Source organism: Chiloscyllium punctatum, chromosome 13 (genome assembly GCF_047496795.1).
Source record: "Chiloscyllium punctatum isolate Juve2018m chromosome 13, sChiPun1.3, whole genome shotgun sequence".
Classification (NCBI taxonomy): domain Eukaryota; kingdom Metazoa; phylum Chordata; class Chondrichthyes; order Orectolobiformes; family Hemiscylliidae; genus Chiloscyllium; species Chiloscyllium punctatum.
In genome coordinates this window covers 97,300,051-97,444,229 of record NC_092751.1, presented here as the reverse complement: position 1 = coordinate 97,444,229, position 144,179 = coordinate 97,300,051, and the positions used below count along the sequence as shown (strand labels likewise).

The window sequence follows — 144,179 nt, the reverse complement described above, 5'->3', positions numbered from 1 at the left end:
ACGTGAGACCACATGAGAACAGAACTCTCAGAACTGACTGTACGTGATATTGAACAGATTGATCAAGAGCTTCATCACACAGTCCATTTCGATGAACTGAACTGTCCTTCCAACCAAATCGATAACACTTTCTCCCTGCTGTCTAATTTATTTTGTTAAAATGAAGATTCAGGCAAGTATAGCACTTGTCCCTGATTTATTTCAGAGTTTGGCAATTATCTGAACCTTGACTGTTCAATAGCATTTCTCAGTGAATGGAAATCTCAGTTGTTACGTAATCAACTGGTTACAGATCAATTAAAGAGGCTCAAGGTAGAGATTTAAACATTGACGTTTCTGATAAAGAAGTGACTTGGGAAAATACGTCATGAAGATTGTCCTGTTTTACTAAATCATGATAACTGACACATTTATCGTGACTTGTGAACTGACCTGAGAAGTTTCCTAACAAGGTTTTGGTATGATGGTTTTATGTAGGAGGTTTATTGTACTAATATGATATAATATCAATCCAGGAGGAAGATGCCAGACAATGAGTGCGTTTCGTTACTGATGTTAAAATGTTTAGTTTCACAAAGAATTTCTACACTAACAATATTCCACTAAACCTTACACATGTTTAAAGAAAGAATTAGCACATTTTATAATGCCCTTCCTAACCTCAGGACGTCCTACACATTGATGTACCAGGATTGTAATTTAGGAAACATAGGAGCCAATTTGAACATTGGAGTTTAAAACTTCCAACAGCAGCAATTAAGTAGCAGCTAGAATAATGGTTTCTGTTAGATGTTGTTTGAAAGATAAATATTGTGACACCTGGGAGAATGTCCTGTTTTTCTTCATGCTAGTGCCAAGGCTATACTCAACTGCTTGAATCAGGAACAACTATATTCCATTTATTGTTCTTCTGAGATGCAATAGTTAAGATTTTTCACCTCAATTCCAAAGCTGTTTCAATGGGAGAGGCAAAATAATGAAAGTTGATTGAGAAGTGTTAACAGGAGACTGCGCATCAAGCATTTTAATTGCATTGTTCCTTGGAGTGATTGCTGGCAAAAGAAAAACTAATTTCTAATTTTGTGCAAATGTGACATTTGCCAGAGGTAGCTATATTCTACAACATGATCAGCCCAAAATGTACTTTTCCAGTTTGAGCTGACTCTTACGATGACCTCAGTATTAGCATCTTGAGGGAGTCTGGCTTCATTAAGAGAGAATCTGAGTTGATGCTGTCTGCTGACTCGAGCTGTAGCCAGATCATCACATCTGTTGGATAAAATTGTCATCTGATCCTTGCTCTGTCAATTTGGTTCAAATTACTCGTCCCTGTCCTCACTCCAAATCTGTGCAAAATGTCCAAATGGGCTCTAACAAAATTAACTGCACCACTGGAACCTGATTATATTATGGACAACTCTTGTTTCTGCTGTCATGAATTAATCTGAAAAGCTTGTCTACTGACAATCCCCCAACCAAAAGGGGATTTGAAATGAAATTAGTGGCATCATAATACATTGCAATTCATGTTCCTTTTTACACTCAAAAGAAAAATGACATTAGCAAATGGCGTGCTAACTTTTGCATCTAACGTTGTAAGGTAATTATGCTGCACAATGTGCAATTCCTTAAACCATTGCTTTGAAGTTTGCTGCAGGGCATTTAAGATGAATTGTATTAATAAGATGCCAAAAATGAGAAGCTTTTACTTCATCTTTGTCACAAATAAGAATCTAACAAAAGAAAATGCCATTTCAACTAAATTTGTCTAACCCCAAATAATTCTGGATGAACAGAAACTAAAAGCTCTATAGGTCGCACTGTCAGAAGTTTTTCATAATGCTAACCAGATGACATGTAAAGGTAATTGTTTGATCTGCATCCTGCTCCCAGTCCATAATTTCTTTTATGCTGATCTATTGTTGAGTCAAAATCCTGAAATTCCCTCCCTAACAACACTGCACTGTAGCAGTTCAAGAAGGCAGCTCACCATCACCTGATCAAGGGCACTGAAAGACAAACAACAAATGCTGGCCAGCCAGCAATGCTCATTGTCCCAGCAATGACAAAAAATAATCTCACCAGTAGGAAAGCGAACACCAATTTTTGTCACCCAATACCAACAGCAAGCACACTCAAACCAATGGTAAATTGTGCAGGAATCAATACATTATTTTCCATTTCCTGTTACAGCAAATCCTGTGAGCTATTCCGAATGGATTTCCCAAATTGGAAGGTGATTTTGCAATGTGTTTGTCCGTCAGGAACTGAACAGTAACAACTCTACGGTACGTCTTACAAAGCTGTCAGCACCTTTTTATTTCATTAACAATGACAAGACATCTTGTACACATAACATTGCATTGTGATCAATTCAAGTTGGATTTTACACTGAAGAGGGCCACTCACTGCATGAAAAATCTGTGATATTTTAACCTGAAACAGATAAGCTGACAAATAATGATTTCCACTTGCATCGAATAATTGTTAATTGGAGACATTGGAAAATAAAGCATTTTTCATTAGATGCTATGAGAGTAAGGTTATGTTTACTCATCTAGCCCTGAGCTGGCTCCCTGTATGTAGCAATGGGACCGAGGTGAATTTTTTATTATTTGAGTTTGTCATAGAGACAGCATGCCCTGGCTTTCAATCATTTATATTTCTGAATATTGTGGTTGAAAGTAATACATGACTATAATTCCATCTTATAAAAACCACTCTGAGCATTTCCAGCCTTATTTAGCACAGTGCTAATACCCAGTCTGTATGCTGTTACAGAGAAGTAAATTCCATCATGAGGAATGTAATTGAATTTTCGTTTTGAGAGTTTTAATTATTTGTAGACAATGTAATTTTCTCCAAGTATATTAGTCTAGATACTTTCCCCACAGATGAACACCATTTTGCATTATGTTTCCATGAGACTTTAAAAGGGTGCATAGGAATATGTGTTGACAATATTCTGAATTCTCGTTGCCAGTTGTGTACTTCAGGAAACTCTGGGAACACTGCCTGTAATCTACTTTCAGTGGTTCCTAAGGGAGGGGAAATCATAAGCAGTGGCTGTGAGTTTCCAACATACATAGCATTGGGCAAAGCTGTCTGGCTGCATTAGAAAATTAAAATTAATTAAAAACCAATTAAAATCAGAAAATTAACCCAGGTGGTTACAAGAATGGGGAGAGCATAAATGGACATGCAATTCAAATTGGAGGTGTCACAAGTCAGCTTCTAACACTTGGAATGTGTGCCTGACCGACTGTACATGTACTAATGAAACCAACGGGTCCATCTTCTCATTAGAGTCCTGAAATGTTACAAATGTTTATCGGGAAGTATATATAAAGTAATGCTTGTTTGGTTTCTCGACTCAAAAATATCTCTTTGTTTCTTTGAATGGGAACAAACCTAAACCATAGATGTGATTCTGTAATGAACATCAGGCTGTCAAGTGATTAACAGTATATAAATGCACAATTCATGCTGGCTAAAGGCAAAAAATAAAACAAATGTGAACCAGTGATCCTTAAAGAAAAACCAATGGGGTTTACTGTAACAGCATTTGAGTTTTACCAGACAAAAATGGTCTCTTCCAGTTCACCAAACTATATAGCCAATTAAGTAGAGCACTCTGAAGGGGTCTCGAGCACAATCACATTTTAGACAGTCTGGGGACTTCCCCTTTGACATTTGTATATAATGACAGCTGTACCCCCCCATCCCACTTAAACAGTTAGATTGGGCATCAGTCAATCTAATCTCTTACAGCAGCCATCTGTTACTTTCAACATCCCTCCCAAAGCCTATCATCTTGTCAGTAGTGACCTCTGTACTTTTATCATTGTTGAGAATTTTGTTTGTTTGTCTTTTAGCTGAACCTGCAAAATCTTTACACAGTGTAGCTGTGCAAGATGCCTGATCTCGCCCCTAGTTCGTCACTCACACAGACAAGCAACCCCAGGTCATGAAAGAATGAGGGAAAGTTAAGTTGGACTTATATTTTGTTTTGGAACAGAAGAGATTTAGTTGAAAGTTTTAAGATTTGAATTGGGAATTCGTAAAATCGCAGGAGGCGAATTAAGGCTAACCTCAGGATGTGATGTTATGGAGTTGCATCATGGCTCAATAGGATGAATGGTCTACTCCTGATGAAGGGCTTTTGCCCGAAACATCGATTCTCCTGCTGCTCAGATGCTGTCTGAGCTGCTGTGCTTTTCCAGCACCACATTCTCGACTCTAATCTCCAACATGTGCAGTCCTCACTTTCGCCTGGTCTACACCTGTCCCTGCACCATATCTGTAGTGATTGTAATGAAGTCAGCCAGCTAGACCTCATAGAGTATGAGCTCTCTGATTGTAGCTGTCAATCTGATTCAATCAGGGAGTCCTGGCTGACAGATAAAAAGGATGAGTGTCAGAGACATTGACATGCTGATACCAGAGCCTGAATGAGGCCATCCTAAAGTCCACCTAATACGAGACATTTTGAGAAGTAATTTGATACATTTCTGAGGAAGGAAAGGTCTGAGGATTATCATTGGAGTATGTGTATCAGCATTATAACTGTGACTTCAAGTCAACTTACTCTACTATAAAATTCCTCATATACCCTCAAGTCACAAGAAATGCTAAAATAAACTTTTGGGTTAATTTCCAAGAAAAAGGAAGGGGAAATGAGGTTTTCTGAATCATAACTTCTTTTTTACACTGAGAAATGATTACAGCTACAAGTCAGCATAAACTATGACAGGAGGAATGCTGTTTTTTCAAAAAGCAATTACAATAGCGCCTCGACTTATGAACTTAATCTGTTCCAGGACCCAGTTCGCAAACCGAAAAGTTCGCGAACTGAATCAATTTTTCCTATTGTTCGGATAGCGTAAGAATGCTTGGACAGCTGTTCACAGCGCACACGCCAAAGACTAACTGAATGAGATCACGCGGGGCCCGAGAGCTTTTGCATTCAACAAGCACGTAGCAAAGCAGAACAATGAAACCACGTGGTCGCACACGGGCTTTTTGTGTTCGTACCTTCGTTCGTACCTTGAATTTCGTACATACGTTGAAGCAAAATTTTACGTACAATCCTGTTCGAAAATAAGTTTGTCCGTGAACGGGGTCGTTCGTGTGTCAAGGCGCTACTGCATACTTATATTAATGTAGTGCCTTTTGTAAACCTCAGATGTTCTAAAGCATCCTGATGAAGGGCTTTTGCCCAAAATGTTGATTTTCCTGCTCCTTGGATGCTGCCTGACCTGCTGTGCTTTTCCAGTACCACTCTAATCCAGACTCTAAAGCATCTCACAGTCAGTGAGGTGCTTTGAAATGTGGTCACTTCTGTAATGCAGCTGTTGTTTTAATGTGATAATTCCAATGTTTTACTTTATGATGTAAAATTGGCTAAAAATTTTCAAGTTAGACTGTATCCTGGCAAACTGAAGAGATTCAAATTTGCTGTTTGTAGGGCTGCTCCCCAAATATTGGAATTTACTGAAATGAAATTATTCAACCATGTTCATTGACAGAAGACCATTTTTCTCTTGGAGAGACTGCACCCAGGAGAGTGTTATGTTTGAAACACAATTGAATATTGATTTGTGCATAGCAAGTCCTAATTGAAGCTTCTTCTGGTTGTGGCAATCACATACCATCAACAAGAACTGTGCCCCTTCATCGGGAACAATCCAGCACTCGAATAAAGAAGTACAGCTCACTTTACCACTGCAATTACTATGATGAAAATGACAGGCATTCACTATGAAGTGCAGAAGATCCTTATTCTGTGGAAATGATTTGGAAAAGTTGGACAGTCATAACATCAAGTAGCAGGGCTGGGATTGTTACATAATTGACAGTTTTCACAGTGAAAGAATTTGCAATATTTCGCTAATCTTTCTTCTTAATTTGATTTGACGTGAGCTAGTTAAAACATGAATAATTTATTTGAAAGGAATGCGTGTTTTTGGGTGATTTCCTGGTGATTCTGTCCACAGGATCCTGCCCTTGATAATAGTTTTCCCTGCAATTGTTCTTTTTCATTTGATGTAATACTGTGGCACCTTTCCAATGTGAGGGAAGTGCCTGTCTCAAGCCCTGTTAGAAAGACCTTTCCAATGGTCCATTTCAACTTTAGCCAAATCAGTTAGAGTTAATGGCTGCACATTACAAGGTCATTAGTCCTGGCTACAATGGATGCATAATCGCTCTGTCAATCATACATAGAGGTATGATTGATTTTACATTGTGTATTACCGAACTATTCTCCACTGATTGAATTTTCTTCTGAGAAAGGCTTGCTTTGATTTGATTAATTAATTGTAGTCACTTGTACCGAAGCTTTTGTTTGTGAGCAGTACAGGCAGATCATAGTAAGCGAGGACATACAGATCACAGGGTGCTTAGACAGAGTGAGGGACACAGGTCACACTGCACAGGAGGTTCACAAAGTAAGATCAGCATTATTTGAAGTTAGAGAGTCCATTCAGCAGCGTAATAACAGCAGGGAAGAAGCTGTTCCTGAACTTGCTGGTGCATGTGTTGAAGCTTCTGTATCTTCTGCCTGATGGGAGAGATTATGGGAAAGCCTTACTGGGCTGGGCGGGCTCTTTGATGATGTTTACAACCTTTCAATGACTGTGAGAAGTGTAAATGGACTCCATGGATGGGAGGTTGGCTTCTGTGATGGCCTAGGCTGTGCACCACAACTTTCTGTAGTTCCTGACAGACCAGGGCAGAGCACTTGCCATACCAGGCCTTTATGCACCCGGACAGTATGCTTTCTATGATGCATCTGTAAACATTGGTGGAGTGTCCTTATGGACATTCTGAGTTTCCTAAGCTGCCTGAGGACAAAGTGGTGTTATTGTTCCTTCATGACCATCACATATACTTGGGAAATCCAGGACAGATTGTCAGTGATCATCACTCCCAGGAACTTGATACTCTCAACCCTCTCAGCATTGATACAGATGGGGCGTGTTCCCCTCCTGTCTTTCTGAAGTTTTGGTCATGAGTTCTGTTTGCTGCAGTTCATTGTGACTGTTTAAATTGTTTGCATGGTGTGATGTTTAAGTGAATCCCATTTGCTATCAAAACAGGTTCAGTTTGTTGAGAATACAAGGTTTGCTGAAGAGCCTGTCCCTCCCCAACTTAGAACCACAGATGTGTTCCTGTGCAAAGGGAGCCACTCAGACCATTGTGCCTGCACTGTCTCTCCACTGGCTCTTACACTATCACCTAGTGCCAATCACCAGCTCTTTCCCTGTACTTTTGCACGTTATTTCTGTCCAAATACTCATATAATACTTTTTTGAATGCTGCATTATCACCACTGTGTTAACCAATAAATAGTTCAAAGTGCTTGATTTACAAAGAGATTTTAATTATTACTAATTGGAACCAGTGAGTGATTCTTTTTGCAGGAGAGTCAATCTTTGATTTAATTTTTTTTAATTTGATTTTTATTGTCATGTGTACACAAGCACAAAAAGTACATGAGTACAGTGATAATGTCACCAAACAAGGTGCCATCTTAGATACCTCGATACAGAATCCTAAGAGCAATGGAGAAAGAAAGAACAAAGTTAAAAGTTAAATATTGCAGTTATTATAGTGTAAAATATATGAAACAAGATTAAAAATTACACATTGCAGACCTTCTTAGTTTTAAGTAGAAAATAAAGAAATAAAGTTAAAAGTGATTGCTATTCAATGGCGTCTTATGTTCAATGTCCAGATTAGAGTGGTGCTGGAAAAGCACAGCAGGTCAGCAGCATCTGAGGAGCAGGAAAATTGACGTTTTGGGCAAAAATCAGGACTCTAATCTCCAGCATCTGCAGTACCCATTCTGCCTATATTATGCTCAATGTTTATTACATAGGTATTCCCTGTTCCTGACGTTTTGGTCCCTAGAAGATCATCACTTGGATCAGATGGCAGGTTATTAAGTAGACAGGTTATGTGCCGTTAGTAGAACCCACACAATCTTTTGTCCCATTTATTGCAGGTGGAGAAAGTAAAAAGCTATCTAGTATTGTTTGAACCATTATATCTACTCTTTCATAATAGAACACTACAGACAAGGAGCAGACCCTTCCACCCACTATATCTGTTCCCACCATGATGCCATTCTAACCCAATCCCATTTGCCTCCACATGGTCTATATCCCTCTATACTCTGTCTGTTCATGTGTCTATCTAAATGTCTCTTAAACATTGCAATCATATCTGTTTCTACCACCTCCTCTCGCAGTGCAGTCCAAGCTCTTACCTCCCACTGTGTAAAAACTTGCTTTGCACAGCTTTCCATCAGGATCACATGGTTATAAAAATGCTGAATTTATGTTGCTGTCCAAAAGGACTGTTTGACCAAATGTCAAACTGCCACTTGTGTGTGGTGCAGACCCTGAATGCTCATATTATTGAGGTTCTGTTCTGTTCTGTTTCTGATATTCCCAACAACGGGAGTTCATTCAAACCGATGGATCCAACCACAGTGGGACCCATTGTTACAAATGGAAGGAAAATGTGCTATCAAACCCAGGACCAGCAGCAACATCTACAAACTTCCAAAAGGCTTTCATATGAAGAAGTAACTGCTGAAAGTCTTCATCTCTGTGGAGGAGTTGTAGGAGGCCTAGAATCTATCACCTTCAATGCCATTTCCTCCAGATGAGCCAGGTACATTGACACCACAGACTGAGGATGTCCCAGGACACAGTCACAGATCTAGTCCAATTGCTGGAGGGGTGGGTGGCCATCTATCCCGGTGGTCATCCAGGTGACAACTGCATTAAAGTTTCATGTAACTGGCTGCTTTCAAGGATACACTGGGGACCTGTGTGGGATCTCTCAGTCCTCAACCAATGACTGTATCACGGCTGTTACCAATGTAATTTGGCCAAATCATCACCCTCCATCCCGTTTCCCCGTAACAAGGTCAGTGCTGCAGCCTGAGTAGTAGACTTGGCCAATATAGTAGACATCTCCAAGGTGCAGGGTACTATAGACTGTCTACACATTGTACCGAGAGCACCATTTCGTAATGCCCCTGAATTCATCAACAGAAAAAGGTTCCATTCCATCAATGTGCAGTTATCTATGATCATTGGTAACAAACTTTAGAGTCTGCATCAAGTACCCTGGGAGCTGCCATGATGCCAATATCTTTTAGCTGTCTCATGTTTCTACTTTGTTTCATGAGGCAGATGTCTTACTAGGTTGGTTACCAGGAGACAAAAGCTACCCTCTGCATTAATGGCTTAAGACATTGTGATTAGCTCCCTGACTAAGGCCAAGGGTAGATACAATGCAGCTCATTCTTTCAGCAGGGCCATGGTGGAACAGAAAGTATGACTCCTGAACATGAGGCTCTGTTGCTTGGATTGGTCTGGGTTGGGGAGGCTTGAAGTACATTCCAGACATAGTGTCCCACATAATCCTGGCATGCTGTGCTCAGTACAACGACAACAGGAAAGGAGGGATGCATTAGCCACTGAAGAACTGAGAGAGCAGCAGTCATCTGAGAAGGAAGATGAGGACATTGAGCAGAAAGAACATCACCTTCAGCATGATAGATCAGTGCAGTGTTGGGTGTAACAGGACATGCTGCCTGAACTGCTGTGCTCTTCCAGCACCACTAATCCAGGACACAATTCACAGCTGGTTCCAACAGATGAAACCCAGGGACAGTAATGATTACTTGACTACAATTTTGTTGTTGTTCAAAAGGCAAGTCCTTGAATAAAAGTTAATATTTTCGAACGTTTGAAAATTTCCAGTATGAGATGCTTCCACATTAAGTAACGAGAAAATGTTATGCTTTGCCGGGCATTTGAGAAAGCATAGCGTTCCCTTTGACAGGGTTCTAAGAAGGTACAGTGCTGAGGGTAGAGGTATCCTGTGTAGCTTGATTCTTGTCATTGCAGTTATAATGACAGTCAGTCAGACAGGTGATGATGTAAAATAGCAAAACCTTTACGAGTGTGAGCTTGTATTTGCAATGAAAGGCCACCATATACCCTCAGACACTTGCTTTTCCTATCCCCTCCCACTATGTGCACTGTGAAGGACAGCTTTATGCTGGCAGTGATGGACCTGCTGCACAACTGGGATTCATATATGGCACCATGAGAGGTATCTTGGGAGATCCCAGCAATGGCAAATACTTCCATTGTTGGCTATTGCACACCTAGAGGGAGAAACCAGCAAAAGAAAAACAGTAATGTTTGGAAATGAATGTTCTGTTTGCATTGGAGCAGTGTTCTGTGGTATTCAGATCAAATTGGACTTGTATGCATTAGTTGCAAGCTCCTTGTAGGCAATAGCACAAGCAAAGCAGCATAAAGCCATTGTACATACACAATTAAATGAGCTGTAGAGAATTGTGTGAGGTAACACATTAGAACTCATACAGAGAACTCTCCAGTGAAATCTTCTTAGACAAGTTTTGGTAAAATTCATTCCAGTGTCTCTTTCTGCAACATTGAATATTTCTGTTTTTTAGTTTTTTGAAAAGTAAATGACAGCCTGCTTGATTCCCATTTTGTCTTCTTGTAGTAAACTGGCATCCATACTGATGATCCATGGCCATTTGGAAATCTTCTTATAATTTGATACTTATAAATCCGGTAGTGTTGTCAAAGCAGCTTTCAGATTCTCAAAGGCACTCTGGCATTCTTTTCTCCATTGAAATATATTTCCTTCTTTCAATAAATTTGTTCAAGGTGTCATTACAGTACTGAGGTCTGGAATAAACCTTCATCAGCAAATCAAAGACAGCAGAATTTTCAGAGCAGGTTGTTAGACGTGGATTAGCCTGAATTCCTAATTCCTTGGTGATAAGAAAGCTCCACGTAAAATAGATTGAGATTTTTTTTCAGTTTTGTAGTTATAGAGAATCAAACAGGCAAGGACAAGCTTTTGTGGAAGAGCTGTATGATTGAGAGATTGTTGAATTCACAAAAGATGGTGGAGGTATACACTTAATGAGTGTGTTCATTTGTTATTTTTGGAGTATATTCATAATTACAATTACAGTATAGACATACAAGATTATGAAAGTACAACTGATAATTTAATATTTTTAAGCCACATCAAATCACATTGCAAGAGTACAAAATAGATTCCATAATATTAATTCTGCTTCATTCAAACTGCTTATACATGAGTAGTAGAGGATTGAGGAACAGCACACAGGAGGATGAATTCAGAGCTATACACAGAACAAAAACGAGAAATTCAGAGTTGCACCAATTGCACTGGCATCCATTATAATGAAAAGTTGAAAGGCTGCAATTAGTAGGGAGGTTTGATCTGGTGTGAGAAATTGATTGATTTCAGAGTACCAGCCTTGTGTATCTGTACACTGAGAGACAGCCTTGAAAATATGTATTCCAAATGGACATACCCATGTAAAGTATTATAAATAATTAAGCTGTGAATAATATTACTCTGTATTTATTAATATTAATATTGTGCTATCTAAACATATCATAGTTTCTAAACCTTCTATTCCAACATTTATCCCTCACTTCGATCACTAAAGGAAATCATCTGATCATTAATTTAGTTGCTCTTTTGATGACCTGCCTGTGAAAAATGGCCTGCTGTATATCCTGTTGTAAACTGGGGGATAGGTTAACTCAGTTGGCTGGACAGCTGGTTTACAATGCAGAGTGACACCAGAATAATGTTCAGTTCCTGCACCAGCTGTGATTACCATGAAGGACTGTCTCCCTCAACCTCTTCCCTTGCCTGAGCTATGGTGAGCCTCTGGTTAAACCACCACAAGTCGTCTCTCTATAATGAAAGAGCAGCCCTATGGTCTGCAGCATTAGGATGACCGTAACACCAGTGCCTATTCTTTAGAAGTGCCCCAGTGGTTGTGAAATCCTTTGGGATGTCCAGAGTTAGAGAAAGACCCTGTTGAAATATAAGTTCCTGTGTGCTATTTCTGCCACAGCCAAATATCAGTTCAATACTTGAATTTTATTCTCGAAATACAGAAAATGGGTAAAGCTGCAAACACATTGCCAAACCCAATAGATAAACGATAGGTTTTTTGGGGTCCCTCTATTATTGCTAGCAGAGAAAATGTTGCATTGTGAAAAGAGAAGACTGGTAATTCCTCTTGTGGTGAATCCTGCCATAGAAAGGTACCAACTGTATCGCAGGACTACCTCTGATAGCTTTTAATTTAGAGAACAATTGCTCAAAGATAGACTTTTCATCAACAAAGTTCTGGTAAAAGAGTTGGCAGAATTCTGGGAGTAGATTAGCTGCATAATAGATCGGCTATGAAAATAGTGAAGGGAAATCAAAACCAATATTAGGACAAGAGCTTGGAAAAATAATCTCTGGTTGTATATTTTCAATTGATGAGAATACTGTCACTGCTAAATATTTTGGACTGATTCACTCACTCAAAATACACATCAGAAAAATAACAAGTAAGCAGGTCATTTCACATGGCTTTCAGCTTCTCTTAATAATGTTACCTCATCAAAGACATGTCAGTGCTATAACCCTTAGAGACACAAATGGCAGCTGTGGTGTAAAGAGATGAAAGGGCTAAGAGTCTCACGTGTGCTGCTTAAGAGCTGATGGCAGAGTCTGAAATAAGACTAACCCCTGTGTACAGAAGCTACAGTGTGTGCCTGTTTGTGTGTGTGACTGTTTGTGTGTGTGTGAGAGAGAGAGAGTGAGCCAGAGAGAGAGGTGGGGGGAATGTAGATGGGGATCGGAGGTCTGCATGTACTAGTCTTTGAACTGAATTATCTGAACTGAGGCCAGATTACTCATTCTACTGATGAATATTGTATATGAATTTCCATAAAGCAGTCTGTGACCATCCCATCTGATGTCTCCTTCAGTTCAGTATCCACTTGGTTTTCTCAAACATTGGAAGTATTTTTCAGTGTTAAAGGGTATTTTATAAATGCACAATATTGATGATAGTGGGAACTGGGAGGATGAATCACAGATTGCTTTATTTGTTATTTGAATGTCATCTATTGAGTTTTGTCACTTCTAAAGTAAACACACAATTCAACCAAGATCTGGCAGCTATCTTTGAGTGATGGAGAGTCTGCTTATTTTATATAGTTGAATTGATTACATGAGTTACAGAAGAGTCTTTGTTGAATTGATTCTGCCGCAATGGTCAACAACTTATTTTCTACACCTACTCCCTATGTTACCCTGAGAAATAACACAATTATTTCATAAGCCTTTTCAAATGGTATTAAGTGTCGATTATGCAGCATAGGGATTACATTTACCATATACAGTGCCAGGTAGTTGGGACTGCAGTCTCTTTCCTGAAAGAATTTGTTGAATTGATTGTGTTTTGGTAAAAATCAAGCAGTTTCAAACCATCATTTCCCTTCTGATGCCAGCTCCCAAATGTTTAAATTCAAACTCACAAGCTGCCATGATAGGATTTAAATTTACAATTTCTGAGTTGCAAGGTCAGTTCTGTCGCCATTCTATAATTTTACTCCTCATCACACTGCCTATTATGAACTACACAACAACAGGTTATTTTGGAAGCACTGGCTTTCGGAGCACTGCTCCTTCATCAGGTGGAAGAAGCAATGTCTCGAAAGCTAGTGCTTCCAAATAAACCTGTTGGACTCTAACCTGGTGTTGTGTGATTTTTAGCTTTATCAACACAAGTCCAGCACCGGCACCTCCAAAGTATGAACTAGTAACTGACTTTCTCAGGCACAGCTTTGCCATAATGAATCCAAGATTGCAGTGTACAAGGACTGGACTACAGCCCCTATGGTATGTGTGTGGACTGAGTGAGAGCTTGCTGTTAAAATTAATCTTGTTTTCCTGAACAACGTTCAGAGCTAAGCACCAGTCATATTGAACAGGCACTGCAAAGTGTTTTCACCATGCTGAGCCAACAAAACATATGCCTCTGTTCTTGTTCCACTGCATGGTTAGTATCCAAGTGGGGAGTGTCAACGTTACTGGCCAAGCTCACACCTGCAATTTGCAGATTGAACAACAGTTAATGAGTGCTCACAGTTTCTAGCCAGAAGAGCATTGCTCGGGAGCTGTCCATCATGCAAGCACTTTCCTGTCACAGCCAGCGCCCCTGTGGAATCCTTCACTGCTTGACTGCCTTATGACTGACAATCCCCTGAAGGAAATATAAGCTTTCAAGTCAGCACTACACAGACATAATAAGAATGTAAAAGCTGCTTTGAATTTATTTCACCAGTTTACCAAATAATAGTAGAGTTTTTAATGTTTTACATTTTCTATATTGAAATGGTAATAACTGGCACTCTGTATCTGTCTTTGATTTTTACGATATCGTTGCATACTGCATGTTTCATTTGTCACACATCATCTGTAATACTTTGGAACAGATACAAAACAATCTTTAAAAAGAGGAAGTAAGCTCGTCATTTAATTTTGAATTCTTATACCCAAAATCTGAAACTTGCAAGCAAATTTCAATCTGCATAGTTGCTCTACCAAGGCGTGTTTAAAATTCCATTGATTCAAACTCTGGTTCCAGAAGAACAATTAGAGTTTATGGCCTTAAGAGGATAATTTCACTATGGAAAATAGATGGTTCATTACAAATAGATTGTTCATTTAGTCAAAACAAATGTATTGTACGTGTTGCCAGCTTTTGGTGATCGTATTCCTGGAAGTTTCAACAATGAATGATTGATTACAGTTCAGAAGTGTATTTGCATTTGACTTGTATCATCCCATGCATTGAATGTTTTTGCAACTGCAAATCATGCCCAGCAAGAGGAAATGGATAAGGAAAAGAATAGCTAAGAAAGATGCAAATCAATATCCTCAGATCCTAAAGGTAAGGGCACCAAAGTCCAGAAGACCATAGGGCTGCCCCTTTTATTCAAGAAAAACTACTGCTTTAAGCTGAGGATTACCACACCTCAGGCAAGAGGAGACGTTGAGAAGGAGAGTCCTTCATGATAACCTCAGTCGGTGCAGGAATTGAACTGTTGGCATTACCCTGCAAGTCAAACAAGCTGTCCAACTAACAGGTGGCAGAGGAGATTGCCTAGTGGTACTGTCACTGGTCTGTTAATCCAAATATTCAACTAACGTTCTGGGTACCCAGGTTCGAATCTCACCACTGCAGATGGTGGAATTTGAATTCATTTTAAAAATCTGAGTCTAATAATGACCATGAATCCATTGCCAATTGTCGTAAAAACTCATCTGTCTCTCTGAAGTCCTTTAGGGGAGGAAACTATCATCCTTACCTGGTCTGGCCTAGCTGTGAGTTCAGGCCTCCAGCAATGGGGTTGGTTCTCAGCTGCCCTCTGGGCAATTAGGGATGAGCAATAAATGTTGGCCCAACCAGCGATACCCACACACAATGGATTTTTAGAAAAGGGCGAACTGATTTGCAGTTTGTTCTTCAGCTGCTTATCCAATGGGTTCATGCAGGGTGAAGAAAAATTATGAGGAATCTACCACACTCCACATCTAATATCCTGCGAAACTCAAGCTGACCAGGGAGGCCAGAAAGAAATCCCTAACCGCAGAAGTGACCTCCTAGCGACATTCTGGATGGCCCTGAGGCATGGATCCAGAGCATGGATACTGCAGCATGACCAACCACAGTCACATCATGAACTACAAAGTGACTGATGAACTTATAATTAGGAGATGCCAGTGTTGGACTGGGGTGTACAAAGTTAAAAATCACACAATTCCAGGTTATAGTCCAACAGGTTTAATTGGAAGCACTAGCTTTCGGAGCACTGCTCCACCTGATAAAGGAGCAGCACTACGAAAGCTAGTGCTTCTAAATAAACCTATTGGACTATGATCTGGTGTTGTGTGATTTTTAGCTGATGAATTTAGTCCTTCAAAAGAGAAACTGCAAATGCACAACTTCCTCACAAAATGGGAACATGAATTTCTGTTAACAACTGTAAAGTATAAAAGCTTATATGTCATCAAATTACATTAATAAGTAAAAAGGGGGAATTTGAATGAGATGCCAATCGAAAGATAGATTTCCTTTGAAAACTCAAGCCTTTTTTTTCCAAATCAGCAACAAAATGTAAGGCCTGCACTTAAGCATCATTTTACATTTGCCACTTTCTGGCAAAGAAAAAACATCATTCTCAAATGACGAAGTGAAATGGCTGTTGCCGCTAGCTACTTATTCAAAGATTTGAAGAACACAGAAGAAATAACAATGTTAATCGACAGCGTGCCTTCCCTGGAGGCTGAGGGGTGATCTTATAGAGATGTATAAAATCATGAGGGGTATGGATAGGGTAAATAGACAAGACCTTTTCCCTGGGTTGAGGGAGTCAAGAATTAGAAGGCATAGGTTTAAGGTGAGAGGGGAAAGATATAAAAGGGACCTAAGGGGCAACTTTTTCATACAGAGAATGATGCATGGATGGATTAGGCTGCCAGAGGAAGTGGTGGAGGCTGGTACAATTGTAACATTTAAAAGGCATCTGGATGGGTATATGAATAGGAAGGGGTTAGAAGGATATGGGCCAACTGCTGGCAAATGGGACTAGATTAATTTAGGATATCTGGTCAGCATGGATGAGTTGGACCAAAGGGTCTGTTTCTGTGCTGTATATTTCTGTGACCCTATGAATCTATGTCACTGGGTGCTTCCACAGTAGCAAAGTGAGTGGAAACTACTGCAGAACTTAAAGGACTATAAATGCTTCTCATTGCAGTTCAATGAATCCATTGATGTGACTGACTCCAACTAATAGTGTTTGTGTGAATAGTTTTTCAGGACACAATAACTAAAGAGGATCTTCTCACTCGTTTTCCCTTGAAAGGCAGAATAAGGGATGAAGATATCTACAACAAACTCAAAATGTATGCCCTTGAGGAAAACATTCCAATCAAGAAATTGGTTTCCATCATAAGTGATGGTGCACCAGTGGACTTTGTTGCATTTTGAAAAGTTGATCCTGATTTCCCCTCTTTTATCAAATACCACTCTATAATCCACTAACAAGCATTAGCAAATAAAGTTATGGACTTTGCTGACGTATTGGAAGTAATTGTTAAGATTGGGAACTTGATTTAGCAAGAGCCCTTCAGCACTAGTTGTTTAAACTCTTACTCAACAAACTTGATACTGGGTACAGAAGGACATTGACTTCTCCACCTCCTGATACTGCCTGGCTTGCTGTGTTCTTCCAGCCTCCTGCTTGACTATGGTGAACTTCAGGCTGATGTGAGGGCTAAGATAAAGTCAAGGACGGACCTTGCAAAGTTTTTTCAGATCTGAAGGCTGAACTCCTTACTTTTCTTAAATCAAAGAAAGAAGTTTGTAGTCAGCTATTGAAACAATAGGTGGTCACTCAACTTGTGGTTCCTTACAGACATAATGTCAAAAATGAATGAGCTGGACTGTGAACTGCAGGAAATGACACAATCGATCAGTGCTGTGAATACATTCAAGTTGAAATCAGGTCTGCATTCCTCCCAATTAAAAAAATAGAATGCTGCAACGTTTCCTGAATCTGGAGAAAATACTGAAAAAAAACATCAATGACAAAGAAAAAAATTGTTTTACCCACAAAAGCTTGTGTGCAGATCTGAGGAAATAACAGAGAAATTCAACAGCCGTTCAGGAATTAGATGTGATGGCACAAATCATCATGTTTACCTTAAATCCAATCCTTTCAGTAGATATTGGTGGGATCAAATTCCATTAGGTAGTAGAGCCAATATGGAGATAATTACATTGCAAAGTCACACTGAGCTGGAAGTTAGATCAAGGGACAGCAATGTTTGGGAAACATAAACAGATAATAATACCATTCCGATTATCCTGTTAACCTGAAAGCTTACTTCCACTCCACATACCTCTGTGAGACAGTGCTGCCCCAAATGAACATAAGCAAATCCAAGTGTCATACACACCCCCCATCACACTAAAACTTAATGAATAGAGAACAAAATAAATAATCAAAAATAAATAATTTTAGATTTATATAACAGGAAAAATAAATTGATTATTTCATATTTTCTTCAGAGTAGGTCCTGGATTATATTTAAATTCAAAAAGTGCTCTTGTGTTTAAAAAGGCTGAAGACCACTGATGTACAATATGAATATTCACTTCATGCTTCAAGTTACTATTTGATGTCTTTTAATAGAAGTAACACAATAAACAGTATAATGTAGCATTTATGCACCAATTAAGACTGCTTTCCTCCTATCTCTCGAGGTTGCAAAATTTAATTGTATTATAATTGTGAATTTGAATTTGACATGACATAACAGGAAATTACTACTCTGAAAAGGCCCTGATGATATAGATATGCGCGGAGTATAAAGAGAAGACTTTAGTCAGTTACAGTTTATATATGTAAGCTTCATTGAAAGGGTTTGACAAACTTTTTTTCTCCACAAGTGATGACATGATGACTTTAATTGCATTGAAACACATCATTGCACTAGTGACATGTGACAACATAGCAACAGAAATAAGCTACACTTTTTTTGCTTCTTATCATTTCTGAAACAGAAATATTTTTCCATTTCTTTTAATGAAGGTAGCATTCTTTAAAGGAGCTTAGAGACAGAGCTGGGGGGTTTTACTTTCCTGTTAAATGACTATTTTCTCTTCCCAGATCATCTAAAATGCAAAAATGGCTTGTGGTTTCTTTGCCGTACTGCAAATCATCTTCTTAAACTTCTCTTCTTTTTTTTTCCAACAGTGAAATAGAGTCATAGAGATGTACAGCACAGAAACAGACCCTTTGGTCCAACTTGCCCATGCCAACCAGATATCCCAACCTAATCTAGTCCCATTTGCCAGCACTTGGCCCATATCCCTCAAAACCCTTCCTATTCATATACCCATCCAGATGCCTTTTAAATGCTGCAAATATACCAGCCTCCACTATTTCCTCTGGCAGCTCATTCCATACACGTACCACTCTCTGTGTGATAAAGTAGCCCCTTACATCCCTTTTATATCTTTCTCCTTTTACCCTAAACCTATGCCCTCTAGTTCTGGACTCCCCGATCCCAGGGAAAAGACTTTGTCTATTTATCCTATCCATGCCCCTCATGATTTTATAAACCTCTATGAGGTCACCCCTCAGCCTCCGACGCTCCAGGGAAAACAGCCCAGCCTGTTCAGCCTCTTCCTATAGCTGAAATCCTCCAACCCTGACAATATCCTTGTAAACCTTTTCTGAACTCTTCCAAGTTTCACAACATCCTTCTGATAGGAAGGAGACCAGAATTCCATGCAATATTCCAAAGGTAGCCTAACCAATGTCCTGTACTGCTGCAACATGACCTCCCAACTCCTATACTCAATGCTCTGACCAGTAAAGAAAGCATACCAAACACCTTCTTCACTATCCTATCTACTTGTGACTCGACTTTCAAGGAGCAATGGACCTGCACTCCAAAGTCTCTTTGTTCAGCAACACTCCTTAGGACCTTACATTAAGTGTATTAGACCTGCTAAGATTTGCTTTCCCATAATGCAAAACCTTGAATTTATCTAAATTAAACTCCATCTGCCACTCCTCAGCCCATTGGCCCATCTGATCAAGATCCCATTGAAATCTGTGAAATACAAGGTGCTCCTAGTTTTTTTATCACTAAAATTGGGACCATCCTAGCAGCCACCCCTACCACTTCCTTCCCATCCTCTGGTCCACGTTCCTCTGAAGTTTCACTATGACCCAGCCCAATCTACTTTTTCTCATATCTCAGAAATTGCTGGAAAAACTCAGCAGGTCTGGCAGCTTCCATGGAGAGAAACCAGAGTTAGTGTTTTGGGTCGAGTGATCCTTCCTCAAGACTTACCGAAACTCTGATTTCTCTCCACAGATGCTGACAGACTATTGAGCTTTTCCAGCAATTTCTGTTTTTGTTTGCGATTTACAGCATCTGCAGTTCTTTTGGTCCTGTCATATCTCACAGCTTTTCTTGACCACGAGACCCAAATCTGTTCCCTCAACCTTACTGCGTCAAAATGACTTTTTCTCCTGCTCTCCTTGTAGCTGATATTTTTAACTCCTGTCTCTTATCACACTGTTTTCCTCCAATTAATTATTGGGAATTCTGGTGCCAGTGTCTTTTCTCTCTGCTCCAAATTTTCTTCCCTGGATATCTCTAAGATCAATCTCTGCTCATCCAATTCAGGATTCTCATCCAACATGCCTTCAGCAGCCAGGATCCTAAGTCCCGTCTAACTCTCTGACTCTTCCTTTAAAATACTCCTTTTAACCGACCTGTTTGTCCAAACTTTTGGCTATCTCCCTAACACCGCTGTGTGTGACTCAGTCTCTAATTTTGCTTTGTAATACTCATGTAAAGTTTATTATTACTTTGAACATGCTTTCGACATACAATTTGTTATTGTTGTTGTATAGCAATTGCCAGCAGCAGAATGTATGTGGTTAGAATTTTACAAATCCTGATTTAGTATATCCAATAAAGATATAGGTTCCTCTGTTAAGACATTAAAGCCAACTTCTTTGACCAAGTAGTTGCTCGAATGTCTCCTTCATCAAACTGTTTTGATTTGTTCATGCTCCAGTGAAGCATGTTGGGATGTTTCACTGCATTAAATGCACTATATAAATGCAAGTTGTTATTGATTCTCATTCTGCATGATACAATAACCTGGGCATTGACAACATAATTCAAAATAGTCGTGTCAATTTCATTGAAAAATCAATTTAATGAAATGTATTAATCCCAATTACAAAGACAGAATTGGAATCTCAAATGAATTAATTTTTATTCATGATTTTAGTTGTTCAAACTGCTTACAGAGACTGAGAACCGCAGTAATCTAATGGGCAATAATACCTCACGTTCTGTTGAACTGGGTATGATTTCACAGATGTACTTTAAAATATGTATTTTGTTTTGCTTTGATCTTTGTTGAAGTATATCCAATTGCTATTATAGTTTCAACCAAATTTTAATTGAACTCCAAATATTTTCATACAACTATCTGCAATACATCAAAGTTTTAATGAAACTGGTACTTAGCATATTATATATATATATATATATAGTGTAACCTGCTAAATCTTGAGATGATAAGTTATGTAATTATAATGTCAACATTAGTTATCCTGACCTTAAGGTAATTCATCAGCATTTGGAAGCTGCAATTGGTTGAATATAATAGACTCAAATAATTTTATTCACCACAACTTATCAGGTTGACGAGAATAATGCACCAGAAAACACTAAATAATCTATTATTTCAGAACATTGGACATATATAAATATCAAAGAAATTAAATATTTTAAAAGGGTGAATAAATGTCAATGCCACATATGTATTATGAATACATTTAAATTCATGACTGTATTCTCCTTTATTTTCCCATGTGTTTAATAGAACATAGTTTTGACCCTGCATTGTTAAATAGTCTTGTATCTATTAAAAGACTTGGATTAATAAGGTATAAGATATTATTGATGAAATAACAGATTGATGCAAAGCAAAAGTAGACCAATGCCACAGTGTGGACTTTGGACTTGGAACCCTGGGTACAACTGCTTTTATTATTAATGGCCTGAAATTGAAATCTATTTATTTCCATTGAGGTCATTAGAAATATAAATTGACTTACTTTAAAATGCGAAACCAATTCATAACATTAGGATTATAATGGGTTGATTCTTATTGTTTTAAGGTGGTGGAAGGAGGGGTGAGGTAGGTGCATTTTTGATTAAGACAAGTATCACAGAAGTAGTCAGAGATGAAATAACTGAAGGATCATCCAGGGAGTCTTTATGGGTGGAGCTAAGAAATAAGAAGGGGATGACGACATTATCGGGTTTGTACTATAAGCCCCCAAATAGTCAATGGGAATTAGAGGAACAAATATGCAGGGAGACTGGGGAGACTTGCTGGAGTAGTAGGGAATTTTAATTTTCCTAACATAGACTGGGACAGCCATAGCGGAAAGGGCTTAGATGGGGTGGAATTTGTTAAGTGCATTCAGGGAAGTATATAGAGGGGCAAAAGCGACAAACTCAGGAAGGCACAAAACTCAACTTACTTTTCGGAAATAGGGCAAGACAGATAACGGGAGTGACAATAGGGGAGCACTTTTGGACCAGTGACCATTGTTGTATTATTTTTAAAATAGTTATGGACAGGGACAAAACTGGTCCACAGGTTTAAGTTCTAAATTGGGAATGTGAATTTTGATGAAATTAGACAGGAGCTTGTACAGGTTGATTTGAGGCAAAGGGACCTCTGGCAAGTGGGAGGCCTTTAAAAGTGAGATAGCTAAACTGCAAGATCTTTATGTTCCTGTGAGGGTGAAGGGTAAGATGGGCAGGAATAGGGAGCCCTGGATAACAAGAGATATTGAGGCTTTGACCAGAACAAAGAAGGAGGTCTGGCTCAGGTACAGGCAGCTGGGATTAAGAGAATCCTGGAGGTAAACATGGAATTCAGGAATTTACTGAAGAAGGAAATCAGGAGGGAGCAAAGGAGGCATGTGATAGCCTTGGCTGAGAAGATTGGGGTGAATCTGATGAAGTACTTAAAGTATATTAAAGGAAAAAGAAGAACTGGAGAGAGAATAGGGCCCTCAAGGACCAAAGTGGATATGTATGTATAGAAAAGTAGGAGATGGGCAGGGTTCTTAAGGAATATTTCTCCTCTGTGTTTACCATTGAGAAAAACATGAAGACTTGGAACTTGGGGAAGTTAATGGTCAGATCTTGAGGACAGTCCATATCACAGTAAAAGAGGTATTGGGTGTATTAGAATGTATGAAGGTGGATAAATCTCCTGGACATGACCAAATATATCCAAGAACACTGCAAGGAGCTAGAGAAGAAATTGCAGGGGCCCTGACTGATGTTTTTACATCATCGTTAGCCACGGGTGAGGTCCTGGAAGACTGGAGAGTAGCAAATGTTGTGCCATTATTCAAGAACGGCTACAAAGAAAAGTCTAGGAACTATAGACCAGTAAGCTTAACATCTGTGGTGGGTAAGTTACTTGAGAAGATTTGTTAAAGATTTGAAGTTCAGGTTGAGGTTCAGGCTGTAAGTTTACACACTGAACTGGAAGGTTTGTTTTCAGACATTTCATTACCATGTATGGTAACATCATCAGTGAGCCTCCGGTGAAGCGCTGGTGTTCTGTCCTGCTTTATGTTTATGTGTCTTGGTCTGTTGTGGGGGGAGGTGATATAATTTCCGATTCTTTTTCTCAGAGGTTGGTAAATGCAGTCCAAATCAATGTGTTGATTGATGGAGTTCTGGTTTGAATGCCAGGCCTTTAGGAACTCCCGTGCATGTCTCTGTTTAGCCTGTCCTTGGATGGATGTGTCGTCCCAGTAGAAGTGGTGTCCTTCTTCATCTGTATGTAAAGATTCTAGTGATAGTAAGTCATGTCATTTGGTAGCTACCTGGTGTTTGTTTATCCTGGTGGCTAGTTTGACCAGACCCACTATCACTAATATCTTTACATACAGATGCACGCATGGGAATCCCTAGAGACCTGGCCTTCAACCGTCTCAGACTCCTCCCTCCCCTTCCTAGACCTTTCCATTTCTATCTCTGGCGACCGAATCGACACGGACATTTACTATAAACCGACTGACTCCCACAGCTACCTAGACTACACCTCCTCCCACCCTGCCCCCTGTAAAAACGCCATCCCGTATTACCAATCCCTTCGTCTCCGCTGCATCTGCTCCCAGGAGGACCAGTTCCAAAACCGTACCACCCAGATGGACTCCTTCTTCAAGGACCACAATTTCCCCCCAGACATGGTCGACGATGCCCTCCACTGCATCTCTTCCACTTCCCGCTCCTCTGCCCTTGAGCCCCGCCCCTCCAACCGCCACCAGGACAGAACCCCACCGGTCCTCACCTACCACCCCACCAACCTCTATGTCCAGCGTATCATCCGCCGTCATTTCCGCCACCTCCAAACGGACCCCACCACCAGGGACATATTTCCCTCCCCTCCCCTATCAGCATTCCGAAAAGACCACTCCCTCCATGACTCCCTCGTCAGGTCCACACCCCCCACCAACCCAACCTCCACTCCCAGCACCTTCCCCTGCAACCGCAAGAAATGCAAAACTTGCACCCACACCTCCCCCCTTACTTCCCTCCAAGGCCCCAAGGGACACTTCCATATCCACCACAAATTCACCTGCACCTCCACACACATCATCTATTGCATCCACTGCACCTGTTGTGGCCTCCTCTATATTGGGGAGACAGGCCGCTGACTTGCGGAACGTTTCAGAGAACACCTCTGGGACACCCGGACCAACCAACCCAACCACCCCGTAGCCCAACACTTCAACTCCCCCGCCCACTCCACCAAGGACATGCAGGTCGTTGGACTCCTCCATCGCCAGACCATGGCAACATGACGGTTGGAGGAAGAGCGCCTTATCTTCTGTCTGGGAACCCTCCAACCACAAGGGATGAACTCAGATTTCTCCAGTTTCCTCATTTCCCCTCCCCCCACCTTGTCTCAGTCAAATCCCTCAAACTCAGCACCGTCTTCCTAACCTGCAATCTTCTTCCTGACCTCTCCGCCCCCACCCCACTCCGGCCTATCACCCCCACCTTGACCTCCCTCCACCTATTGCATTCCCAACGCCCCTCCCCCAAGTCCCTCCTCCCTACCTTTTATCTGAGCCTGCTGGACACACTTTCCTCATTCCTGAAGAAGGGCTGATGCCCAAAACGTCGATTCTCCTGTTCCTCGGATGCTGCCTGACCTGCTGCGCTTTTCAAGCAACACATTTTCAGCTCTGATCTCCAGCATCTGCAGTCCTCACTTTCTCTTCAAACCAGAACTCCAACAATAATCACATCGATTTGAACCCCATTGTCATGATGACAAAACATCTGAAAACAAACCTTCCAGCTCAGCGAGCAAACTTACAACCTTACTTGAGAAGATGCTGAGAGATAAGAAATACATGCATTTGGAAAGATAGGGTTTTGATTAGGATTAGTCAGCATGGCTTTGTGAGTGAGAGATCATGCCTCACAAATTTTTAAAAGTTATTTGATGAAGTGACCAGGAAGGTTGATGAGGGCAGGGCGGCAGACGTAGTCTATGTGAATTTCAGTAAGGCCTTTGATAATGTTCCACATGGTAGTTTAGATCGCATTGAATCCAAGGTGAGCTGGCAATTGGATTCAAAATTGGCTTGATGGTAGGAAGCAGAGGGCAATAGTGGTAAAATACTTGTCAGTCTGGAGGTCTGTGACTAGTGGAGTGTCTCAGGAGTCGATGCTGGGCCCATTGCTGTTTGTTATCGATATCAATGATTTTAATGAGAATATACAAGGCATGATTAGTAGCTTGGGAGAAAGTGAGGACAAATTCCTGATGAAGGGCTTATGTCCAAAACATTGATTCTCCTGCTCTCGGATGCTGCCTGATCTGCTATTCTTTTCCAATGCCACACTTTTCAACTACGATTTCAACTACGAAATTTGCTGACGACACTAAAATAGACAGTATTGTGAACAGTGAGGAAGGTTATCAGAAATTGCAACAGGACCTTGATCAGGTGGGGAAGTGGGCTGAGAAATGGCAAATGCAGTTTAATATAGATAAGTGTGAGGCCTTCCATTTTGGAAAGTCAAATCAGGGTAGGAGTTTCATGGTGAATGGTAGGGCCTTAAGGAGTATTGTGGAACAGCAGAATCTTGGAGTTCAGCTTCACACTTCTCTGAAGTTGGGTGACAGGTACGTGAAGAAGGTTTTTGGCACACTGGCCTTCATCAGTCAAGTCTTGGAGTATAGAAGATGGGAAGCTATGTTGCAGTTATACAGTATGTTGGTGAGGCCACACTTGAAGTATTGTGATCAATTTTTGTCACCTTGTTATTGAAAGGATATTACTAAACTAGAAAGAGTACAGAAGAAATTTACAAGGATGTTGCTTGGACTCAATGGTCTGAGTTATAGGGAGAGGTTGGACAAGCTAGGAACATTTTCTTTAGAGTGCAGGAGACTGACGGGGACCTTATAGAGGTCATGAGAGGAATGAATAGGGTGAATGCATTCAATCCTTTTCCCAGGGAAATCAAGGACTAGATGGCATCAGTGTAAGGTTAGAGGAGAGACAATGAAAGGAAACATATGGGTAACTTTTTTACACAGAGGGTGATATGAATATGGAATGAGCTGCCAACAGAATTTGTTAACAAAATTTAAAAGGCATTTGGACAAATAAATGAACATGAACGATTTAGAAGGATATGGGCCAAGTGCAGGGAAATGGGGTTAGCATGGACAGACATTTTGGTGAGCACAAACCAATTTGGGTCAAAGGGCCTCTTTCCATACTGTGAGATCCATCTCCGTGCTGTAGGACTCTGATTCTGTGGTTCTAAGTACAAATTGCATTGGGTTTTTTCAAGGGATTCTCACCGAAGGCCCACATGATTTCTCGTATCTTATCAAATGTGCCTCATGAAATAAGCACCCCACCTCAATGGCATCCCTCATAGGACGTCCAGCTCTGCCCCCATTTTATCTAAAATAGGCACAGATTAAGGATTTAAACTTGCAACCTGTGGAATTGCATTTTATAGAAAGTAAAGACAGGAGATCTGTTTGAAAGTGTAACACGATCTTGGGATTTCCCCAACTAGATTGCAGGCTCAACACACTCCAAAGTATCAACATCATAAGTGTATGAGATCAAATAGCATTGACTTCCCATTATTAAGTTTAAAATAAAGCAAGCTTTTTAGGGCTTGATAATAGAGACCTTATACTATGTAACTCAAGAACTAATTTAACATAACTGGCCTAACATCATTTCATAGATCTCACCAAGCTTATCTCTTTCAGTTTGTAACTCTAAGCCTAATTGGAGCTCTCCAGCTGTTATTCAGTGAATAAGAACTACATTCGCTGAGAGACTGAAGGAATCAGCTGTTTAATAATATTACTTCCCTTACATCTACTACTTTTCCTACCCCATTGTGATTGTCTGGTGATGATAAGGTCACTCAAAATACACTCAGTATGAAGTTTATTGTCCTTCACCAGGAGATCAAGTACACTTGGAAGAGTTCACTAGAGATAAAACTACAGAATCTGTGAAAACAAAACTTATTCAATTAGATGAATAGTCTTTTGTTATTCCATACTTTCTTATGATGATCAGATCATTGGAATATATTACTGATAGATATTTACTTAAATAAATCAAGCCCAAACTTTATTGGCCCAAATCATTATTCTTCTTGTTTTGTGGGCTCAAGGTAAAATTACATTTGACTCTGTCACATTAAATAGGTTTTTATGGGATTTGACAGGAATTAAAACCATTAACTACAGCATAGAAATAGATGATACAGTCTCAAGGGAAAAAGTATATATTGGAAATCACATTTGCATATTTTCATGACTAACTGAAAATTTAATCAAGATTTTTCATTGTTTCCAATGAAATGGCTTTCAGCAATACCCCAAAATAAGGGTAAAGTGGCTTAACAATCTGAAATATAACAACTGATCTTCAGTATTACTGAAAAGAGTCACATTTTGTTGAAGCTTTTTATCTTGCACTGATCAGGAAAATTCACAGGGAATCCCAATTAAAGGGAGAACATGTATAATGTATGAGGAGAAAGTGCTGATTGGTAGAACTCCAATTGGTAGAAGCGTTGCCACAGAGAAAGCAACAATTATTGAAAAAAGCTATTTAACTGCCAAGCTTTGCTTAAATTTTAAACCACGCAGGTTAACTTTGTTAGTCAAGGCATCACTTTGAACTGTGCACCACCAAATGGCTGTTTTATTTAGTTGAAACAGACTGCAAATAACTGGGTTCTGTGTACATAGCTTCCAGTCCACATATATACATCACACTACAACTCAGACTGATAATCCTTAATTAGTTGTCATGATAATTATTTACATACTCAGGATTATTTAGCAAATGCTGTCCAATTGCAAAATCACATCAAATATTAGACAGTGTTATAAGCTTTGCAAGTACCTGTTGTGAACAGCCAAAGAAATATGTTATTTCATACAATCTGCCAACCTTTGCAATGTACAGCCTATATATGTATAGTAGTTTCATGCCAGCATTGAAATCCATATACCACTTTACTCATTTGTGTGACAGCAGAACATCTTTTTGGCTTGATGGCAGCATTCCATCAGTGATGACCACCATTTATGCTATTGCTATGTAGTAGTATCACAAATGGTGTTCACCACTGACAGGATGCTAACATCAAGCATAATATTCCAGCAATAGTGTTGAAGACTTGTGCTTCAGAAATTGCTGCTCCCGAGCCAAGCTCTTCCAGAACAGTTACAACACTGGCATCTACCCGACAACGTGGAAAATAGGAGGACATAAAAAGCAGGACAATCCAACCCAGCCAATTACCGCCCCATCAGTCTACTCTCAATCACTAGTGCATCTCAATCTGCACCTGCTCAGCATTAACCTACTCAGTTTTGCCCAGTTTGGGTTCCATCAGGGCCACTCAGCTCCTGACCTCGTCACAGCCTTGGCTCAAACATGAAGAAAAGAGTTGAATTCCAGAGATGAGGTGAGAGTGACACCCCTTGACATCAAGGCTGCATTTGACTGAGTGCACAACAAGGAGCCCTTGCAAAACTGGAATCAATGGGTATTAGGGCAACTTCTCCAGTGGTTAGAGTCATACCTGACACAAACTAGGTTGGTCATGGTTGTTGGAGCTCAATTGTCTCAGCTCTAGGAATTTTCTGCAGGAGTTCCTCAGGACCAACCATCTTCACCTGCTTCATCAATGACCTTCCCTCCATTATAAGGTCAGAAGTGGGGATATTCACCGATGATTGCACAATGGTCAGCAGCATTTGTGACTCCTCAGACACTGAAGCAGTCCATTTCAAATGCAACAAAATCTGGACAATATCCAGGCTTGGGCTGACAAGTGGCAAGTAACATTCACACCACACAAATGCCAAGCTGTGACTATCACCAATAAGAGGCTATATAACCACCACCCCTTGATATTCAATGGTGTAGCCATGATTGAATCCCCTTTATCAACATTGTAGGGGGTTATTATTCAACCAGAAACTCAACTGGACTCACCACATTGAAGCTACAAGAGCAAGTCAGAGACTAGGAATACTGCAGCAAGTAACTCACCTCCCAACTCCCCAAAGCCAATCCACTATCTACGAGGCACAAGTCAGGGATGTGATGGAACACTCCCCACTTGCCTGGATAAGTGCAGCCCCAACAACACTCAAGAAGCTTGACACCATCCAGAGCAAAGCAGCCTACTTGATTGGCACCACATCCACAAGTATCCATTCCATCCAGTGGTAGTAGAGTCTACTATCTGCAAGATGCGCTACAGAAATTCAGCAAAAATTATCACACAGCACCTTCCAAACACATAACCTCTTCCATCTAGAAGGACAAAGACAGCATATACATGGAAATATCACCACCTTCAAGTTCTCCTTCAAGCCAGTCACCACCTTGACTTGGAAATATATTGCCGTTCCTTCACTGTCGCTGGGTCAAAATCCTGGAATTCCCTCCCTAAGGACATTTGGGTCAATGCACAGCAGGTTGACTGCAGTGGTTCAAGAAGGTTACCACTAACTTCTCAATGGCAAAAAGGGACTGGTAATAGAATGCTGGCCAGCCAGCGACTCTCATATCCCACTAATAAATCAATGAAAAAAAATTATGGTGTTCTACACTGCAAATATCTTCGGTTTCCTTGAGTGGTACATTGGTGAATTGGCAAGCAATATTAAATAATACACGACCCTGCATTGCTCCCATTATGCAAGACCTGTATGATCTTTGCAGATATGAAGGAATCTTTCACTTTGTGAATATAACACTTCATCAAATAATTTGACCAGTCAACATTGGCATACGGACATGCAGTGAACTGTTAGAATGGCTTCTGTTTTATCAGACAGCTTGATGCTGTTACACAGGTCTAACTGTTTTTTTTAACCCTGTTTTTCAGTAAAGTTTTCCAGTTATACTGAACAGGAGACCTAATGAATACAAGTTTGGACCTGTCTATTACGAATGGTATGCATTTTGTTGCTATAGTCACAATTATTAAGGATGACTATTCTAGTGCCTTTGTTGGGTTTATTGGGATAAGTGTCCAGGTTGGCCTTGAGACCTCACAATGCATGTGTAAATCTGACAAGTTATTCAGAGTCCTGCAATCTGCTTTGTCTTGCCAGATCACGAGGAACACTTTCAAGGATTCACCATCTTTGATAGTCACCCATTTGTGGTGGAAAGCTGGGAGTAGGTGGAAGTTTGACCAAATACTTCTTCCTGTTTGACGTTGTGTGAATTGAAAGCAGATGCAAGGACAAATTCCTTGCTTTCAGAGAATACGTGGTCAGAGGGATTTATTGCATGAATAGTTGATTTCACTGTCAAACCACTTTCACTTAAGTGAAGTTATGACATGGCCATGTTTTAAATGTTTAAAGTACTAGTGCAAAAATAAACCTAGAGAAAATTGGGAATTGTTTATGGTGCAGTCACCTATTGAAGCAACATAGTGGAATTGTGGCTTAAATAGCTCAAATTGAAAAATAAAAGTATTTGCAAATTTCAGACCAAATGCATCAAATGACATGATATATGTTACCCTATCACCCATCTGTTCAATCTCATCTCATAAATGTCCATTCAATCAAACACATAACTTTGTCTCTCTTTAGCACAATAAATAGGTTTGGAAATGAAAAGTTAATACATCGTTGAAGATGTTCAGTAGATAGCTTACCTGTTCTTACCTCTCTGTAGTCATCATTAACTGACACATTCTTCATGGTGAGACATCAACCAATCGGGGACCATTTGCCAACAATCAGTATTCTTTTTACTTATAGAATTAATTTCATTTTTTTACTTACGTTAGCATTCTTGTGAATTGTCCTCATGAATGCAAGACAAAAGAGCTTAAAAAATAGTGTCCTTATTCAGCAATGTGCTTATTCTGAAAATACCAAATGAGTCATTGATCTTTTGTTAGTGTAGGCTATGGCTTTTCCAGAAAGCTTATCTGCCTAATCAATGGGCAACAGCTATTAATCTATATTATAGGACAAAACGATTATCCTACAGCATAATTGTTAGAATTACCTCCACCTGATATCAAACCACCCTGATTGTCCCTAACTTGAACCCTTTTTTTGAGATACTTTATCATATACTCTGTAATCTTTTATAGTATGTATTACTGTTTCAAGACAAAATTAAAGAGAAATTCTCCAGCATGCTCAGTTTCAAGAAGGCATTGATTGCAGTTGGTAACAGGTTACTAATGGTACTGATAACAGGTTACCAATTGAATTAACAAATCCTGTTCCCAATTTTCTCTAAGTTTGTTTTTGCACTAATACTTTACAACAAATAAGAAGGGGATTAAAGTCCTCTCCAAAAATGCAATGTTTAAGTCTTCCAGTTCATTGACTGTTCATTAAAAACAAATCCATAGGAAGGCATGTCTTATACGTTGGGATCTAGCAATCAAATTTGGTTCTGCTGGACACTATTCTCCATGACAAAACATGAAAAATATCAACAATTTAATGATTAACCAAGCTTATTAGACTTACACAAATTCATTTAGGTAACAACAATGCAACAGAAGTCTTGTACAGTATCTGAGTATTTAAATATCTTTACAATTAAGAAATTTTAAATAGACAAAATAAAACTGCAGCTCTTGATTAATTTTAAGTCTATTAATGAATTAATGACACAGAGTATTGTGTATTAAACTGTTCTAGGAATGCTATTTAAAGCTTAACGTGAAGTTGATTTTTTTATTCACAAAATCTAATGGCACTATAAAAATGGATGTTCTTTAATCACTAGCTTAGCTATACACAGCATAAATATTTCTGGAAATGAGTTTTTGTTTTAGAAGTATTAAATCAGCTCATGAGTGGAATCACGTTTGTAATTCCCACTACACATCATGTAAATAATTACATTTCATAAAGCACAAAGCAATTTAGCTAGTTGATATATTAATGTCCTCATTCTGTTCGATTCATAACATTGATTATTACTTGTGGTAATATATACTTCAAATTTTTCTTCTTGCAATTAGGACTACTGTGAGGACAGATTTACAATAAATTAGGAGAACTCTATGAGTTCTTCAACATTGTATGCTGCATTGGTAAAGAAGCTGCTTTCCCTCCATGACCCTATACATCAGTCCATTGCAAAGTACCCTTAATTTTTGACATTATGACAGCATATGATTCTATCACACTTTTAGCTAGTATGTTCCAAATCTTTGCATATCTCTGTCTGAAGAAATTTGTCCCACTATCCCTCGTTAATTTGCCAATTATTTTAGAACTTCTGCTCTGCTAATCAGCTCACTAGAGGAAATCATTTATCCCTAATTGCTCTAGCAAAGCTTTCGTGGGATTTTGAATGCTTTCGTTAGCTCGCTGTTTAACCTTATCAGTTTCATCAGGATCAAGATTCCTATATAACTGAGATCCCTCATCCCTAGTATTATCCCAGTAAAACCTTTCCTAAAGCATGATAACCAGAATAATATCCAATACTTCATCTGAGGCTGAACCAGAGATTTGTAAATGCTTAACACAATTGCTGTGTTTCGTTATTTCAAAGCTAAGAATGCCATAGGCTTTCTTATCTACATTCATGACTTGTCCTGTCATATTCAAAGCTTTGAGTGTGTGCACTGCAGATATCTCTGTACTTTCAGTCCTATTAACATTGAACTGACTCGCCATTCTCTGTGGTTAATTGCACCTGCCATATGTTGATCTATTTCACTGGTTTATCTACGTCCTGTCTCTGGTTATTATGTTCACTACTCACCACGTTGGTAAGCTTTAATTGTCTACAACCTTTGAAATTGAATGCCCTATACCAGGTTAGGGTCAAATAACAAGAAAGCCAATGGTCGTAATGTTGAAATAAAACAAGTTAACTGTGGATGCTGGAAATCTGAAACAAAAATAGAAATTCCCAATACTTGCAACAATCCCCATACACACCCCTTGGCACAAAAGGTAAAATCAAACACAGGTTCTTACAGGAAAGTAGGCAGAGAGAGATGAGCATGGACCAGCAGCTTTTACAATACTGCCATGGTAAAACCTAACCAAACCAGAGAAGAGCTGATCTGGGAGAACTGGCCACTCTCCTTTCATTGCATGAGTGTTTATTTTTAATTCAAACCCTTTTGTCTGAGGCAGTATCTGTTAGAGAAAATCAAACTAGGCCTAAAGCCCATCCAAACCCAGACTTTTTGGAGTCTGTGTCTTTTACAACCTCTTTGAAATGAAACCAAAGACAATATAACCTTGTTAAAGGAGCTGCATCATCACACCACAGATAATGGCTCTCTGACAATACCATCTTCTCCCATACACTATCATCTCCCCTTTACGATCTGGCTGGAGGGATAAAAATGCCAAAAGACAGACAGGATGCCGTCAGCATTGCAATAGGCATAAAGTGAGTGAGTGTTAGGAGAGTGTCCACTTTCCCCATACGCAAATACTCCTTACAACATGTTTTTGGTGACAGCTGCCAGTGTACTCCGGTGTGCAGTACTGAAGTGCAGAGTCAGACAGTAAGTAGGTCAGAGATATGCCATGATGATGCGGTGAGGCTGGTATGTATTGAATGCCAATTCCATGGTTTGGCGATGCAGGGAACTGCTGCCCTTGGACTGTCCAAGATGGAGGTCTGGCAGAGCAGGCTGAGTTGATAGGCACCCCTTGTAACTCTCATGTCAGGGATTCTCGGCTTCTAATTTCCATCTGATGGTGGGAGATTGGGTAACTGCAATTAATAAGGTGAGATTTCAATAATAGGATGTTAATGCATGCTATTACGTGCAAACAGGCTGCTCCCTAGTGAGAATCTCATCTCGCTCTTATTAGAAATTGGAACATTTTGGTCTTGACATTGAGAAGCCCCTCATTGGCCATGTCACACTGATTTTCCCAACTTTCTTATCATGGTCTACATTGTTCAGATGCTGGGAAGATTCCACTTGTGGAAACAATGAAAAACTTCTTAAATTAAAATTCTATATTGACCTCAATGGATGGAATAAAAAACTTAGAGTATTAATTTTGTCTGAGGAATATTCTCATTTCTGCTGTGATCATTTATTAAATACATGTTCTTAAATATCCCGTAATTTAAAAGCTCCATCATTGTTAATTGTGCTGTTAACTTTCACTAGTCCACATTCTGGAATTCCTGCCCAACTATCTCTTGTCTCCTGTCAGGATGCTAATGAAAAATTACCCTTTCATGAAGGTTTTTTGGGTCACTTGCCTAATTTCTCCTTCGGTGGCTAAATGTCCAATTTTACTTCATTATGCTCCTTGGATACTCGATTTCATTGGTGGTGCCATAAAAATCCAAGTTGTTGTTGATGTACTTGCTGTCTTTGGAATTTTAAACTTTGTCTGGCAGATTGGAGATCAGTGCATCAATCAAAACATTTGCAGAACTCAATTATAGCTTAATACCGACCAGATTAATGTTGGTCTGGTTAATGACAAGGGTCTGCTGACTGCATTGCAGCTGGCAGGTTGCAGTCTGTAATTGGTGCCGTCAGTACAACTATAGCCTCGGACTATCCAATCCAATTTCCCAACAGTCTTTTTCATTAACGAATATTCACTGAGTAATTATGTAATCATGTGTCCCAAAATAAAATTCCACAGAACAGTCAAAAATCATAAAGGACAGCTTCAGATTCTGTGTTTGAATCAATTTGCAAAGTAACTGCAAAGTGTTGTTTAGATTACAACAGTTCCTGTTTCAGTTGCGTTAAGGAAGAGTAGGGGCAGTCTCATCTTTCAACCCTAATTAGAAATGGTATTGAAAAAGTTGACAGATTGCAGACTTACAAACAACAAAGGTGCCAGGACTGATCCCTGCAATATCTTACTAGTTACTGATCTCTATTCCAAAGAACACCCTCCCACTGCCACTCTCTATCTTCTATGACTAAACCAGTTCTGTGTCCATCTGGCCAGCTCACCCAGGATCCCATGACACTCCACCTTTTGTACCTGTCTGCCATGAGGTACCTTATTAAATTCCTTACGAGAATCCATGTAGACAACATTCACTGCACCCCCCCATCAATCATTCTTGTCACCTCCTCAAAAAACTCAACCAAGTTGGTGAGACATGACCTTCCTGCACAAACACATGCTGTATCTCACTAACAAGTCCATTCACTTTAAATGTGAATAAATCCTAACTTTCAGTATCGTCTCCAACAGCTTCCCCAGCACTGATGTCTGGCTCACCGGCCTGTAATTACTTGGATTATCTTTGTTTCCCTTCTCAAATAAAGGAACAATATTGGCACTTTTCCAGTCCTGTGAAACCTCATTTGTGGCCAAAAAAGATGTGAAGATATCTGTTAAGGCCCCTGCTATTTCCTCCTTTGCCTCCCACCATATCTTGGGATAGATTACTTCTGACCCCAGCAACTTGTCTATCTTAATGTAGTTCATGACACCCAACACTTCTTCCTTCATTATGTTACCTGCCTGAGAGGATTCACACACCTTTTCCTAACCTTAAAATTCCTCAAATCCCTCTCCTTGGTGAATTCTGATGTAAGGTACTCATTAAAGATCTCATTTATTTCCTCTGGCTCCACACATAACCTCTCTCCTTTATCTTTGAGTGGGCCTATTCCTTCTCCAGCTACTCTCTTGCTCCCAATATGTGTATACGTGCCTTGGGATACTCCTTAACCCTGTTGGCTAAGGGCATTTCATAGCCCCTTTTAGCCCTCCTAGCTCCCTGTTTGAGACTCTTCCTACTTTCTCTACATTCTTCAAGGACTTCATCTGTTTTTAGTTGCCTGGACCTTATTTTTGCTTTTTTTCGTGACTAAGCTGACAATTTCCCCTGTCATCCAAGGTTCTTGAATCCTGCCATTCCTATCCTTTATTTTCACAGGAACATGCCTGTCCTGCAGGTCTTTAAAAGACTTCCACATGTCAGATGTGGATTTACCCTCAAGCAGCTGTTCCAATCCACATTCTCCAATTCTTGCCAAATTCAGTTGGAATTGGCCTTCCCCCAATTTAGCACCTCCATCCAAGGGCCACGCTTGTCCTTATCCATAAAAATCTAAAAACTGACAGAATTATTGTCACCTTATTAAAGAGAAATGTATAAAAATAGATGTAAAGGATATCTAGTTCATAGGTACTGAGGTACAGTCTAAACTGTCAGAAATAAATCTAATAAAGTCACGAATAGGCTTTTTTTTCACTAGTTCTCAAATGATATCATTTGATATCAAATGATAAATTATCAAATGATAAAGCAACATTTTCAAAGATTAATATGAGGCCATTGTATTTCTTTGGCATCGTTGCTCAGTGGAAGCATTCTATTCTATTTTTACAAACCCACCGACTCCCACAGCTACTTGGATTACACCTCTTCCCACCCTATCTCATGCAAAAATGCCATCCCATATTCCCAATTCCTTTGCCTCCACTGTATCTGCTCCCAGGAGGACCAGTTCCACCATAGAACACACTTGATGGCCTCCTTCTTTAGAGACCGTAATTTCCCTTCCCATGTGGTTAAAGATGCCCTCCAACGCATCTCGTCCACATTCCGCACCACCGCCCTCAGAATCCACCCCTCCAACCGTAACAAGGACAGAACCCCCATGGTGCTCACCTTCCACCCTACCAACCTTCGCATAAAACAAATTATCCAATGACATTTCCACCACCAGGGATATATTTCCCCCCTCCACCCCTTTCTGCCTTCCGCAATGACCATTCCCTCCGTGACTACCTGGTCAGGTCCACGCCCCCCCCCCCACTCCCCCAACAACCCACCCACCCTTCCATCCTGGCACCTTCCCCTGCCATGCAGGAATTGCAAAACCTGCGCCCACACATCCTCCCTCAGCTCCATCCAAGGTCCCAAAGGAGCCTTCCACATCCATCAAAGTTTTACCTGCACATCGACCAATATCATTTATTGTATCCGTTGCTCCCGATGCGGTCTCCTCTATATTGGAGAGATTGGACACCTCCTAGCAGAGCACTTTAGGGAACACCTCTGGGACACTCACACCAATCAACCACACCACCCTGTGGCCCAACATTTCAATTCCCCCTCCCACTCAGCCGAGGACATGGAGGTCCTAGGCCTCCTTCACCGCCACTCCCTCACCACCCGACGCCTGGAGGAAGAATGCCTCATCTTCCGCCTCGGAACACGTCAACCCCAGGGCATCAATGTGGACTTCACCAGTTTCCTCATTTCCCCTTCCCCCACCTCACCCCAGTTCCAAACTTCCAGCTCAGTACTGTCTCTATGACTTATCCTACCTGCCTATCTTCCTTTCCACCTATCCGCTCCCCCCTCCACTCTGACCTATCACCTTCATCCCCACCCCCATTCACCCATTGTACTCTTTGCCTCCTTCCCCCACCCGCCTCCCTGACCTATCATCTCCTTCCCCACCCCCATTCACCTATTGTTCTCTATGCTATTTTCTCCCCACCCCCGCCCTCCTCTCATTTATCTCTCCACCCTGCAGGCGCTCTGATTCCTGATGAAGGGCTTTTGCTTGAAATGTCGATTTTTCTGCTCCTTGGATGGTACCTGAACTGCTGTGCTTTTCCAGCACCACTCTAATCTAGAATCTGGTTTCCAGCTTCTGCAGTCCTTGTTTTTACCATTCTATTCCCTGCAACATCCTGGTTAATCTTTTCTGAATCCTCTCCAATTTAATAATATCTTCCCATAGCAGGGCAACCAGAACTATACACAGTACTTCAGAAGAGGCCTCATCAATGTCCTGTATAACCTCAACATGACATCCCAACTCCTATGCTCAATGAAGACAAGCATGCTAAAAACCCTGTCTACCTGTGATGCAAATTTCAAAGAATTATGAACCCGAACCCCTAGGTCTCTCTGTTCTACAACAACCCAGAGACAATTTCCATTTCCACATCCAACTCCAATTCAACACTAGGCCCCAGTCCCAAGACCTGCCAGTTGTTTACCATCCCTTCAGACCACCTCCTCACTAAGCGTGGACAGTCAGTCCTCAGCAAATGACTCACCTTCATTCCAATATGCCCGCGTGTCAACAAATTTCACACCCATCTAGACGTCGAACATATTTCCTGCCACTTCTGCCTCTATGCCTACTTCTTCGAATGTAAATCCCACCCACTCTCTGAAGACCTCTTCTCCCGCCTCCAACAAACTCCATCCTCTTGGACACCTTGTCCTGGCCTTCTACCCTCCCCTGACCGCTTCATCTCCAATTCCCATCTGCCCAACACTACCCAGGGCCCTATCATTAATTATATAATTCCTGCCCTTGTTTATTTTACCAAAACGCAATACCTCACATTTATCCAAATTAAACGTGATCTGCCACTCCTCAGCTCATTGATCAAATTGATTAAGATTGCTTTGTAATCTTACATAATCTTCTTCACTGTCTACTTTACCATTAGTTTTGGTGCCATCCATAAATGTACTGACCGTGCCTCATAAGCATTTTCATAATGATGAAGAGGTTCTCTCCCTCCATGCAAATGTTCAGGATTAAATGTCTGGATTATCCATTAGGTACTCCAGGAGCATAATGAAATATTATCCTCAACTGCATAATTTGGAACATCAATAGGCTTTGTGACTGGAATTGAGCATAAGGTCTATTGCTACAAGTATTTGGGAGAGCACAATGGTCTTTAAGATGCTGAATAACTTCTCCTCAATGTGCAGCAATGTTTCATGAATCCCTTCCCATGTTATGGCATCTACACTTGCAGGTGAAAACTTCTGAATCTTTTTTTTAATCATGCCTCTTTCTGCTGATGAACAACATTACTTGAGAAAAAATTCCCAAAAGAACTGCAGATGCTGAGAAAGGGTCACTGGACCTGAAACGTTAACTCTGATTTCTCTTGACAGATGCTGCCAGACCTGCTGAGCTTTTCCAGCACCTTCTGTTTTTGTTTCCAATTTTACTTGAGAGCCAGGCTCTGAATGCTAATTGATTTATCCAAGAAATCGTCAATAACCTTTGTAAGGTCATTTATTTATTTATCTACATTGGCCTTTACTCTGTCAGCATATTCATCAGAAAATATTTTTGAGATATGAGGTCCAGTTAGCAAACAAAATTAAATCAGTGTCATACATTTTTATCAAATGGAAGAAGGCCTTCAGAATGCTGGATAGTTTGTGAATCATTAATTTCTATGAAATCTCTTCTGTTTGTATTATTACAAACTATTCAGCAGGTGTATAACCAGACAAACCATTCCCTTTGAGACAATATATTGTCAATAAACTGGATCATGGCTTGCATGTTCCTCAATTCCATTTGCCCATTTTGTTAACCATATAACCAATCCCAGTCCAGTATCCGATGTTTTGGGAAGAGTGGATTCCAGATTTCTGCAATAATTATTTAATTTTCCTGATTTCACTCTTCAAAGGCCTAGCCTTCATTCTAATTGTGTTCGCTTGTTCTGGACTCTCCACTGGGGAAAAAAAACTTAGAATTCTGAAGGAGAAACATATTGGACTCAAAACATAAACTCTGTTTCTTGTTCTACGGATCCTGCTGAGTTGTTTCAGGATTTTAAGCTTTTCTTTGTTCTCCAGCATTTGACTTTTATCGCCAACACAGGAATTTACTTCTCTGTATCTACTGAATTGAATGCTTTCATCATTTTAAACACATCAGTTGGAGAACATAACTATCAGAGCAATTGGTCAGTTCACAATAGAACTGCCAGCTTTTTGCCCGAAAGGATTAGCTGGGAAATTGCAATCAGTGATAAATTTTGCCTTATGACAGCAGTGCAGACAGGAATTTGTGGTCTCACAGTTGATTCAAAATGTGATTGCTTTTGGTATTTTAGTAGAAACTCACATTTAAAAATCCATTCATAATTTGGCCATCAGTGAGAATTCAATTGGTGCACTTAATACATATTCACCTCAAGGACTGTAGAAGGAAATATCAGAATCACCCCGCCACCACGGACAATAGAAAAGTCTTGTAGAAAGCATAGGAACGAGAATTGATGTTATCTCACTATCCCAACCACAAGCGGTTGGTATCCGGACATTACACTAGAGTACATGTTACCAGCATTGTGCCATGATTGCAAAACGCCACAAATGTAGGTCGTCACTATAGGTATTTGGAATCAATTAAGTGCCCTTATGCAATGGCACATTGACGTTGGGAACATATTACAATGCATGCTGAAAAATAAAGAAGGGGCATCACGACTCTGAGTGGTGGGCTTACTGTGACTTGATCTGAATGCCCCTGAGCTGCAAAGAATTAGGTACCCTTATCGAGTGATGAGTTTCAGGGCTAATGAATCACTGAATAGATCACAGGTCGAAGTAAGGGAAATGTTTTTTTGACCTGGGTGCAATTACAGTGGGAGTGCATCACAGTGATATATTGAAGGGGGAGGAGGGGATTGCAGACTGGGTGGAGGTGAGAGTGGTTTCCCAACAAGGGGTGGGTCAGTGAACTCCCACCCACACAAAGCAAGTGGAGGCATTATTGCCACAATGTGGATCGGGGCAGCAGGACGGATGGAACTTGGTTTGGGGGTCGGTGGGTTGAAGGGGGAATTGGATTGGTGGACTTTACATGTAGGTGGGCGCGGCCTCGTGTTGGCGGGCGTGGCCTTTGCTGGAGAGGGCGGGACTTGTGGATGTGGGCGGGGCTGGAGCAAATGGACGGAGTCTCGGTGAGAATGGGCGGGGCAGGTGTAAGCGGGCGGTGTTTGAGGCGGAGTTCGAGGGGGAGGGGGCTCGTGCTGATTGGGCAGGTCTCGGGGTTGAACAGGCCCCGCCTATTTGAGCGGGGCACGCGTGGGGGCGGGATGTGAGTGGGCAGGGCTCGAGCAGTTGTGTGGGCGGTGCCTGTGCCAGCGGGCGGGGTTAGTGCGGGCAGTGGGCGGGAACTGGCGTGAGGCGGGAGCTTTGGTTGGGCGAGGCTTCCGCCAAAGCGCGTTTGTGGGTGTTTGCATATGTGGGCGGAGCTTCGGATGCGGCGAAAGTTTGAAATGGTAGGGCGGCGCCGACCAAAAAAAAAGGGCGGGGCGGGGTGGGTCGTTTCCAGGTAACGTGCGCTGTGACGTCCCCGGCGTCTGTCTCGTGCGACAAGCTCGAGCAAGTTTCTCCCCCTTCCCGCCCCCCCTTCCGGAGGCCACTGGGCGCGTGGGCGGTGCTGGTTTTGCCGTTTGCTGATGCTCTGCCTGTCCGTGCGTCGAGCGCACCTCACCGGCGGCGGGTACGGGGGGGGGGTGGGGTGGGTTCGTTATCCTTTCGTCCGATCGTTTCTGTCACTTGGACCATCTGACGGGGGTCGGGGTGAAGAAACGGTAAAAAAAAAGAACAATCTCCTCCCCCCTCTCTCCCCGGGCCCGGAGCCTCCGCCGTCGAATTTCAGCACCTCCCGGGCGGTCAGTACAGCCCTCAGCATCTGCCGGTGTCAGGGGGGGTGGGGGTGGATTGCTGACTTGGTGGCTGGGTTTACCACAACTCTTTATTCGCCTCACCTGTCGCTTCAAATGCCTGATTTTTTTAAAAAAAATTTGTTCTGCTCCCTCTTCCAGTCGAACCTCGTTTTGTAATTCCTCATTCCTGAGCAATTCCAGCCCAGTTGGTTTCTGCTTCCTAAGCCCATCCCTGCTTGTGTTTATATTTGGAAATCTTGCAGTTATGTTGTAGGGGCAGGGCCCATTCACTGTAATCTTCCCTAATGAGCATCAGATTGTTTCCTGACTTGCTGTGACTGTTTTCAGCATTTTGTGTGAATTGTTTTTCTTTCCTTTGGCTAAGACAGTGTTGTTTTCTACTAATTGCCTGAAAAGGCTTTTTATTTTCATCCCTCAGCCCCACCCACTCCTCCTTTAGTATTTGTTATGGGCACCCACTTTCTCTCAATCCCACCCCACCCCAGATCCATCCTTCCAATTTGTCGTCTGAAAGGTCTGGATTAATGGTGCTGGAAAAAGCACAGCAGTTCAGGCAGCATCCGAGGAGGAGTAAAATCGACCTGTATTCCTGATGAAGGGCTTTTGCCCGAAACGTTGATTTTACTGCTCTGATGCTGCCTGAACTGCTGTGCTTTTCCAGCACCGCTAATCCAGAATCTGGTTTCCAGTATCTGCAGTCATTGTTCTTACCCATCTGAAAGATCTGTAAGAGCAGGATATGTATTACAAACCCTCACCCTCAGGGTGTTTTTTGGGTGGGGGGAAGTGGTTGACAGGTCAGGTTGGTTGGATGGTTGCCTTCTGAGGTCACCTTTGAAAGATGATAAGCAGCTGCTAAAGATCAACAAGCCACTGACTGTTCATAAATAATTAAAGGGCAATTGAACTTGGTAAAAGTTCAGTTGATCTCAGTATTACTGTGTCCACATCATTACATGATTGGCAAGGTCAGGCAGATGAGTATTTGCAAGGAGAAAGTGAGGACTGCAGATGCTGGAGATCAGAGTGAATAAGTGTGGTGCTGGAAAAGCACAGCTAGTCAGGCAGCATCTGAGGAGCAGGAAAGTCAATGTTTTGATCATAAGGTCTTCATCAGGAATGTGGGGGTGCCTGAGGAGGCCAAGAGATATATGGGAAGGGATTGGGGCTGGAGCGATGGTAGCTAAGAATGCGATAGGTGGATGAAAGTGGGGGTGATGATGAGTGGACTGGAAAGTTGGGAAGGAAGCTGGACAGGTAAGACAGTTGGAGAGGGTGGTGCTGAGTTGGAGGTTGGATCTGGGATAAGGTGGGATGAGGGGAGATGAGGAAACTGATGAAATTGACATTGATGCCATGTTGGAGGGTCCCAAGGCGGAAGGTGAGGCGTTCTTCCTCCAGTCATTGGGTGGCTAGGATTAGGTGGTGGAGGAGGCCTGGGACCTGCATGTCCTTGGTGGAGGTGGAGTTGAAGTGTGTTAACAAAGTTTAAAAAATAGTGGGGAGGGGGCTGTTTTTGAGGGTGTCCTTTGCCTTTTGGCGAACCTCCTCAGATGGTTGCATCCATTTTCCTGCCAACTGTCTGTACTTCAAAACCCACTCACGTCACATTCCTGTTTGCCTCCTTCCCAAAGGTGGGAATACCTATCCAATGCTTTCTGACCTACCTGGCTGGGGTTCTAGCCAATCTCCTTTACAGGTCTTTCTGTAGTTCTGGCAGTACCCACTACAAAGCTCTGCTGCTGTCAGGAATGTTGGTATGCTAGGCAATCAAGAGGTGCCACTTGCACCAGTGACTGCACTGTTTTGTGGCTATAGGCATGCATGTCTGTTTGTTAGTTCATTGGTGACTTGTGTTCTAGGGGTGAGAAGGGGGAATGTCCATCTGTAATTTTCTGCCTCATGTGCATTGATAGCACTCAGTTGTAACCTCCACCCCACCACTGTCTTCAATTTGCTTAATTGCTTTCTAGAATTTTTTTTATTCAGAGCTATTTTTAATCAAAATATTTTTAATCAGAGCTACTATTACACACCTCTGGAGCATGTGGGATTTGAACCCAGGCCTCCTGGCTCAGAAGTAGGAACACTACCATTAAGCCACAAGATCCCTCCATCTGGTATCCAATATTGAATGAGTATAGATTTACTCCAAGTAGTGAAAGATTGGGAAGACCAAAGTCAGTGCCTTTGTTCCTGTCTCAAATTTTATTCTCTAGCCATCATCATCTGAACCAGACTGTTGCAGCCTTTGTGTCATAATGACTCTATGACCAACTTTGAACCACATTTATGCCATCAGTCAGATGCCTGTTTCTGTCTGTGTAATGTCATGTAACTTCATGTTGCCTGAGCTCATCTACTGCTGAAATGCTCGTTCATTTGATAATTAACACTAGACTTGATCAGTCCAATACATTCCTGGTTTATCTCCCATATTCAATTCTGTATAATCGTGAAGTTACAAAGATACTGCTAAGACACTTAGCACAATGGTTCGGTGGTTAGTATTGCTGTCTCACAGCACCCAGGACCTGGGTTTGACTCCAATCTCAGGTGACTGTCTGTGTGGAGTTTGCACATTCTCCCTGTGTCTGCATGGGTTTCCTCCCATAATCCAAAGATGTGCAGGTGAGGTGAATTGGTCATGCTAAATTGCCCATAGTGTTCAAGGATGTGGAGGTTAGGTGCATAGGTCAGGGGTAAATATGAGATAATAGGGAATGGGTCTGTGTGGGTTACTCTTTGGAGGGTCGGTGTGGACTTGTTGGGCTGAAGGGCCTGTTTCCACACTGTAGGGATTCTATGCTGCCTGAACCCTAACTTGAATTACATCCAATTCACCCACTATCCCTGCCTCAGTTTAAAAATCCTTAGCCTTGTTTACATCTATCAGTGGTCTTACTGCTATATAACGTTCCCATTCTGGCTCTTTAAACATTCTAATTTTAATAGCTCCGCCATAGGTATGCCTCAGTTGTGAAGACCCTAAATTGTTATTGTTGTATCTTGCATTTATGTATGTATTTCATAACATCATTACTGTATCTCATTTGCTGCGGGACTCGTTTATGAACTGTTATTACAAAATTAACTTATGCAGCTCATATTTCCAAAATATCCAATGAACTATTTTGTATTTAATAATGAAACAATAATATTTAGTAATATATCAGTTTGTTGTTATAAAGTGTTCGGTTTAAATTACTCCATCATAAAAATACAAGTTTGTATCATCTAATAGTGAAGCACAAAATAGACCCCATGCTTTTTTTTGTCTCCCAGTTTTAATGACTTGTTTCGGTTGTCTCTGTTAGACTGAAAACTGGGGAATAGCATATTTCTGATATTAATCAACTGATTGCTGAACACAGACTGATGATTGACCTTCAAAATGTCAAATGACCTGTCTTATTTTTAAGCTTCATATAGTACATCTGATTGCATGTTGTAAGTTGCATAAGGCAAAATTTTATTTCTCAAGTGAATAAACACATGTGTAGACTAAATTTGTTGAATATGTGATTGTGAACTCCATAATCCAGAAATATGGTGGAGTATGAGTCCAGTGTTATTGGACTATAAGGTTTTTTTCTGTTCATCTGGAAATTTGAATCATGGTTGTGCTCCTTCAGATTATGCATTGAGTTTTGTGTTATCTTTGGAATAAAAACATTTATGTAACACCTTTTATGATTCTAGGATATATGAAGGAGGTTTACAGTAAATAAAATACTTTTGAAATGTCCTCTTTTAATTTGGTAAATACAGTAAACAGATTATGCACATCAAATTCCCAACAATGTGATAATGATCAGTTAATTTGTTTTTGTGATGTTGGCTGAGGTAAATATTGGCCATGATGCCAGTGCTTATTCCTCAGCTGTTTTTCAAAATAATGCCATGGGATCTTTTACATCTACCTGAGTGGTAGGCAGACCCCCAGTTTAACATCTCATCACTCATGCAACTGTCCTTTAATCCTGCATTACTTTGAGAATCTGTGTTCTTATGGTCAATCCTGGAGTGGCACATATAAGCATACAAAGTAGGAACAGGTGTATGCCATTTGATCCTTCAAACTTGCTCCACCATTCAACAAGATCATAGCTGATCTAATTGGATTCCAAATTCACATCTGTCTCTAAAAGGCTTTGATTCCCTTGCCAACAATCTATCCATTGTTACCTTAGATTTATTCAATTAACAGTTTCCATATCCTTCTGAGACAGACAATTCCAAACTCTGTCAATCCTGAAATGGAAAACAAAATCCTATCTTTCCTAGAAGGGCAACCTCTAATTTTAAAACAGTGTTCCTAAGTTCTGGACTCCCCACAATAGTAATAATTTTTTCTCCATATACCTTGTCAAGACCATTCAGGATCTTAGACTTAAATCAAATCATCCTTTGCTCTTCTGAACTCCAGCAAAAACAGTCCCAAACTTCCCTCTTAAGACAAGCAGCTAATTCCAGGTATCAGCCTTAACAAAAAACTCCCTTGAACCACCTCCAATGCATTTACATCCTTTCTTAAATAAGGAGACCGAACTTAGATGCACTCTTTAAGATGTGGACTCACGAATGCCATGTACAATTGAAGCATAACATCCTTCCTTTTATGTTTAATTTTATTATGAAATGCAAGATAACATTCCACTTTGTAACCCGTGCACTGGAATTGATAGATATCTGCACCTCAGAATTCAGCAGTTGTTAAATGCTTAAATAACATTCTGCTTTTTTATTCTTTAAGTGGCATGGTGGCTCAGTGGTTAGCACTGCTGCTTCACAGCGCCGGAGACTTCTAGAGTCATAGACTCTAGATGTACAGCAGGGAAACAGACCCTTCGGGCCAACCTGTCCACGCTGACCAGAAATCCCAACCCAATCTAGACCTGTTTGATTCCACCCTAGGGAGTTTGCACATTTTCCATGTGTCTGCGTGGGTTTTGTTTCACAGTCCAAAGATGTGCAGGTTAGGTGGATAGGCCATGCTAAATTGCCAATAGGTGGATTAGTCATGGGAAATGTAAGGTTAGGGGGATGGATCTGGATGGGATGTTCTTGGATGGTAAGTGTGGACTCGATTGGATGAATAGCCAGCTTCCACGCTGTAGGGATTTAATGATTCCATCAAAGTGAATAATTTCACATTTTCTGACATTATACGCCACCTGCTAGATTTTTGTTCATTCATTTAATCTAACAATCTGCAACTTTGTTGTGCCATTCTCACAACATACTTTCCTGTCTATTTATGTGTTATGTGGATTTATAGCCACCATACCTTCATTATTCATGTAAATTGTAAAACTCTAATGGGTCAACATGTATTCCCATGGAACTCTATTTGAGTCCACACTGCCAATTTGGAAAATACCTTTTTATACATACTCTCTTTTCTGTCAGCCAGTCAATCTTCTATCCATGTTTGTATGTTATTCCCCTGTTCCTCCTTTGCGCAATAAGCTTTTACGTGGAATCTTGTCAAATGTCTTCTGGAAATCCAATTATGTTATATCTACAGGCTTACCTTTATCCACATTGCATGCTACTTTTTCAAAGAATTTCAATAAATTGTCAAACACGATATCCCTTTCACAAAACAATGCTGACTCTTCTTGATTATCTTGAGATTTTCCCAGTGACCAGGTCTCCTTAATAATTGATTCTAATACTTTCCTTACAACAGTCATCAAGCTAACTGGCAAGCAGTTTAATTAAAGCAAAGTTCTGCAGTTGCTGGAGACCTGAAATTAAAGTGCTGAAGAAACTCCGAAGATCTGCCAGTATCTGTGGAGAGAGAAACATAGATATAATAACCCAGAGTTATTCTTTTGAGTTCAATATGAGTGACAACTGAAGGATGCTGGAAAAGCTAGCTTTTTTTCTGTTGATGGAACATCACAGATCCCTATGTGCACAGGTCTGTTTCAATTGCTCCAGATCTTTATGCAGTTTATTGATCAGGCCATTGGCCAAGACCTGGCTGTATGTTTCATCCTTACATTGAAGTTTAATGCTGTTGCAAAAGGAGGAAGGAGGAACAAGTGGAGAAAGTAGTAAATATGCACAGAGCCAAAGGCAGAGAGTGGGGCTAATGGTAGTAGAGGAGAGATATAATTGAATGTAGTGTTAATGGTAGCTGTGAACAGCAGAAAACATGTCAGCTCTGCTGAGAGCAAACGTGCATATAGATCACTGAAGTGATGGAGAGGTGATGGGATAATAAAAGTGAAGGACAAAGTTCATGGTCTAAAGACATTGAAATTAATGTTGAGTTCTGAAGGCTATAGAGTGTCAAAGCAGAAAAAAAGGCTCTGTTTTTCTCTAGCTAAAACACTACAGTAGACCTAGGGCTGAAATGTTTGCATGAGTACGAGATGGTTTATTGAAGTGGCAAGTGACTGGTAAGTCAGGCTCATTCTTGCAAACAGAGCTGAGATATTCCATGAAGTGGTCAGCCAGTCCCCATTCTCCTTCATGTGACTGAACTTGTCCTCAATTTGAACAAGTTCTTCTTTAGCTTTTCTCACTTGCTCCAAGTAAAATGTGTGACTATCAGTACACTCATGAATCCCAGTTATGCCTACCTGGTGGTTGAGTACATGGAACATTTGTTGTTCCAGTCATCTCACAACTGTATTTCTCATACGTTGATTATGTCATTAAAGCTACCTCTTCCTCTTGTCCAGAGGAACAAAAAAAAAATTTGCTTTCAATTTCTATCTCTCAGTTTCACCTGGTTCATCTCTGACACTTCCCATCCATTCCTTGGCATCTATGTTTCCATTTTTGGGGTTAGGCCGCCTTACCATTAGAAACCCACAAACTTTCACAGTAACCTTGTCTGTACTTCCTCATACCCTAATTTTTGTAAGGACTGCATTCCATTTTGCCAGGTTCTGTTGCATTGGTTGATGCCACCTTCCACAAGGGTGCTTTTGACATGTCTTTCTTTTACCTCAACCATCCCTCCCCTACCCCAGTATGGTTGACAGGGCCCAGAGCCGTGTCGATTCTAATTTCTGTATTTCTGCTATCACTCCTTCCCTTCACTCCCAGAAACAGAAGAGTTTCCTTGTCCTCACTTTCCACTTCACTAGCCTCTGTATTCAAAGGATCATCACTGCTATTTCTGCCACTTCCAACAGGATACCATTGCCAAATACATATTTCCCTCCACTCCCTTGTCAGCATTCTGCAGAGACTGTTCCTTCCATCAAACCCTGCTCCACTCTTTTGTCACTCCCTGCCAAACACTCTTCTCCTCCATACCTCAAATTCCTTACAATGGCACCTTCCTATGTAATCACAGAAGATATAACATTTGACCCTTTATAATCTTTGTCCTCACCATCTGAGGTTCAAAATACACCATCAAGGAGAAGCAATGATCATGTTTATACTTTCTTCAATCTACTCGAAAAGTATGGCGCTGGAAAAAGCACAGCAGGTCAGGCAGCTTTTGAGCAGGAGAGTTGATATTTCAGACACAAGCCTGATGAAGGGCTTATGTCCGAAACATTGACAGTCCTGCTCCTCAGATGCTACCTGACCTGCTGTGCTATTTCTAGTGCTACATTTTTTGATTCTGACTTTCCAGCATCTCCAGTCCTCACTTTCTCCTTGTCTCAATGTAGACTACAGTATTTGCTTCTCACAATATTGATTCTTCTACATCGTCGAGACCAAACACTGATAGGCTAGCTGCTTTGCAGAACACCTGCACTCTGTCTGCAAGAATGACCCTGATCTTCTAGTCACTTGCCATTTCAATAAAACATCATGCTGCCATGGTAACATTTCTGTTCAGGGCCTGGTGCAGTGTTACAGTGAAGCCCAATGTAAGCTACAGAAACAGTATTTCATTTTCTGCTTAGGAACGTTTCAGCCGTCAGGTCTTAACATTGAATTCAATAACTTCAGACCACTGATTCTGTCCTCTATTTTGATTTCCATCCCCTCCCACTCATCCCAATGTTTTGTTTGTGTGGGTTTGGTCTCAGCAGAGCTGACTTATTTATTGCTAATAACGTATCATTAACACCTAGCTTCCTTCAATGTCTTTCCTCTACTACTTGTGGCATCTCCTGGGCCTTTTGCTCTGGGCACCTTTTCCATCTGTTCCACTTGCTCCACCTCTCCTTTTTCTTAATAGCCTAAAAACTAAAATATTTTCCACCACTCTTCAGTTCTAAAGAAGAGTCACTCCATATAGTTTCCTCTTTTTTTTGACTGTTTCTTTTTTTGAATAATGGGGTTATGTTTGTTCTTCTAGTCTACTGAAATCTTTCTAGAATCCAATATCGGCCCCTATCCCACTGATTCAGAGATGAGAGTTTACAAAGCTGTTGCCACTAACAGTGGCTCAACTATGCCCAAGATCTATCTTAAAATAGTGAATTTATTGTAGCTGGAGAAAAAGAGATTAAAATGGATTGTAATAATTCTGACTTGCTTGTGACAGACCTCATCTCTCATTCAGTCTTTAACAAAAATGAGCTCTAAGTCTAATCTTTCAGTTGGTATTAAGGTCACTGTCAAAGTCATGTTTAGCACTTCTGCTACCAATATTTGGAGTGAAGCAAGCTAAACAATGCACAGGAATTGGTGAAAACTATAGTTTGTTAATTTATAATTATTAAATTCAGATTTCTCTGTTTTTGTAGGGTTGTATGTACCACAGAAAACAGCCATGAATCACCTGAGAACATTGACTGCAAAATTTAAACCACAGACTGTCAAGAGATTAACTTGGCACCATGTAGTCATGAGGTCGGTATTTCAGACAAGGCTTTACAGTGAATCTGGAACTCCAGAACCTTTCCTCAATGGAAATCATTCAAATTATCTTGAGGAAATGTATTGTGCCTGGTGTGCAAATCCAAAAAGTGTTCATGAGGTAAGAATTATTATTTAGTTCTCAAGTAAAAGCTTTTAATTTGAATGTATATTTCACTGCAAGATTAGTTTATCCAGAAAAAGGGCTGCTCCTTGTAAGTGAACACGAATCCTTCATTAAGTTATATGTAGTTGTATTTAAATGTTATTAATATTCAGCAATCAAGTGCAAAGAAACACCTTGCAGTATCCATTAGTGACAATAAAGATGTCGTGTGAACATTCTAACCTGGAGTGAATGTTAGTTGCTGATTTAAATTTTATGGTGCTGCATGTTGTCACCAGTAACATTAACAAATAACTTCAAAAATAGTATTTTGGATACTATATTTTAAATAGTATTTAAATACTTTAAAAATAGTATTTTAAAAATAGTAATCTGGTTGGATTAGTTTAAACAGTGCAGCTTAGTGAAATGTATAATACCATAAGTAGTGAATACAGAATGGCATTGTGTGACCTCTAGTATTTTATTCATCCCAACAATTCTAATACTGTCGTGCTCTTAAAACTGCACTCATCCAAAACCCTGTTGTCCATATCCTATTCCACATCAAGTCCTCCTCATTTATCACTCCTGTATTTGCAAGCCTACATTGGCTGTTGTTCATTTAATGCCTCCAATTTGAAATTTACAACTTTGCATGTAAATCTCTTCATGCTCACTTTTAGTAAATCCTTCCTTGTGTCCCCTGCTTTTGTTCCATTGTGGACTCTACACTCTGGAATTGTTTTTGTATATATTGTTACTTCCATAAGAGGACGAGTGCCTGAAGAATAATTTTAAAACTCTTTAGCTGAGCTTTCAGACACTACCCTCCATCACTCCAGCTTCCCTAACCCTCAATTGCCTTTCAATATCTCTCATTCCTGGTATCACTTTTTGTCTGATCATACTTAAATACTTTGGAATGTTTGTCTGCATTGAAGCAGCTGTATAAATTTTGCAGTGACAATAATCCAGGTGAGTGATCGGCATTGTTTTGATTGATTTTGATTTATTTTCATGTGTACCTAAGTAGAGTGAAAATCTTTATTTGTGAGTAGTACAGGAAGATTGTAATCAACAAGGACTTACAGATGAGTGAAAGAAAAGCTTGGACAGAATAAGGCATATAGGTTATACAGCCTAGGATGTGCACGAGACAAGATCAACATTAACAAAGTCAGCATTATTTGAAGTTATAGAGTCCATTCATTAGTCTAATAATGGCAGGGAAGAAGCTATTCTTGAACCTGCTGGTACAAATGGAGTCCAACCACACAAGGCACAAGGCACACACAAGACTTTCTGCCTTTGGCACAGAGGTCGCCCAATCTGTGGTACAAAATTTTACTTTTACGTTAGCTGCAGTAATTTGCTTTTCGTTTTATTGTTTTACTGCTGTAGTTAATTTACTTTTGTAATTTGTATTTTTGATGAGAAAAAAGTGTGTTTTAAACGTTTTAAAAATTACCACTGTGGATTACTTTATTATATTTGTTAACATAATCCACTTTCACACTTTGAACAATGTTTGAATGCAGAACATAGCTTAGTAAACTGATAAGTGTGCATGCTGAGAACAAACAGTACACATATTAGATTAATTCTTTAAACAGAGAGCTCAGTGTTAGAGTAATTTATAATAGCTCATATAATATAATTTTTTCATAATACAAACTTTGATATTTTTAACAATATTTGGTACTAAGACATTCTTATGGATGTTGTAGGTTTTAGGGGGAGGGGTCAAGACAGATAGTACATGTTACAAATGTATGGTTAAATAGTTTACCTTGGAAAGTTAAGAGTTATCTCTTCCAGACTTGGACAAATAACTCCAATTTGTACTTCTACATCAAACTATCCATAACTTTTGGTTTGTGAAATCCAAATTCAAAAAGTGTGCAGGTTAGGTGAATTGGCCGTGCTAAATTGCCCATAGTGTTCAGGGATGTGTAGGCTAGGTGCGTTAGTCAAGGATAAATTTAGGGTAGGGGAATGGGTCTGGGTGGGTTATTCTTCGGAGGGTCGGTGTGGACTTGTTGCACTGAAGGGCCTGTTTCCTCACTAGGGATTCTAATAAAATTCTAATTCTAATAAATAACTCCACTAGGGCTGTTATCCTGTCACCACATCACCCTTTAATTACATATGCATAGTACATGACTGGAAAGTTTAAAAACTAGAACAGACTGTTCCAGTTGTGGCACCACTGGTGGTGTATCTGTCAGTGAGAGGCAACTCAAAGCATCTGCATTTGTCATTTAGCCTCCTGGACAGTGTTCCAACTTGTAATTAAAAGCACTCAAGAATAAAACCACGCTGCTGAATTTGACCTGAAGCAATGGGCAGCACGGCCCCTGCCCTCTTAAAGTAGTCCTAGCAGGGTTTGTGATCTGTTACTGTTACAAATTTATCTCTGTAAAAGGATTGGTAGAACATTGTCAAACCAGAAATGACCGCCAAACCTTCCATCTCTATCCAGACGTATCTTCATTTAATATCAGCCAGAGTTCAAGAAGCATCAACTATTGGGTTTTCCTCCCCACTGGGTTACCAGTGAGCCAGCACTACCCTGATACTGTATAGGTACAAAGTTAAAAATCAAACAGCACCAGGTTACATTCTAACAAGTTTATTTCGAAGCACTAGCTTTCATAGTGCCATTCATTCTTCAGGTAGTTGTGGAATAGAAGCATAAGACACAGAATTTGTAGCAAAAGATTACAGTGTCATGCATGTAAAATGAAATATTTAACAAACCTCAATTGTTGTGAAGTGTTTCATCTTTGAGAATGGGTTCATTAATAGGTAAATCCCAGAACTTCTTTTAAGTCACATTCTCAAGATAGGTTAAGGTTTTATAAAAAAAAAAGGTGACATCTCAGCTCAGTCTGGGAAAAGAAGTGGGATGTGGAGCATAATATTCCTTCACTAAATTTGTCAACTCCTAGAAGGTTTTAATACCTGGTGTCTCCGGGAAAGTTAGACTCCTAATAACTGAAAAAGCTGCAGGTCCACATACTATAAGGAGAACTATTTGTTGTCCCAGTGTCATTTGCCTGGAAAAAATAATGTATTCTTTCTATACACTGGACCCAGTCTTTGATGACAGGATTGAATTAGTCATGCTTCCCAAAGAGTGGCGTGATGCCAGAAATTCTTACCCCAACTCAAAGAAGACTATTCTCAGTAAATCTCTTCACGGGTGTTGTTTTTCTCTTGTTTTGAAGATATGGGTGTACTGTATCTTTAGGAGAGTTAAAAGCTAGCAGAACTACCTGCCAGCTCCAAGTATTTTGAATAAGATACAATGTAATAAGTGGTCTAGCAGCTAGGGTAGTTGGTTGCCTGGAGACAAAAACAAATTTGAATTAAGCCAATCAGTTTAAATTATACCCAAAAAAAACAAACTCCACTCAAGATTGAATTTAGTATATTGATAATATTAAAAGCCAGTGACACAATCCGATGCTTTGGGAGTATAAGACCGGGAAAAATTGAACAGCTGGGGGAGAACTGCCAAAAGACGAACAGATGTAGGCTGCTAGTAAGAATTCTCTGAGAGGTACCTGTCTAGAGAAGGAGTTTGCACAGAGAAAAAACATCGACACTGACCTAGTGAGCAAATCTACAGAAGTTTTGGAATTTGGGTTTTTGGTAAATCTTACTCGGGGTTTTTATCGGACACATATCATAGAAGGGAAAGTAAAAGCTAGGTTAGCAGAAGGAGTTGTAAATAGTTGTTAGTTACTTATTCTCTGTTATACTTTAAGTAATAGAATTATTAATTTTTACTTTAAATAGTTCTTGGCCTCTCAAATTTTCACAGATTACTGCACGGGATAAATATTTTCTGTGTTGCTGGTTTAAACTAAGCAGGAGGGTTTACCCCGTATCGTAACACTCTCGTTGCCAGTGAAATAACTCTATGAAGGCCATTATCCTATCATCAAGTCACCCTGTAATTACACATGCACATTACATGATTCTGTCTCAGCTATCTTAGAGCTGGCTCCTAGAGTAAGCAGAACCTCTGACACTGCTACTTTTATTTTTTTTTTTCTTTCTACTCCCTGCGGCGCCCACCTCTCCCTGAACAACTCCAGGGTGTTGGTGGACACCGCGTGCTCCTTCTCCAAGGACACCCGGACACTGCTACTTTTTTTTTTAATATGAATCCCCTGTTTATATTTTTTTTTTCTTTTTTTTCTTTTGGAAGGAAACACTTGAGTGGCCAGTCACAACTCCAGGGTGTTGGTGGACACCACGTGCTCCTTCTCCAAGGACACCCGGACACTGCTACTTTTTTTTTTCTTTGGTCCAATCTCTCCAGAAGGGAAGGAAACACACAAGTGGCCAGTCACAACTCCAGGGTGTCAGTGGACACCCGCGTGCTCCTTCTCCAAGGACACCCGGACACTGCTACTTTTTTTTTTAATGTGAATCCCCTGTTTATATATTTTTTTCTTTTTTTTCTTTTGGAAGGAAACACTTGAGTGGCCAGTCACAACTCCAGGGTGTTGGTGGACACCACGTGCTCCTTCTCCAAGGACACCCGGACACTGCTACTTTTTTTTTTTTTCTTTTTTTTTTGTGCACAATATTGTGTTTTAATGTGAATCCCCTGTTTATATTTGTTTTTTCTTTTTCTTTCTTTTGGAAGGAAACACTCGAGTGGCCAGTCACAACTCCAGGGTGTTGGTGGACACCGCGTGCTCCTTCTCCAAGGACACCCGGACACTGCTACTTTTTTTTTTTTTTTTTCTTTCTTTTTTGCAGGGAAGGAAACACTCAAGTGGCCAGTCACAACTCCAGGGTGTCAGTGGACACCCGCGTGCTCCTTCTCCAAGGACACCCGGACACTGCTACTTTTATCTGTCAGTCAGGACTCTCTGATTGGACCAGGTTAATAGCCCAATCAGGGAACTCATACTCTATGAGATCCACCTGGTTGACATCATTCCAGTCACTGGAATTTGCTTTTCAACTCAGGTTTAGAGGAATTATTGCATACCATTTATTGCACTGAAACAGGTCTTTGCAGCCAACCAGTCACTGCATGCATTTTTCATCCAGTTGGAGCTCCACTCATCCTTTCTCATTTAATCCTATCAATATTATCTTCTATTCCCTTTTCCTTCTTCTATTCCCCTATTTAGCTTCCTTAGTGGTGCACGCATAAGTTCTTACTGTTGGACCAAGAGACCTGGGTTCACATCCCCCCCGGTCCAGAGATGTGTAATAGCATCTCTGAAAAGGTTGAGTAGAAAAATTGGCTAAATAAAAACAAAACTACCTTCCCTGTAAAGGCACCTATAGTATTCACCTCAACCATTCTATGGCGAGTTTCATATTTTCTCATGGTATAAAAGTTTGTTCTAAATTCTTTATTTGATATTGTACATTAATGTTTTTTTCCCATTAGTGGAAGCTCTTTCCATTCCTACTGTACATAAACACTTCCATAGTTTTAAAGCGTTCTATTGAGTTACTCATCAGCCCTCTCTTTTCAAGAGAAAAGAAACTCATACTGTTCATTTGTGCCATTAGGTAGTCCTGGTGTCATTTTTGTGAACTTCTTTTGTACCCTTCCCATGCTTAAATCCTTTGTTTATAATATTTTATGTGAATTTTCATCCTTTAAGATGGTGAGGATAATGGTGAGTGTGGTAATTTAATTGGGCAAGAATCCAAACTCAGACTCTTGCTGTCAAGATAAATTTTACAATTAAGTTCTCCCTCCTTAGATGGCGAGATAATTCTCTCAAGTGACGAGAAGCCTATGGCCAAGGGGTTACATATCATTGATTATACAATTCACCAGAGCTAACTTCCCTTTCTCAATTAACTTCTGCCCAATTGAGATACTCAATGCTTCAGAAACTTGATTGAATAAACCAAGCATCGACTGACAACTTTGCTGTTGGCCACTAGTGTGAGTGCGTAAAAAGTTTTGGCTCCTTCTACTGAAGCCTTCTCAATGGTGCTTGCCTTCAATTTCACTTTGACCTCTACAACCTCTGCAGGTGCAGTTGGGATTAAGGTAAGATATGTCCCAGGCCCATTATCTCACCTAATTAGAGAATGGCAAAGTATTACGTTCAACTTTGCTTGTGGCATTTTAGCACATAAAGTCAAGCAACAGCTTTAATATTAAAAGGGCATTTTAGTCAGCATGCAATGCTTGTGGCTGAGAGGTTGATTTTAGCATAGAACATAAGGCAGGTTTGTGTGACTGTTGGAAACAGTGAAACATCAATGTGGAAGTGCATTGCATAGCACAGTGCTGTTTCAAGAGCAGAGGTGATGCATGTGCCAGCAGTTTATGCAGCAAAGACACAGAATATGCATGAAGAGCATGGTGATGTGTGAAAGTGGAAAAGGGCAGTATGCTTAGTGGGATGTTGGTTTATTCCAGTCAGCCAGGGCTTACCACCATAGTCCAGGGGCTGGGCCAATTCCAGTCATTGAGGGTGGGGGTAATTAGCCGTCCAGTGTTTGGACCGGTCGAGCAAAATCGGTCTGAGCCATTTCTGGCTAGTCAGTTGAGGTCACCTTACAAAATCTGTCTGGAGATTGTCCTGGTTGTATACCTGAAGGGATGGTTACAGTCAAAGGGAGCAATTGAAGTTAAGCTGAAATTTAGAAGGATAGGAGACGGGTCTAGAGAGACTTAAAATAGGGGTGGGAGTGGAGTCAAGCCATGATCTACTGAGTGCAAATAGAACTTGCAGAGGCCAACCAGCAGTTCCTTTTGGAATCATACATTTGTGCAAGAAACACCACAGAAAACAACAGAGATAACCCCAGGAAGAGCAACAGCTGCCTCCAGCAGAAAAGTAGCAGGACAAGGACCACCACATTGAAGGGGACAGGACAGAGACAGTAGAAGAGAAACTGAAGACCTTGATTCATGCCACAGAAACCTATGGGAAATTTCTTGCTGCGGCTAAATTCAGTTTGCATAATTTTAATTACATTTGTATAACTGTTGTAACAAACAGTGCCATTTAATCAGTTACATTGGTGACACAATTTTAACCTGTTGATTGCCTTTATCTGAGTATGATACCTTTCTGAAATTTAAAAAAAAATTAATTCAGAAAGTTAAGTTACCCCCATCTTCACCTTGCTTCATTTTACCCCTTTCTTGCAAAAATATAAGAGCTGTTAAGGAATTCCTGAAGAAGGGCTTATACCAGAAACGTCGGTTCTCCTGTTCCTTTGATGCTGCCTGACCTGCTGTGCTTTTCCAGCAACACATTTTTCAGCTCTGATCTCCAGCATCTACAGTCCTCACTTTCTCCTAAAATTTGAACAATGACAATCAACATTATGCAAGTACAGAACTGCGGTTTAGCTGATAAAAAGACGTTTTATTAAAGCCTTTCATCATGCTATCAGCAGGACATTTTGCAAGAATGCCAATTTAGGGGGAAATAACCAAAATTTATACCTTGAGAAGAGAATGCTGATTGGTAGAACAGTTACTGATGACTGATGTCAGAAGTGATTTATTTGTTTTACCTTTTTTAGAGCTAACTTAGATCAGTAGTATTTCCTTGATAACTTCTGTCTGCTGAATTCAAACTATCAATTTCACAACTGCTTGAAGTTTTGAGTTGTAAGAGTTACACAGTCCCACAGAAGAAGAAGCTGCCTAAGAAAAAAAACAGCGGAGTTAGACATCTTAGGAAAAAAAAAGAAAAAGTAAGCAGGAGTATCACAGATTCTGTTCACAAAAAAAAATAAACAGGAGTGCCAGAGAGTTAAAAAAAATGAACAGGAGTTACTTTAGTATCAAGAAGAGCCAGAGTGATTTTACCATAGGGAAATCATGTTTAAGCAGTTTATTGGAGTTCTTTGAAGGAGTAATATATGTAGTGGATTCTCAAAAGTTATTTGATAAGGTGCTGAGCTAATGACAAAGGGGACCACATATTAGCATGGATTGAAGATTGCCTCGTTGTTCGAAAACAAAGTATGCATCAATCCTGTCTGATTGGCTGGAGTGATGAGTGGAGTCCTGTGCTGAGTTTTAGTTTTTTCCAGTTTACGTCAATGACTTTGATGAGAGGAGTGAGCATTGTGGTTAAATTTGCAGTGACAGTAAGATAGGTTAGGAAATTGTCTTATGAAGAAGATATAAAATGTTGCAGATGGATATAGAGAGCTGGAGAGCTGAGACAAAAATCTACCAGAAGATGTATAATGTAGGATTTCCGAGGTGTTGAAACGTTCTGGTGCATGAGCCATAAAAAAGTTTAATGTGTTGAGGCATTATACCTTGTTGAATTCTGACCTTTTCCTCTTGAGAACTTCAGAAGAGAAACTCAATACAGTACCATCATTCTACAGCTTTACACATTGCACTATAATTTTAAATGTACATGCAGTGTAACTTATCCTGACATTATGTTATTTCCATTCATGGTTTCTCACTATCACTCCTGAAGGCATTGGGGGGAGAAAAAACCTGGGTTACTCTCCCAGAGAGTTGTAATGGAAGAGCTCTGGAATTGCACTCCTTCATAGCATTGACTGCAGATGAGGTGTAATATTTTCCCAGTGTTTAATAGCCCAGTTACAATTTGTGTTAGTTATACCAGGTGATATCAGGAAATGTAATCTTTCTTAATACGTAATTCATGAATTTCATTACAGTTCATTTAACTTTCGCATTGATCAAGGATTTATCAAACTCTAATAGATAAATTACTTGGTATGAAATCAGCTTTTAGGTTTACACAACAACTACTCTTCTTTACCTTGCAGTCCTGGGATAAGTTTTTCCAAGCTTCCAATGCAAGTGCACCTTCAGACTTGTTGAACAGGCCATCGGGAAACCTGCCAGTTGCGGCTCAGACGCAAAACAGAACTCAAACATCGGCTCAAGCTGCAAAGCTGATTGAAGATCATTTAGCTGTACAGACGTTAATTAGAGCATATCAGGTAAGCTTTCTCTATGTGTTGAATGCCTTTGCTAGCTAGTTAAATTCCTCTGAGTCAGAAATTGACAAGACTAAAGAAACATGGCAAACAGGAACAAATTTGATGTACTGGGTAGTTATCCATGTATTCTTGAGATTAAATTAACTTTTCAACATGCAACAATTACATGCACTCAATATGATCTTATTTTTGCTTGCATTACAATATAAATAAGATGTTTTTGGGCAACAATCACTAGAAAGTGCAACTTATTAAACAAAATAATGAAACAAAAAAGTGTTTGATATGAATATTTTTGTAACAAACTGAATTATATGCCTGTTATGCTAACTTGGAACCAACTCATTCCAACCTATGGACTGCACCCACCAGTCTTTGCCCTCCTCTCTCCATGCCAACTCACCTACTAACTATCCATCATGGGCAAACCTTTCCTTCTTACCTATATCAAGATAATCTGATGCCTGTAAGTGCTCCTGAACCTCTCCAGCCACCACCTTCCCTCCTCCATTCCCCAAAGAAGTGCTATGGGGGGAGGCATATCTGCATTGTAGCCTCAGCTTGCCAAAGGAGTGCATTGGTGCTCCAACATAAATTTACTGAAACAAAACTTCTCTGACCTGATCTGCTGGGTGCAGTCTGGATTTCAGACAATGCAGATACCAACAAAAATGGGATTTAAATGGAGACAGCTCACCATTTAAATGTCCAGCTGTCTCCATAATCAGCACATGCATGTAGGCTTGGCCATCCCCAGAGCAGCCCTTCCAAAAATTGGAGGAATGGGACGCTAATAGTAATCATATACGAGTTGTAAATATGGCCACATGTAGTGGGGTGAAAGTAGGAGTTGTTGCACAGGCGACAAGAATTGAAGTATCGGGGAGTTCTTGAGATATTTGAGAATTTCAGGGCTGTAGGAGGCTAACAGTAGGGTTGAACATAGTCATAACAGGATTTATCAAATAAATATTACTACTTTATATAGATAATTGAGAGCTAGGTTCAATGTGAATAGAGTATGGATAGCTGTGTCAGAGGAAGGAACCCTCATTGGAAAGCACTAGTCATGTCAAGAGATAAAAAGGACATAGATGGGATTTTCAGCAACAATTATTCCCAGATCAGATATCGTATGTTGACTGCAAAATTCTTCTTCTGTAAGCCAAAAAGGTGCATAACTTCAGATCATTGAATAACATGCTTTCCGTTTGTAAAATTTTGAATGATAGACAATTCTTGCACCTGAATCCATTATGTCTATTTGGACTGTTCTCTCAACAATTTGGTTGAATAATTTTAATACCAAATCACCCATAGAGAGTCAGTGATCCAAATTTGAGTGTTAACTAAGACTGCCATGATTTTATATTAAAAAGCAAAATACTGCAGGAAGTTTTGAATAAAAGCAGAAAATGCTGGAGATATTAAGTAGGCTATATCCTTATAGAAGCAAATTGATTTAACCTTTCAGATCTGACCTTTCATCAGAACTCTCAACATTATATTGTTTGAATATATGAACAAAAATCATTAGCTCTTTCGTAAAACTAGATTCCATCCTAACGCTTGTTGATAGACACAGAGGAGGTTGTGAAAGCATTGGATTTCAGGTTACCTAATTTCTTGGTGTAAACATGGATTCTGTGACCAAAATTTGAATATGTAGGCACAATGCTTTCCCCATCTAAATGTTGGTGCATGAAAGTACTCTAAATGAATGTTGTGCATTTCTGATCTGTCAAGAACAATGATATTAAATTCTAGTAGATGTAAAATTGGTGCAGTTAACCAGACATCCTATTCTGTGTTAAATAAATAGTCTAATTGTAAGTCAGATGGTGTTTTTGAAGCATGGGGAACTTAGCAATTCATCTTCCTGTTTAAAAGAACAGTTTGAGTCTCTTAATTTATTACTTTAACAGAATTGTTTTTCATTATACATTGCTGACATGCCCCTCTTGGCTCATGTTGAAGTTAACTTTAAGTTTGAACACTTTGCCACACAGGTATTGTTAGGGCTATTCTGGGAGTATCAAAATGAAAATGCACCCCTCCTTTTATAATCGAATGGTTCAAGAAATATTATAGATTGTTCAGGCCTTGCTCTTGAACATTATCTCATCTTAATCCAGCACTCGGATGACACTGAATTAAAATTTAAATTAATTCAACAAAATACAAAAGTGAGTCCTTGTGATGTCTGTCCTAGTTACAAACAAATCCTTGTTATTGAATTCTAATATATGGTTACTGCAATAAGGACAACCAATTGTGTATTTAGAGTGCTTTGGCCATTATCATGTGATCTGAAAATTATAGCACTGCACTGAAGTTAGAATAAAGTTAGTAAAACAATTCTGAGCCATCTTGTACCCGAAATGTAGGCAACAAATTCAGCACTATTAAACATACAAATACAGCAATATGTTCTATGGTAAATTATAGTGCAAGCAATTGCTGTTTCAGGTTAGTGATCTGTGCGTTTGATCTGCTTGTCATTTTTAAGTTACTGTAGATATCAAATGTCAAAACTGCAACTCATAAAGCATGCTATCAACAGCCTTGATAATCCAGTTCAGGGACTTTGTTGTACTTCAGTTTCTTACTCAATGACTAACGTTTGAACATGTTGAATAAATTGGATAGATTGTTTCTTCTGCTATTACTCATTGTTGGATGAATCCCTAATCAGAATATTAAGACTTATTAGTACTATTATTGTGATATATGCAATTTAATGAGAATATGGATTTCAAAATCTGTATGTGGTGTACAGATCTCTGGAATGTAGCTCAGAAACCTATGAAGCAAAACATTTGAATACTACAGCTTCAGATGATTCAGTGTTTAAATTAGTCTAGGTTTGGATGTATTATACTGGCTCTTCTGGTAAAAGTTGCTGTCTGAAACATCCTCATCTCCCCATTTTGTCTATCTCTTCCCTTCCTTCCCTCCCTCTCCGTTTCCTTTACAGATCCGAGGACATCATGTCGCTCAGCTGGATCCATTGGGAATTCTGGATGCAGACTTGGACTCGTGTGTTCCATTTGATCTAATCACTTCAATGGATAAACTTGGTGAGGGTTATCTGCTGACGCTTCCATTTTCTTCAGTGCTGCTGCCAATACTTGTGTAATTTTCAGCTTGTGTAAGTTCCTTCTATCAGCCTCTTTTTAGATTACAAGCCCCGGTAGCTGACTTTCAATTAGAAAAGTTTACTGCTTGAACTTTCTTTTTTGCCTTAAGTATTCAGTACCATCTCCCTGTTCTTCCTGTACATCATTTGAGTTCAAATAAAATTTACTTGTATTGTGCTAATTATTTACAGCCTTTTCCCCCATTTATGAATTCTGTAAATTTTAAATGCTGCAGACCTGATTTACTTATAATTAGACGTAACCCTCAGTTTTTTTGTTATAAAGGCAGCACTGATTAAGATTTGATCAGATTTTGAAATTGTTCATAAGTTACTTTGACACAAATATGCTCTCACTAAATTATTTTACTGAAATATTTAATGATTCTGTATGTATGCTGAAAATCTGCTGAGATATGCAATGTAATGGAATCATAGCTTCCAACTTTATGCGGTGTACAAACTGCAGTGCTCGTATCTGAATCTACAAATGGTATATCTGTAAAAACAACTGTATGATTTACACAAACGAAGTGCCAAGAAAGGCACACATAAATAAATATTGTAGATATGATTTTCCAGTCCCCGGAAGTGGCGAGAATAATAGTGAGTGTAATGAGTTGATAGGGCAAGAGCCCAAAAATCAGATTTTGTCTGTCATGCTGAGTTTTCACAATTATGCCCCCCACCCCGGCATATTAAATGGCCAAGATCGCTTTCTCACTATCAGATGGTGAGAAGCTAATATATATACATTTAATTTCCTTAATTACTCTACATGATGGATTTAACCTTCCCCTCCTAACTTCTTCCAGTCGAGTCCCACCTACCCTGGATATGTGCCATAGCATTTCTAAATAGGCTGATTACATTTTTTGTATTTATACTACTGAATAGTCTTGTGGTGCAGTAGCAGTGTCCCTACTTCTGAACCAGAAGGTCTTGCCCAACTGGAGGTAGGTATGTTATAGTATCTCGGATCAGGTTAAGAAAGAAAATTCCTCAAACCAATTTTGACGTCAACTGATGAGGGATTGAGTAAGAATACATTAAATGCTGATTGCTGTCTTGTGATCTCTGAAGTCAACAAGAGTCAATGGAGCAAGGCACATTCACCCCCCTTGATCAAGGCACACAGTCTCTAGGATTGAAAGCCATGACTTGCAGTGTCATATCCTCACATACAGAATGAAAGTTGCAAGACTTTCTACCATTACAGATAGCTACCATTACAGGTTTGGGTCAGTTTGTGATGGGGTTTCCTGGCAGCGCTTCATTCCAAGGTTATAAGGACATTGTCCAGCTTGCAGGTAATTCTGCAATAGTATATTCTGTTCAAAGCTGCTTTGAGACTAGTTGCAAGGGACTGTCCTCTCAACAACCACATCATTTAATAATCAAATGGAATGCACATGCACAGAGTCTTGGCCAGTTGCAATACTACCCTCTGTGGAGGGCATCTTCTGAAGATTAATGGGGAAGGATGTCCAGGTTGAAGTACCCTTTACTAGAATTGTGTACTTTCACTTACTGTCCTTGCAGATCCACTGCAAGTTGGCTAGGTGCCATAACAATGGTGCGATAAATGTGGTGATGATCAAGACCCACTAGCCCACAAATCATGCCATTTGTATAATTTAAATTCAGTCACCAACGTGGCCACTTGTTTCCTTTTGGCACTGCTATCTTGAATAAAAGAGATTTTCACCAGGCTTCCTCAATAAACACAGCCTCTTTATTATAACACAAACATAAACACTGCTTAATTTCTAATGTATATTCCAGAGTTGGAATTATATCCCCTTTTATTCCCAAACAAACATATCCACACACATTGAGACAATAACAATTTTTCAGAAGTGATACTTACAAAGGACAAAAGGGAAAATCACTCTTATTGACTAATATCTGAAAACAACGGATAGAGGTGGATGAATTCTCACAGTTCAACTGAGCTGAACAAAATCAAATTGCTGGTATCCATATGCCAATGGAAGATCTGTTAAACAGAGCTTGCGTTTGATTGGAAATCTGGCTGGATCATTGTTTTTGGACAGTAGTTTGCAGTTCAGCTTTTCAGGGTTTGCATGGTAGTTAAAAGTAAGGCATTAACTTTATCAGGTTCTCAACTTTCAACTAGAAGGAAGAGAGAGGCAAAGTAACCTTGCAGCCTTACTACTCCTCGCTGCTGTTGCTGCTGCTTTTTCTTTTTCATTCCACAGACATCTAAAACAGAAGTTAAATTGATCTAGGGTTTCTATGTTGCATCAACATGGAAGCCCCTTATGTCTTCCAAAGACAGGTGTTTCAGCAATTTAAGGCAATAAAATGCTTCTGTATTGAAGTATACAAACAGTACAACGTGTTCCGCTTATTTCCCCACATAATCCATATGCAAACTATCTTGTCACAACTAACCCAGCTGTTGAACCAGGATCTGTGGAGACAGGAACTGGGTGGCAATCCCAATCTGGTAGCCCTAAAGCTGCCATTAATTTACTTGCTACAGGATTGTTTCAGGAGTTACTGGATACTTCTATGCCATTTTACAGCCCGCACCTCATAAATGTATCCAAGATGTTACTGATCCTCTCTTCAGATGGGTTTATCAATTCGCCTCGTTAGGTGTCTGGGGCATCAGGATTCTCATCCATCAGTGGTTTCCTGCATGTACAAAGTGCAATCAATAACACGCAGATAACAATCAGCACACCATATCACTAGCCAGCAGTCTTCGAGAACATAAAATAATTCTATTCCCTTAATGTTCAAACTATTTCTGACTAAAGCAGCCAGGTAATGCAGGTCTATGTTAGATAACCAGATAGCTACCATTACAGGTACATTCTGAACCAGATACAGCTGTTAGCCTTTCTTGCTCTGTATAAGGATAGTTGCGAAGTGAGAATGAATTCCCATCAATTTCTGGTTGATAATGCCTGTAGGAAATCCTGAGACTATCCCTGAGGAGACATACAATGCTGCCTACCCTTTAATCAGGGCTATTGTAGCCTTCGAAGTTGATGTTCCAGTGCCTGGAGCTGGTACAACAATGCCATTCAGTATATGCCAGACAAGATGTCCCTCTTCATAGTGATGAGTTTGCCCTCTACAATCTCAGTCACTAAAGAGAAATTTGTTGAGGAAGAGATTCAGGAATGGAAAGAAACCTCTGAGATGTAAATTGAGATTGAAAATCCTAAGATCTATGAGGGGGAAGCAATGGCCTAGTGGTATTATCATTAGACTATTTATCCAGAGACCAATGTAATGTTCTGGGGACTTATAGAATTTTGAACTTCATAAAAATCTGGAACTAAGAGTCTAATGATGGCAATGGAACTATTGTCAATTGTCAGAGAAAAACCATATCTTAATATCCATTAGGGAAGGAAACTGCCGTCCTTACTCAGTCTGGCCTCCATGCGACTCTGGACCTGATAGCAATGTTGTTACTTCTTAACTCCTTTTTGGACAATTAAGGACAGGCAATGAGCGTTGGCTTATCCAGTATTGCCTCTATCCCATGAATGAATTTAAAAAGTCTGGGAGTAAATTCTCTGATGGAAATCACATTTTTTGCAATAGGATCATTTCAACACAAATATATATGAGTGTGAAGTATTGGAAAAATTAACTGTATCACAGCATGCTTTAGTGCTAAATTGGTCCAAGGCAAGATTTATGCAGGCACTTTACTTTTTACAAAGATGTGGCTATCAGAACCATAGTTGCCAAAGATGAGTTGAAATTGGAACGGTTTCGATGCAGCAGTCAACTGAAGGAGATGATGCATGATCTTGTTCTAACATCAATCAATTAGACATAAAAAGGAAACACACAATTGAAATTCCACTGATAAATGAACTAAAATGATCAACTTGGCCTGAAATATAACCGAAGTGTATAAAGCTAAACTTTTGATTATACAAAGAGTTACTTGGTAGTACTGAACTTGAGTATTGCTGAAAAAGGATCAAATTTTGATCTGGTCTCCCAGTATCCTTCATGGTTTATTGGTCACTTTTTGATTCACATTTTTTTTCTTGGAATCTAGCACATAATTATTTATGTAAGTTATTGACTTGACTGTTGGTTTGCAGTTTTGAACTGAGCATACTTTACACTTTACACTTTTGCTCAGACCTTTATTCAACATTTTTTCAAAAGTTATCAGTTTATTATAATAACTATTTTATTTCAAAATAATCTAGTTTTCTTATATTCTCATTCTGTTCTATCTTCAATCAGCTGGAAAACTTAAACTCCTTAGAAGGGCTTTCTTCAAGTTAAAAATGAAAACTGGGCCATTTCAGTAATGAACAGCTGCTTGAGTTGCCATTGTAAACGTAATTGCAAGTTGAAGATCTGCTTCACTAGTGTGGCATTAACTGCAAATTCAGAAATGCTTATACAGTGTTAGACTTATGTTTCAGTGGTTGATAGTTTATAAACTATTATAAAATTGATGTGATCTGTCTATTTCCCACAATTAATACAGCAAACCGTTTTCTTCCCACCCCCACACTAAGAGTTTATCATGCTGTTTACTATGTTTTATTTTTGCCAATTTTCATTGTATTTGGTTCATACTTTTTTATGGAACTTATCGTAAGCCTCGTTTTTTTTCGTAACTTATCGTAAAGCTGATTTCATCTTGGATTCTGATTTGCTTTATTTCTAGATTGATGGTTTATTTCTAATACAGAAACAAAAAGAAAAGTTTGAAAAAAAAAGTAATTTGTCATACATGTTGTTTCCAAGGTAGTTTTTTTTTGTGCTTATCCATACAATCAAATTTGGCTATTATGACAATACAGCAATTAATATCCCATTTCATAAATTCTCCCAAGGGATGATGTGTTTTAAGTTTTGAGAAATTAAACTCTCTTTGTGAGTTTAATTACATGCAGTGAAAATCGGGCTGAAACAAAATGGAGTTGCACATGTCACATATGCGAGAGTTACTCTATAGATTTTAAATTGCAACTCTTGGGTCGTTGACCCTCTTTTCCGCAATGAATACCCCATTTCTCCGCTTTCATCAGTGTCATTATGATTATTACAAAGAGAAAAAGTAAAGTGAAATTACCAGCTGCTCATCCTGTCAGATTAAATGAAAACCAAGTGATAACAGGACTTCTCTGACAGACTATTTGTAAAGGTTACCTTTTAACTAAACCGGCCTTTTCCCATGATTCTGTCAATCTTTGTTCTACAGCATTTGTTTTCATGACCTATAGTTGACAATGAATTTCAAATATATATTTTCTGTATTTTACTTTTAATCCATCTGATGCAAAGTAATTTAGTTGCTGGTGCAAAGCACAGTATGGGTAAGTATTTAGTGACTTTACTAACAAAGCTGATGATAATTGCTGAATGTAAATTGCTACCAATGATAAATGTTGGCTGAAATTGCACAACTAGTTTTAATTATTTGGGTCAAGACATTGTTATGTGATTTTAGTTTGCTTGAAAGCAAATGTGAAGCTTTGCTCCCCCATTTCAATTGACAGTGTTGAGTGACCCAGAAGTTACAAAACCAAACAGTTTCCTGAGTTTTATCAAACTAATTCTAAATATGCAATTTCATATTAGCACATGTGGTTGTTGAAGGGTTACTGGAAAATCATATCAGCATTCCTTTGTCAGTTGGCTCACCTTATATGTGCTTGCTTTCTGAAAGAGCTGTCCAGTTAATTCCATTGTCCCATACTTTCTCGATAGACCTGAAAATTTCTCCTTTCTGGATACATATACAATTACAAAAAAAACCTTCATTTAATGTCTCTATGGAAATTGGTTTAAAGAGTGCAAACACATAGGACATTAAAGGAGTTTATTTAAGTTTTGCATGTTAAATGATGGAGAGATAACAACTGACAAATTCAAAAAGAAATAAGAGACCAGAATTGCAGAGTAGTGAGAAGCAAACAATAAAGTGTAACAGGAAGGGACAGAAAATATAAGCAGCAGAAGTAAGAACCAGAATTAGTAATAATGGTAAAAAGTCAGCACTTAAGGCTATTTATTTGAATCTAGCCCAGAGGAAACCCATGCAGACACTGGGAGAATGTGCAAACTCCACACAGTCACCTGCCCAAATAGGTTGACTAAAATGTAGCTTCCTCATGCCATCAATTCTGACATCATGTCATGAGGAATTGAGTGGGAGTTCATTATGCCTTGATTGGCATCTTGTGATCTATAAGGTCAAAAAGAGTCAATGGAACAAGGCACATTCACTCAATACCTCATCCTCCCCAGTAGTCAAGGCAGACAGTCTCTAGGGATGCAAACCATGGCATTGCAACTGCCATATCCTCACATACGAGATGAATGTTATTATGGCAGGGATCCTTAGTTTAATGGGTGAGGGCAGTTGGTGAGGTCCCACTGCTTTCTTGAGCCACCTTACATGATGTCAGGATTACTAACGTGCAAGGGAAGGGTATTGTCAAGTTTGAAGTTCATGATTTGGTAGTTTGTCTCTAAGCTTCTGTAAGATCAGGAGCAAAAAGCTGTTCTCTCAACAAACAGCAATGTGAAATCAGATGTAGCACATGTGACATAGGATCTTGGCCAGTTGTGACATTACCCTTAGGGCATACCCTACTAGAGAAGGATATCAAGGGTAAAGCATTTCTTTGCTATGACTGTGTACTTTATGTCATTGTTGTTACTGATCTGTTGCAAGTTGACGAAACACAACAGAGTTCAATCCAGCAGTTTTTCAAACTGCAAAGGATCTACTAGAGAAGACAATAGAGACATCTCCAGCTGCAACTAAAACAGCAGGAGCCCGCAGTTGCCACACAGCTTCTAGAATGAGAATGAGCAGGACAAGAACCACAAGAGAAAGCATCTTCTGCAGAATAGGATTTCTATGCCTAGAAGCAATGTTCTGTCAATGATTGAAAGCCAGTGCAGAGGGCCATTGAGGATGTCTAAAGCCATCCTATCACATCAAAGCCCACTGCTAAATGAGAATCTGTAATCACAATGACTAGGTAGTGATGCCATCCCAGTAGATTTAAAGCTACCAGCTGCCCTCAATTTATTTGTCAATAGCGCCATTTCAGGGAGCTCTTAGAGATGTCATTGGCATTTCACAGTCCTCAACTGTATTTGAATGTCACAGATGTCCTTGGAAGAGCCCACCAACTTTTTAACTTTTCATTTGTGGGATGTGGACATTGCTGCTGAGCCAGAATGTATTACCAAACCTCAGTCAGTACATGATTCACCAGTTAACTCATAGGATAATGAGTTGGAAAGCACATAATCGTGTGAGGTAGCTCACTCTTTATGTTGGCAGATATGATGCCATTCAACATGTTCAATGCCATATATAACTTCAAAGGGAAAATCTCAGCCCAATATTCTAAAATAAATATAGTGCTGCATTTTACATGCAATCCCAAAGGTGATCAGAATGTTCCTATATATATTAATGCCCTGACTATACTTTTTCTTAGTGATTAAGAAGGAACAGTATTGAAAAGTGTATTATGGTAACCATATAGCCGGTGTAGCACAGATTTGCTGTTTGCCACCCCTATCAGTTGCTAGTTAGTAAATTATGAACATTTTACAAACTGATGCCGGATTAAGATATTGTTTGGATTATGTGTGGCATCGTGTTGTTGCTATTCCCTTTTGTGAGGAATGCAAAAAAAAAATAGTCGTAATCTCCTTGCAGCTTTCCTACTTAAACCTTCCTTTGACATTGCTGATGACAGCCAGCTGCGAAACATGGAAGCTGAACTTTGCTTCTATTGCACAGTGTCATTATACAGTTTTGAAATTCACTGCTCATATGCAGTGTAGATGCTATTTTGATAACTTGATGCAAGAGAGCATTCACTTTATATGAAAAGTGCATTGTAGAGATTTGGTAAATAATTTACTAACACAGCAGGTGTCTGCAGTGTGTCTTCTGCTAGAATGTATATTATTGAAGGGCAAACCATGGGCTGCATGCTATGAAGAGTAGCTGAGAGTTTGTTATGATATTCAGCTCTTGAAAAGGTTATGAATAGCACAGACATTAAAATATTTTACTGTGATGTTAATACTTTGTAAAAACACATTATTATTATTGAATCCATTCCAAGTTCATAATGCCACTGCAGATTTGCTTATCTGGAAAGATTTGTGTGAATATGTTGATGTTTCTGGATTGTCAGATGGATTTTCTTTATAAAAGTCATCAAAAGATATAAAATTTTGTATTCAAATGCTACATATAATGGATTTTGGTAACATAATAAATAATTAACCTTACACTTTATTGGTTACATTATAAAGTTATAAGAAATAGGAGCAGGAGTAGGTCATTTGGCTCCTCAAACCTGCCCTACCATTCAACAAAATCATGTCTGATAAGCCTCAGGCCTCAACTTCTCTTTCATTGCAACTCCTTGTAGTTGTCGGTGTTATGATATTTACTTTGTGATATAACCCCTGGGGTTGAAAATTGCAGACGTGCACTATTCTCCAGGAGAAGAAATTGCTTCTCAGCTCAGTATTAAACAAGTGTCTCCTTATTTTGCAACTATGCCCCTTAGTTTGAAATTCACCCACTTTTCGAAATAGCTTCCTAATATTTACCCTCTCAAGCCCCCTCACAATCTGTTATGTTACAAATGATCACATTCTTCTAAACTCAATCCCTGAGAAATCAATCTCTTCATCCCCACAATCAGCCTAGTGAGTAATTTTTGAACTGCCACCAATGCCAGTGCATATATATATATTTTTAAAATAAAGTGACCAAAACTATCCACAGTACCTTACATAATTGTACTAAATAAGATTCTGAAGGGAGTACAGAGTTGTTGATGTAAACTGTAGTGTAGTAATATTCAGAAAAAAAAGCTGAAACAGAATGTAGTGCCTTAGTCTGCTTGCTTTGTAAATGAGATTAATATGATGTTTGAGGGTGGAATTCTGTCTCTGCCATCATGATGTGATACAACATTTTATTTGCAGTCATTTGGAGACAATGTTGTACTCTTTTGTATTTCTCTCCAACTAGTTTTAAAGATGCTTTGGATAATCCACTTCCAATCATATTCTCTATTTTGCTTTGTTCCAAGAAATTGCCTCGTATTACCTTACACCTGAAATTCACTCTCTTGCTCAAAGTGATTTCAAACCTCTGTTCCTTGATCTGAACTTTTCTCTGATCATCTCCTCAGTTCCCCTGAGGTAAACCACTTAAATAACTTTCATCCAAATCATGCTATCACAGTCACACAAATCACTGAAAACATTCTTATCAAATTGACTCTCATTACTTGGAGCAATTTATACTTTGACCTCATACACCTTAACATGACTCCTGACATTGCCAGAATCTGAGTAATTTGTTATGTATGTGTGCATAATAACCAGCTTATCTACTTCAAGAGTAACTCATTGTCTGCCAAACATTTTAAAACATCCCAAGACTGTGAAGGATGTGATAAATGTAAGATTCGGTTTGCTTTGAGATTCAGGGGCAAAATAGTATCATTCTAAGGATGCTCTGATTAATGTAACATGAAAACATTTCTGTCAATGTTTGTTTTTGGAGTTTAATTTATTAATCCTTGTGGTCACATTAGGATTGAGATGAGATTGAAATTTGTACTTCAAACTGTCATTCTTCCTTATTGAATTATATTGAGCACACATTCCAACCTTCTTTCTTGGTATTGACAATTCTTGTGAGGAATTTTTCACACATCTGTGCCCGAGTTCCAAAATCAGTATAACCTGACCTGTTTTGCTGAGACTTCTAACTGTCGAAAATAGAAGTGTTGATTCCAATTGCATGTTGGATAGAAAAACAATCCTCCTCATAATATACACTTGTATTCAATCACGTTACCTATTGAAGTAGCAACAAGAAGGCTTGACTTGGTCTTCATTTGGCATGGCAAAAGAAATGAGGAAGATGTAAAACCTGGGATCAGTGCTGAGCTAGACACAGTACTGACAGAGATTGGAAGTAGAGAACAGTGCTTTCACATCCATCAGTTTTTCAACTTTTATTTAAAAGAAAGGAGTGCTCGATGTATATATTGCTTATGATACAAACTTGTATCCCACTCCTTATTGTCTATCATTATTTGCTTTTTAATCATTTGTTTCTTTGAGGCTTTCAGTCTATTTAAAATTATCAGTGGAATTTAGTTGGCTTATTTTTATTCTTTTCAAACCCTCAGTATCACTGGCTTGGCCAGAATTTAATGCACATCCCTAATTGACCTTGAGAGGTGATAGTGAGCTGCCTTCATGAACTGCTGCAGTCCATGTGGTGTTGATACACATACAGTATTGACAAAGAAGGAGAAACAGTATAGCTCCAGCTCCAAGTGATGTATAGGGGCATACTTTTAAGGTGAGAGGAGAAAGATTTAAAAGGGACCTGTGGGGCAACTTTTTCACACAGAGGGTGGAATGAACTTCCAGGGGAAGTGATAGATGTGGGTACAGTTACAACATTTAAAAGACGTGTGGACAGGGACATGAATAGAAAAGGTTTAGAGGGAAATGGGCCAAATGCAGGAAAGTGGACTAATTTAGTTTGGGAAAATGGTCGCCATGGATGAGTTGGACTGAACAGTCTATTTCCGTGCTGTTTGACTCTATAACTCAATACCTTGGTTGGAAACTTGCAGGTGGTGTTCCCATGCTGCCCTCGTTCTCCCAGGTGTTAGGGGTTATGGGTTTGGAAAATACATTTTCTTTTTAAATTGTGCACATGTATCTACATTAAACCAGTTTGAATACCTGATGTTTTAACAAAGCTGATCAACCAGCTGATCAAAAATATATTAAAATTTCTCAAATCTAGATAGAAAAGAGGTTGCTACCAATTTAGTATGAAGTCAATGATACAAGGTTTTCCTTTCAATGTAGTAACAAAAACAACATGTGCCAATTCTTCTTACATTTAGGTTACCCCTTCCAAAAAAATGATAATGCTGTCTGTTTTTGGGACAAGTTTCATCTATTGCCCTTTCTTTCTATCTTTCTGCTGGTTTCTGACATACACTACCAGACTATCTATTATTATTTTCACATTATATACTGTATAGTCATTTGTTTTAAATAATTAACTGGAAATATCACATTTGCCATAGGTTACATGCTGAGCCATTATTTATTAACCTCCCACCAGGGTGTATTATTCTCATAACAATTCATTGACTGTGTCTTTGACTGTCACTTAACATATTTAAATTTGCTACTGTTTATCATATTATTTTGATTACTGTAACCTTTTCCTCTTTATATCACCTTGAACTGTGATGGTTTAGTGAAGTGTTTGCATTTTCTATAGTGAAGCATTTAATCTCTGCAGTGAACTATTTTCCTAAAAACATTCACTAAAATTACTGTACATAACTAAATAGTTGCTTAGCAGTATGGACCAATTTGGAACTTGGGTTTTGCTGAAAAAGAGGCATCCTGACAATCCTTTTCACCTTACAGTCATTAGGATCGAATCATAAAAATAACATACATCAAGGGGAACAAGAATTTATACTGGATGGAAAAGGGTACTGATTGGTTGGCAAGTGGACCATAATTGGCAAAGAGAATTTGTGGAGAAAGTGAGGACTGCAGATGCTGGAGATCAGAGCTGAAAATGTGTTGCTGGAAAAGCGCAGCAGGTCAGGCAGCATTCAAGGAACAGGAGAATCGACGTTTTGGGCATAAGCCCTTCTTCAGGAATGAGGAAAGTGTGTCCAGCAGGCTAAGATAAAAGGTAGGGAGGACGAACTTGGGGGAGGGGCGTTGGAAATACGATAGGTGGAAGGAGGTCAAGGTGAGGGTGATAGGCCGGAGTGGGGTGGGGGCGGAGAGGTCAGGAAGAAGATTGCAGGTTAGGAAGGCGGTGCTGAGTTCGAGGGATTTGACTGAGACAAGGTGGGGGGGAGGGGAAATGAGGAAACTGGAGAAATCTGAGTTCATCCCTTGTGGTTGGAGGGTTCCTAGGCAGAAGATGAGGCGGTCTTCCTCCAACCGTCGTATTGCTATGGTCTGGCGATGGAGGAGTCCAAGGACCTGCATGTCCTTGGTGGAGTGGGAGGGGGAGTTGAAGTGTTGAACTACGGGGTGGTTGGGTTGGTTGGTCCTGGTGTCCCAGAGGTGTTTGTACCAGGGATCAGTTAACTGCCAAGCTTTTCTTTAACTTTAAAGCCAGGCAGATTGATTCTGGTTGGTTAAGGAATTATCATGGGCTTGTGCTAAGAGTTACATTAACAACTAATTTAAGATTGTCAATTGGGCTGACAGTCTGGCTCACTTATGCTTGTGAGAATCCACACAAACACATTAATTTGCAGGGCCCTGTCCTTGGCAGACAAGAACACTTCCATGCCTTGGTCAGTTCCAACTGATTAAAAATTCAACCAGTCAGAGTTGACTTGCTTGATTTGAATTTAAACAAAAACTTTGTCAGTTAACTGTTCCCTGTTGCGTTCTCTACGGCAATGTAGAGAAACTTAATTTCCAAACCAATCATCTTTCTCCCTTCTCAAGCAGTGTACTGTAAATTGCTGTTTTCTTTGAGCTTTGATGTCCTTGTTGTCTGTCCCTGACAAAATGTTTCAACAGTGTGTCTCTTTATTCAGAAATTATATAACATCATTTCTGTGAATGAGAAAAGACAAGAAATGTAAATATTCAACAGTTGCCTTTGTCTCTTTACTGTCTCTGGATTTTGTTTTAACCTTCCCTGCTTCTTAGTTCAGCTTTATCTACTACTTGTTCATATTATGGTCCATTGCTGCACTTGCTGCATTGCTAAAATATGACCTTTTTGAGTATATTTTATAACCTGAAGTATTCTTTTTAATTAACGAGTGAAGAGATGTACATGTGAGCAAAGAATCTATCCTTTGGAAGGGTAACCTGGTGCGATTACATGAATAAATTATCTGAAGAACTGAGACTTCAGTTTAAATAACACCAGAAATAGTGGGAAATTATATATTTGTACCTGCAGATTTGTACAGGTAAAAGTAGGAAGAGCAAGTGCAACCGTCAAGATATATATTCTGATAGTCCAGAATTGGGAGAGTAAGAAATTGCATTTAAATAGTGACTTTCATGGATTGACTCCAGATGTTTCCCTGGGGTGGGGGAATCCAGAACTAGAGGGCCTAGTTTAAGGTGAGAGGGGAAAGATATAAAAGGGACAACTTTTTCACGCAGAGGCTGGTGTGTGTATGGAATGAGCTGCCTGAGGAAGTGCTGGAGGCTGGTACAATTACAACATTTAAAAGGCATCAGGATAGGTATATGAATGGGAAGGGTTTGGAAGGATATGGGCCAAGCGCTGGCAAATGGGACTAGATTAGATTAGAATATCTGAATGGCATGGACGAGTTGAGCTGAAGGGTCTGTTTCCATGCTGTACATCTCTATGACATTCAGTACTTTTGAAATAGAGTCACTGATATAATGTTACACAGATTGCAGTCAATTAGTGCAAAGTAAATTTCCACAAGCAACAGACACAAATAAGCTTGTAATTTGATTTTGGTAGTGTTTGAGAGACAAATCTTGTCCATGATGCCAGAAGGAATTACCTTTTCTTCGCATTGTGCTAAGATCTTTTATGTTCACTGGGAAGTCAGGAAGGACCTTAGTTTAACTTACCGCAAAGGATAGCAACTTCAACAAGTCAGAACTCCCTTATTTGTACATAGATTTGTGAGTCTACGTGAAGTCTCTGCAATTGGGGTTGGACCCACAAATTTTCTCAGAAGGTGAGAATGCACATACAAAGCAGAAAGTTCCACGGAGGGTGCAGGAGGACATGCCAGGAGTAGCAGTACCAGGCAAACTGAAAAATGAGTTGTCAACCTGGTGAAGCTACCAACCAAGACAGCATGCGTGCCAAACAGCATAAGCAGCAGGTAATAAATTGAGCTAAGTGATCCCACAACAAATGGATCAGATCTAAGCTCTGCAATCCTGTTACATTCAGTCATGAATGGTGGTGGGCAATTAAGCAACTCACTGGCAGAGGAGGGTCCACAAATAGACCCATCTCATTGATGGAAGAGCCGAGCACAGTGCAAAGACAGGTTGAAGCATTTGCAGCAATCTTCAGCCAGAAATGCCAAGTGGATGATCCACGTTAGCCTTCTCCAGTGGTCCTCAGTATTACAGATACCAATCTTCAACCAATTTTATTTACTTCACCTGATATCAAGAAATGGTGCGATTTACTGGATACTGTAAAGGCTATGGACGCTGACAACATTCTGGCAATAATACAGAAGACTTGTGCTCCAGAACTTGCCGCTCCCTAGCCAAGCTCTTCCAGTACAGTTGCAACATTGGCATCTACCGGACAATGTGGAAAATTTCCGAAGAATGACCTGTATGCAAAAAGCAGGACAAATCTAACCTGGCCATTTATTGCCCCATTAGTCTACTCTCGGTCATCAGTAAAATGATGGAAGGTGTCATCACCAATGCTATCAAGCAGCACCTGCTCAGCAATATCCTGCTCACTGAATCACAGTTTGGGTTTCACCAGAATCACTCAGCTCATGACCTCACTATAGCCTTGGTTCAAACATGGAGAAAAAGCTTAATTCCAGAGGTGGGGTAAGAGTAGCCCTTGACATCAGTGCCGCATTTGACCGAGTGTGGCATCAGGGAATCATAATAAAACTGGAATCGGTGGGTATCAGGGAACAAATTATCTACTGGTTGGAGTCATACCTGGTGCATAGACAGATGGTTGTGAGTTTTGCAGGGTACCTCCAAGGAGTTCACTCAGGGCAGTGTCCTGAGCCCAACCATTTTCAGTTACTTTGTCAATGACCTTCCCTCCATCATAAGGTCAGAAGTGGGATGTTCACTGTTGATTGCACAATGTTCAGCACCATTTGCAAATCCTCACATGTTGAAGGAATCCATGTTCAAATGCAATGATATCTGGACAATAAACAGGCTTGGATTGATAAATGGCAAGTAGCATTTGCACCACACAAATACCAGGGAATGACCATCTCCAATAATCTAATCACTGCCCCTTGACATTCAATGGTGTTATCATCACTGAATCCCCACTAACATCCTTGGTGTTACCACTGACCAGAAACTCAACTGGACTACCACATAAACATAGTGGCTACAAAAGCAAGTCAGAGGTAGGAATACTGTGGCAAGTAAGTCACCTCTTGACTCTCCAAAGGCTGCCCACCATCTGAAGGCACATGTCAGGAGTGTAATAGAATACTACACACTTGCCTGGATGGGTGCAGCTCCAAAAATACTGAAGAAGCTGACACAATCCAGGACAAAGCAGCCCACTCGATTGGCATTGCACTCACAAGTATCCATTCTCTATACCACCAACACTGAGTAATGGCACTGCATATAATCTACAAGTTGGGTGCAGATACTTAGGAAAAACAACTACCTGCAAGCCACTCATCATCCTGACTTGAAATATATCGCTGTTCCTTCACTGTAACTGGGTCAAAATTGTCCCTAATGGCATTGTGGGTCAACTAAAACACATGGAATGCAGCGGTTCAAGAAGGCAGCTCATCACCATCTTTTCAAGGGCACCTAGGTACTGGTGATAAATGCTGGTCTAGGGGCGATGGTAATGTCTTGTGCATTGCATAGAGCAATCAGAAATCAAAGTTATTCCAGGAGATTAAATCTGAGGAAAATGAAGGAAACAAATTAATGAAAATTGAAATGTTCAAAAAGAGAAATAAGCATAGCGAGTTTTGAGAAGATTTGTAGCTCAGGTTGAGGTTCTGGTTGTAGGTTTGCTTGCTAAGCTGGAAGGTTTGTTTTCAGACATTGTGTCATTATACTAGGTAACACCATCTAGATGAAGCCTAGCATATTAAAACAAGCGTATTGAAACAAGAAAAAGTGAGAAACAAGGCAACTACTTTATGTGTAACTGATTGATTGACAAGGAAACTGACGACTGGGCAAGTATCCAGTTCTCTACCAAAGCATTCTACTTTGGGTATACTTCACAAATAGGCTTGAATGTTCTCTAACATGTGTCTGTCTTTGGAATTATTGCACAAAACCTGGATTATAGGTGTACAGGAAGCATTCCACAGTAATCAATTTGAAGCATATCACATTTTCTATGGTTTTACTTGTTATTTTCCGTTGACTTAGATTATTTGGAAATAACACAAATTTATTGATTCTTCCAGTCATCATAAAATTCCAATTTCTTAACTTTCATTCTTCAACACTTTTCACTTTGACTTTTACTTCTCCCGTCTCTCTTCTTTGCCTCCCATCCACCATGTCTTCCACTCTAATTATTGCACTCCATGTTAAATTCTGTTTCTCTTCTATATTTGTGTTTGGTTGCCTCGTCATAATCATAAAAAAATGTAGATTCTGGAATTTGGATTAAAACCAGAAGAGTATTTTCTCAGTTGTGTTGAACATTGTTGTATTCTAATTAATTGCTGTGTGAACTTAACAAGAATAAACATGGTTAGATTTATCTTAAAATACAATGCATTTTTTTTTAAATGCAGCCAATTGCTTTTCATCTTTTTGTTCAATTTTTCGAATGATTGCCTGTAAATATAATTTTTATTCTGAAATGATGTATTTTTGCTCAACCTTTCAGTGAAATAATAAAAATGTCTATTTGTGGTGTAATATGCTTTTGAACTTTTTATTTTGCATCTGATTTTTATCATGAACACTAATATATATGGAAATCACTAATCGGATGACAATATTTTTATTTTTCCTTTCTATCCTGTACTCTAAATAATTTTTCACATTAATCATGTTGTGCAATTAAGTATTGATCCTGTGTTACATGCTTTATAATTGCTTCTTCTATTCGTTATCATGCAGGTATTTATGGACTGCATGAGTCTGATCTGGATAAGGTTTTTCGATTACCTACGACAACCTTCATTGGAGGAAATGAACCTGCAATCTCGTTACGTGAAATCCTAAAACGTTTGGAGGTCAGTACTTGATTATCAATGGAATGCAGTCCAAACCAGAATTAATTTCTCTTCACTAGGGCAAAAAAATATTTGACAAGTTCAATGTGAGCCACTCTACTCTGTAGTCTGGTGGTCACCTGCAAAATTGGCCATGTATCACCTTCACTATGGAACCTGAATATACTTGATTGGTGACCTATCGGTTGACCAAGTGACTTTATTGTCTTGCCTTCCTTGTGCTTTTCTGTGACTGGCAATGCCCAAGACACAAACGAGTAAATTGTTTACCATTTCCAGGTAGTTTTGGTGTTGAACTAACCAAATAACTTTAAAAATAAAATGGCTGTATCAGGTGAATCATGGCTAATTCAATTCTGACCTCAAATCCACATTCTCACCTATACCTGAGAGCCTTAAACCTTTTGCTTAAAAGGTCTATCTGTGCCTCAAAAATGAATCATGTTCTCTGCTTCAACCACCTTTTCTGGAAGGAAGTTCCAAAGACTCATGATATTTAGTGATGGTAATACTATTAAATGTCAAGTGATGATGGGTAGATTCTCTATCACTGGAAATAGTCCCTGCCTGGCACTTGTGTGTTACCTGCCACTTTTCAGCTCAACGCTATTACAATGTATTCATTAAATATTCTAGCCTTGCCGCGTGCACTCCAAAGCTAATAAGTCCCTATTCTAATGTTTATTAACTGCTTATTATTTTCACTAATGTAGATTTTTTTTTATTTAATTCACATTCTTTTCAAGTGAAAACCTATTAAGATTAAGTTTTTTACAACTAATTTAGATGAAAATGTTTGTTGTATGTGATTTAATTTTCTTATTTCAATCAGAACACTTACTGCAGACACATTGGCTTGGAGTTCATGTTTATAAATGATGTGGAACAATGCCAATGGATCAGACAGAAGTTTGAAACTCCAGGTATCTTAAAATTTACTAACCAGGAGAAAAAAAGGCTGTTGGCTCGGCTGGTCCGTTCAACAAGGTACAAGATATTTTAGTATTTAAAGAATATAATCAGCTTGCTGTCATTGCTGTGTAACTTAGGTGGCATAGTGGCTGAGTGGTTAGCACTGCTGCCTCACAGCGCCAGGATCTGAGTTTGATTCTACCCTTGGGTGACTATCTGTGTGGAGTTTGCACATTGTCCTTGCGTCTGTGTGGGTTTCCTCCCACAGTCTAAGATATACAGATTGGGTCGATAGGCTATACTAAATTGCCCATATTGTCCAGGGATGTGCAGACTAGGTGGATTAGCCATGGGGAATGCAGGGTTACAGAGGTAAGATGTATCTGGGCTGGTGTGGACTCGTTGGGCCGAATAGCCTACTTACATTCTGTAAGGATTCGATGTAACTACCTGTTTAAGATAGCTTTAGTTGAAGCCAGTTACGTTTTATTTGCTTTGATTTTTTACATGTATCAGTCTTTATTCAAACTTGCATCACCAAATCCTTTCTATATAATAGAATCATAAAATTACAGAATCCCTACAGTGAGGCAAGAGGTCTTTCAGCCCATCAAGTCTGCACTGACCCTCCCAATCAGATCTAACCCTGCCACCCTGTCTCCATAACCTTGTATTTACTATGACAAATCCACCTAGCCTCCACATCCCTGGACACTATGGGGCAATTTAGCATGGCGAGTCCACATAACCTACACATCTTTGGACACACATAATATTTGTATTACTCTGTATCTGGGGATATTGAGGTCATCGAATGGATCTTGTATGCTTTCCTCAAATGGTGTGGTGAGATTCTCACTAGGCAGCAATGTGTTCCCAGTTGACACTTATTGTTGCTTGTTAAATGTCTCAGTAATAGCTCAACTCACTGCAGATTACAATCTAACCAAACTTCCTGAACAAAGTAGTTATAAGGGAAACTTGACATGGAAACCAGATTGGGTTCATTGTAGGTTCATTTCTGATCTCTGATGATTCTGCACATTACTGATGCGTATCAGGCTGCACTGACAGTTATTGTTACAATGGGATAGCAAGGACATTTTGTGTGCAGGGATGTGTATCCTGCTTGTCTGAATGAGGCTGCATCTCTCAATTCCCCATCTGCTGTCTTAGCAGTTATTCATACTGAATTTTTACCTTGCATGGTCTTGCCTTTTTGCACATTGCCACTCAGCCCAAGATAACAGCTTCATAAAACTAATATTCCCACTGTGCCATTTAGCACAGAAACAAAGTTTGCTTAGGCAATTCCAGCACAGTAGGTCAAGGACAGCCTATGATACCAATCCTGGTCATGTTCAGGATGGTCAAAGTCAGGGTTCTGTCCTCATAAGGGATGAAAAGCTGAATGATGGGCAGCACATTACATATCTTGACCTTTTCTGCCCTATTGTGGGCTATTTTCTTCTTGGAATGAGAGGTATTGTAGAATGTGGAATGAGAATGCAGGTATTGTAGAAGATAAATATAGGTGGAACAGCTATTACTGCTAGTGCAGGTGGTCAGGTTTCCTGGGTGGGCAGCACAGGGGGCAGGGTTAAAGGCATTGTGGGTGAGTGAGGGTGATGGTGAAGATTCTGCAGGCAATAACGTGCATGATAGACCATGAGCCCTGATGGGAGATAGATCCAGGAGCAGAGAGAGAATGCCAACATGCTGGCAGAGTAGCGAAAGACATTGATGTTCTTCTTTTAATGCTAGGATTTCTCCAGATAGCTGAGCTTGCTCTAGCCTGGATGGCAATCTTGTACCAGGCTGGCATTGTTTAGATAAGGCCTCCACTACTGGTCCTAGGGAAGAGGACCACCCCTTTCAGCAGGACCTCAAGAGTATGCCCACAACGTGGGATGCTGACTTGCCCACCTGCCACATCCAGGGCAAATGTGAGGGACTATGCAGGAGTGCTCCAGACTGACAGTGCTGATTTGGGTGCAGAACAGATGGTTTCTGTGCCAGGGATACTGGCTAATTCCAAGATCTCTGGTGACTAACACGTTACTCCAAGAATGTTTGGTAAGCTGGGCTGGAAATTGGACATGAGACTGAAACGCTAATTAATGTGGGAGTTTGGAAAAATACAGTGAGAAGATTCACTTTGCCAAACTTGACATGACTTGAATTTAGATCATAAACCAAAAGACTGAGCCTCAAATTTCTCATTTTGTTAATAGGCAATATTCCGATAAGCAGTTTGGTAGTTCAGGATGTGAATTGTTATTTCCTGTACTCAATTTTGATATTGAATTATAATTTTCTGATGTTGGTGACTTTGAAGTATAAAAGCTAAATATTTATATCAAAAACAATTGAAGTATCAATTTTAATTATGCATAAAGTTATTTACATGATGCAAAAAGTAGTATTTAGGTTAGGTAAGTGGGGAACATGTTTTGTGACACTTGTGGGGCAATCTTTAATTCTGCCAAGTGGAAATAGGGAATGAGAGTTACGTCAAAATCAAGTGGCTGACTTTACTATCATTTTAATTCAGTCCTCCTGCTAGGCACCTAACTAGAGGAAGTAAAGACTCATTAATTAATGAAGTAAATGTAATTTTAAAGACATATTGAAAAGAATGTTCATCATAGATCTTCAATTTGGTAAAATCTGGTGGTAATTACATAGAGGCTATAAAAATATACACTAATATAGAACAAAGAACTGCAGATTCTGAAAATCTGAAACACAAACAGGAATTGCCAAAAAAACCCAGTTCTGATGAAGGGTCACTGGAACTGAAACATTAACTCTGCTTTCTCTCCACAGATGTGGAGATCTGCTGAGTTTCACCAGCAATTTCTGTTTCTGTTACAAACTACAAATACTTCTGGAACCTGGATGAGCAGCAATCTGTCAGAATAATGGACATTGCTGTTACTTTGGCTCTCCAGTCCAGCAACACCCCAATCCTCATTTCCAAATCCTGCCACACATCCCACTCCAGCCCAAGGACCAATCTCCTACCAGCCAGTGAGCTTTTCAAGTACAGGATTGCCCATTTGTAGGCATAGAGCTCTTAGGCAACATACTGAAGTCCCATCCTCAAAATGGGCTCAGCATCCTCCTGAAAATATTGGATGACCAGCTCAAGCATATTGATCAATCGTTAAAATTACCTCTCTGCGGTTTCAAGGTTTGAAGAATTTCTTGCAAGAAAATGGTCTTCTGAGAAGCGGTTTGGTGTGGAAGGATGTGAGGTATTAATTCCGGCTTTGAAAACCATCATTGATGTATCTATTGCCAAGGAAGTGGACCATGTGATTATGGGAATGCCACACAGGTAAAACAATTGGTTTTAACGTTTTCAAAAAAATATGATTTCTCAGCTCATTTTGATTCAATTTAAAAAATATACAGTTTTGCAGAAAGTCGAAGATGCGTGTTAGGTAACAGGAAAGCTAACAGATTTTACTCCCACCTCACTTGATGCTTATACCAATTGCAATGCTCCATATACTACCCTGGATAAGATGGATAAACTCAGCATAGACTTGGAATTGAACTTACTGATCTGTACAGCTAACTGCTACCCTTTTTTTTTAAACAAAGGACTTTTTTTTAACAAAGGGACAGTTTTTCCATCGAGTATAGTATAAGTCTAGCAATGAAATAATACCACAGACATTGGACAGTTTCTTTTTTTTTGTAGCTCCTCTTGGGACGTTTTAGCATCAGGTTCCTCCAACTCTGCCTCTGATACAGGCAGTGTGTAACACACAATAGCTTACCTTTTGTGCCCAGAGAGTCTGTGAAGAAATTTGTTTGCTTCTTCAGGAGGCAAAAGGGTCAAGGCAGTGACGCCCAGGACCAGGAAGATCAGATTTAACCTGGTCCAGAACCTTCTCCCCATGAGTAACTCTGCTAGAGCTATCCCTGTAGTTGCATGAGGGGTGGTCCTAAAATCAAATCGGCATCTGGACAGTTTAGTATGTAGTGAAGCTATAGGCTGTTTCTTTAAGCCTGCCTTCAAACTTTGGACTGCTCTTTCTGCCAGACCATTGGATGTTAGATGGCATGTAGCTGTTCTAATATGTCGAATACCATTCAACTTTAGGAAATCTGTGACCATCATTTCCAGAAGAATCTTTCTGCTATTGTCTGATATTGTCAGTTTTGACTAAAACTATTACAGATTTTTTCAGTGGCAGTACAACTGCTGGCATATCTGCCAGTGGGAGGTAGTTCAATGTATTCACATTTCCTACTTGACCTCCCAGATGATGTTCTAACTTGTAAATATATACACTTAGTATTACAGCCCATTGCTAAATTCAGCCTGAAGCTATGAGTGGCTGTCCCTTGTCCTCTTTAAGTAAACATACCAGGGGTTTGTGGTACGCTATTATTACAAATTTACATCCATAAAGGAATTGGTGAACTTTCCAGGGTGTGCACTCTCCTGGATACTGGTCTGTGAATTATTTTACTCTGATAAGGTCTAGTCGAACTCTTTTGCTGTCTCAAGTCAGCATATTGGCAGTAATTACAATGGATTGCAGCCAGATCCTGAAGAAAGATTTAACCGTTTGGCTAAGGCTTGGCTTTGGTTTGGGCTTTTGGTATAATCTGATCTCGAGTCCCTCTGTTCAGGATATGATCTGAGTAAGGCTATTCAATTGCTTGCTCCCCAAGCTCAGTCAAATTGGCAAGAGCATCCATGTCCGTTGGAATACCCTGTAACTCATATGCTCCACTTTTTACATTTTCCAATGATAAAGCCAGCTCTAATGCTTATTCAAAGTCCAGTTTGGGCTTCATCTAGTTGTCACAATTGCATTGTTGCATCATTAATCCTCAAATAATCTCTCAGCATCCCACTCTCGTCGCCACTGAAACAACTCCACAGAGGCCAGTATCCCATCAAGTCACCCTTTATTTACACGTGGAGAGTTCTTGACACTGATCTAGCTCCTATTCTTATATGTCAGCGAAGGCTCACAGATTGCACCAGCCCCAATCAGGTAACTCATTATATGCGGGCCACCTGGCTGACATTGTTACAATGCACCACAAACTATTGTTTCAGGTAAACTTAAGTTATAATAGTTTGACTCTTATGATGCAGTGTCTCTAGTGTTTAATAACATCTCTGAACAGGTCAGTTAGAAAATATGTATCATAGTTTGACTGGTTTCAGGCACAAAATAATATTCTTCTATAGTTTGCTTAGATCATGTTCAGATGTACTGGCCAATATGCAGTAATAGCACTCAGTTCAGAGTCAGTTGAAGAGATCAAATGAAAGCTACACCATTACATAAAAATGTCAAATTCCTGAACCAAAACTTTTCAATCGTATTTTAATTCTGTAGAAAAGTAATTATCTTGGAATAGGAATTTGTTTGTCAGTTATTTGATTTGAGGGTACAACAGTTTTGTTTACAGAAATAACTATGGATTGGTTATACTGTTTTATTCAAATTCAATTGTTTTTGCAGATATTTTGCTACAATTTTATTGCTGATGTATGTTTTTGCTTTTTACCTCAGGGAATTTAAAAAATTTTGAGATACATGTGTTATCAAGATAGCTAATAACAATGAGAGTGTGCCTGTTCCTTTGTTTTTAAGACCAATTCTGAAGCTTTGGGTTTGCTCTCCTGTCATTACAGTGGCGACGAGAGTGGGATGCTGAGAGATTATTTGAGGATTAATGATGCAACAATGTATTGAAATAAAATTGATTTTTATTGTACTGCAAAAATTCAGAGGAAGCCTCACTTTAAAAGTCTGATGCTACATTTTGTAATACTTATATTTTATTTTATACATATAAAAATTTGGTGACACTTCAAACTGCATTTAAATGAGAAGAAAGGATTTTACAAAAGTGTTCTATTTTTAAAAAGATAAAAATTCTTAAGTGATAGGAAACATTTTCTAGCCTCTTGGTGAATGGCATTTTTCCTCTCTTGTTGCTCAAACTATGCTGCAATACAAGTAAGCTATTTCAATCAGGGAGTGCATGCTAACATTTTGGTTGACGTCGCCACTTCATCTTTTTAATCCCAATTTCCTAGCAGACTCCATATTCCTTATTAACTTCACAAGGTGTGACAATACTGTGGCTTTAAGAGGTATGTTTTGTCTTTTATTTGTGAAGAAAGGTTGAGACAGAGATGCCGAGTGTTATGTTCCAAGCCAATAAAGTTAACAGCTTGAAAGACCTTCAATGTATTTTTTAAATTTGGAACAATAGAAGCAGCATGAATGGGTGGAGTCAGGCACCCACAGAACCAGGACTTTAGTTTAGCGTTCAGTCGTTACTAGGGTTTTGAAGCTAATTGTGCTCTGTCTCCCTGCTACAGCTAAAATGCTCGAGTTCTCTTTCTGCTGCCAGAATCACTTGTGAGACAGTATATTTTACTGAACTTGTGTTTGTCAAGGATTTGTTTATGGGATGTTACTATATTGGAATAGTTGTTGTTTCGTAGTTAAATAATCTACTTTATTCTGTTAAGTTTCCCAACAGATCTAAAGTTATAATAATTCCTGTTCTTTTGTTTATATTTTAACTGGGGTAAGAATAAAATGTGTTTTGCTTAAAGCTGAGCAGTGTGACCAATCAAATTACATCTGGAAAATAACACCTTACACTTGCCTTTTAATGCAATAAAAGTTAGGGTCTAGGCTATCTCCTTGATATATTTGCAAGAGGTTTGGTCTGGTCCATAACAAAGTGGATGTTCACCTTACTATTACAGGTATTTGTCACAAAGCTGGTCCTTTTTCTAAAAACTGTTCCTTTTCTCAAGAATAATGTGTCCTTGTTTTTTTACAGAGGGTTGTAAAACAGCCCAGGCTCCAAATCGGCTGAAGTGGTACAGAGATGAAAAAGATATTGGGAGGCCTTTTTGTGGATATGTAAACAGATGAGACTTTAGGCCAAAGCTTTTATGTTTGAGAAGTAACCTGTGTAATGAAAGGGGAGTGGTCAGTCAGGGAAGCTGAATTCTGGTTTTTAAAGTCAGTTCAGCAGTGGTGTGTGTGTGAAGAAAGGCTACTGTAGTCAGTCAGTTGAGAATGGAACTTCTCTATCTCCTTCTGCCCTTCTAACTTCGACCTGTAATCCTCTGTTTCAGTTTTACTGTGTGTTTAAGGGGTTTGTTTATTGGAACTGTTGTGTATTTTTGGAACAGCATAATTAAGTCTAGTTTGGATAGATTGAGTTCTGTGGGTATTCTGTATTCGGTTCTTTGTGTTTCATTCCATATTTTGTGAATACATTTTTGACTGTTTTAGAACCTGGTAATTTTCTGGGTAATTTTCAGTGCACACTTACCGAAACAAATAGCAAAGTAACAGTCTGGGCTGCCTGCTTAAGAATATTTTCAATGGTCTTCTCTAGTCCATAACATATTTAACTTTGTATCTATGCCTTTCTTGGTATATGTGCCTGAAATTCTTTCAAGCCATTGGCGAAGTCTTTTCTGCACTTGCTTAGAATAAAATTAATCAAATTTCTCATTATGTTTCCACATGCTGTACTTCTGACTGGAGGGGAAAAATCCTTCCCAATGTATCCTGCCAATTTATTTTTATCATTTTGAAATGGCATAATCATATTATGTCAACTTCCTTCAACAAGAAAAGTAACCTGATATATGTAGTCTTCCATCATAATTCAATCTCTTACTCCCCCATATCACTATGTTAAATCATAGATGGACATTCTTTTTTTCAAGTCCAGTATATCTTTTCTGTGGAAGTGTGGCTGAAATTGAACATTGTATTCCAGTTTGTACTAAGGACCCCTGCATGCAATTGAAATGTTGCTTAGATTATAAAATCTAGATGATGAGGGTAAATTGCAGAATAATTCTCTTCTATTCAGGGAAAGCTTGCATTTGAATCATCTTAAGAAGGGGTAATCCTTAAGCCACCCGATCTCAGTGACTAGGTATTAAATTTTGTTATAGTTCCTCATAATTAATGGCTATTAATTTTGGGATACATTAAAAGACTGATTTAAAAATAAAGCTAAATATTCATTTTCATACTTGATAAATAATTTGAAAACCTTTCCAGAGGCCGGTTGAATGTGTTGGCCAATGTAATCCGGAAGGATTTAGAGCAAATTTTCTGCCAGTTTGATCCAAAGCTGGAAGCTTCAGAGGAGGTAAGCATTAATCTATTTTAGACACATTATAAATCAATGGGTCGTGTTTGTAATTTTCAAAGCAATATTTTTATATTTTAGTTTTATGATAGCATGGTACTTGCACATACTGTGATATAGTGTTGGTCAAAATAAGTTAAGAATCTATATTAAAAAGTACATTTTGCTGTTTAAATTTGTAAATTTTAAAATGCATCTGGGAAGTGTGGGCATAATTGTTTACCACGAAATTAATACATTAAGTAAACAAGTTTTTATTTTACGTTTCACAATTAATGTTTTTAAAAATTATAAAGTTCATTTATGGTGATAAACTACCCAAGTGCAACTATCCATATCTAGAATGGTTTCCAAATGTCAGTGAGCACTGGGTAATGGTGTTGTTGGAATGAGTTGTGCAGACAAAATAGTCCCAGAAATCAAGATACCAACAAGCAAAATTATGCATAATAAGGTTGAGGGCACATATGCTTAAATTTTATTTTATAAACACAAATGTGTGACAACAGACTTTCGCACTCAATGTTTTATTTCAATCAGATGGAATATGAATGAAAAAGTGTGATTATTTTCAGACAGTGCCAAATGAAAAACATTTTGTGATTCTTTTGTCAGAGGTTGTGTATTTGTAGAATTCTTTACCATAGAGGGCTGTTGAGGTTGAGTCATTAAACATATTCAAGGCTAAGATAGTCAGATTTTTAATCAGTTTGTGAATCAAGGGTTATGGGCAAAATATAGGAAAGAGGAGTAGAGGAATATCAGGTTAGCCATGATCTCATTGAATGACAGAGGGAAATCAATGGTCTAAATGGCCTATTTCTGCTCCTATGTCTTATGGTCTTATGATATTCTTGTCTAGTTTAATAGGTTTTCATTAATGAATAAGGAAATGGGCCATGTCAATTAAAGTAGTATTCATTTTTAGATTGGTCACAGGAAAACAATGAAACCTTTACATCCTCCCCCGTTCAAAATGATCTCACAAAATTACTTAGAAACTTGTTTTAAACAGTTTTCCCAAGCACCGGTTTTAATATGGAAACCAACTGCTCTGACAGCAATTAGTATCCAAGAATTTAAAACACTGTTCATATCCTGGAATGTGATGTATTTGTAGCTCATATTTGATTTAGTCTGACAGCTGTTTATTTAGTGATTCTCCTGTCTATATTTCAAAATATGAATAGCTGATGCACCATATGTCCTCAGTTCTTGAATGATTATCTCGTAGTTTGAGAGGTTGTTGCTTTGAAACTCTAATTTTGTAGGATTTTCCAGCACTTTGTTGCAGTTCAGGAGAGTGTGAATATTTTTCCAAGCCTCCTATTTTCTTCACTGTGATAAAATTGCTACCCAAAAATCAAAAAAAAAGAAATCTCAGCCTTAACAACGAGCTTTCAAACAAACATCTGAGGAAAAGAAAGGCTCCCTTCAGGTTTCTTTCCTTGACATTGGGCAGAATTTTGGCAAAAGGAATGGTGGGTAGGTGAACTTAATCAAGGCAGAAGCAAAAAAAATCAGATTATCGCCATGGAGATGAACTTGGCAAGTAAGCTCTCCCTCTTCAGGAGGCAGGTTGATGATCTTGCCAGTTAGTGGTAAGAGGCATATCTGCATGCTTTTATATCTCATTAGTTCCACAACTTGATTGAATTAACCCTGCTGTCGCAATTAACATCCACTCAATTGAGTGAACACAGCATTTCAAAAACTTAACAGCACAAAGCAGATGCATACCTGGTGAGTTGCACTTCTTCATCCACCTTGGGTTAAGTACTTGGCTGCTTCATCCTTATTGCAAGCCGGTTTTAAACAATGCTTAAAGACATATGCCATTTCTCCAAATAAAGTGGAGCTTTTCAAGTGGTCCCAGACATTCTGATTCCCCGGATCATCTCCAAATCCAACTGTCACACAACAAATGGAGCAGTTTATAGTCTACCAGGTGGTGATTCCTCCCTAGTAAATGAATAGGAATGCCTGGGAAGTATGAAAGACTGGCAGCTGAGGGGGTCCTATAGAGCTTATTATGCATGTGATGGTGAGGTCCATTCAGTGATAGCGATAAAATGTGTGAAATCCCTATGAGTGTGAGTTTGTAGTGTGAAGATGGTGGAACTTATTCTTGCAGAGTGCAGGAGATTGTTTATCCTGTTCTTGCATTGCGTCCTGCTTCTTAGATTTTTACTTGAGGCACTGCCCTCTGGTAAAGTCTAGGTTCAGGCCACCCAGGATTGATGGTAGGACTTTTCTCATCCATCAGTGAGAAAGAGACCACCTTTCTGGCCCTGATGACCTGGAGTAGAGTGTTCAGTGAGGAGTCTATGAAGTTGGGAGCCAGTTTCTGGCACCTTGCAGTCATCTCCAGGTTTTGGATGGTGGCAAGGGCATGATGATCAAAGGCCTACAGGGTGTTATTTTCGCTCTTGACTTGCAGTGAGTGAAGGAGTGCCTGGCCGACCTTCACATATGGTGTCAGAAACTTTGATTCCAGAAGGTGCACATGGTTGGCCAGTTAAGTTGGCACGAGCTAAAAAGGAAATGATTTTATGGGCCAATCTCATTTGCCAACTGCCATACTTTAACTTTGAAATGGAAAATTCCAGCCAGTACTTTTTATAAACTAAAAGGTATTCAGTTAATTAATGACAAGTAATCATACACTGGCAATGTCAAACATGGTTAATTTATTGATTTGTCGTAAGATTCAGGATATGACCACATGGTCAATTCAAGGTACTTAAAATGTCAGGCCAATTTTTGCTTTGACTTTCTGGCTTCCATTGAATCTTGGATTTGTTTTCTGAATTCATTCTTTTATTGGGGATAACACTAGTGATTCTAAATGCCAAAATTATTTGCATTTTTCTAAAGTTTATTTAAGAGATAACAAGGAATTAAGAATAATTATGCCAATATGAGGAATTACAAGCAAACTCCATAATGTATCATTTAGGGATCAGGAGATGTTAAGTATCATCTGGGGGTTTACCATGAAAGGATCAACCGAACAAATAACAAACACATTACCATGTCACTTATGGCAAATCCATCACACCTTGAAGCAGTGAATCCAGTCGTACAAGGAAAAACCAAAGCAGTGCAGTTCTACCGTGGGGACACCAAAGGCAAAACGGTAAGGGCAAACCAATTCTTGTAAAACCTTATAAACAGTTTATATTTATGCAAACTTTTATTAATTCTAAACTACTTAATCTGTGTTCAATAGGTCATCAGAGCATGTTGAAGTAAAAAAGGTTGAGTCAAACTGAACCCCTAATATTCAACAACTTGTGTTTGTAAAGAATAGGCCATTTTAAAGAACAAGATTTAATTTTTATGACAAGGTGACTAAAGTAGTAGAAATGAAGTAGTAAAATGTTATGCATAACATTTAAGTGGACTTCTGCAAGGCATCTAATGATGTTCCACATAAGGTTCTGTTCTTTGTCGATTATTAAAATATTTTCTTCCCTATGCAGTGTTGTAGTGCAATTCTCATTGAACTAGGGCTGTCAACCAGTGCACTTCAGTCGAAATGAAATGCAGCCGTCAAAACTTGAAATGTGGCCTATTCAATCAGAATAGAGATAGCATGTGAATATTTTGAGCCGTGGGTAGAAACAAAGGCAGCAGCTTTCAGCAAAAATACTGCTGGTCAGTTCATACAAGTCGCCTTTGGTTCTTGACACCACTTTTAACTATTTATTATTTGGATACAAATAAAGTAATCAGGCTTAGCAATTGATGTTTGTTAGGTTTTTCAGATAATTGGTGATGTAAGGTATATTTGAAATCGAAAACAAAAACACTGAAAGTGCTGGAAAAACTCAGCAGGTCTAGCAGCATCTGTGGAGAGAAATCAGAATTAACATCTTGGTCCGGTGGCCCTCCTTCAGAACTAAAAGTAGCTAGGAAAAGGTTGATATTTAAGCAGAAGATGGGATGGGATCAAGGGTGGGGGGAGAGTAAAAGATAGATGAAGGTAAAGCTCAAAGAGAGAGAGAAAAACAGTTGGACAGACAAAGGACTAGTGAAAGGTCATTTTGGGGAATGGATAGCTGCTTTCAACCAGAAGGATGTGGATTCTTTGGAGAGAGTACAGAAAATATTTACCAGAATGTTGCCTGGTATGGAGCATTTTAGCTATGAAGAAAGGATAGACTGGGTTTGTTTTCACTGGAACGCAGGAGGTTGAGGGGCAAGTAACAGAAGTTTATAAGATTGTGAATGGCACAGATATAGTGGAAAATATTAGGCTTTTTTGCCAGGGTGGAGGCGTCAATTACTAGGGGACACAGGTTCAAAGTGCGGAGGGTCGAAGTTTAAAAGAGATGTGTGAGGCAAGTTTTCACACAAAGGGTGATGAGTGTCTGGAACGCACTGTCAGAGGAGATGATAAAAGCAAACACAATAGCAGCATACAAGAAGCTTCTGGATGAATACATGAATAGGAAGGGAACAGAAAGATATGGACCCGGTAAGTGAAGACAGTTTTAGTATGGAAGAACAAAATGTGTCAGCGCAGGCTTGCTCGGCCGAAGGGCCTGTTCCTGTCAGGTGTTTTTTTTGTTCTATTTTTAAGGGGGCTATTAACTGACAGTGGGTTGTATGTGGTGGCAGTCCATGTGATGACCAGACCTGGTGTGTGGGGTATGGGATAAGGACATGGCCTCAAGCCCTAAAATTGTTGAACTTGATATTATGTTCAGAAGGCCGCAGAGTTCCCAAGCGGATTGCAGAACACCTACGTTCTGACCTTAAAGCAGACCCTGAGCTTTCAGTTGCCTGCCACGTCAGCTCTCCACCATGTTCCCTGGCCAACGTCTCTGTCTCAGGCTTCCTGCAATGCTCCAGTGAAGCTTGACACAAGCTGGAAGAACAGTAACCTAATTTTCCGCTTGGAAACTTTGCAGCTTTCAGGACTTAATGTCAAGTTCAACAATTTTAGAGCTTGAGGTCATGTCCTTACCCCAACTCCCACAAACCAGGCCTTGTCATTACATCCATTGCAACCACACACAATCCATAGCCCCTATTAGCAGCTATTCATTCCCCCAGAACGACCTTTAACTACTTCTTTGTCTGTCCAAGTTTTTATCTCTCTTTGGGCTTAATCACCACCTATTGTTTACACTCCCCTCCCCCACTTCCATCTTCTGCATAAATATCAATCTTTTTCTCACTATCATCAGTTCTGAAGAAGTGTCACTGGTCCTGAAACATTAACTTTGATTTCTGTCCGTAGCTGCTGCCATACCTGCTGAGTTTTTCCACCAATTTCTGCTTTTGTTTTTGCTTATGATTGCCAGCATCCACAGTTCTTCCGTCTTTTCTTGAAACTGAGCTCAAGAACAGCTCGACTGGATGAGACCTAAGTGGCTCTAGAAAAGGCAAGATAGTATTTTTAGACTACACCAGCCAAAAGTATAGTTAGAAATAGTTTTTAACCTGAATTGTATGGTTTGGTGTTCAACAAGAATTTTAGGTTTTTGTAACTTGGATTGTATGTACCTTAAAAACAATGTATGAGAAGCTACTTTATCAGGTTTGGACTTATTCTTCACCAAGGTTTTATAGTTATAAATAAAAGTATAAGTTTTACTGTGTAAATTATAACTTCTAAGAAAAAGGCTTGAAAAGTGAAATGGGTTAACTCAGAAAAAAAAATATTTTTTTAATTGCAAGGTTATGTCCATCCTTCTACATGGTGATGCTGCTTTTGCAGGGCAGGGTATTGTATATGAGACAATTCATCTCAGTGACCTCCCATCCTATACTACACATGGTACTATCCATGTAGTTGTTAATAATCAGGTAAGAAAACATACATCTGAGCTAACATGAATTTGTCAAATGTATTAGGAAATTGCTAAATTATTTCTGATCAGTGAAATTAATCTGATACAATTGTTAATCTTGGAAATCAAATGCTGTTGCAGATTGGATTTACTACAGATCCTCGCATGGCACGCTCATCTCCATACCCAACCGATGTTGCACGTGTCGTGAATGCGCCTATCTTTCATGTAAATAGTGATGACCCAGAAGCAGTGATATATGTCTGTAAAGTAGCTGCAGAGTGGAGGAACACATTCAATAAGGATGTTGTAGTCGATCTGGTAATTGTTATATATTACATTGAAGTATTTGACATGTTACAGACATAATTCCACGTATATTTAGACAAACTATATGGTACAATTTCATCAATCGTTAAATAAATTTAGCTTTTTTTTCCTCATTTGTACTGGAATGATATGGTTCAGAATAATTTGTAGACTCATAGCTGTTTACAGCATAGAAGGTGGCCATTCAACCCATGATGCCTGTGCTTGTAAAGAAAAATCTGATTAGTTTAATCTCATTTACCAGCTCTTGACCCATAGTTCTAAAGGCTATGATAACACAAATTAATATCTAATTCTTAAAGTTTACGAGTTAATGACACAACCACACTTTAAGATGTTGAATTCTAGACTCTACACCTCTGGGTAACAAAAATTCTCCTCAACTTTCCTCTTAGCCTTATGCTTCTTACCTTCATTCAATGCTCAAGGTTATTACCCATCTACTCATGAAAAACGTGCTTTCCTATCCACCTTATCTGTGCCCTTCACTGTCTTATAAATCTCAATCAGTGGCCTCTAAATCTTGATTGCTTCAAGGAAAGAAGCCCAGCCTATCCAATCTTTCCTCTTACGTTAGATCCTCCACCCGGGTAGCATCCTGGGTTAACTAGTGTTTACACAATTCAGCACAATCTTCTTGCTTTTGTATTCTATGTCTTAGCTAAGACCATCTGTAAGAGCCCCTGTGGGACCCCATTCAGATTTCCACATCCCTCTATCATCACCTTCTGCTTCCTGCCTCTTAGTCAATTTTGGATCCACTGTACTATTTTACCTTGAATTCCATGGACACTTAAAAGCCTTATTAAAGTCCATGTAGACCACATCGGATACATTAACCTCATCAATATTCCTGGTTAGCTCCTCAAAAAATTTGATCAAATTTATCAAACACAACCTTCCCTTAAATTCATGCTGCCTATCCCTGATTTACTAGTAATTTCCCTATCATCAATGTTAGACAGACTGGTTTATAATTTTCTGGTGTAACCCTCCCTTTTTAAATAATGAGACATTGTTAGCAATCCTCCAGTCCTCTGGCATCTCACCTGTGGTCCCTGATATCCCCTTCCTTGCCTTTCTCAACATACGTTGAGATGGACTGATCACCACACCTATGGTAGATAAGGAGCAAAATTCTTAAATTGCATCCAGGAGAACTTTATTAGCTCATACGTAGAAGGCCCAACAAGAGAGGGGAGGTTCTGGACCTAACATTCAGAAAGCTTGGACTGATCGCCGCACCAATGGTAGGTAAAGAGCAAAATTCTTAAATTGCATCCAGGAGAACCTTTTTTAGCTCATATGTAGAAGGTCCAACAAGACAGGGGATACGTTTTATCTGGGTTGCATATTTAAACACTTGGATGGGTGCCAAATCGCTCGTACCTCCTTTCTATGTTAATTTACTTTAATATTTTATAGTCTTCCAGCCTGATGTCTATACTTGCATCATCCTTTTCCATTGTGAAGACCAACATAAAGTATCATTGTGGACTGGGCTCAAGGTTTCTATGCCTACACACAAATTAACTCTATGGCCTCTAATTGGCTCTACTCTTTCCTCGTCATCCCCTTGCTGCTTATGTATTAAAAAAGTGTTTTTGAGTTTTCCTTTATTCTATTCACCAATGCTTTCTCATGCACCATTCTAGTTTTCCTAAATTTCTTTACAAGCTCCCTTGAACATTTTGTACTGCTCCAGAATCTTTAATGTATTGACCCATTAGTATATGCCATAAGTTTCTCTTTTTTTTCCCTTAGTCCTAAACTTTATGTCCCTTGACATTGAGGATTTTCTGGCCTTTGTCTCACATTTTGTCTTTAGAGGAACGGTTTTTGGCCCATACTGACACAATTTTCTTCTATGAATGCCTCCCACTGTTCTAACACAGTTTTATCTGTGAGCACTCCGTCCAGTCTACTTGAGTCAAATTGTATCTTATCTCAGTGAAGTTAGCCATTCCCTGGTTTAGAACTTTTATTCACAGCCCATTCTTTTCCATACTATGCTAAATTTAGCTGAGTTGTGGTTACTACTCCAAAATGCTTCTCTTCTGCTTTGCCTTCAACCTACCTGGGCTACTTTCTGAATATTAGGTCCAAATCCTCCCCTCTCTTGTTGGGCCTTCTACATATGAGCAATAAAAAGGTTCCTGGATGCAATTTAAGACTTTTGCTCCTTAACTACCACAGGTGTGGAGATCAGTCCATAATTTTGGAGAGCTTCAGTGTGCATCTGAAAAGCTCCATTTCACCTCTCAAAATAGGCCATCAGTATCAAAAATAATCAACTTGATCATACAGGATCATTTAAATAGCTCAGTAAATGATGTTTTGAGCGTTCATGAAGATTTTTGAATGTTTTGTTGTCGCATTTTGACTAAGGCAATTGAAATAGTAGGCTTGATTTTCTTTTTCAATCAAGCTTTTAAAACAAATTCTGACACCATCTGAGGTCCTAATAATTTTGCAAAATAAATAATGCAATACAAGAAAGGTTTTGAGCTTGGATAATTATATCCTCCATCTTAATGTACCTGGTAGGTTTGCTATCGTAAAAGGGGACACAATGAAATGGATGAGCCAATGTTCACTCAGCCACTGATGTACAAGCAGATACAACAGCAAGCATCTGTTCTGAAGAAATATGCAGATAAATTGATATCTGAAGGAGTTCTGACACTGCAGGAGTATGAGGTTTGCACTGTGTACCAGTAATTAGTTGTGTCTCAAATTTGTAGTCTTAATGAAGAAAAATTGCTTGATTTTGATATACTTCCCATGACAAGTTTGATGGTAGCAGGCATTTACTAAATTGAAATGTAATGGTTGGTATCCCCAACATCGTTCCACCTCTGCTGCAAATAAAGTTACGATGGTAACTTACCACTTCTGCCTTGTCACTAATTAAGACCTTTAAGTGGGGGTGAAGTGAGCAAGGGAGAATCTTTCATCCAAGGACACAGTGCCTGGTTAGGGGACACAGCCTCGGGAAGGGGAGGCCCACTGAAAGCTTCCTTCCTGTCCTTAGCTCCTGCCGCTCCTCCTACCCACCCAATACTTCTCATATCTCCATCACTCACTTGCACATGGGTCCCATTCATTAATGAATCTAGCCAAATGTGTGTATAGTACCAGCAGCTCCACATTGGCACTAACAATCAGTGGAGAGCTCTGTCTGGCCAGCAACTTCCAGTCGGTGGGAAGTCTGGCTCCAGGATCCTTGATCCTAAGGAAGGCCCAGCATGTCTATATGCCTAATTAGCACTTAAATCAGCAGGTTTCCCAAAAGGAGATGATGCGGGCCTTCTGCCAGTTATCCAGCTTGTGGCAAGACTCCCATTGCCATCATTAAATGCAGCTGACTGTGGGGCTGTTTAACCCATAAAGATTGCTATTACAATTCTGTACTTACGACATATAGTTTTGATCCACAGTTGCAATTCAGTATCAGTAACCCCCATGTTGTTTTTGATGTATACACTGGCTGATTTGACATTCTCCAGTAATGGTTTGGACATGTACTGCCAGATCTCGTCAGGTAGTGGTTGACTGACTTACTTTTCTCTTCCCCTCCTGTGGGGAGCACCTGGTCTCATTTCAGGTGGCTCCTCTTTGTAAATTGCAGAAATTGTAATGAAAACTTAATTGGCATGAGACTTACTGTAATCATGGCTTTATTAAAGATTGCAAATTAATAATTAAATATAAAATAGTGATTTTTATTCAACTTATATTGTGCATTTTAAAACAATCAACCAAATTCTGCTTTGGTTTTCTGATAGTGATTTTTTCCAGCTATGTTACCTGCAGACATTGTGCCTAGTTTGGCATAAATTGATATATGCATTTGTTGACTGTGTATGTTTCTAGGAGGAAGTAGCAGACTATGACAGAATTTGTGAGGAAGCCTTTACCAGAGCAAAGGATGAGAAAATTCTGGAAATCAAAGAATGGCTAGACTCCCCTTGGCCAGGTGGGCAAAATGTGATAGCCTAATAGGAGTTTAAATGTCTCAGACTCTTGTAAAGTTACACAAAGATGAATTGATGAATTGGTTCTATACAAAGGTGTAGAAATAAGCCAGTAGAAACTTACAGCTATTTTAAAAATTTGATTCACAACAGTTTATTTTATTTGTTTTGGGGATGTGGGCTTCACTGGCTGGGTCATTATTTATTGCCCATCTCTAAATGCCCCAGAGAATGTGCTGATGAGCTCCTTGAACTGGGAAGAGGATAGTTTTAAAAATAGAATGTAAATAAAAACAAATTATCAAACTGGTTTCCATTATTATTGTTTGAAATATAACCTCAACACTTTGTTAACCTAAGTCTCAAAATAAGCATTGACCTTGTTTTGCTGTTACACTTAGATTAGATTAGATTACTTACAGTGTGGAAACAGGCCCTTCGGCCCAACAAGTCCACACTGCCCCGCTGAAGCGCAACCCACCCATACCCCTACATCTAACCCTTACCTAACACTACGGGCAATTTAGCATGGCCAATTCACCTAACCTGCACATCTTTGGACTGTGGGAGGAAACCGGAGCACCCGGAGGAAACCCACGCAGACACGGGTTCTTGATAAATAGTAGCAGTATTAAATGATACCTCAAAGTATTTAAAATTAAGTTAATTCTTTTAGTGAAATTTATCATTTTTCCTTGTACCATCAGCTTAATGATTACAAAGACATTATACTTTTAGGTTTCTTTACTCAAAGTGGAGAGCCAAAGAGTTTGACTTGCGCCCCCACTGGTGTTTCTGAAGAAGTCCTCCAGCATATTGGGAATGGAGCCAGCTCAGTGCCAGTAAAGGATTTTACCATTCATTCAGGTATATGTGAACAAGTCATGGATGTTTGGTGACAATATGTTAAATGCAAATATTTTGTGTCAGAAATATTTCTGGAGATTAACACTATCAGGCATGAGCTGATTTATTTTCTAATTTGGGCTTGAACTTGTTTTTGTTTATCAAAAACTTAACAGTGTTAGCTGCCAGCTGACTAAACTGCCTGTGGAGTGGGAGGTGGACTGAAAAGGAGCAGTGGGTCAAAGCAAACACCATCTGCTGCTCAAAGGAGCACAAATGAGCTGCTTTCCTAATTTGGCATGAATGTTGAATTGCTTTAAATGTGAACTTTCCACAGTCAGCCAGCCAAATATTCAAATGTCTAATATTCAAATAAAATACATTTTGAGCAGAGCAGGATTCATATTACCCCATTAGTTTTTTTATGCATTAGACTACAGCAGTATGTATTTGGCCATCTGCAGCTTGTGCCCTTTCCCTCCCCCCGCCCCCGCCAGTCCATGCTGGGCTTGGTACAGTGACAAATCTGTCACTGGCTGAAATAGAAGCAGAATTGGATAAAGGTGGTTGCAGGTGTGTTTAATTATTTTAATATAAAAAAGGAAATATAAAATTTAATTCATGTTGTACCTTTGAAGTGACCTGCCAGCCTGACAGTGTTTCTTGTACACCGATATAATTGGTCTTTTACTACATATTACAAAAGTAGTATTGCAACTTTTAAACTGATGTAATCATTAAATGGATTTTTCAGCAGCTTATAAAAAGAATGGATGAAATAAGAGTACAATAAAATGAGGAAGAACAAGAAACCCAACTGTCAGTTTTGTAATAAGTCAAAAAGCTTACAGGTTCAATCTGTGGTCTGTGCAATTATATTTCAGTTAGGATGGTTGTAGGAAACCGTGAAACAAAGCTTCAAATCCTGAGCTTTCATATTACATAAACTTCAAGCTGAAGCAGGTTGCCTGCCACTCTGAACCCTACCCAGGATGATGACCACAATGCTAGTGTAATTGGGGGCAGTCAGTGACCTAACACCATTTTCTGCCATTGGTCATTTATACTTGACAGAGTGATTGAGAATCAGTCCTTTAGCCTTTGCAAATTATTGTTAAAGTCAAATGAGTCTACCAGTAAAATTCACAAACAACTGTTAAGGGCACCAGTGATTGTTTCTCCTTTTCTCCGGAAAGAGAAACTCTATTGTAAAAAGGTTGTAAGTGAACACAAATGCAGAACTCCAAAGCTAAATTTTCAGCTAAAATTTATTTCAGGGATTTTCAGAGAGGACTTCCTGCCAGAGTTTGTGGTGAATTTTTGATGCATTCTTCTGCTCCCCTAATTAAGTGTGCATTCGGGCTTGAGAGCACCCTTCTTATGCAATCATGCAGCAGCAAAGATGGAAATGCTTGCCATCACCAGGACCTTGCATTGTTCACACTGCTGGCATCATATTTGGGTAGCACGGTGTCTCAGTTGCTAGCACTGCTGCCTCACAGCGCCAGAGACCCAGATTTGATTCCAGCCTCGGGCACCTGTCTGTGTGGAGTTTGCACATTGTACCTGTGTCTGAGTGGGTTCCCTCCAGGTGCTCTGGTTTCCTCCCACAATCCAAAGATATGCAGGTTAGGTGAATTGGCCATGCTAAATTGCCCATGGTGTTCAGGAATGTGTAGGTTAAGTGCATTAATCATGGGAAATATAGAATAATAGGGTAGGGGAATGGGTCTGGGTGGGGTACTCTTCGGAAGATGATGTGAACTTGTTGGGCCAAATGGTCTGTTTCGACACTGTAGGGATGCTATTCTATATTTAAAACTCAACTGGACACCACTTCAGGGAAAATTCTGCTGTTGGAGGAATATGTAACACAAAGGAAGAATTAGAGATGGGGAAGAAATACCTCAAAGTAACCCTCATCCCATGAATGAATTAAAAAAACAGTTTTAGCTATTCTTACTTGGAGTTGTATTATCACTGGATCAGAATCCTAACACACCACACACACACACACACACACACACACACACACACATACACACACGCAAACGATGGATTGCAACAGATGAGGCAGATCATCACCACCTTCTCCATTTAGAGATAGGCAATAAATTCAGGCCTATCCAGTGACACCCATATTCCATAAATGAAAAGAAAATAAGTTGTGAAGTCTATCTGGAAAAACGTTGCATCTATATTTTCCCTGGCCTGGTAAAATTGAGACAATGACATTCATTTTGTCAAAGCAGGGTTTATCAGTTTAATCCAACACAGTGAGCTCCATCAAGTTCCATGCAACTAAGAAATTACTGTTCCATTTCACTGTGCACATATTTTTCCAGGTGGAGACATAAACAGTAACACATCCTTACTGATAATGGTTTCAGTAATTATGCTAATCACAGATTTATTTAAAGGAGATAATTATAGCTTGATAGCTTAAGAAATTCTCCAGGGTAATATTTGCTAAAGTCTTTGTTCCATTTCTGTTCAGTATGAAAGTGAAATTTACTTGTATTGGAGTGCTTAAAATAAAAAAAGGTATACCTGTTGAAATATTCTAGGCTACGACACTCATGTTCAAGTGAAATACCCAGACTTTTCTTAAGTTTGAACCATCAAAACTTGGTAACAAGATTGTTGGAACACAGATATCATGCATAGGGTGTCTGATAGGACTTCAAAAGCTGACAAAAAACAGAGCTATTATGCTATTTATTATCGATGTGCCAGATGTGCATGAAGGATTTTATCAATGATGTATAACAGCTAAGGGCTGTTTCTTAATTGTGTTATTTATCTTCATGTTTTTAATCTATATTCTTAAGCATCATATCATCTTAAAAGAAACCTTAGTAATAATGTTTTTAAACAGCATTTTCTGGTAAATTTTTAAGTATATATGAATTCCAATGGAAACAGTCATGCAGCAATACCTACTAATAATCCCTGGATTCTGAAGGATTCACTGAATGTTTTGCACACAACACAATGATTGGCAGACGTTCCTGGGGAAAATATGCCTGATAACCATCTATGTGCCTATTATATAGCTATTAAAGTAAATTCTTTGCTACATATTCTAAAAATGTTTGTGGGAAATGGTTTTCTGTCATTACTTATATTTCACTGCAGACAAACACTTCCGTGCATCCTCAGTGGACTTTGATTTCTGTTTGTTAATTCGTAACCTAATTCAAGCCCCTAATGGCTCAATGGGTAATTTCACTGGCTGTTATGAATGGAACCAGCCAGACTGAAAGAAATTAGATACTACTGAATGACTAGTTTCAGTTAATTGGTGTTGTGGGGAAAGAATATTGTAGTCGATCTTTGTGTCTTCTGACAAGAGAGGAGAAAATCAGGTACGGATTTTGCCGTTATCTGCCCCGCTTTGCCTTGCTGGAGTTCATGTGTTTAGAGTACTCTATATCTTGACTTACCTTTTAATGCAGGCACAAAGTCAAATAGCTTGTCATGGTTGCCAGCAGTGATCAATCAAGGGAGTGGACATATTGCTGTATATCATTGTGCTATGTCAATCTCACACCTGCACTGTGTGCCAGCCCTGGTCCGAGTGGCGTTATTGCTAGATAAGTAATCAAGAGACTCAGGTTATATTCCAGGGATGCAGGTTTGATTCCTGCCATGGCAGACGGTGGAATTTGAACTCAATAAAAAATTTGGAATTAAGAGTCTAATGCTGATCAAAAGACTATTGCCAATGGTTGGAAAACCCCACTGGTTCACTAACATCCTTTAGGAAACAGCCATCCTTACCAGGAAGCTGTGGAGGACAGAACATCTGACCTGATCAGTTACATCCTGGAAACAACAGCTTGATGTTCAGTGGTGTCGTCATGATCTTGAGGCAGATTGGAAGAGAGAGAGTTGATGTTCAGCCTCTGCAAGATGGAATTTACCATACCAGACAACAACTGCATCACCATTGTCAAAACATTTGATAACAAAGAGAACGTTTGATAGCAAAGAGAACAAAGTGCAACAAGTCAGAGGGAGAGAAGTTAGAATGGATAAGGGAAACAGAGAAATGAGGGTGGCTGATGTCACATCAACAGTTTTTGATGAAGAGATCAAGCAGGTAAGAGGCCAGAAGAGGGCTTCAGGTGGGGAGACTGTGGAAATGGGCGAAAGAGTCTGTGGAGCACAGAGATGACTCCTGTCCAAAGAATTAAGCAGAAGGGCAAAGATAACAGAAGAAGAGTTTAGTTTCATAACAATGATTTAAATTCATTGAGATTGGGGTGTAGAGGGATAAAACTGAGTCCTTTGCTGAGCATTAATTATAAGCTGCTTTGAAATTCTGAGAGTTGCCAAAAGCATGCCTGTCAGTCTTTCTTTCAAATATTTTGCAAAGTCTTCTACCAAACACAAGTATTCTATCTTGTAAATGAGTGCGCTGGGAACTGTCTTCTTGACCATACATCTGCGGAAGTTAACATTTCAGCCAAAATCACTCAAAATCTCTTAATTGGATTCTCGCCACTCTGGGATCCTTAAGGATATTGATATGTAGGACTTTGCTTTCCATCTGTTCATGAATACTAAGTAATTTCACTTGTTGTTCAGAAAAAAAAGGATTTGTACTAAATTGGATCATACCACATCCTTTAGAAATTGAATCTATTTCTTATACTATTCAAACAATAAAATAGAATTGTAACGTACAGAGAAGATACAGCTTGCATTTATCTGGGACTTTTTATGTTTATCATCAGGCCATCCAGTTCATTGCAGACAGGATTGCTCTGTAGGGAAATGTGACGGCCAGTGTATGCTGTATACGAATGACCCACAAAGCGAAAAAGAATGGTCAGATCATGTGCTTTTGGTGGTTGTGTCTGAGAGGAGAATGTTGTGCATGGTATTGGTATTATATTCTGCTGTTTGAATAAAGCCTTGAGACATTTTACATCTCCCTCCACAGAAGTAGTTTTACTGACAATACACTGCTTTCTCAGTACTGATCTCATGTATGAGCCTATGTATGTTATGCCCGCAAATTCTTCACTGCAACCTGAACAAATAACTTATCTTGGAGACTAGTGTCTCAGGCAAGATGTCGCCAACTAAAAGATGAACAATAATACTCTCAGAATAAAATGTTAAAAATATATTTCATGGGAGGGAACAATTTGAATCTTTTTCCAGATTGAAAGGTTTGATTTATACCATTAAAAAAAGGATAATTAGTCTTTTAATCACTGATATTTACATTTTTTTTTGTTATTTACCTGAACAACCATTGATAACTTTTCCAGGTTTGTCTCGTATCCTGAGGGGACGAGCGGAGATGGTCAAGAATCAAATGGTTGATTGGGGATTGGCAGAGTATATGGCATTTGGTTCTTTGCTGAAAGAAGGAATACACGTAAGGCTAAGTGGACAAGATGTTGAGCGAGGCACCTTCAGGTAAATTGAAGTATTAAAATTAGTGCGCAACCCAAACTTCCACATCACATTGTGTTAAATTTGTAATGTGAAATCTATGGAGAGCTGAGTTATTTTTGTTAGTTTACACTTTTTGATTTTGAGACAATAGAGTCAAAAATAGCCTGTTTTGTTTGCGTTCAATTATTCCAAAACCTGTTGCTGTTGAATTTATAATTTACACTTTCTTAAAGGTTAATGTAATTTATTTTTCTTAAGTAAATAGAAGACTGACAGTTAACATAATCCCACATTTAAAATCAGCGATAGAACATAGGCAATTATAGATTGTAAAGTAACATTGATAGTGGGAAGATAATACAGAAGAGAATATAAGAACACCTGTAAAAGAAAAATGTAACAAGAATATTCAGTAAGAATTTCAAAAGGTAGAAAATTGCTTGACCAATCTTATTGATTTGTTTGATAAGATAACAGACAGAGTAGACAATGGTAATTCAGTCGATCAAATTTCATCTGGATTTCCAAAGAGCCTTCGATAAGGGACCCTATTAAAGAAAATGTAGATTCAGGTCCCAAGCACCAGAATGGATTCGTATAATAGAACAAAAACAGAAAATGCTGGTGAAACTCAGCAGTACTGGCAGCAGCTTTGCAGAGAAAAACAGAGTTAATGTTTCAAGTCCAGTTGTTGCTAGCTGGTTTCAGGAACAAAAACAGCGAGTGGGAGTAAAGGTTAGCAGATTTGAGTGGTAGCAGGTGAGAAATGGTGCTCCACACAGTCAGCAATAGGATCATAGTTATTCACAATTTGTTCACAATTTGCATTAACAACTGGGACCTTGAATCTGAACACCCAATTTCCAAATTTATGGATTATATCAAATTGAACAGTTAGTTAAAAATGTGGAGGATTGCAACAAATCAGATTAGAGTTGGCAAATAGTTGACAAATGAAACTCAGTGCAGATAGATGTGAGTTTGTAATTTTTAGTCAGAAAGCAGGAATGTCACTTAAAACTAGGTAGATGTGAGACTAGATGGGATGGGGGAGCAAAGAGAACTTGAAGTACCAATACCTTAATAACTATAAATTTTGCCACAGATTAGCAAGACCATATAAAAAGAAAACAAACAAACACTGGTATTTATTTCTAGAGGGACAGAATTGAAAATATCTTAATTTACGCTTTGTTACTTTTGCAGCCATCGTCATCATGTATTACATGATCAAGATGTAGATAAAAAGACTTGCATCCCCATGAACCATTTGTGGCCAGACCAAGCTCCTTACACTGTTTGCAACAGCTCACTTTCTGAGTTTGGTGTGTTAGGTATGTGAAATGAAAATCCTTTCTCTTTGTGTTTAATTTCAACATTTAACAATTGATTCGAGTGAGTGCTGCACCAGAACTGGTGTCGAGGTAACAAGAACTAGATTATTAAGGATTCAAAGATTTCAGTTAAGGGTTATTTACCTATCTAAAAGAGGGAGTGCAGCGAAGATTGACTGGCCTAATATCAGGAATATTTTATCAGGAGAAATTAGTTTAACTAGGCCTCTATTCGTTCGAGTTTAGAAGAATGAGAGGAAGTCTAACTGAACTATTTTCCCTGATTGCAGAGACTAGAAGCAGGAGTCACAGTCTCAGGATAGACTAAGTCAACCATTTAGGACTGAAATGAGAACACATTTATTTAGTTAGAAAGTGGTCAACCTGTGGAATTTCATACCAAAGTGGACTCCGGATACTTGATAACATTTTTATATATTAAAAATATGAGGGATGGGGATTCAAGATGGCAGCGATCTAACAGGTCTGCCATGCTGAGGTCTCCACCATAACTCAGGCGAGGTGGTGCTTTTACCCTCCATATCTCAGCTGTTTTGGAAAAAACAGTAGGTTTAAGCTACTAGAATTGTTATATATCCTTTTTAGCAATTAGGGAAGATGACTAAAGGCAAAAGGCCACGTGGATCGCAACAAGCAGGGCATTCCTCTGCAGCAATGGATGCACCCACAGCTGCAGCGTCAACCACCGTGGAACCCCGCTGGATTTACCTGCACAGCAAGGTCTGGCTTCAGAGTTCGTGAAACTTTGGGAAAAGATTGAGGCAGCGATGGAAGAGACCCGTGCTGGGCTGGAACGATCTTGGCCATGCTACAGAAGAATGACTGGGAGATGCAGAGTCTCAGACAGTGCATAGAGGAGGTCAAGTAGCAGACCATGGCATCAGAAACCATGGCCAAATCCTTGGCAGGACGGATCCAGGCCCGAAAGAAGCAGGTACAGGCCTTAGAGAAGCAGCTTGACGATTTCGAAAATCGAGGTTGAAGAAAGAACAAGAAGAAGCTGATCAGCCAGTCAGTTTTTTTGAACAGTGGCTGCCACACTTTCGCTCCCCCCCTCCTCCCCCCAATCCATCACATTTAATCAGAGAGGGCACTGGGACTCTTACTTGTGACTCCAAAAAGATGAATATTGCATTTTGGAAATTTTATTCCGAGCTGAATCAGTCGGAAGGCTTGAGGACAGGCTTGTTAAGATGGAGTCCTTTTTTTAAGAACTTAGACTCTTCGGCTGTGACTTCGAAACAGAATATGGCATTGAGATAGATGATCAGTCATGATAATATTGAGTGATGGAGAAAACACAAAGGGCAAATCGGCCGAGTTTCCAATATTCACTCCTCCAATTACAAATTTCTATTTATTCAGTTGTGTTTTAATCCAGTGGTGTATAGTTGGATGACTTTCCAATTAATAGTTTTTTCTCTGTAACCCTTCTGGAAGACAAATTGTATCAATAGCTAGCATTGGCAGTTGACTTATTCCAGGTTCTCTGAATATCTATATTAGTTTACCTCCTTGATTCAAAGAAAAAGAAATAACTCTCCCTTTAAGATAAAACATTCAGATTTGATTCTTTTTATTAATAGGTAAGGAAGGAATTTCTTGATTGTCCGACATAATCTCTCCATTCTTGGTGAATTCTAAAAAACATTCCTTTTGTATGATAGCCAAGTTTTCATTACCTGTCACTAAATGCATTGCCAGTACATGCTAACATTTTCCTAAAAACAGATGTTAAGGCAACTGACCTGTAGTTACTTGCTTTTTCTTTTTTCTTTTATTTTTCAATATGTTTTAATTTGCATTGGCAATTTTCCAGTCCCCCAGGGTTGGAAATGAATTCAAGAATTCTTGGATTCCTACCATCCCATCCACAACCTCTTTTGCAAAAGACTTGTGTTCCCTATAAACCATTTGTGGCCAGATCAAGCTCTTTACACTGTTTGCAACAGTTCACTTTCTGAGTTCAGTGTCTTAGGTATGTGACATGAAGTCAAAATCATTTTTCTTTGAGTTTAATTACCTAGGACAAACCCATCTGGATCAGGGAATTTATCTGCTTTTAGCTCCATTTCTCAAGTGATAGCTATCATATTTATTTCCTTCCCACCTTTGCCTTTTGATTATTGAGTTAACCCTTGGGCTCCACTCCAGATTTTGTCTCCGGATTTACTTCCTTAGCCGTCAACTTTTCCATTGAATGTACAAGGCATTTCATATACTGGTCTCTTTCGTTATTTGAACATTCTGAACACTTGTAACTGCTGTTTAACCTACTGTGTGTTTCCAGTTTTAATGTTTCATTTTGCATTTTGCCATGTTTATTTTGCATTTACAGTATTCCATTCTTTTGAGAAATTTGTTATTATTTCTATGAAATGTAGCCTCCTTTTTACTGCTTGCAGCTGCATTTTCCTGTGAGGATTTCTGCATTTGGCCTAATTTTCAATTTAGTTTTCAATGAATTGATCAGCCTTTGTGTTAAACAGCAGGCCACATTTCTGTTTTAAATAAAACTTCTGGTATGTGAATAGACTCCCAATAAGTGATTAATGGAGGTTCTAAAATATGGGTAATTCCCAAGTGGTCTAACAATGTACTGCCGTTTAATGCCATGAATGCTGTAAAGTAACCCATTGATTCAGTATTACAAGAGCATTTGAGGATTTCCCTAAAGTTCTGTTGTTTGGGTGACAGTCAAATAAACAGGTACAAGGAAGATTCATTAAAACAGCCTTACAAATAGCTGGGCTGCCAGATGTTGCCAGATTATACTGGCACCTGTTCAAAACTTGGATGCTTTCTATCAAGTTAATGCCGAGTATAAAATGAGTACCTGGGGCTGTAAGTGCTGCAACGGGAAAACTTTCTGACGAAATGATATGAAGCTAAATATGGAGTTGAAATAAAATTTCACCAATAATAGAATTCAAAAATTGGTTCAAATTCTAAATATTCAGTGATCAAGTAATATATAATTTAAGGAGAGATTGCATTTTTTTTACAAACATGAGCATATGCTCATAAGTTTGGAATGATATTTAGTAATTACACTCACTGCCATCCAAATACGCATGATTGACTTTTCAGTTTATTAGTTTACATAAAGATGTGTTTAATTTTAGATCATTTGACAGGTGATAGGATGAAAGCTACTTTGCTTATTTTTCGATAAATGGCTAGTAGGTGGGACTGCAATTGCTTGTTTCCGCATTCAACCTGATAGCATTTTCTCTGATAGCATTCACAGTTATGGTATCTTCTACAGGTATATCAATGATACCCAGTTGTATCTCTCCACTGCCTCTCTCAACCCTTTCACAATCAATGATGTAAGATTGCATGTCCCACATTCAGTCTTGCAGAAACTGAAGCTTTTCAAGTTAAGTATTGGTAAGAGAGAAAGCATTGTTTTCAAACTGCCCTGCCATAACTCCATATCCTTGCCACTAATTTCAAACCTTTCCTGAGAAAATGCCATGGTTAAACCAGACTTTTCATAATGTCAATATTCTTTGCAATGCTGAACAGAGCTTCTAACCTTCTCAACCACATTATTCCACCCATTTTTCACCCTTATAGATTGCCTTTTCTGATTCTCCCTCAGCTGTCTGTTGCTGAAATGCTTATCCATGCTCTTGTCAGCTTCCGTGCTGGATAATTTCAATATTCTTCTAACCCAGTTTTTAACCCACATTTCCTTAAACTTCAGCTCATGCAAAAATCTGCTGCCAATTTTCAATACCATATTGCCTCTGTCCTTGCTGACTGACTGTGCCTCAACAGCTCCAGTTTCAACTCATTGTCCTTTGTCATTTCTCCTCTTTCCCTCTCTTTCCTCCTTCCGCCTGCTCCAGACTTAGCATCATCCTCCCACACATCATGCCTACCTCATGCTATTCCATTCCATTCCAATTTCATCCAACCAGCGCTGGCCTCTTATAGATTGTGCCTTCTGCACCCATCCTGCACTTGTTTCTGCCATTGACTGCTGTGTCTTCAGCCACCAGGACCACTATGCTCTGAAATTTCCTCTCTAAATCTGTACCTCTCTCCTCTTTTAATACCTTCTTGAAAACATTATTTTTCTTTAATCAGTTATCTGGTTCTCCCTTTGATTGTTTGGATCAGTTGTCTGTATGTTGTTTTGAGACACTTTGTGATGTTTTTTAATGATAAAGCCACTACAAGTTGTTGTCACTGTTGCATCAGTTTGAAATGGTATTTTCTTTCAGAACACAAGAAATGTTTTCAGTTTCAAAGTTTCTTCACAATATGAACATTAGCATATATATAGTTAATTTTGCAAATAAAATAATTAGTGTTAGTGTAATGGTTAATAAACCATGAGATAAGTCACATATTAAAATGAATTACTGTATGACCATATTTACCTGTGTTCTCACTGTTGATGCAAATATGTACTTTATTTTTCTTGGGATATGAGCATTGCAAGCTAGGTCTGAAATTTTGCTCATTTGCAATGTCTTGAGAAGGTGGTAGTGAGCTTCCTTCTTGAACCACTGCAGACCAAGTAATGGAAGAACACCCATGCTATTACAAAGAGAATTCCAGGATTCCCTTGGATGAAAAAAGATTGACATTTATGTAGCATCTTTTACAAACCCAGGATTGCCCCAGAATATTTTGCTGTCAATGAAATACTGATTAAGTGTGTATTCACTGTTGTAGTGTAGACAATGGGGATGTAGGGGAAGTAGAGGCATAGTGGTGAAGTCACTGGATGAATAATCCAGAAATCCAGGCAAACACTTTTGGAATATGGGTTTTAAATCTCACCAGAGCATATGGTGAAATTTATATTCAATAAAAATCTCAAATTAAAAGCTGACCTAATGATTGTTGTAAAAATGCATCTGGGTCCCAAATGTCTTTTAGGGAAGGAACTCTGCCACCCTTTCCTGGTCTGGCCTAGATGTGACTGCACCCCAATATGGTTGACTCTCAAATGCCCTCTGGCATCCAGAGATGAGCAATTAATAGCCAATGATGTGCATATCCCATGAACAAATAAAATAGAAGTACCTCTACACATAATGCTCTAAAACAGTTTTCCCCAAACCTTTTCTCATCACAATCCAATACTGGTGGTTGAAAGATGCCAAGACTCTTTGAGAGCAGGGCAGAGGGTGGGGGAGTGTTCTAGGAGAGTGGCATGAGGGTAAAGCTGTTCCATCCATGGGGTAGTTAGATAAAAATAACCAACACTTTCTTAAGGAGAAGATTCAGACAGACAGATCGGGCAGTTAGGCCACACCCACTATTTAAAAACCTATGGGATTTAAAGGGACCTCACAGATATTAGCACTTGGTCAGAGCTGCACAACAGCTGTAACGGTATCTGAGCCTGTGGCCCCAACCATCCTGGTCATGACTTGCAATTTGGGAAGCACTAACTTGAGAGTAAGAGATGAGGATAACCTTGGTCCATAGATTTCTTCACAAGCAGGAATTAATTGAGATCAGCTAGAAACAAACATCATTTGATAAATGAGAGTAATATGATGCTACTCAGTTGCTACGTATAAGATCTGATAAAGTTCACCAACCAATAGGAAACCATGAAGTGTGTACTTATTTTCTAATTAAGCATTTGGCTTAGTTCACCTGCTAAGGCAATTAGGAACTGCCTCCTTTTTCTTGAGCCCATTTTGCAATTTATTGTACAGATATTTCTTAATATGATATGCTGCCTCATTTAATAAATGCGCTGTAAGATAATGTGTGTGGGCAGTCAGTTTCCCTTTGTTTGTATCTGTCTCTAGATACCATGATTCTTGTTAATTTCCAGAGCTTTGCAGTTTCTCTATTAGAAGTGCTGTTTACTTTTGATTTCTTTTAATTGCAAATATTTATGCATGTATGATTAAAGTTGAGTTGGACTGTTTAATTGACATTGATTCAGTGTGGAACATTTAAAAGGCAGACAGCTTAGCTGTGGCTGCTTTACCCAGTTTATTTCACATTTGAATTGCTTGCTTGAATAAGTGAAAATAGTCCTCTACCTTGTTATATGCAAATATTTTGTCTTATATCCCGTTATTAAAATATCTAACTGTGATGATACCATGTGTTTTATTTTGTCTTCACTTCACTGATTTGTTTTCTGCCTTGACCCTACCACAGGAAATATTTAAATCCAGCATCCCTTCCATGCTTTGAAATTAGTCTTCTGAAACATTCTTTAGATTATTCAACTAATTCAGAATGTCATGTTTAGTAACTTCACCTGTACAACACCCTGTCTTTGCCAGGGTTCGCCTATGCTCTTTGTGTATGACATTAGTTTATCAGATTCCGTGATGGTCACTCTCACGAATTTGATGTTGTCATTCTGCAACCTTTAAGAACTAAATGCATCCATATGTATCCATCATCTGCCCCATGCCTACTCTTAATTCTGCCCTCCATAATAATATGGATATGCCTTAATCCTCAGGCTCCCTACCTTTTCACCTGAAATCCTGCCTTCAGAAATGTCCTGAAATAAATCCTTTTATCTATCTGTAACTCCTTACCATTTTTCCTTTGTGGAATGCACCATTTTACTCTGTTTTCAGACATATTTTTGATGAGGGGTGTTTACAATATAAGCTATATTTGATGACAATTGAATATAATTTAACTGGCACAATTAACCCAGAAACATGGGCCCCAGAGTTGGATTTAGAACCATGACTCAAGTTACCCAGCGTATTTACTGAGAAGTCTAAGAAAGGGAACTTCTGCAAGTTGTAATTAATTTTGCTCCTAAAGATGTAAAGGAAACTGTAGTTTTCAGCAGGTCTCTAACCTATGGATCAGGCTAGAAACAGTTTGTCTGCTTTTATTAATTCACTGTTCGTACTTCCTCAGCTTTGTCACATTACTAGGCTCAGTAATTGCACCAAACGCTCTGATATAATCAGCATTTACATTTAAACAAAAAAAAATTCAAAGGGATAAAGCTGAAGAATTGTCACATTTCCAGCAACTAGTAGTTTTAAGAAGTGTATGGTTAAAGACATCAAAATTTGCTTGATTTGGGGCTACGTTCTGTTGAACTATTTAATATGAAAACAAGTACAAAGCTTTTGTATATTTGATGTGGAACGGAACTTTTGTCATTGATGCAAATGTAACAAAATGGAAAAACATTGTTCCCATATCTAAGAAATCAACAAATATGCTTTTTTGGTCAAGGAGGATGATTTATGGAAATATGCATTGTTTTAATTAAATTCCATATTTGAATTAAAATGCAATGTTTCATATTGTGTGAATTCAGTAATAAAGACTATTAAATTCAATGATCTTCACATTTTTTATTGTAGTCAAAAAACTGAAAATGTAATGTCATGTGGTTATTTTTATTTTAAGTTTATTTGGACCTGTCTTCTGATCCTAGGCTTTGAACTTGGATTTGCAATGGCTAACCCTAATGCTTTGGTGTGTTGGGAGGCTCAATTTGGTGATTTTAACAACACTGCACAGTGTATTCTGGATCAGTTCATAAGCTCAGGCCAAACAAAGTGGGTTAGACACAATGGAATTGTGCTGCTTCTGCCTCACGGAATGGAAGGGATGGTAAGATTGGTTTTATGTAAATCTACACATATGTTTCATTTTTGAGATACCAAAAGCTAGTGATTTCTTGCTGTTTTTCTTGACTTGACCTTTCCCTGATAATAAAAATCCTTGAGGATTTACTTACTTTTAATCAACCTGTTAAGACAGACTTGTTATGTTACACCACAGGGCCCCTTTAACAGTGATCAGCATTTCCTGCTGCTGCACTGTACAGTTATTTTCATCAACCTGTTTGGAATATCCACACATCCAACACACATTCAGAATGTCATGTTTAGTAACTTCACCTGTACACCCTGTCTTTGCCAGGGTTCGCACATCCAAAGAAATTGACTTGAACCTGAGCCCCCTGACTCAGATGTAGGGACACTACCATTAAGTTACCCAGCATATTTTCTAAGAAGTCCAAGGAAAGGAATTTTAAGTTGTAATTGATTTCTGCAATTGAAGAAACCACCATTCCATGACTAGGAATTGAATTCAGGCTGCGCAATGGAAGTGCCATAAGTATAACCACTAGATCACCCAGGATAACTTGCCTGCAACAGTATTTTTTAATCAACCTGTTCAGATGTGTTATAACACACATCTGGAGCTGATGGGATTAAAACCTGGGCCTTCCATCTCAGAGGTTGGGACACTACCACCAGGAGATAGTAAGGACTGCAGATGCTGGACAAATCAGAGTTGATAAAGTATGGCGCTGGAAAAGCATAGCAGGTCAAGCAGCATCTGAGGAGCAAGAGAGTTGATGGTTCCGCATTAAGCCTTCATCAGGACTGGGCTGATGAAGGGTTAAACCTGAAACGTTGACTCTCTTGCTCTTCAGATGCTGCCTAACCTGCTGTGCTTTTTCGAGTGCCTCACTTTAACAACTCACACTACCACTGTACTACAAGAGCCCTGATGAGGATTTATTAGTAGCTACTAATCGCCATAATTTAGTCACTAATTAACCTCCAGATGAGCCAGTTTAGATCACCACACTATATGAAGGATCTGAGCAGTGACCCTAAAGGAATAGACCAAGTTAAGCATAGCTTCACCTTGATAGTGTGAAAATTGACATATAAGATTTGTTATGTTTTAAGACTGTAGCTTTAGTTGAGTGTAAACTTAAGAGATTCAGATGACCTTGGTGAAGTCTGCCTGACAACAGACATGGGTGATAAAACCTTTCATTATCCAAGGAAGCCCAGCATGTTTTGCTGGGAAAGAAGGTGTATGGTGTTGACCCTTGGGGACAGTGGCAGCAGCCATATGTGGAGATTATCAATGAATGCAAACTTTAATGAATGTATTATAATAATAACTTTAAATGCAGATGAAAGCTATCAACTAGAAGTTAGAATTGCTTGTCTATAAAGTTGTTAGTCTCAGATTGTGACAGTAACTATTACAAGCATTTTTAAACCCCAGATTCCATACCCAGAGCACGAGAACATGAAACAAGTTTTTTTAAAAATGCAAGCGTGCCTTTTTAAAAATGTATTATTTTATATAGTGTGAGTATGGATTGTGTGCCAGGCAAGTAAATTGCTCTGTCCTGAATGGTGTAGAACTTCTTGAGTATGGTTGAAAGTGCATATGTTCTATATCATTTTACTCTTAACTTGTGCCCTATGGATGGTGGACAGGCTTTAAAGAATTGGAAGCTGAGTTACCCACCACATAATTCACTTATTCTTTATCATACAGTATTTTTAGCCTCGGCGTGTCCTCTGGCCTTAAGAATACACTTGCACATTTCTGTTGCTAAACATCTCTCATGCCTAAAAAAAACATTTTTCTTATCCTTGCATCCCCCTTACGTTCCTCTATCATTCACTGGAAAATGTTTGCTTGATAGCGGAGATTTTTCCAACCTTTATCCCTCTCTAATACACCTTTACTTGAGCTTCATTTTAAGTATTTTTCCAATTAGTATTCCTCTGAGTTGCTACCCTCATCATTTTAAGTTTCAAATGTGATCCTGAAACATCTCTCTTCATACAGTACCCACAATATTGAAAATAAGACTGATTGTAAAGTTTTGTGCTTAAACTTACTCTCCCCCACCCAGACCCTGATGACATTGTCATGTCTCTTCCCTCCTGTGACATTATTTTAATATTCATTACACATAACTGTTTTTTTAGAATAGTGGTACTGCCCTGCCAATTGGGTCTTCATCCCTGCTTATCTCCAAATTGAACACATTTCAATACAGATGCATGCTCTTTAGCCTAATTGTTGTGGTTGTTTCCACAAATGTTCTGCATTTGACACAAAATTAAAAACTCAACTTTTTAGCTGAAATAAAATATCAACAATGATCAACAATACTTGAACTGCATATGTGGTTCAGTGACTAAGTTATCAAGAATTGTACTAACATAGGGATGCAGGCAAAGCAAGGACTGCTTATATTTAGCTCTAATTGTGTTTTTTTTTCGAAAGGAGAAATAACTAGCGCATTGTCAGAGATTTTATTTCGAAGCGGTTCAAACCCACTTTTCAAAATCCTGTCAATCTACTGTTAATGTGACCACATTTACAGTTTTATTTCCTCTAATTTACTAAGCTGATTTGTGCTCCTGACTTATGCAGAGGTAATTAATACCAAGGCTTCATCCATTTTGTAATTGGAGCCTTGAAATTAATATCACAAATATCAGAAGCTGAATTGAAATTGTAATGATATGAGGCTTGTCTTTGATTCGGCTAGATACCAGTTTAAAATAACAGCATTAATTACAGTATTGCAAAGCTAATGTGGAATGAGTCATTGCAAATGTAATTTAAAAACCGTTGTATTGAGCATATTACATTAATATTGTGACTTAATTAGTGCTTTTAAGCTATGCAGTTGGAAATATTTCATGTAGTCTGTTTTCATTCTTAATCAAACTTTTAGCATTTAGTTAAGTAATAACCTAATGGGAAATCTATCAATTCTACTAGATTAATTGAATCGTTTCAGGTCCCATTGTCTATATGCTTGACTCAGCAATTAATGCTTCAACCTAAGTACCAGTTTATAATGCCTTGTTTGCCTGTTTCACTGGTACAGATGGACATTAAACAACTCTGTGCTATATTTGAAGAAGCAGCGAGTTCCACTGATATTTTCACAATTAGGTCCATCAGAAAAATACTTAACAGCTCAGTGAAATCAATTTTGGTTGTCATATTATGTTGTGCACATTGATTTATACAATATTTCTTCATAAATAGTAATTTTTTAAAATTGATGGGATATGAGAGTCATTGGCTTGAGAGTCACTGGCTAAGGCAGCATTTATTGTTCTTCCCTAATTGGCTTTGAGAAGGTGGAGGTGAGTCACCTTCTTGAACTGCTGCTTCCCATGCTCGGGTGTAGGTGCAATAAAGTGCTCTTATAGCCAAGGTCCACAATTTTGAACCTGTAACAATGAAAAAGCTGCATCATACTTCCAAGTCAGAATGATGAGAGATTGGGGGTGCCTGTAGCTGCTAGTTCATCTGCTAGTAATATAAATAGTAGATCCACAATGGAAAGAATCTTAGCAGGTTTCTGCAGTGCATCTTGTAAATGATTCATGATGCTGCCTTTGTTTTCCACTGATGGAAGGAGTAACTCTTTATGGTGGTGGATAGGATACTGATCAAATAGGCTGCTTTATCTTGTCCTCAACTTTTCAGTGTATAATCTGTGTGTGTTTGACTAAGTTATGATATAAATTATTTTCTTTAAGTGGTGTTTTTGTCTATTTTGTCACTTGTAGTAGTTTATATTCGGGTTCTCTGTCGTGGTCCCAAGGTTCACTTTTGTCACAGTGCTCCCTGCTGGTGAATCCCGGATTACTGAGATCTTTTATCTTAAAAAAAACAGGGTATAGGGGTTAAATGCTTCAACGAAATCTTGAAGTTCTGATAATATGTAAATTAAAAGGCTCTTATCTGCTGGTCATACGTCTTGGAAAATTGTGATCTGATGTCCAAGGTTATTATATCAGTTGAGATCTGTTAAGATTATCCTGAGAATATACTCCACTGTAATATTCACAATGTCTGTTACCTATCCATATAAACAAATTATCTGATCAGATAATTATAACTTTTAGGGTCCAGAGCACTCTTCAGCCAGACCAGAACGATTCCTACAGATGTGCAATGAAGATTCAGATGTCTATCCTGTGAGTTTAAATAACTGTCTATTCTTCGATTTTGTGTAACCATAAAAAACATGATATAGTGAACTGGCATTAACAAAAAAAAGACATTCAAAATAAGGTGATTACGCTGAAAACAATGACAGTTCTGAGCGTTAACCAGTTTTGATGCACTTCTATTATATAAAATAGAGGTAGAATGTTTGAAATGAAAAGGTGAAAGTGATATTCACCTTTCTGCTTGTAAGTATGTGAGATATAACTTGAATCAAATATAATCCTAAATGTACGCTGTAATCCCTCGCAGTTTTTTATAGCTATTCTAAATCCCTTTTACATTGTCTTATTTTGCATTAAATAAGAAAACGAAATGTGTTTAGTATCAACCAGCATGTTTGTATTATAGGAACATAGAATTAGGATCAGGAGTAGATCTTTTAGGCCCTCAAGCCAATTCTTCCATTTGATAAAATCATTGCAGATCTGATTGAGTATTTTTACAATGATCCTGCCTTCATGCTGTTTGGGGAAGAGAAATCCATGCAAAAGGCTGACTCTCTGAGGGGAAAAAAAGCCTCCTTATCCCTGTCAGTAAGGGGAGACCTTACTTTAAACTGTCCTCCAGTTCCAGACTCCCCCACAAAGAGAAATATCCTTTCAGCATCCATCATTGTATATTTTATTAGAGCACTTGCCATTCTGAAGTCCAGTGGATACAGGCCTAATCTGAACAACCTTTCCTCATAAGTGATGTGAATGTTTCAATTGCAGAAGTTACATATATTGCTTTTTTAAAGAAAAAAGTAATGGTAAATCACATAATTTACATCTATAACCCCTGCTAAAATGTAAAACATTTTATAGCTTAAAACACGTAGAGGTAGTGTGTAAAGAAACTTTTTCACACAATGTGTGGTTCAGATCTGGAACAAACTGCCTGGAAGCATGATGAAGGCTTGTTAAATCAAAGCGTTTAAGAGTGTATTAGATAATTATTTCAGTCAAAATTGTGTTCAGGTTTACAATGGAATAGCAAGAGGATGACACCAAGTCCTGATGCTCATTCAGAAAACTAGTGATAGGCCAAAAAGCCACCTTTTGCACTGTCTGGTAGGTATAGAGAATGCCTATACCTACCAGACTAAAGAAATTGAGGGTTTGGATAAGAAAAAGAAGGAAACATGTGTAAAGTATAGACAGGTTAGGTCAAGTTAATCCTTAGAAGAGTATAATGGAAATAGGAGTATACTTAAAAGGGAAATCAGGTGAGCAAAGAGGGGACATGAGATAGCTTTGGCAAATAGAATTAAGGAGAATCCAAAGGGTTTTTACAAATACATTAAGGACAAAAGGGTAACTAGGGAGAAAATAGGGCCCCTCAAAGATCAGCAAGGCAGCCTTTGTGTGGATATGCAGAAAATGGGGGAGATACTAAATGAGTATTTTGCATCAGTATTTATTGTTGAAAAGGATATGGAAGATATAGACTGTAGGGAAATAGATGGTGACATCTTGCAAAATGTCCAGATTACAGAGGAGGAAGTGATGGATGTCTTGAAATGGGTAAAGGTGGATAAATCCCCAGGACCTGATCAGGTGTTCCCGAGAACTCTGTGGGAAGCTAGATAAGTGATTGCTGGGCCTCTTGCTGAGATATTTGTATCATCAATAGTCACACGTGAGGTGCCGGAAGACTAGAGGTTGGCAAACGTGGTACCACTGTTTAAGAAGGATGATAAGGACAAGCCAGGGAACTATAGACCAGTGAGCCTGACATCGGTGGTGGGCATGTTGTTGGAGGGAATTCTGAGGGACAGGATGTACATGTATTTGGAAAGACAAGGACCGATTAGGGATAGTCAACATGGCTTTATGCGTGGGAAATCATGTCTCACAAACTTGATTGAGTTTTTTTAAGAAGTAACAAAGAGGATTGATGAGGGCAGAGCAGTAGATGTGATCTATATGGACTTCAGTAAGGCGTTCGACAAGGTTCCCCATGGGAGACTGATTAGCAAGGTTAAATCTCATGGAATACAGGGAGAACTAGCCATTTGGATAGAGAACTGGCTCAAAGGTAGAAGACAGACGGTGGTGGTGGAGGGTTGTTTTTCAGGGTGGAGGATTGTTTTTCGACTGGAGGCCTGTGACCAGTGGAGTGCCACAAGGACCGGTGCTGATAAATGATTAGGATGCGAGCATAAGAGGTATAGTTAGTAAGTTTGTAAATGACACCAAAATTGGAGGTGTCGTGGACAGCGAAGAGGGTTACCTCAGATTATATCAGGATCTTGACCAGATGGGCCAATGGGCTGAGAAGTGGCAGATTGAATTTAATTCCAATAAATGTGAGGTGCTGCATTTTGGAAAAGCAAACTTTAGCAGGACTTGTACACTTAATGGTAAGGTCCTCAGGAGTGTTTTTGAGCAAATAGACCTTGGAGTGCAGGTTCGTAGTTCCTTGAAAATGGAATCACAGATAGATAGGATAGTGAAGAAGGTGTTTGGTATGCTTTCTTTTATTGGTCAGAACATTGAGTACAGGAGTTGGGAGCTCATATTACAGCTGTACAGGACATTGGTTAGGCTACTGTTGGAATATTGCGTGCAATTCTGGTCTCCTTCCTATCGGAAAGATGTTGTGAAACTTGAAAGGGTTCAGAAAAGATTTACAAGGATGTTGCCAGGGTTGGAGAATTTGAGCTGTAGGGAGAAGCTGAACAAGCTGGGACTATTTTCCCTGGAGCGTCGGAGGCTGAGGGGTGACCTTTATAGAGGTATACAAAATTGAGGGGCATGGATAGGGTAAACAGATAAAGTTTTTTCTCTGGGGCGGAGAGTCCAGAACTAGAGGGCATAGGTTTAGTGTGAGGGGGGAAAGATATAAAAGGGACCTAAGGGGCAGCTTTTTCACACAGAGGTGGTACGGGTATGGAATGAGCTGCCAGAGGAAATAATGGAGGCTGGTACAGTTTCAAAATTTAAGAGGCATTTGGATGGATCGAGGAATAGGAAGGGTTTGGAAGGATATGGGCCGGGTGCTGGCAAGTGGTACTAGATTGGGTTGGGATATCTGGTCGGCATGGACGGGTTGGACCGAAGGGCCTGTTTCATGCTGTACATCTCTATAACTCTATGATTCTATCTAGCACCTGAAATAAGAACAAATGAATACAATTGAAAAATTTTTAATCAAAAGTCCTAGGATGGAATTGCGTTGTTTTATAGGCTAGATTTGGAAGTGGAAATAAAAGTCGAAGGGATTTCAACTTGGGGCGATTCACGTTTTCTCAACCAGTTATATGTTTTTCTGTTCATTCAGTATGCATGCACAATTCTATGGCAGGTTCCAATTTTGATGAATGGTGATCAGGAAGTCCTAAAGCACAAGGTCATTCTAGACACTGGTATCCAGATGCCATATTTAAAAGGCTCACGACAGCACCACACTGTCTGCCTTTCCTCATCACCTCCGCCCCTCACTGGAGATGTCAGAGACCCATCAAAAAAGCAGCATCAAACTTTAGTGAAACCTGCCTCAAGGTTCTCCTGAAGACTGTTCAGGAAAGAAGGGAAGAGCTTTTCCCTAGAGTTGGCAACAATGGATTTCTGACTGACAAAGACAGCCTGAACAGAGGTGTCTAAGAGGTCAGTGCATAGGTGGCTCAACAATTTTGCTCCAGTGCCACAAGATACTTCATTCTGCCAGGGAATGTACCACTGTCTGTTCAACTCGTTATGTCACAATCTCAAAGTTAACATTGTAAGGTTGCACCGCAGAGGACTGTCACATGAAAGTTTGGCACCAGTTATTCCCATCAGGTGCCTCATATGCAATCAACATCTGCCACTTCATTCAACTACCAATGTTACGTTACTGGTATCATAGAGACACCACCTCTCTCACAACCATAGGGTTCATACTTAAAACATACACAGATTTACAACACTCAGCAGCTCATGAACCATTCCATCGCTGATCTTCCATCATGCCGAGGAAAATGAAGTTATCTGATTGCTTTTCACTAAAGAGTTGTATGGGATGAGGACATAACCACAAAAGAATGACTTTAGAGTTGAGCTGAGTTCAACCCAGCTTGTTTGTTCTGGTCAGGTTTGTTGGTGTCAGCCAGTGTGGCTGCCTCACTTGGGAAGACTTGCCAGCCTAACAGGCTTCATCCCTAACCTTGTGTTTAATGATAACAAGCTGGACAGCATATGACTAAGTCTTCTTATGAACTAATTAACATAAATCTTATAAGCATTTGTGCAAAGAGACGCTCGGTTATGAAGGAGGCAAGTAACTGAAGAAGGTTGTCCTCCCTGGAGTTGGAAGCAGAAGTATAACCTGCCAGGTATATATCTCATCTAAGCAATCATTTTTGCATAACAAGATTGTATCCATGAACATAATTCCTACAGGTTGGGATATTGACAAGTATTCATTGCTATACTCTGAAAAAATACTGCATTGAGACAGAATTAAGTTCCACACTTTTATATGAGAACTTTATTTCATTTAGCCACACTCCTTGAAACTGAAACCCTATTGATTACTTTTTAAAAATTGAACTTGGTACACGATGTTGTAACACACCTCTAGAGCAACTGGGACTTGAACACAGGCCTTCTGGCTCAGAGCCTCCTAAGTCACTACCACTGCACCACAAGAGCCATCATTCTACTGATTACTACCTCCTCATATTTGTACAGCATATCGAAATCAGTTAATTCTGAATATCTCCATCACTTGTTTCCTCATTCCATTAGGTCTCACGCTGTCCTTCAGATCATATTCGATGACTATCTTCATGATTTAATTACAGCATTGGTCAAAAGCAGTGAATTCCTGCAGTGAGGTGAAAGCAACTGCCCTTGACAACAGGGCCATATCTGACCAAACTTGGCATCAAGGAGCTTCACCAAAACTGGAGTCAGTGGGAATCAGGGGAAAACTCCACACTGGTTGGAGTCATACCTGACACAAAGGAAGGTGATTGTGGTGGTTGGAAGTCAATCATTTTAGCTCCAGGACATCTCTGCATGAGATCCTTAGGGCAGTGTCCTTGGCCCATGCATCTTCAGCTGCTTCATCAATGATCTACCTTTCATCATAAGGTCAGAAGTGTGGATGTCTGCCAATGATGGCACAACGTTCATCATTATTGACAACTTCTCAGCTTCTAAACAATCCATGCCTGCACCAAATGGATTGCAATCGTTTGAGAAAGCAGTTCACTGCCACCTTCACAAAGGTAACTAGGAATGGGTAATAAATACTGGCCCAATCAGAAACGCCACATTCCACGACCGAATTTTAAAGAAACATTTTAACAACCGCAAATAGAAATAGAAGAATACTGCTGCTGGAAATCAGCAACAAACATTAAATGTTGGAGAAACCCAGCAGGTCGAGCAGTATCTGTGGAGAGAGAAACAATAAATGTTTCACATTGGATTCTAAATATGAACTCTGTCTCTCCACAGATGCTGCCAAACCTGCTGAGTTTCTCCAGTGTTTTGTGTTTATTTCCAAAATGCAAAACAGGTTCCCGTCCATGAAGGAAAAGCTGACCCACCTGAAAGATTCTGAGAACCTAATGCTAACACTTCAACATGGCATTGGGAAATTGAATTGCGGCCTCTTGCCCAATTCAATTATCTACCCCCCTGCTAAAAACATTGGGTGGTTTGAACAGTTCCACCTCTTTACTATGTTTCTCAATATACTGATGCTGTTAGGCCTGCTGAATCTTTCCAGAATTTCCTGTTTTATTTCAGATTTTCAGCATTTGCAGTATTTTGCTGTTTTGTAAAAGAAGGCAGATGTTGATTCACTGACTGGAAATTTTGGAGTCACTTGAACTTTGTTTAACATTCATCCTTTACCAGTCAAGTTGCTGAACATTACCTATTCCTAATGTTCCATATTTTGAAAGTAGTTGGGATTAATTTAGTCCTGCTCAACAAGCTTCAAACCTGGGTTCAGACATGGCGATGATGTAGACTTTTCTTCCGTTCCATTGAAGGGAGGCATTCTAATTCAATGAGCAACCTGCAAAGGGGGGAGAAAGGTGTGATAGATAAAACAAATTTCAGTTTTAGATATATTACACAAATACAGTTTTTAGTTTAAGCTGTCATGCTGTGTATCATAGTTAAAAAATTTCAACTAAATTGCATTTTTGTATACCATTTCAACCTCAAGTTTGAATTGCTTCAGCATTTTTTTCTCAAAAGGTACGTCTTCAAAAATCTATACACTGTAAACTATACTAAGCATTGTTACGACACACCTTTGGTACAAGTAGGACTTAAACCCAGATCTTCAGGCTCAGACTGAAGACCACTGTGCCACAACAGCACCAGGCTGTATACGTTTTTCTAGAAGATTTAAATTAAATTGAATTGATAGACGTTAGTTATTCCAATTCAGAATTGCAATGCTCTTTGCTGTTTTCAAGCACTGAACCATTTTACAAAATAAAATTACTTAAGGAAAAGGAAACTCTTAGATTTGTGTTTTATTTCTTTTATGTGTTATTTTTTTTGTTCTGTGGTTATGGACCAAAGCATTCAGCTGTCTATGTTCAGTTAAGGTCATTCAAAAGCTGTTGGCAGACACCAATTATAAACCATAGCAACAGATAGTCTTTGCAGATTGTACCTTTGTTACAAAACCAGATTAATTAACCACAATGCTTGTTCAGTGCAAAACAACAGACTTGATTGCATTACACAAGTCACTCCATTCGCAATGGTAGTAATCATTGTTTTGACCAAACTGTTTCCTAGATGGTTTCAATTTTTTTTTGGTGATTTTCTCCTTGTGTCGCAACATTTTTGTGCTATTAATGTAAAATAACAGCAAGATTGTGTCATGTAATTTTTAATCTATGTTTAAAAATGGAGAATGAAACAAATTACAAAAGGTAATTCATGACAAGATACTAGTATGAATACATTGTTTTCATGGTTGTTAAGGTGAGTCTTCTGACTTTCAATTCAGTAAGAATAAATTTTGATAGCTTTGGTCAAGAATTTAAGGTACAATCTCAAGGAAAAGTTTTGTTCAGTGTAATACTGCTGTATGCTTCTACTGGAGTGTTTTCTTCAAAAAAAATGCATAGAGGAGCAGATGAGAGGAAGACTCTGAGACGGAAGACTCTGAGACAGACAATCAGCAGTATCCAGAGGAGCAGGTTTCACAACCTTTGCAGTTGTCCATCAAGTTTAAGGTTCTTTTAGCTTGTTTGGATGAGAATAAGGGTTGCAGGATACATGAGTGAATTGACAATGGCAATGTGCACAGGAAACTGTTCAAGTGAAGGGATCAAAAAGGATGTAGTTGTATTCAGGGACAGTATAATGAGGGACTCCAGGAGATCACGTTGCCTGCCCGATACCATGGTCCAGGACATCCGCTCAGGACTGGAGAGGAGCTTTGAGTGGGAGGATAAGGATCCACCATGGTTCATTCAGATAATCAACATTGACAAGACATGGAAAGAGGCTCTGCAATGGCAGGAAGAGAAGCTATATACCAAATTAAGAAGCAGGACTTCAGATATAATTACCTATGGTCTGGTTCTAAGGCTGGTATTATAAGCTTGAAAAATAAACAATTATGATAGTATGAAAGCAGAGCTAGCTCACATGACATGGCAAACTGGTCAGTTAAATAGATTCTTCATAAACAAGGGCAAGACATGTTTTCAGGGGTAGGCAGGAATGTGGAGTAACCTATTCAGCCATCCCCTGAATGAATTTAAAGTGATCATAATGTTGGTTCCTTGAAAGTATGAAGATTAACAATTGTCTTAAGTAGGTTGAATATTTCTGAAGAAAAGTTGTAAATATTTTGCAACATGATTTCTGCCTGAATTTTTTAAAAGATATGACTTTTTAATTTAGGAATATACTGAAGAATTCGAAGTAAAGCAACTGTTTGACTGCAATTGGATTATAGTAAACTGCTCCACACCAGCAAACTACTTTCACGTGTTGAGAAGGCAGATTCTGCTACCATTTAGAAAGCCGGTATAAACACGTTTATTATTGTTTTACCCTCCTAATCAGTTATAATTTAAGAGAAAATTATTTTAAGAAAACCTTCTCAGGAATTTAAATAAACGTGTGGTTTACTAATTGCTTCTGTAAATGCCACCGACATGTACATTTTTACATAAAGTATCAATGTTTTACACTTCTGACTTTCGTCCTGTTTCAGTTAATAATCCTCACGCCAAAATCCCTGCTAAGACATCCCGATGCCAGGTCCCATTTTGATGAAATGAAAACAGGTAAATTTTGCTCTTTAAAAATAAAGAATCAAAGAAGCTGCAGTTTTACAAGCATCTTTAGGAAGTATTATTTAGAAAAGAGGAATGGGAGAAATTTCGTCAACTATCTAGGCAAATTTGTTTTCTGCATTAAACTTCTATAGAGTCGTACAGCATGGAAATAAATCCTTTGGTCCAACTCAAACTTATTTCCGTATTCAAAATTAATTCCTCCATGAAGCAGCAGTAACCTGGTGCAGTTTCGTATGTTAGTGTAACATTTAGGGTGTAGGTTTGCTCGCTGAGCTGTAGGTTTGATATCCAGGCATTTCATTACCTGGCTAGGTAACATCATCAGTGGCGACCTCCAAGTGAAGTGAAGCTGTTGTCTCCTGCTTTCTATTTATATCTTTCTCCTGGATGGGGTTCCTGAGGTTTTTGGTGATGTCATTTGCTGTTCGTTTTCTGAGGGGTTGATAGATGGCATCTAGATCTATGTGTTTGTTTATGGCATTGTGGTTAGAGTGCCAGGCCTCTAGGAATTCTCTGGCATGTCTTTGCTTAGCCAGTCCCAGGATAGATGTGTTGTCCCAGTCGAAATGGTGTTTTTTTTTCATCCATGTGTAGGGCTACGAGGGAGAGAGGGTCGTGTCTTTTTGTGGCTAGCTGGTGTTTGTGTATCCTGGTGGCTAACCTTCTTCCTGTTTGTCCTACGTAGTGTTTGTGGCAGTCCTTCCATGGAATTTTGTAGATGACGTTGGTTTTGTCCATGGGTTGTACTGGGTCTTTTAAGTTTGTTAGTTTTTGTTTGAGAGTGTTGGTGGGTTTGTGTGCTACTAGGATTCCGAGGGGTCTTAGTAGTCTGGCTGTCATTTCTGTGTAACATCTGTGGGCAACCTTATTTTGAACAATGGAATTACTTGAAAAAGCAAGTCAAACTTCAAGTTTCATGCATCTGTAGTGGTTGTGCTTAGGATAACAAATGTTTAAATGTAGAACAACATAATGCAGTGTGAAAATTCTCATAAAGCCATTTTGCAACAAATTTGGAAAACATTTATTCTTAATCTTGGGACAAAGTTTTCAATTCAACTCAGCTTAATATGCTGAAAGTCTTTTTAATGTCCATAGAGATCCTGATCATACCACTGCCAGCACATTTTAACATTTCAAATTTTGTTCTGGTACACTTGTATATTTGCCACAGATTTCAACTGCAGAAGTGCTGTATCTTGATAATATTTCCACTGACACCACCAAAGGTTGGTTATGTCAGTGTAAGATAAGCAATTAACCTTATACTTCAGACATCTTTTAATACAGTTCTTTACAATTACTTGTATGAGTTGGAATTCTTAGATTTAAAAAAAAAAGTGCTAATATTGGAGTATAACATCAGATGACCAGTCTATATTGATTTTACATGTTGGAAACTGCGGGTGGATACTTGCCAGCCTCTGAACGAAATGGGAATTGGCGAGAAAGTTGAGATTGGCAGTAATGAGATTCTCGATGTCAAGAGCAAAATGTTTGATCCTCCAACATGAACAGCGAGACGAAAATCTCGCTAGTGAGTTACAAAAAGCATATTTGCATCCAACTGCATGTATTAACATCTCATTATTACCTAATCTTATTTCATTCATATATTCTCCCAGCAATTCCTAATATGAAAGTCAAGAATGGTCTCTTGGCAACTCCAGTTCTCCATTTGCTTCTCCTGTCCTCAACCTTGGACACCAGTCACCCACATCTCTGAATGTTGGCACTGGACATGTACCACCCTCTGTGCATGATCATGGCACATTTCCAATCCACATACAATACACTTTGGAGCACACTGGTACCTTTCATTGGAATACTGCTGTCAGGACACTTTGTACACAAGGACAGGCATCATGGATTTGAGCAGGCTGTGTCTCAGATCTCCATGTTTATTCTCTTAGTGGTCACTCACTTTGTGCCTGCTTTCATTGCTGTTTTGTCTTGCCTTGTTTTTTAGCATGGCAAACATATTGCATGTGCATCTACCAAATGACCAGGTCTCAAAGGCTAAGAGAAGTAATTCTCAATCAATTTAGAGGAGACACTTCAGTCAGGAGTTACGGGCATAATAAGTCAAAGACATAGTCCGGGGCTTGGACTTGGTCAGTCAGCTACCTGTGCAGTCATGGTCTGGGTGTCCTCTAACATTCAAAGAACAGCAGTCACCAACATCTCAGGAAAGGCTCCATGGGCAGCAACCACACATACTTTCCTTCCCCACGTATACATTGGCATCAGATAAGTACAGACCTGAACGCACACTCATCGCACATCTCCAATCCACTTACAATGCAGTTCTGCAGTCTAGGGAGTTGTCCTCAACCAGATGTGGAGGTCTAGTGCAACCAGTCTGGGTTGAGGGGTGTGTAATAAATCTATCAGGAAATTGCACAGAGATCATTCAGGGGTCTGGTGAGTCATAAGTTGAGGCTCACCATCCAAGTTGTTTAAAGGCATAGGCGTTGGGCAGTCCTAGGTGTCCGTTCATCAGAATTCAACAGACAGTCATGAGGGACCCTTACTGTTAGAGGCAGCACGCTGGGATGCAGAGAAAAAAAACATTATGAAGGAAGGCAACTCAACATAAAGTAGGGAAATAGTAGTGCATTGAAAATCAAAACATGGGAAGAGTGTTCATCAACAATTAGCACCACCCTGTCTTCAATCTGGGGACAGTGCATTATTATGTTTGTCATGGTAATGCAATATGCCTGCAATTTGCAGTAAAGTCGGGAGATGAACTGTTAAATAAGTACAAAGTTAAAAATCACACAGCACCAGGTTATAGTCCAACAGGTTTAGTTGGACTATAACCTGGTGTTGTGTGATTTTTAACTTTGTACACCCCAGTCCAACACCGGCATCTCTAAATCATGTTAAATAAGTAAGTTGGGTAGAAACATGGTGAAGATCAAAGCCATTGGGTTTGAATGGGAGATCAACCGGCAAGGGATTACAAAGATTTGAGAGTTCACCTAAACTGCGAGGCTGAGTCTGTGACCCAATCCATGAAGTACAACTGCTAGTCCTTCCATTGTCAGCCAAACAGCAAGTGTGCAATGGAGATGAAAATGGCTGCCTTCACATGCAGATGGGTGGGTAAGTGAGAGAGGAATTTACACTTTTGTGCTGTGTGCGACTCTTCAAAGGGTAATAACATTAAACAGATATTCACAATTACAGGTGAAAGATTCCTGTGATCACGAAATGCTGAATATCTTGTATGTTGATCTATGGTGTGGAGTCCAAATCTTGGTCTCAATCTTTATAGAGGTGAGAAGACAACTGTTGGGCACCACACCATCCATCATGGTTTTTTTCTGCCCTATTGGTTGTTGTTCTCTCCTGGAATGAGACAAAGAGAGGGATTGAGTGAGTTGAAAGTGGGTGGCACAGTTGTTAGTGCTAGTGCAGGTGGAATAATGGTAGTGATGTGCCCTGAATGAGTATGGAGGCAACTTAGAGGTCATTGTAGTCTGAGGGGATTGAAAGTTGATGATTGAGTGAGTAAGGATGTCACATGAAATAGTAAAAGTGATAGAGCATGAACCTTGATGGGAGATGGGTGCAGTGGGAGAGTTACAGTGAGTGTGCAGAGAGATGGTTGCACTTATCTTCACACAGTGCAGAAAATCATTGTCTTTGTTGTGACATTACTGGGCATTCCTTCAGGCTGTAGAAATTACACTGATCCAGGTGACAGTCTTGAAGAGACTGCTGGTGCCTGGTAATGTGGTCTTCTCTGCTGGTTCTGAGGAAAGAAGATGTCCTCCCTGCACCACCCTGACCACAAGGACCTTCAGGTCTCTACTGTCAAGGTGGATGCCAATTTTCTCTGTCCACCACGTCCAAGGTTTTCTTGAGATGAAGGAAACGTTCAGGATAGCTCCAGACCGATATTTCTTAACCTAGGGTCCAGCTGTTGGTGTCAAGAATTCACAGCAGTAACATGTTCATCTGCCTGTGGTGGGAGGGAACATATGATGTGAATGTGTGTATGATGGTGCACAGCTGATGAGGCAAGGTTTGGAAAATTGTAGGAGCAATCTCACTGGGGCTCAGGGAGAAATAAAACTCACCAAAATTAACACTTAGCCGTTTTTCCAATAAAATTTAGCCCCTGCATTTTTAAAAAAAACTTGATTTGAGATTTTATGATGCATCACAACTTCACGAATAATGATCTGTGTTTTGAAGCATGCTAAGATAATCATTACTTGTAACTTCTTGTGCAGAAAATAAAGTATTCATATTACCATTGATATTTTATAGGCACAGCATTCCAACGTATCATCCCTGATGAAGGGCTAGCAGCTCAAAATCCAGATGATGTGAAGAGGCTGATTTTCTGCACAGGCAAAGTTTACTATGAGCTTGCAAAAGAAAGGATAAACAGAAAAATGGAGAAGGAGGTGGCTATCATTAGATTGGAACAGGTAAACGTCTAAAAGGTGCACAGTGAAGCAAAGAGCTGAGTATTATGATTTCGTGCAGAAATGGCTTTCTAAATAATATTAAAAATGATATCTTGGGATTCTTTTAGTTATAATTACATTCAAAAGCATCATTTTTAGATATAATGTTATAGCTGGGCTTTTGCATGTTGTCATCTATGATTTACCATCCATGAAAGCAAAGGTCAAGCAAAAACTTGGGTTTGTTTACTTTTCTTCAGTAGAATTGCAAAGGGAAATGATCTGTTCATTTTCAATCTTTATTAAATAACCTTAAAGAATGGTGTAACTGTCAGTCAATTTAAAGTTGCTCATTTCATAAGAATGAATTGCTGAAGCAATTTCTGTTTCATGCAGAAGACATCACTTCAAGCCCCCATTAAAGTTACCCTGTCTACCCTTCAGTTCCCCAAAGTAGAGGAGATCACAATGTGGTCCACTTCACATACACCTACAGAAAAGGTTGTGAGCTTCTCGTTGCTGCCACTTCAATACAACACCATGTTCTCTGGCCAACATCTCTGCCTCAGGCTTGCTGCAGTGGTCCAGTAAAGCTCAGTGCAAGCTGGAAGAACAGCAACTCATTTTCCATTTGGGAACCCTGCATACTTCTGAACTCTATATTGAGCTCAACAATTTCAGGGCTTGAGCACCTTTCCCTGTGCTTTCTCCCACCTCCACACACCAGGCCTTGACATCACACCACCCATAGTCAGCCGCTAATAGATTCCATTAGCAGCTATTCATCCCCCCAGAATGACCTTTAACCACTCCTTTGTCTGTGCAACTATTTTTCTCCCTCTTTGGGCTCTACCTTCACCTATTGTTTACTCCTGCACCCCCCAATCACCACCCCAGTCTCATTTTTGAGATTAAAGTCATCCTTTTCCAAACTACCATCAGTTCTGAAGAAGGGTCGCTGGACTGGAAATCTTAACTCTGATTTCTCTCCATATATGCTGCCAGAAATCACAGATTTTTCAGCGATTTCTGTTTTTGTACCTTGTAGTTTGTGGACTGTTTTTGAGGAGTCACCACTGTATTCTCAGCATCTGACCTGCATTTGTAGCCACAGTATCAAACCATTTGACCAAATGTGATATCAAGAAGGCTTTTCAAAAATGAAGTAAGTGGGAATTGGGGTGGGTAGAGAATTCTCTGCTGATTGGAGTCATACCTAGCACAAAAATGTTGCAGTTGTTGAAGGTTAATCATCTGACCCCACAGACATCGCTGCACAAATTCACCTGGATAGTTCCCTGGGCTGAGATATTTTCAGCAGTTTCAGCAATGACTTCCCCTCCATCATAAAGTCTGGTTGTGGGGATGTTTGCCAATGTTCGGCATCATTCATGACTCATCAGGTACTGAGGCGAAAATGCATGGACAACATTCAAGCTTGGCCTAATACTTTGTAGTGGTTTGACAATTGACTGGCTTGCTAGGCTATTTCAGAGGACATTTAAGGGTCAGCCACCTTTCTATGAATCTGAAGTCACATGTAGGCCACACCAAATTTTCCTTCCCTAAAGAAAATTAGTGAGCCAGATGAGTTTTTACAGCAATTCATAATGTTTTACTGGTCACCATTAAACTCATCTTTTTAACTTAAATAATTAGTCTTCCAAATAATTACCTTTTGTAGATATGCAAGTTGTATGAACAGCAAAATTGTTTTGGGCCTTTTTTCAGAAACATCTCTGTGTCGCACCTAGGGTAGCATAAGAACACTTCAGTTTCTCACTTGAATTTTTTCCCACATTTTGATCTCTATTCTGCTGCCCCCATTTCCTTTTTGCAGATATCACCATTCCCCTTTGATATGTTAAAAATGGAAGTTGACAAATATCCTAATGCTGAGCTCATTTGGTGCCAAGAAGAGCACAAAAACATTGGCTACTATGACTATGTGAGGCCTCGTTTCAGAGTGACGGTACAGTTCAAAAGGCCTATTTGGTAAGTATGTAGATTAGTTATTTTTAATTACATTTTCTAAATATGTTGATGTAGAAAAAGAAAGATAAATGGTAGAAAAAAAGACAATAAAAGTGTGCCTGGCTTTGGTTCAAGTAGCACATACAGCTGATGGCACAACTTGTAAAACTACAATTTGTCATCTGTCAGCCATGGCTTTTATTGATAGCATTTGTGTCTTGTTAGGGGCTTCTGTACAAAAGACCAGAAACGCAAACACGAAATGTGTACTGCTATTCTCAGTGTGATATTGAGACAGTCGGGTACAATCCTTTCGATGATAAAACAAAAACCCCATCTGCCACCTCTTACCAGGTGACCTAAAAGATCCTATGACACATTTCAAAGAGAAGCAGTGGAGTCAGTGCCGCTAATATGCCCAATACGTACTCCTCAATCAAGTATCGCTTTAAAGGAAAATTACTTTAAAGAACACTGAGCAGCTGCTAGATATGCACTCAGATGTTTGCTGTAGTAAGACTTCATAGTCAGACACAGTTAAGTCATAATCATGTGAGAAATGAGCAGCTTTTTAATACATCCAAAGTTTGTAAGAAGTGGCAGTTGCCGAGCATTGCTCATCTGCCTATAAGTTAGCAACTATTTATATATAAATAATCTCAAATGTCATGGATCCTTGAGCCATAACATTAATTGCATTAATATGAACAACAGCAATGTTCACAGAATGTGCTGGGGTTAGCCTACCACATCATTCCACATTTGCACCCACCTTATGCATGAGAATGTGGAATTTGTAATATATCCACTCATCTCTGTAGAAAGACATTGTTCTTATGTGTGAGATTTTCAAGGGAGTGCACTGTCAGCAAGTAGATAATTTAAAGTGGGATCATTTGATGGTACCAGGCATATTAACTGGGATAATGATTCATAAAAGGTCAAGGAGCATAAAATTTGCAGGTCCACATGTGCTTTGCACCCCAAGCAGGACTGTTTGCCAGTTGAGCAATAGATTCACAAAGTCTAAACCCAGCTCTGCCGTCCTGGAAGCAGGTGGCTACAAGTAATCCCTAGCCTCTCAGGCTCTGAAATCCATTGCTTTGCCCTGCTGTTGGATGGCCCTCCAAGTTAATGTCTTGATTGTCACATTTTCATTCTAAGAAGATTACTATTGATCCCACATTTCACCTACATCCAGGTTGACACCATATTTTTTCTATGCCTGGTGTTGCTCCTGGTATACTTTCCTGCACTCTTCATTGAACCAGGTTTGATCTCTTAGCCTGATCGTAATGGCAGATGGTATATGCTAGGCCGTGCTGCTGCTAATGGTCCACACCACCTCATGAATGGCCAGTTTTGAGTGGCTAGGTCTGTTTGAGGCCTATTCAGTGATGGTACCACATTACACGATGGAGACTATGATCTATATGAAAACAGGACTTGCTGTCCACAAGACTGTGTGGTGGTCATTCCTTCCAGTACTCTCATGGTTAGATGTGTTTGTGACAGATAAATTGGTGAGGATGATGTCAAGCATGTTTTTCCCTCTTGTTAGTTCTTTCACAACCTGCTGCAGATCCACTCCAGTAGCCACATCCTGCAGGACTTTACCAGTTCTGCCAGGTGAACATTTTGCAACAGTATTTATGTCTTCAATTAACTCTCAGAATCTGTAACTCTGGCCATTCTGATGCCTTTGTTGGTCCTACACCCTCTTCGTTTAGAGGCAAGAGTAGCTGCTACTTGTTTGATGCCTGCCCACCACTCAGCTTCAAGAGCTCCCAGTCCCCTCCCTTTTACTATGAGGTCCCACCCAAAAATTTGCAATTCCCCCTATTACAATAACTATTCTCTTAGTGACCCAGTGCAATGCAGCCCATCGCAGTCTTGATGTGCCCCCTTTTCCCAGCTGCTATGGACTGCTCCTGATAAGTCCCCTGACTATTTGGTCTAATCTACATTATTGACCATGTCTCATGTCCTGGACTGATTTGAATCATAGAATCCCTACAGTGTGGAAACAGGCCATTTGGCCGAACAAGTCCACACCGACCCTCCAAAGAGTAACCCACTCAGACCCATTCCCTTACCCTTTGATACAGAGAGGAAACCCATGCAGACACAGGGAGAATGTGCAAACTCCGCAAAGACAGTTGCCCAAGGCTGGAATTGAACCCAGGTCCCTGGTACTGTGAGGCTGCAGTACTAACCACTAAACATCGTACCGGGCCATTTGGCAGGACATCTCCAGCTGACTACTGCATAGCCCCACACTGATGTTAAAACAGCATCGTGAACGACCTCCATGTAACCTCTGGACTTGTTGGACTTGTTCCCCAGAAATGATTATGGCTCCAGGAGATGAATTCCCAGACCCATTTAGGATTAGGTGTCTGACTGACCATGGCCAGTAACCTGTGCTGTATTCTGGTAAACCTCTTAGAGTCATAGAGATACACAGAAACAGACTCTTTGGTCCAACCCATCCATGCCAATCCGATATTTTAAATAAATATAGTCCCATTTGCCAGCATTTGGCCCATGTCCCTCTAAATCCTTCCTGTTCATACATCCATTCAGATACCTTTTAACTGTTGCAATTGTACCAGCCTCTATCACTTCTTCTGGCAGCTCGCTCATTCCATACGCACACTACCCTCGGTGTGAAAAAAATTGCTCCTTAGGTCCCTTTTAAATCTTTCCCCTTTCACCTTAAACCGATGCCCTCTACTTTTGGACTCCCCCACCTGGGGGGAAAGACCTTGTCTATTTACCCTGTTCTTGACTGATTGTCACGGTATCGCATGATTGACTGTAGTCTGCCTTCTTCACGCTCAGCAGTTTTCTCCTTTGACTTAACATATTGCCATTTATATAAAGCACATGCAGTGTGTTTGCCATGTAAGCCACTGGCATATGCTGCAGCTCTGACATTGATATAGCATGCTGCTGTACAGCAACTGGTCCATCCCTCCCATCTGACTAATGCATTTACTCTTTAGTACTCCCACTTCCTCTTCAAGAAACACAGAGGTTGGCAGCTTGTCACTCATTATTTAACCTTATGCACTAAATAAAAAGCAGGCTAGACTACAGAGACCAGCAGGTTGTCACTCATTATTTAACCTTGTGTGCTAAGTAAAAAAGCAAGCTAAACCACAAAGGCTGGCAGCTTTTACATAATTTTTAAAAAGTAAATTAAGACCCGTAAGATCCCTGTCTCAAAGTTAGTCCTAGACCATCCTGTCTAGATCTATGAGATGACTTGCTGTCCCTTAGTGCAAGTCACCTGGCAGAAGCATGCATCTCATAAGTGTCCCTCCACTCCAGAGTAGAGTGTTGAAGTCCTGAAATAGTGGCTGAGTTGATATGAGAGCAGACATAGTAATGTGGTGAGGCTGATGCTTTGCTGATGCCACATTGCTGGAATGAAAGGTCAAGGAGAATTGAGCCATGGAACAAGCAGGGACCTTGTGCAGAAGGAGTAGGTGCAGCCACAGACATTCCATGAGCTGCAACAAAGGCAGATAAGACAAGTTGTCTGGTATCCACTCTGTTTTAAAAACAGAAATTGCAAGTCTGGCAAGAATTGAGGGAAGAGAGTCGAGTTAATATTCTGAGTCCTATGACACTTCATCAGAATTGTTGGCTAAGAGAAGCTGATATCATAGCAGGACCAATTATGGGAGGGTGAAAAACATGCAAGGATAGAATCAGGCTGTAAAGTTAATGAATTCAATGTTGAGTCCTAGAGATGCAGGCTCTCTAAGTGGTCAATGAGATAATGTTCTTTGACCTTGCACTGAAGCCGACCAGAAACATACACTGGATAACCGTTTTGCAGAACGCCTACATTCTGTCTGAAAAAGTGACCCTGAGCTTCTACTTGCCTGTCATTTCAACAAACCAATGTGTTCCCACTGAAGCAGGACTGCAGCAGAGATGTTGGGATGGGAATATTCCACCCTTTGTCAAAGAATGATTCAAAGGATGATCTGAAAGATGTAATGAGTTGGCCTATAAATACAAGATTTCTTTGTTTTTTTTTCCTTATTGCCGAGATTTGTCATAAAATCATATGAAATTTGTCATAACCTAAAGACAACAGCTGTCTTTGGTGCAGCTTCACTGTCTGGTATTGCTGCAGTTCGGGAGGAGTTTGAAGAGAAGTGGGAAAGACTATTTCCAACTTGAGTTGTAATGAGAAATTCATAGAATTGAAATAGTTTATATAGGAGATAAGAAAGTTGAGAGATTTTTATCTCACTTGTTAATCCTGTAAGACAAGAATAAGTGTGATGTGAATAGGTTACTTGGACTAGCATCACAGACAAAGCTATGCCTCTACTTGAACAATTTGTATCTGGAATTATCAGATGTAAATCAAGATATAAATATAGTATTTGTGCCAAATATTCAAGTGTAAAATGTCTGATTATTGTTGGTTCTGTCCTGGGAAAATTTAGAATATTAGAGATAGAGAGCAATCTTGTATGTTTAGTTATTTATTGAACACTTTTCAAGTCTATTGAACAAAATAGTTTCTCAATGCTAATTAAATTTCTTTACTTGCTGTTCAGCTTCTACCTCTTCTCCCCATGCAAAAAGCTTTGCCATTTTTTAATGTGATAATGTGTTAAATACAAATTGCTGTTACCATACCATGAGAAAAAGATAAACCAGACAAATGTTTAACATGCTTTTGTCAATTTTTAGTAGGAATTTCGGGTGCAGAGGTATTATGAGTCATTTTTGACTTGAAATATTCACTCTGCTTCTTCTCTGTGCAGATGCTGCCAGACCTGCCTTTATTTTATATCAGCACAGTTGTTGTACTGGGCTTTCTCTTGCAAGCAGTTGCAAATATTAATGTTTACTGGGGTTATTTAGTCAGCATCTGAAACTTAATATGGAATTTCACTTAGTCATTTTTCAAGCTGTCTTCAATTTAAAGCATGCTTACCAATTAATTTATTTAGAATCCAGGTGACCGGTGTTATTTGTTTATCTAGATCCCCAAATACCTGGAAAAGTAGATTTGAAATTTCATAATGTTTTAGGGTAACATGTAGGATTTCAGGTAAAGAACTTATATTTTATATTTACATTCACATCAAGTTTCAGTCTCTTTAAATAGATCTATTCTTTTATGTATAGGTATGTTGGACGTGACCCTTCAGCAGCCCCTGCCACAGGTAATAAGAACACTCACCTCACAGAGCTGCAGGACATGTTGGACACATCTTTCAATCTTCAAGCTTTTGGGGACATGGCATTTTAGATTGAATGAAACCAATCTTTATGAACACACAGTTGGCTGTCATTCCAGAGGAATGCACTTCTTAAACTGCTGGCAAATAATGCCCAAACAATCTGTTAATTTCTCATGTTTTCCCCATCACTATCATTTATGACATCAATAAGGTCGTATGTATGTTTTTCTCTTGGGTGGTTTTGCAAGTAAACTGCATATTTTAAACTTTTTTTTGACACAGTAATGTTTAAGTAAAATACGAACATGAAAGTTGAGTGTGAGAAGACAAAGATATACTGTTCAGTCATTTTATGCATTATAATCAATTCTGTTCAGGCAATATATTAAAAAATGTATTGAGGGATTTATTCACTTTTCCTCTCCTTTATGATTTTGCAAGGCACACACTTTTGTGGTACTTAATGAAATAAAGTATTGTAATACAACTGCTCTGTTTTCTTGAGAAATACAGTACATTTAGTTATACTTGTAATTAAGAAAGAAAAAAGACACCATATATAGATGATTCATGATGAACAAAAATCAATTACAGTAGCTAGTTCCTCACTAAATGCCAACACAGGGACAGTGGAACGCACTCAGTGAATCACAATTAGAACCTTTGTCAGTACATAATGAGAGGCACTGACTTGATGTTTAATCCTATAGGTTACTAGCTTTTGTTATTGATTTTGTTAATCTACAAACAAAAGAAATATTTTCTCCTGAGAGAGGTGGGAGTTTATTGGAAAAATAGAGCATGATAATTTAAGGATTTTTTCAGTAGAAGACTTTTTTTTTATCCCACACCATGTCCCACCTCTCTACCACCCCAGTCAGCCAGGAATTAAATTAGGACCATGCAGTAAACTTTCAGAATTTAGCTTTCACTCGTAGAAATGTATGTTGAGACAACATATCACTGTCTTAAATTGTGAATTACAGTATTTATTCTGCAAGTGACATTTATCTCATCTATAATAAAATCAAAATATTCAAGATCATCTTTGCTTGTGGAAGAAATTCAGTAATAGATTTTCACCGGCTATCATTCTGTTTACATATATTTTTCAGATCAAACTGTTTGAATGAGCTTTTGTCCTGTAGAGAAAAATCAAAATAGCAATAGAAAATGGCTGCACAGTTAGGGATAATTTCTGCCAGTTTTACCAATGAGGCACTGATTATCTTTCACTAATATACAAAACACTTTAGACTTGTATTTAAACATGGTGGAATCATTCAATATTATTCAATATAGGCAACTGTAAGATTTCTAAGTTCATTAGAACATACTTGAACTCTTATGTTTTGAGATTCAAACCAAATTGGAGTACAAGAAGTTCCTGAACGTACATCCATCATTTTTCTTATTATTGAGGTTAATTGGTGACTGTTGAACCTGTGACAATATTGTGGCTTTAAGAGGTGTATTTTGTCCTGGGTATTTTTTCATGGAGAGGGGTTGAGACAGATCTGCTCAAAGCCAATAAAGTAAATAGCTTTTGAGGTCTTGGGTTTTTAAAAGTTTTTTTTAAAAGTGATAGACATTGTTTACTTGGACTTTAGTAAAGCGTTTGACACAGTTCTGCATGGTAGACTGATTTATCAAAGTGGATCACATGAGCTTCAGGGTGAGTTTGTTAGTTAGATATAAAATTGACATACCAGTAGAAGACAGAGTGATGATGGTAGGTTGTTTTTCAGACTGGAGGCCTGTGATCGGCAGTGTTCCACAGGTATTGGTGCTAGGTCCACCTTTGTTTGTCATATATATTAGTGATTTAGGTGAGAATATAGAAAGCATTGTTAGTAAGTTTGCAGATGACACCATGATTGGTAGCATTGTTGGCAGTGAAGAAGGTTATCTAAGATTACAAAGAGATCTTGATCAATTCGCTCAATGGGCTGAGGAGAGGCAAATGAAATTTAATTTGAATAAATGTGAGGCATTGCATTTTGGTAAAAGAAACAACAGCAAGACTTGACCTGGGGGGTTCAGGTACATAATTCTTTTAACGTTTGCATCAAATGTAGATAAGGTGGTTAAGAAGGTTTTTAGCGTGTTTGCCTTCATTGCTCAGAGCCTTGAGAATAGGAGTTGGAGCGTTATGTTGAGGTTGACAGGATGTTGGTGAGGCCTGTTCTTGAGTAGTGTCCAATTCTGGTCTCCCCATTTTAGGAAGGATATTATTAAGCTAAAGGAGGTTCAGAAGAGATTTACCAGAATGTTGCCAGGAATGGAGGGTTTGAGTTATAAGGATAGACTAAATAAGCTGGGACTTTTTTCACTGGAGCATAAGAGGTTGAGAAGGGACCCTGTAGAGATTTATAAAATAATGAGGTGGACTGATAACTTGAATAGCAGCTTTCTTTTCCCTAGGATGAGGAATTTCAAGTGTAGGAGGCATATTTTTAAGTTGAGTGGAGAAAGATTTTAAAAAGATATAAGGGGCAATCATTTTGCACAGAAGACTAGTTCACAAGTGGGATGAACTTCAAGAGCAAGTGATGGATGTGGGAACAGTTACAACATATAAAGACATTTAGATAAGTACATGAATAAGTAAGATTTGGAGGGATATGGGTCAAGTACAAACAGGTGGGACTAGATTAATTTGGAATTGTGGTCAGCATGGATCAGTTGGCCCGAAGGGTCCGTTTCTGTGCTGTATGACTATGTGACTATAACAATAAGAGCAACCTGAATGGGTAGGGTCAAGCTTGCACAGAATCAGGATTTTTAGTTTTAGCTTTCAGCAGTTGCTGGGGTCTTGAAGTTGGATGTGGAAGCTCTTAGTCCCCTCTCTGTTACAGCTAAAATCTGGGGTTCTCTTCCTGCTGCCAGAATTGCATGTCAGGCAATCTATTTTACTGAATTTGCCTTTGCCAAGGTTCTGTTTATGGGATGTTGCTATATTGGAACATTGGACTACTATATTAATTAGTATTAGTTAATATATACGTTATTTTGCTAAGCATTTCAATAAAGTTACAGTTAAGCCAATTCATCTCTTTTATTTTTATTTTGTCTGTATTTTATCAGTAGTGTAAAAATAAAATGTGTTTTTCTTAAAGTCAGAAGTTTGACCAATTGAATTATATCTGGAATGCAACGCCTTACACTTAACTTTAAAATAAGAAAAAGTTAGGGTCTAGATTATCTTCTTAATGTATTTTGAGGGTCTAGTCCACAACAAACTGGTAGCTCTTTTGGGATCAAAATCTCTAACTCCAGGTTGGGTTTAGAATCTTTCGATTCAAAAGCAGTGAGTGGTGAGTGTTGTTTATTTTTATTTCGGATGTTATATTCACTTGGTTTAAGTAAGGTGTGCCTTATGTAATATTGTCTATTTCAGTTACTAAGAGTTTCCTGGAGACGGAAGAAGTCACTTCAGGTATTTTACAAAAAGTGAGCAAACAAAGTTTTTGGAATTGGCAGACAAGTTGGAGTTGGGGTTACTCTTGTCTGTATGAAAAGGGGTGGTAATTACAGCAATAGCTCGACATTTACGATTGCTGGAAACGCCATCGGAATCATTGGAAATGGCTAAAATTCAATTGCAAATGCAGTAGCTTGAAAATGAAAATGAAATAAAACAGTTAAAATTATGATTGAAAATAGTAGAAAAGCAGAAATAGAGAATAGCTGTAGCAGAGGAGAAGGAAAAGGAATGAATAGCCCTGGCAGAACAAAAAGAAAAGGAAAGGAAGGCCCTAGCAGGAGAAAGTGAGAAAGAGAAAGTATTTGAACTTTGGAAGTTGGAACTGAAAACTTAAAATGGAGGAGCCTAGTTGCTGAAAACCTTACTGCAAAGCCTCTTCCAAGGATGCCCACCTTGAAGGAAGTTCTCCTCCTCCCTCCATAAGGATCTCAGTGAGTGTATCTCCCACTGCAACCCCCACCTCCGGTCATCTCCTCTGCTCTGAAGCTCTTCAACCACGTCCTGAAGCAGACCTGCTACTACCTGTCCATCTTCCCACCTCTTCGCTGCACCCTCCCATCAACCTAATACTATTACCCTCCATCTGCATCTACCTATTGCCTTCCCAGATACCTTACCCACCCAGCCGAACCTCACTCTTCTGTTTATCTCTCAGCCCCCTTCCCACTCCATATTCCTGATGAAGGGCTTATGCCCGAAACGTTGTCTGTCCTGCTCCTCAGATGCTGCCTAACCTGCTGTGCTTTTCCAGTGCCATACTTTTCAACTCTGACTCTCTCGCATCTGCAGTTCTCATTTTCTCCTAAAAAGGGAGAGATAGAGGTGACAGGTCAGAGTAGTAATGAGGACAATAATAGAGAGCAATCTTATCCTTCCGTATGCCTGGTGGGGATCCATTTAAATATGTCCAAGCATTGCCTAAGTTCAACGAAAAAGATGTAGAAGCCTTTTTCATTTCATTTGAAAAAGTAGCTAAACAAATAAATGGCCTGTGACCATGTGGATATTATTGATCCAAATGAAGTTGGTAGGTAGTGTTAGTGAGGTATTTGCCTCACTGTCAGAGGAGGAATCTGGGAGTATGATGAGGTGAAAAAAGCCATCTTAAGGGCATATGAGCTAGTACCAGAAGCCTGCTGGCAGCATTTGAGAAATCTAAGAAGGGACGCTGGTCAAAGGAGTTTAAAAGGATCAAACAAAGTAATTTTGATAGGTGGATAAGGGCATTGAAAATACATCAAATAAATTATGCTCTTACAGAGATGATTACTTTCGAGGAATTCAAAAATTTACTTTCTGAAGTTTTGAAAACTCCTGTGGGAGAACAGAGTTAAGATTGCAAGATTACCAATGAAAATGGCAGATGATTATGAGTTGGTTCATGAATCAAAGTTTGGCTTCCAACATCAACTTCAATCTGAGGGATAGAAATTGGGGAAAAGAGAAATCCTCAGGTGGTAAGGGAAAAGGAGATCTCACTGCAGATAGTAAAAGTAGTTTACCACAGAGTAAAACAGAAACCCATGAGGGGAAAAGAGATATAAAAAAGGCCTAGCTGTTTTCACCATAACGAAGTAGGTCACATGAAGTCACTGTGTTGATGGTTTAGAAAAAGCACTAGGAAGATGGATGTGAGAAAGCTGGATATGCCAGTGAGGTTTGCTGAAGTGGTTACGGAAAAAAAAGCACAGTGGAAGATAAAAATCTGCAAAAGAATGTACAACTTGGTCAGGGATTGATTGAGAAGAAATGCCAGATCTCTTCAAAGAATTTACTTGCATGGGTATGGTTTAGTCAGGAGAAGTGAGTAAAAAAATGAAGATTTTAAGAGCTATGGCAACAAGTCAACCTTTGGTGACTGATGAGGAGATATATAATTCAGAAGGAGTGTTGGCCGCAAAGGTGATAATATGTGGAATTCATGGTGAGAAGAGCAGTGTTCCGTGATATAAAGTGAGTTGGAGAGTCTGATGAGAAGTGGTGAAGTGGTGGTAGGAGTAATAGAAAAATTCTCAATTCTGGAAATACAGTTTATCCTTGATAATGACACAGCTGGATCAAAGATAGGAGTGGTGCCTATTGTGGCTGAAAGGCCAGTGGAAAATCAGAAACTGAGGTCTTACAGGGATTTTTCCTTACTGTGTGGTAACAAAGTCACAAAACCACAAGTGGAAACAGGAGGAGAAATCAAAGAAATTGAAGGTCAATTATCAGAAACTATATTTGATCAAATGGTTGAGAAAAAAAGGACAAAGGTAAGTGGAGGACAAAGTGGATATTTTTAGTTCAGGGAAATTAACTTAATTGCATCAGGAAGATGAAAAATTAAAGTAAATGTATCAAAGAGCATACACAGAAGAATCTGTGTGTATCCCAGAATGGCACTATCTTAAAAATGAAGTCTTGATGAGGAAATGGAGACCATCACATACTCAGACAGATGAGAAATGGGCAGAAATTCATCAGGTTATATTACAGGTTGACTATAGAAATGAGGTGTTGTGGGTAGCACATGAATTACCAGTAGGAAGTCTTGGGGAATAAGGAAAACTTAAATAAAAAAAAGATAATTTTTATTGGTCTGAATTGCATAAGGATGTAGTTAATTTTGCCAGATATGTCATGCATGTCAGTTAACTGGAAAACCTCAGGTAGTGATAAAGCCAGCACTCT

General features: G+C 39.2%; 1 protein-coding gene across 7 annotated transcripts; it reads left to right on the top strand.

The window, feature by feature from the left end:
* The first annotated feature begins 41,055 nt into the window (after window positions 1-41,055).
* On the top strand, window positions 41,056-139,064 carry ogdhl (oxoglutarate dehydrogenase L). Of its 7 annotated transcripts, none has more exons than XM_072583391.1 (23): window positions 41,056-41,146; window positions 50,233-50,465; window positions 59,229-59,405; window positions 62,383-62,485; window positions 79,426-79,541; window positions 80,374-80,528; window positions 83,650-83,796; window positions 88,544-88,634; window positions 91,594-91,773; window positions 94,326-94,454; window positions 94,580-94,759; window positions 97,316-97,468; window positions 98,645-98,747; window positions 99,484-99,612; window positions 104,877-105,027; window positions 106,213-106,340; window positions 113,770-113,948; window positions 118,037-118,108; window positions 125,999-126,124; window positions 126,315-126,387; window positions 130,684-130,847; window positions 132,667-132,821; window positions 137,964-139,064. In XM_072583391.1, the coding sequence occupies exons 2-23, from the start codon at window positions 50,259-50,261 to the stop codon at window positions 138,085-138,087; spliced, it is 3,042 nt and encodes a 1,013-aa protein (XP_072439492.1). In that variant the 5' UTR covers window positions 41,056-41,146; window positions 50,233-50,258; the 3' UTR covers window positions 138,088-139,064. The 7 variants fall into 7 exon arrangements, 6 of the variants coding, with proteins under 6 accessions (XP_072439492.1, XP_072439490.1, XP_072439489.1 ...); XM_072583389.1 differs by lacking the exon at window positions 41,056-41,146 and adding an exon at window positions 41,241-41,370; XM_072583388.1 differs by lacking the exon at window positions 41,056-41,146 and adding an exon at window positions 41,383-41,542.
* Window positions 139,065-144,179: the final 5,115 nt, after the last annotated feature.

Bases quoted from the DNA above. Each gene is read 5' to 3' on its own strand.
- ogdhl (XM_072583391.1), top strand. From the start codon at position 50,259: ATGAATCACCTGAGAACATTGACTGCAAAATTTAAACCACAGACTGTC. The intron at 113,949-118,036 runs GTAAGATTGGTT...TATAACTTTTAG, and splicing joins CTCACGGAATGGAAGGGATG to GGTCCAGAGCACTCTTCAGC. The intron at 126,388-130,683 runs GTAAATTTTGCT...GATATTTTATAG, and splicing joins TTTTGATGAAATGAAAACAG to GCACAGCATTCCAACGTATC.